The 144,179-nt window shown below is 41.4% G+C and overlaps 1 protein-coding gene across 4 annotated transcripts; it reads right to left on the bottom strand.

Moving 5' to 3' along the window:
- Positions 1-51,314: 51,314 nt before the first annotated feature.
- On the bottom strand, positions 51,315-126,741 carry LOC125462676 (membrane cofactor protein-like). 4 transcript variants are annotated; one of them, XM_059653389.1, is made up of 17 exons: positions 126,499-126,741; positions 116,541-116,732; positions 115,930-116,026; positions 114,488-114,561; positions 110,104-110,289; positions 108,307-108,495; positions 91,057-91,248; positions 90,439-90,535; positions 89,002-89,075; positions 85,212-85,397; positions 83,474-83,662; positions 80,645-80,665; positions 69,413-69,469; positions 64,222-64,254; positions 59,176-59,251; positions 58,097-58,199; positions 51,315-53,873 (listed from the first exon to the last, which is right to left on the bottom strand). In XM_059653389.1, the coding sequence occupies exons 1-16, from the start codon at positions 126,551-126,553 to the stop codon at positions 58,118-58,120; spliced, it is 1,800 nt and encodes a 599-aa protein (XP_059509372.1). In that variant the 5' UTR covers positions 126,554-126,741; the 3' UTR covers positions 51,315-53,873; positions 58,097-58,117. The 4 variants fall into 4 exon arrangements, with proteins under 4 accessions (XP_059509372.1, XP_059509371.1, XP_059509374.1 ...); XM_059653388.1 differs by having other exon boundaries at positions 51,315-53,755; XM_059653391.1 differs by lacking the exon at positions 58,097-58,199 and having other exon boundaries at positions 51,315-53,755.
- Positions 126,742-144,179: the final 17,438 nt, after the last annotated feature.

The following is a 144,179-nucleotide window of genomic DNA, read 5'->3' as shown; positions in this document are numbered from 1 at the left end:
ATTACAGGAGTAGGTGACTGTGTCCTGATATTTATAAGTTGACTTGGGTCTTGATGCTATATGTCCATTGACAAGCGGTCTGGGATGCTGGCAAAAAACAGCTGACAACAGCACAATGTATGAATTGCCTTTTCATTGCAGTTAGGGGTCAGAGCAAGAAAATTATTCAGATTCTTACTCACATTTGTGAAAATCTTTCAATTAAAAATGCTTTGTGCTGTTAATGTCTTATTATCCTGTTTGCCTAACTCTTCCTCATTGACCTGGTGAGGCAGTATTGTCCACAAGCATGACATCAGTTTAAATCTACATGCTGATACCCTCTGCTTGATTTTGCCAAGACATCCTACATCTTCTGTGAGGTCAGTCTGCAAAGCTGTCACATTGCTATGGAAACCTAAATTGCCCCATTGTGTCCAGGGATGTGCAGGTTAGGTGGATTAGCTGTGAGAAATATAGGGCTGTGGGAAATATAGGGTTATGGGGACAGCGTGGTGGGGGCACTGATTGTGAGTAGGATGCTTTTCAGAGAGTTGGTGCAGATCCAATGGGCCGAATGGCCCCGTTCTGCACTACAGCATCGAAACAGACCATCTGGTCCAACCCATCCATGCTGACCAAGTTTCCCAAAGTAAACTAGTCCCCTTTGCCTGCATTCAGCTCATACCCCTCTTAACGCTTCCTATTCATGGACCTGTCCAACGGTATCTTTTAAATGCTGTAACTGTACCTACCTTTGCCACTTCCTCTGGAAGTTCAATCAACACACAAACCACTCTCTGTGAAAAAAACTGTCCCTTTTAAATCTTTCTCCTCTCATCTTAAAAATATGGCCCCTAGTTTTGAACTCTTCCACCTCTAAGGAAAATACCTTTGCCATTCACCATATCCATGCCCCTCATGAACTATAAACCTCTCTAAAGTCACCCATCAACTTCCTATGCTCTCGTGAAAATGTCCCAGCCTATCCGGCATCTCCTTATAACTCAAACACTAATCCTAACCCTAACCCTAACCCATCCACATCCTGAAGAAATTAAGAACGTAAGAACAGAAGAACCAAGAGCAGCAGTAGGCCAGCTGGCCCTTTGAGCTCACTCTGCTATTCAATAAGATCATGGCTGATCTTTTCATGGCCTCAGCTCTACTTACCCAACCTCTCACCATAACTCTTAATTCCTTTACTGTTCAAAAAATCATCTATCTTAGTTTTAAACACATTCAATGAGGAAGCCTCAACTATTCCACTGGCAGAGAATTCCACAGATTCACAACCCTTTGGGTGAAGAAGTTCCTCATCAATTTAGTGTTAAGTCTGCTCCCACTAATTTTGAGGGTATGCCCTCTTGTTCTAGTTTCACCCACCAGTGGAAACTTCCTCTCTACTTCCGTCTCATCTGTTCTCTTCATAATTTTATGTGTTTCTATAAGATCACTCCTTATTCTTCTAAATTCCTTTGAATATAATCCCAGTCTACTCAGTCTCTCCTCATAAACCAACCTGCTCAACTTTGGAATCAACTGAGTGAATCTCCTCTGCACCCCCTCCAGTGCCAGTACATCCTTTCTCAAGTAAGGAGACCAAAACTGCATGTTGTACTCCAGGTATGGCCTCACCAGCACCCCACACAGCTGTAACAATATCTCCCTGCTTTTAAACACAATTCCTCTCAGAACGAAGAACAAAATTGCATTTGCCTTCTAACTTATCTAGTGCACCCGCAAACCAACATTTTGCAATTCAATACAGCGCAATAAAGAACAATACAGCACAGGAACAGGCCCTTCAGCCCTTCATGCCTTCACCAACACATTTTGCACTTCCATATTAAAACTGTCTTCACTTACAGGATCCGTATCCCTCTATTCTCTTCCTACTCATGTATTTGTCCAGGTAATTCTTGGAAGCTGCAATTGTGTCTGCTTCCACCACCTCCCATGTTCCAGGTACTCACCACCCTTTGTGTGAAAATCATGCCTCACATATCTGTTTTAAACTTCCACCCTCGCACCTTGAACCTATGTTCCCTAGTAATTGACCCCGCCACCTGGGAAAAAGCCTCATACTTTCCACTCTATCCATGCCATTCACAATCTTATAAACTTCTATCAGGTGGCCCTGCCTGCATTCCAGTGAATCTTCCTTCATAACTAAAATCCCCCATTCCAGGGAACATCCTCGTAAACCCTCTCCGAAGCATCTACATCCTTTTGGTAATGTGGTGGCCAGAACTGTGCGCCATGATCCAAGCGTGGCCACACTAAAGTTCGACAAAGCTGCAGCATAATTTGCCTATTCTTATACTCAATGCCCCTTCTAATGAAGGCAAGCATACCATTGGCCTTTTTTAACTATCTTACCTACCTGTACTGCCACCTTTAATGATTTGTGGACCTGCACACTCAGATCTCTCTGCATATCAATACTCCTAAGGGCTCTGCATTTCACTGCATAATTTCCACCTGTACCTGACCTTCCAAAATGCATCACCGCACATTTGTCTGGATGAAAGTGCATTTGCCATTTTTCTGCCCATGCCTCCAACTGCTCACATCCTCCTGTACTTTCTGACAATCCTTCTCGCTAGCCACAATTCCACCAATCTTTGTATTGTTTGCAAACTTACAAATTAGTCCATCTACATTTTTCTCCAAATCATTTGTGTTGACCACAAACAGCGAAGGTCCCAGCACTGATCCCTGTGGAACACCACTAGTGACGGCCCTCCATTCTGAGAAACATCCTTCCACCGCTACATTCTGTTGCCTATGAGTAAGTCAGTTTCGTATTCGTCTTGCCAGCTCACCCCAATACGATGTGACTTCATCCTTTGTACCAATCTGCCATGAGGGACCTTGTCAAAGGCTTAACTGAAGTCCATATAGACAACATCTACTGCTTTTCCCTCATCAATCATCTTCATCACCTCCTCAAAACACTCAAACAAGTTAGTGAGGCATGTCCTCCCATGCAAATAAGATCATGCAGTTTATCACTGATCATTCCATTTGCTTTTAAATGATTACAGATCTTTTCCCTGAGTATCTTTTCCAAACATTATCCTACTGCTGACACGAGGATCATAGGCCTGTAATTTCCAGATTATCCCTGTTACCCTTTTTAAACAATGGGAGAGCATTGCCTATTCTCCAGTCCTATTGAACCTCACCTATGGCCAAAGAGAATACAAAGATGCCCGTCAGTGCTCCAGCACTTTGTTCTTTTGCCTCCCTGAATATTCTGGGATAGACCCCATCAGGACCCTGGAATTTATCAACCGTAATACTTTTTTAGATGCACAACCTTTTAAATAGCAATGTGGCCTCAGAAATTTGACACTCCCTTCTCTGAGATCAACCTCTGCCAATCCCTTCCCTTTGGTGAATCTGATACGAAGTTCATCTAAGACTTCACCTACCTCTTCTGGCTCCAGACATACATTCCCTCCTTTGTTCTTGAGTGGACCAACCCTTTCCCTGGGATTCTCTTTAATCCAGTTTGCTAATGACTTTTCATGACCCCTTTTAATCCTTCTAATTCCTTGCTTAAGTTCTATAATTCTATGATTCCTAGTGCCTTGGAGTTTGCGATAGGAGAAATCCTGGAAGTTGCAGAGGCTCACAAAAACGTGTGAGTAATGAATAATTCAGGCCAGCTGAGATTGAGCATTGAAAAGCACACAGGCAGCATCTGTTCGATGCAACTGAGAAGGATCAGCACTCAGTGAAATCTCTCGGTGTAATTCTATCTTGGCAAAGCTAGATATTGGTGAAAAACTGAAGCTGTGAATAAATACTATAGTATAGGTTTTGGAATTGCTGTTGTGGATTTCAAATGTGGCACACATTATTACCATCGTATGCTGGTAGGTGAGGAAGTGAGCAGCTAAGGGAGCAAATGGGGTGCTGAACAAGCGTGTTATTTCTTTCCTGGATTATAACGTACCATCTAAAACCTAGGTATAAATTTGAAGGGTGAAAGAATAAAAACATCAAGACACCATGGTTAACTAGTAAAAAGTCCAAATCAACATTTAGATGCTTACATACTTATAATGAGTTTGAACAAAGCATTATGCACACTCTTTGATTCTGTTAAGTTTAAGAGCTGTTTACTCACGTTTTATGCAACGGGGTGGTGACGGCACAAATGTGTTATCTTTGCTACATTCAATGGCCCTGCTGCCAACCATGTGAAAGCCTTTATTACAGGCATAGTTGATTGTCTCCTGATACATGAAGATTCTTTTAAATCCTGTTACAATATAACCATTTGGAATCATTGGAGGACGATAACATCTAACAACTGGAAAGAGAACAATGCATGAGTCACCACTTGGTAATTCATTCTGATTATTGTCTTTATCAGGAGCACTGCTAATCTGTGAAAATTACAGCAAATATTCTTTGTGTTGTTAATGCCTCCATGTATCATTGGGCCCATTTACTGGAATTCTTTGAGGACATTACAAGCACAGTGTATGGTGTATCTGGATTTTCAGAAGGCATTTGATAAAGTGCCGCACCAAAGGCTGCTGCATTAGATGAAGGTGCAGGACACTACGGGTAATGTATTAATTAGCATGGATTGAAGATTGGGTAACAAACAGTAAGCAAAAAGTGGGAACAAATGGGCGTTTTTCTGGCTGGCAATCAGCTGCTATTGCTGTGCCTCAACGATCAGTGTCAGGACTGCAACTGTTTACAATTTACATAAATGATTTAACACTGGTCCAGCAAAGTATGCAGAGGACACTGAAAATCTGCAGAGGGATATAGATAGGTTAACTAAAACTAGGGAGCATAACCTCAAACTAAGGAGGAAGCAGATTTAGGACTGAGTTGAGGAAGAACTTTTTCACCCAAAGGAATCTATAGAATTTTCTGCCCAATGAAATAGTTGAGGTTACCTTGTTGAATGTTTTTAAGGCAGAGCAAGGTAGATTTTTGAACAGTAGAGGAATTAAGGGTATGATAATGGGGTGGGTAAGTGCAGATGAGTCCACGAGAAGATCAGCCACGATCTTATCGAATGGTGGAGCAGGCCCAATGGGCCAGATGGCCTACTCCTGCTCCTGCTTCTTATGTTCTTTTGATTGCACCAATTCCTTAATTAAGCACTGCCCCATGGGGGCATCATCCACAGGCAATAGATCTGCATAAAGATAATTCTCACTGGATATCTTGAACAATTCCTTTGCACCGGGAGGAGATGGCCTAATGGTATTATTGCTAGCCTGTTAATCCAGTGACTGAGGTAATGTTCTAGGGACCCAGGTTCAAATCCTATCACAGCAGAGGGTGGAATTTGAATTCAATAAAAATATGGAATTAACAATCTAATGATGACCATGTTGATTGTTGGGGGTAAAAAACCCAACTGGTTCATTAATGTCCTTTAGTGAAGGAACCGGCCATCCTTACCTGGTGTGGCCTACATGTGACTCCAGGCCCATAGCAATGTAGTTGACTGTTAACTACACTCTGGGCAATTTAGGGATAGGTGATAAATGTTGCCTAGCCAGTGATGCCCTCATCCCATGAATGAATATAGGAAAAAAAATCCTCTGACCCTTTTAGTGATGTCAAAACACAAAGCCATCCAGTTCTTTGTAAACTGGCTCACTGCAGTGCTGCCCGGTTTCTTTTCAATGTGAATGATTCAATCTAAATTAAGTTGCCCTGAAACTGGCCCCACAATGCTCAGACTCATCAAAGCATGATATTGCTGAATAAGAAACTTGGCTACAAACTTCTCAAACAACTAAGGTCCTATTTCTTCACAATGATTTTGGGGCGGCACGGTGGCTCAGTGGTTAGCACTGCAGCCTCACAGCACCAGGGACCCAGGTTTAATTCCAGCCTCAGGTAACTGTCTGTGTAGAGTTTGCACATTCTCCCCGTGTCTGTGTGGGTTCCCTCCAGGTGCTCTAGTTTCCTCCCACAGTTCAAAGGTGTACAGGCTAGGTGGATCAGCCGTGCTAAATTGCCTACTGGCAGCAGGTGCAGAAGTCAAGCTTTTTGCAGCATTAGAGAGAGAGCAATGCCTTAACTCCTGCAACTGCAAGACAAACTAAAACCCTGGGTCTGTGTGAGCCTGACACCATCCAATCAGGCTTTTTTTTGTCTACCTTCTTCAAAAAATGTCAAAGCTACTTACTCTTGTTGCCATGAAGCAAATATGTAGGCACCAAATATACTTAGGGTGGCATGGTGGCTCAGTGGTTAAATGTGCATGCTAGGTGGATTAACCATGATAAATTGCCTACAGTGTTCAGGGATGTGTAGATTAAGTGGGTTATAGGGGTATGGATCTTGGTGGGATGCTCCAAGGGTCAGTGTGGACTTGATAGAGGTCCAAAGGGCTTGTTTCCACAATGTAGGGACTCTATGAAATAACACCCACCCTCTCTACTTCAAGAGAACAGGACAGACAACTCCCTCTTGAAGGTACACACTGTCACATGAATCAGTATTGATTTAGTTTGGCTTCTAGCAGTCCCATCACCTGAGCCCAAAGGGTATCAGTTCAAACCCCATACCAGAACTAGGGCACATAAATCATGTTAATATTTAATGAAGTTCAGAGGGAATGTTATTTTTTAAGAGGTGTAATCCTTCTCAATGAAACATGAGATTGTTTTCATATTCAAATGCTTTAGAGGTCCCATTTGTCCAAACCAATGTACTCTAATTCTCTCAATAGCACCGCAGAGCATTGTATTTTAACAGGAATTGTTCTGAAACACCTAGAAACCAATAGATACAATGCAAATCTGTAGAAAGCATTGTCTGAATATTACAAATCAGATGAGAGGAGTATGACAGATCAGAATCAAGAGTGGGATCACGCCTGGAAAACACCTTCAGACATACTGCAATAGTAGATGTTCAAAATTATCTTGCCTGAAACTTGGATGCCTGGCTCCCTAGGTAACATTTAAATTAGTTATTAATAACAGAGTCTTAATGTGAAAATCATTGAATAAAAAATATAGCTATTTTTAAGTTAAAAAGTTTCTCTGTTCCACAAGTTTACTAAGATTAAGTAAAATCTGGAAACTTTTCACACTTAAGTTTCAAAGGTATTTCCACTACTACAGTTGAGGAACAAGACTGAAACTTTTCGATTAAATTATTCTTTCCTTATGATTAAGTAAGAGTGTCTGAGAACTGTATTTCAATGTGTCAATATAATGGGTGCTCAACTGAAAACATTCTCCTGCCTCAGGCTGCACTAAAAAGGCACCTACCTGCAGGATGGGTTGTGGCACGAGCAGCAGGTCGAGAGGTGCTTGTGTAAGTATCCCCTGTGAGTGCCAGAAGCAATAAAATGCACGCTAACCAGATCTCTTAGAGCTCCACACTGGCTGATGTGACAAAATATTTATGATGTTTGGATTATGCAGATCCATTCAACAAATTCACGCATCACTCACAAAAGATCAAGTGTTCGCCTGTAACATGTACCTTGTGCTAACGTGCTAACCCAGCTCAAACATCTAAGCATTTGAAGATAAGGTAATTTTGAAGATCATCTTCTGTTTCAAAGTGTCTGCAGTGTTTTTGCAGGTGTTATGGTGAGTACATTTATTTGGTAGGGATTGTTCCTGCATCTTTACAAGGCTGACAGAGGAGTAGCTGGTCTGTCCACACAAACGTGGCGCTTATATGGTGGTTGTAATTGCAATGGGTCTGGGTATGAAGCACAATAGGATGGTGGAGTAGAGGCTGCAGTAAGGACAAGTGCTGTACAAAGCCCTCTATCAATTTGCAGTTGGACTTTCCCTCGATCCCATGCAATGACAAGATATTGCCAGTTAATTTACCCAGCGTGTAGTACACTATATGTTCAGAAACTCTCATTTAATTATAATCATGACACATCGAGAGTCTCCTTTACTTCAGCCATGCATGCCTGAGAGCTCAATATTCGCTCTCCACTGGAGTCGTACCTGAGGACTGGAGAGAGGCAAATGTAATTCCTCTCCTCAGGAAAGGAAATAGGGAAATCCCCGGCAATTACAGACCAGTAAGTCTCACATCTGTCATCTGCAAGGTGTTAGAAAGGATTCAGAGGGATAGGATTTATGACCATCTGGAAGAGCATGGCTTGATCAAATACAGTCAACACGGCTTTGTGAGGGGTAGGTCATGCCTCACAAACCTTAGAGTTTTTTGAGGATGTGACTAGAAAAGTTGATGAGGGTCGAACTGTGGATGTGGTGTATATGGACCTCAGTAAGGCATTTGATAAGGTTCCCCATGGTAGGCTCATTCAGAAGGTCAGGAGGAATGGGATACAGGGGAACTTAGCTGTCTGGATACAGAATTGGCTGGCCAACAGAAGACAGCGAGTGGTAGTAGAAGGAAAATATTCTGCCTGGAAGTCAGTGGTGAGTGGGGTTCCACAGGGCTCTGTCCTTGGGCCTCTACGGTTTGTAATTTTTATTAATGACTCGGTTAAGGGGATTGAAGGATGGGTCAGTAAGTTTGCAGACGACACAAAGGTCAGAGGTGTCGTTGACAGTATAGAGGGCTGTTGTAGGCTGCAGCGGGACATTGACAGGATGCAGAGATGCACTGAGAGGTGGCAGATGGAGTTCAACCTGGATAAATGCGAGGTGATGCATTTTGGAAGGTCGAATTTGAAAGCTGAGTACAGGATTAAGGATAGGATTCTTGGCAGTGTGGAGGAACAGAGGGATCTTGGTGTGCAGATACATAGATCCCTTAAAATGGCCACCCAAGTGGACAGGGTTGTTAAGAAAGCATATGGTGTTTTGGCTTTCATTAACAGGGGGATTGAGTTTAAGAGTCGTGAGATCTTGTTGCAGCTCTATAAAACTTTGGTTAGACCGCACTTGGAATACTGCGTCCAGTTCTGGTCGCCCTATTATAGGAAAGATGTGGATGCTTTGGAGAGGGTTCAGAGGAGCTTTACCAGGATGTTGCCTGGACTGGAGGGCTTATCTTATGAGGAGAGGTTGACTGAGCTCGGTCTCTTTTCATTGGAGAAAAGGAGGAGGAGAGGGGACCTAATTGAGGTATACAAGATAATGAGAGGCATAGATAGAGTTGATAGCCAGAGACTATTTCCCAGGGCAGAAATGGCTAGCATGAGGGGTCATAGTTTTAAGCTGGCTGGAGGAAAGTATAGAGGGGATGTCAGAGGCGGGTTCTTTACACAGAGAGTTGTGAGAGCATGGAATGCGTTGCCAGCAGCAGTTGTGGAAGCAAGGTCATTGGGGTCATTTAAGAGACTGCTGGACATGTATATGGTCACAGAAATTTGAGGGTGCATACATGAGGATCAATGGTTGGCACAACATTGTGGGCTGAAGGGCCTGTTCTGTGCTGTACTGTTCTATGTTCTATGTTCTAACTCTGTACTTCCTAAAAGCAATGCGCAGAGCCAATATCTGAGCTGGTGGCTGCAGGTAGCTAGTCAAATGATCAGTACAGTGGTGCTCTTCACTCTGCTGTTCCTCCAGGGGCTGCTGAAATCAGGCAGACTGCGCTGAAAAGCAGAAAATTGGGTGAATAGGGTTAGACTGAGATGGTAGTTGGGTGGAAAGCAAGAGCTCAAGGATGACACACCTGCATGTCTTTCTTATCATGTTAGTTTCAGGATGAGGGAGGGACCTGAGAGTTGAGAGGAGCAAAACACAGAAACCTGAAGGTTTGCAGCAGTAACAAATGCCACAACTGACCCTGTGATGGAGAGAACGATCCACTCAATTTAGCCTGAAGGAAGCAGGTGAGGCAAGCAACTTTCAAAGAAATGCAAGTTTGAGGGAGTGTCTGTACATTCTGCATGAGTCCTGAGTACCAGGAAATACTGATGAATGAGTGATGGAGGTATGTTGCATTGAGTGGTTTGAGAGGTTGATGGTGAGGTAGGTGTTGTTTGAAGGTACATTCCCTGAACTTGACAAAAGCCCATTTACAGTTCTTGCAGCATGGCTGATATTTCCTCAGGTCCAGAAAATGGGAATTAACAAAATGCATTGAGAAACAGAAGCTAGAAGCACTATAAGTGATCAGCAAAACAATTCTAGGCTATGAGTGTATAAGACAACCAACTAAGCAGGATCCACTCAGACTAGAGTTATAATCAGGTGAATGAGGCCTCAACGCAAAATACAGATGGTACCCCACTCCACTAAAACCGATGAAGGTCAGTAATGAAACATTAATATGACATCAGAAGAATAACACAAATCAATATTGTGACCAAAGCATCAAATAATTACCTTTACATATTGGAGGATCATTGTCCCACTTTCCAGTCTTCAGACAAACAAGGTCACGTGCACCAATCAAGGAAGAACCAAAGCAAGAAAATTTTGCTACCATTCCAGGTTCCCATTTCTCATTGTTGGGTGGTTTCGGAGTTTTCCCATTATGAATAGGTGGAAGATCATCACATGTGACAGCTGAGGAAAAATGATATTCAGCTATTGCTCCTAATAGACTGTCAAATCATAAGCTTCAGGAAATAAAATTCACTTAAGTCAGCAACAACATACAGGTACATCAATAGGCAGCGCAGAGTAAGAGGTATTTATCTTCTGTTCTTCCCTTCCCTCACATGAATGCACAAGGACACAATGTGTTAATGTCATTCCTTCAGGTGAAAGAGAGATTAACAGAATAAGAGAGAAAAAGAGCAGAACAGAGAAAGGAGATAATGCAAAGACAAATCTAGTCAGCCAGTACAGCAAACATGGTCCAGGACTAAGGGAGAAAATCTTGCATTTGTGTCGGGTTTTGCATGTAGTAAGGCAATCCTAGGTGCTTCACAGAAGTGTTACCAAACAGAATTTGACAAAAATGGCCATGTACCATTTACTATCCATCTCCATTTCTGATTCATTTGCCATTGTTTTCAGTTCGACCTAGTCATAGACAGCCAGAGCTTTTGCAGGAATAGAACTCAATATCACAAGTGTCAACATAGAAAGAATTAAATATTCAATAAAAATGGAAAGAACTGCAGATGCTGTAAATCTGAAACAAAAACAGAAATTGCTATTAAAGCTCAGCAGGTCTGATAGCATCTGTAAAAAAAAATCAGAGTTAACATTTCAGGTCCAGTGACCCATTCTCAAAGAAAGGGTCCTGAGGAGTGGTCACTGGACCCGAAAAGTTAACATAGAAAGAGTTAATATTGTTAGCTAGGACACATGAAACTACTATCAGGAAGGGCAGACAAATAAAGCTATCACTCCGAAACTTGTAATTCAAATATTTGGTGTGAAGCAATAGCAAGGTATTCTACAGATTATGAAGCTCGAACTTACATTCACATGTCGGGATCTGGCCATCCCAGCCACTAGCAGTACACATCCGGTAGGGTCTACCAACCAACCTATATCTAGTAGAAGAAAAACAAGTCACTGTAGAAAATGACGTTAAAGCTATCTAGAAAAAACAATGAGCTATAAACCAAATTGGAAGCTACTCATCAAGAAAACAAAAATAGGGTTATCATTGATAAAACCATTAAAGCATCAACAGACAGTTCTTTTACATTAAAACAAAAACATATTTAGTGCTTTTGATGACCTCAGAACATCACAAAGTACCTCATTGAGAATAATGGTCCTTTAAAGTAAAGACACTTCTGCAAGTAGGAAATATGGCAGTCAGTTTTCACTCAGCAAGTCTCCACAAAATCCAATGTAATAATTACAACATAACTTTTCTTTTTATGTTGTTGAGGGATAAATAGTGACCAGGATGCCAGAGGTAAACACTGTACTTCATCGAAATAATGCTGGGATCTTTTACATCCACCTAAGAGGACACATTGATTAAACATCTCTTTCAAAGTGTGACTGCCCTAATAGTCTAATTGGACTGAGATCAGCCTAACAAACAACATACAGCTTTGCATTAGCTGAGGTCCTGAGTTAGTAGCTATATTTTTCCAGCATGCTCTGCTGAACCATTTGAAGCAATGATTTTGGTAGGGAATATTTTGAGTAGCTAGCTGTCACAATGTTTAGTGTTGAGCTCAGCATTTGCTTTATGGAGATTGATTACAGATTTAAATCTCATTATTTAAATCTCATGTGACAGGAGTCGGGACACACCCAAGAAAATTGCAAAATGTCGGAAGGTTCTCAATACTCTTAAATGGAAGCCTCCATTCAGATATCTCATGAATGGTATCACTTAAAAATTGAAGATTAAGTTCCTTTCTGCTTAAATTGTACTGTTTCGTTAGTCAGTTTATCACAGCATTAGACAATAAGCATCCAATCTTAACGAACTTCACTTCATCAGCAATTTGTCACGAGAACTCACCCTTCATCACAATAAAAAGTAACTTGATCTCCAAAAGTCGATGATGTTTTACCATGATGTCCATTCAGAACTTCACCTGGATTACCGCAGCTAATGGCTACACAAGCAATAAAAATCAGAACAGGTCACGATGTTACAGATCACACGGATTTCAATTGAGTTAATAAAATTTAACATTAATTTCAAAACTAACATGCACATTTCTAGAATATCAGGTTCATCTAGTTATCAGGTTCGTTCTTCAAAGTTTAGCAAAAAATACACAAGATTCACTTCAAATGCGCAATACCAGAGTAGACTGAAACCTCTAATCTCAGTCTCATAATCCAGAGAAATTTTAACAGGACAGTGCACCGTAGCAACCAGCAACTTCACTCTGAAAACTGTAAGAGGACAGAGACAGCGAAAATGCCTGCCAGAAGTTTTGAAATGATTTGAGATATGGAGAAGGTGGGGACTCTGGGACAGTGCAAAGTTGATAACTTTGTTCAAGGCAGTGGATAATAGCATACTTAGTAATCACAATCCATTTAGTTTAGCAGCAGTAGTAGGCAGGGTTTTGTAAAGAATAAAATCAAGTAAAGATTTAGCATGCAATTGAGGATTTCAATTAATTAAGGATTGGCAAACAAAAAGATTTTCAGTTTCTAAACTAATTAACTTTTAATGAAGAAGCAGAAAAGGCTGATGAAGGTAAGATTATGGATGTTATTGATATGCATGTTCAACAAGTATTTGATTAAGAACCACATCACAGATTGTTTGACAAAACGGAGACATACATATCAGGAAAATCAGTGTCATCTTAAATAAAATATTGGCTTAAGGATTCAAAATGAGTTAGAGCAGAATCATTTTTTAGACTGGAAGATTGTCAACAGTGTTGTTACTCAAGGTCAATGCTAGAGCTACTAAAAACAAATGAACACAAGTAAAATTTCATAACAGAGAGCAAACAGCAGATCAAAAGGGTATGGTAAAATGCTGTTCCACAGGATCTCTGTTTGGGCTACACTTACATAACTAGGAATTGAGGGAACAAGACACCAAATGTGGTGTAATGTGACAGTAATTGTGAATTTCTGCAGATGGAAGTAGATAGGCTAGCAAAATGGGCAAAAGTGAGTCAGGAACAGCTCAATATGAAAAAATGTAAGTTAAAAGAAGTAAGAATATGTGTAAAAATACACTTTAAAGAGTATGTTAAGATGAAGGAAAGGACATTTTTGTATACAGACACACAGGCCACTAAATGTAAGTTCCAGAGATAGTAGGAACTGCCAAAGCTGGAGAATCTGAGATAACAAGGTGTAGAGCTAGATGAACTCAGCAGGCCAAGCAACATCAGAGGAGCAGGAAAAAGAAGGGTCTAGACCTGAACTATCAGCTTTCCTGCTCCACTGATGCTGCTTGGCCAGCTGTGTTCATCCAGCTCTACACCTTATTATCTCAAATGTGGAAAAGTTGCACTTCTGACCTAATCATTTAGAACAGGCTACAAAAAGAGTTAATGTTTTATTAATACAAGATTTTTGGGAAACTGAGGAAGTAGTTTGGAACACAGAAGCCAATGATGGTGCTTTGTTATAAGTGTCCTCTAATAGCTTCATATGTGTGTGCACACAGAACAACAAGAATCCCACATCTTCAGTCTCAAAAGACAGAAAGGGACATAATAAAACAAAAATTGCAATCAAACAGCTCATCTATTTTAAATTTGACACAAATTTTAGCACTGGGAAATAGGACCTATTGTATCAATTCTTTGGAAAAATGTCTTCAACTTGTGTAGTGTCTACTGAATTATCCCAGCTGCTTCACAAGACACCAACTCTCATCTGGTGTAACAGCAAGCAGATATGCCCACATGCACGCTCAGAAAGAAACATTTGAAAGATGCAGGAACATGAAGTAAAGGAGCATCACTCAGTAGAGGAGGCGAGACAATACAAGTCACTGGGGACCAGACCTTCAGGATCTGAAAGCATTGGCCCAGTGCCTGTCAGTCGTGATGATCCGTGTGCAAAGCAGACCATCATGATTGACGGGCTAATGAATCAGTGATTGCTGTTATTCTGAACTACTGCATTCATTGGTTGAATGGGTTGGTCAGATACTTGAATCCTGCCTTTCTAGCTTACTTCGTGTGCTGACTGTTCTGTTCAACGTGACTAGATTTTCCCTGAACTTTTAGCACATTCCGCTGTTTCAAGTCAAACTATAAACAAGAGTAATTAAACATTTTCATAGGTTGTAACTGCAGCTGCAAGACTAATAGACTATTTACTTAATCTTTCAAAGTCAAATGAGAGACCACACTCTTAAGCTTGTCAGCTTTATCAACGAATTATAGCACTAAATGTAACTTCTTTACTAAAGTTGATATAATTGACTCTATAACAACTGGTAGAAATTAACATCATTTCTGATCTTCTGTAATAACATTTCTAAGGGATGTGAACTATACAACTGAATCAAACAAAACAAAAATGCTGTTCGTGATAAGGAAATGTCTGATTTGATGGGAACTTCACCAACTAAGTTAGAACTGGGACGTGAGGCTCCCCGAAAGTAAAGTAGTGGGCTGGGCTCCAAAGTGGGAAAATGAAGACCTCGCACAGGATATTTGACAGATTGGTCAAAGGGATAAATGAAAATATGAAATAGCTCAGAGAAATTATGAAAGGCCTCATTACCCGAGCTGAGGATGCCCAGGGGATCAGGTTGGTTTGAAGTTGCAATCCATGCCATTTATCTCAAGAGGGTTGGAATATAAAAGCAGCGATGTGCTTCTGAGGCTTTATAAAGCTCTAATTAGGCCCCATTTAGAATACTGTGTCCAATTTTGGGCCCCATACCTCAGGAAGGACATACTAGCCCTGGAGCGTGTCCAGCGGAGATTCACACCGATGATCCCTGGAATAGTAGGTTTAACGTATGATGAACGGCTAAGGATCCTGGGATTATACTCATTACAGTTTAGAAGATTGAGGTGAGATCTAGTAGAAACTTACAAGATAATGTATGGCTTAGAAGGGGTGGACGCTATGAAGTTGTTTCCGTTAGGCAGGGAGACTAGGACCCGTGGGCACAGCCTTAAAATTAGAGGGGGTAAATTTAAAACTGAAATGAGATGACATTTCTTCAGCCAGAGAGTGGTGGGCTTGTGGAATTCATTGCCGCAGAGTGCAGTGGAGGCCGGGGCGTTGGATGCCTTCAAGGCAGAGATTGACAAATTCTTGATCTCGCAAGGAATTAAGGGCTACGGGGAGAGTGCAGGGAAGTGGAGTTGAAATGCCCATCAGCCATCATTTAAATGGTGGAGTGGACTTGATGGGCCTTACTTCCACTCCTATGTCTTATGGACTTATGGTCTAACAGTCAAGGATCTGATTGATAGGGAATGAGATGAATTCAAAAAGGTGCGACAAGGTTCGACTATGGATGGCTGGCCAGATAAGACGAAAATGTGACTAGATCCAAAGTGGGGAGGTACCTGACTGGATTAATAGCATGCAGTCGGCACAACTAACCAAGTTTAAGGGGACACTGAATGAGTAACATGTTATACAGCATCTCCACTGCAGGGACTAAGTGAAGGAAGACTATCACCACATGATGGCACCCAGTGATTCAGGGATGTCTGCCCTAAAAATTGTTCGCACCCTCAAATATTTCAATCAATCAAGGTAATGGCGGGGAAGCGACAGTACTGTGTACCAACTACTGGAGCAATGCACAAAATCAGCAACTCAGAGTGCCCCATCACTGCTGTAAACTTCACCCTCCGGCTACTATAGATCAGGCTCAGATGATGCACATTCAACAACTAGAACTGGAAGTGCTCAAGGTATCCAATACATTCCACAAACACCTCATGGGCTGATGAGGAAATAGAACTAGACCCCAGTCCACACTTAGACAAAGAATTGGTCAGACTATCAAGTTCTACCACTAGTTGTAAAAGAAACTACACATTTTCGAAGAGGATATAGAACTGGAGCTTCAACAGCAGAAATAGTTAAAAAGGAAAGGGTATGGGATTGGGGAGTGAACTTTAAAGTACACCCCTAGAGTATGATAATATCGTATTTAGTGGTAAACATATGACTACTATTGGCTCTTTCATGGGGGTAATGGCCTGTGGGCAACAGTAGAAGTAAGTTTGGTTAAAGGGCCTTTTTACTAGCTGGCCCTTTCTGAAATGGAGGGGGTGGGGAGAAGTGTTGTTAGGATTCCCCATAGTTGAAGCAGCTTAAAATGGCTTTAATGTTGACATTAAAAGGCTGGGGAAGATTTTTAGCTGAAGCTTGGACAGTCTGCTGTTTAACATCGAACTATAAGTAAGAGTAATTGGATGCCTTCAAAGAGGGAGTAAATCCAAGGTCATTAGATGAAGATGACACACAAATGATCATACGAAATGTATGCAATGGGCTCTGTTACACAGAAATTGATTTAGACACTAGGTATGTACATTGTGGAATAAAAAAAGCATAACTGTGCACTGTATTCTATAACAAAGTAATTTCGCAAAATGTAGCCACCTATTAAACATCAAAATGGTGTTTAAACATACAGCCTTTATGGATTTATCTGTATTTGTATGAAAGTTCAGTCTAAGACAGATTAAAGAGACCTTCCTCCTTTTATCAGCAATGGAATACTGTCTGGAATGTGATTCATAAGATATACTGTGAAGACACAAGGATAATTGATATGGAGATTAGTCAACATCATGAGATCATGAGTTTGCCCAGAGCTGTCCATGAACTGATCATGCAGTCACATGGCTGATCTGATTTGCTGTGTAAGTAATCAATTAATAATACAACTGGCTTGTAATGACCAAAAAGAAGTTGGAAGCAAAAGTGTATGTTTTCTAATGTTCAGTGGACTGCCCAGAGGTTTCTCCCTGCTGGTGTAAACAATAAACTCTATGATGTTGGAAGTGGACCTGGGTGTTGAGTGAATCATTTAGGCATTCTGTCCCAATGATTCATGATCTTATTGAATGATGGAGCAGGTATGAATGGCCAAATGGCAGTATTTTGTTCCTTGGTCATGTGTTATTTTGCTCTGAATGTTGGATGAGGAAATAATTTTGGCTCAGAGGTATCACCACCTATCTATCCAGCACTTATCTGTCCTATCTTCTTTTTAATTCATTTATGGGATATGGGCGTTACTGGCTGGGCCTAGTAACATTTCTATAGTTGCCCTTGGGAAGGTGGTGGTGAGCTGCCTTCCTGAACCACTGTAAAACAACCTGCTACAGGTTGACTCACAAGGCCATTAGGAAGGGAATTCCAGGATTTTGACCCAGTGACACTGAAAGAATGGTGATATATTTCCAAGTCAGGATGGTGAGTGGTTTAGAGGGGAGCTTGAAGTGGTGGTGTTCTCTTATATCTGCTGCCCTTGTCCTTCCAGATGGAAGTGGTTATGGGTTTTGAAGGTGCTGTCTGAGGACCTTAGGTGAATTTCCGCAGTGCATCGTGTTGACAGTACACACTGCTGCTATTGAGTGTCGATGGTGATACTTGTGGATATAATGCCAATCAACTGGGCTTCTTTGTCCTGGATGGTGTCAAGCTTCTTGAATGTGGTTACAGCTGCACCCATCATGGCAAAGACAGAGTATTCCATCACACCATTGACTTGTGCATTATAGATACTAGATAGGCTTTGGGGAGTCTTGAGGTGGGTTATTCACCGTGGTATTCCTAACCTCTGACCTGCTCTTGTAGACACTATGTTTACATAGTGAGTCCGATTGAGCTTCTGGTCAATGGTAACTCCCAAGATGTTGATTGTGGGTGAGTCAATGATGGTAACACCACTGGATGTCATTGGAAGGTGGTCAGATTATCTCTTATTAGTGATGGTGATAGCCGGGCATTTGTGTGGCGTAAATGTTACTTGCCACATGTCATCCCGAGCCTGGATATTTTTCAGCTCTTATTGCATTTGAACATGGACTGCTTGAGCATCTGAGCAGTCATGAATGGTGCTATAAATTGTCTAATCATCGGTGAACATCTCCACTTCTGACCTTGTGTCTCCTGAGAAAATGATAAGAACATCAGAACACCAGAATGCTGTTTGAATCCGCAGACTGTGGGCCAGAATGAACAATGCTAGTAAACAGTGAATCTGGTGATAAAATATGTTATTACTTACGTTCACAATTCATTTTTAGTGGTGACCAAGTTGAATCTTCATTACATTCAATAGATCGTGAATATCCTTCACCGCTGTAACCTGGATAACATCTGTAAGGAATTTTGGTACCCACTTGAAATGAGGTCTGATTACTAGGTTTAAGTGGCGCACCATTTTCTAAAATGGGAAGTTCTTTACAGTCACCTGTAAATAAAACAGATCTTTGTAAGTTCATAGTTTATTTTATACCTATATTGTAAGATTTGATATATATTACTAGCAGACCCCACAGAATCAACCACGATAAATCCAAAAATTTTCTAAAGTATAATTTTAAGGTTGGTGAATGTGAAAGGTGCTGTAGAAATTTTAAGTCTCCTTTATTTTGGAAACATGAAGATGGTATTTTGAAATGGGATGGCACATATAATGTATAACATAGAAACAGTGCGTCATGTTCAGATGAAAGAAGAATATCCTTCATAGGATTAGTTTTGGACACTGATTTACGGAAAATCATAGAAACTTACAAAACAAAAGGAGATCCCTTGGTCTGTTGCATCTTGCTGACTCTTTGGAAAATCAAAATGGCCAATCCCACACCTTGGTTTTTGACTTTAATCACGTACATTCCTCACTGTCAAGTCCCTATCCAACTCACTTTTAAAATATTCATGGAATCAGATACAACTACTTTTTCAAGTAGCGGGTTCCAGATCCTGACAACTCTGTGAGGACAAATATCCTCATCTTTCCCTCAAAATCTTTTCCAAACAACTCTGAATTTATGACTTACACTTCTTGTGCAGGGGAATTTATTTTAAATTCATTTTATCCAAATCTCTCATTCTCTTAGAAATTTCTATCAGAGGTGCTCGCAGGATCTTATGATAATGGGAACTGCAGATGCTGGAGAATCCAAGATAACAAAGTGTGGAGCTGGATGAACACAGCAGGCCAAGCAGCATCTCAGGAGCACAAAAGCTGACGTTTCGGGCCTAGACCCTTCATCAGAGAGGGGGATGGGGTGAGGGTTCTGGAATAAATAGGGAGAGAGGGGGAGGCAGACCAAAGATGGAGAGAAAACAAGATAGGTAGAGAGGAGAGTATAGGTGGGGAGGTAGGGAGGGAATAGGTCAGTCCAGGGAAGATGGGCAGGTCAAGGAGGCGGGATGAGGTGGTAGGTAGGAAATGGAGGTGCGGCCTCCCCCTCTCTCCCTATTTATTCCCGTTCCCTCTCCCCATCCCCCTCTCTGATGAAGGGTCTAGGCCCGAAACGTCAGCTTCTGTGCTCCTGAGATGCTGCTTGGCCTGCTGTGTTCATCCAGCTCCACACTTTGTTAGCTTGCAGGATCTTGCTGTGCACCAATTAGCTACTGTGTTTCCTATATTACCACAGCTCAGACGAACATGGATTCCCATCCATGGACTCTATTTACACTTCTCATTGCCACAGAAAGGCTGCCAACATTATCAGACACCTACCACCCAGTAATATTCTCTTCCAGCCTCTTTCATCAGGCAGAAGAAATAGAAGCTTGAACACATGCACCAACAGGTTCAAGAACAGCTTCTTCCCTGGTGTTATCAGACTGCTGAATGGGCCTCTCCAATTTCAATCTAATGTTGACCTTGCTTTTATGCACCTCCTGTGTAGGTGTAACCATGTATGACTCCCTCTGTCTAAGCATCCTATGTTTTGTATGTCCTTGTTTGCTGTGATTTGGCTGTACTGTTTGCAAAACAAAACTTTTCACTGTACTTAGATACACAGAGTCAAAGAGTAATAGAGACCTACAGCATGGAGTCAGGCCCTTTGGCTCAAACTGGTCCATGCTGACCAAAACGTCCATCCACGCTGATCACATTTCCACGAGGAACTCCACTCCCAAACATGTCAGATGTCCTTGCTTTTCAAGGACCGTAACTTCCCCCCTTCAGTGGTCGAGATTGCCCTCGATCATGTCTCCCGCATTTCCCGCAACTCATCCCTCACACCCCCTTCCCACAATAACAACCAAAACAGAGTCCGCCTCGTCCTCACATACCAGCCCACCAACCTCCAGATCCAAAGCATCATCCTCTGACACTTCCGCCATCTGTAATCCCACCCCACCACCAAAGACATTATTCCATCCCCACCCTTATCTGTTTTCCAGAGGAAGCACTCTCTCCATGACTTCCTTATTTGCTCCACACTCCCCACCAGCCCCACCACACCCAGCACTTATCCCTGCAACTGCAGGAAGTGTTACACCTGCCCCTACACTTCTTCCCTCACTCCCATCCCAGGCCCTAAGAAGACCTTCCACATCAAACAGGTGTTCACCTGCACATCTGTTAACACGGTACACTGTATCTGCTGTCCTAGATGTGGCCTCCTCTACATCGGGGAAACCAACCCAAGGCTTGGGGACCGTTTTGCAGAACACCTACGCTCGGTTCGCACCAAACAACTGCACCTCCCAGTCACAAACCATTTCAACGCCCCCTCCCATTCCTCAGACGACATGTCCACCCTGGGCCTCCTGCAGTGCCACAACGATGCCACCCAAAGGTTACAGGAACAGCACTTCACATTTTGCTTGGGAACCCTGCAGCCCAATGGTATCAATGCGGACTTCACAAGCTTCAAAACTTCCTCTCCCCCCGACCGCATCCCAAAACAAGCTCAGCTTGTCCCTGCCTCCCTAATCTGTCCTTCCTCCCACCTATCCCTTCACGCTACCTCAAGCCCCACCCCCATCTCCTACCTACTAGCCTCATCTCACCCACTTGACCTATCCATCCTCCCTGGACAGTCTTATCCCCTCCCTAACTCCCCACCTACACTCACCTTTACACGCTCCACCCCCATCTCTTTGACCTGTCGGTCTCCTCTCCACCAATCCTCTCCTTTATCCATCTTCTATCCACCTCCCCATCTCTCTCTATTTATTTCAGAATACCCATTCCCTCCCCCAATTCAGAAGAAGGGTCTAGGCCCGATACGTCAGCTTTTCTGCTCCTCTGATGCTGCTTGGCCTGCTATGTTCATCCAGCTCTACACGTTGTTATCTCACATTTCCCTGCACCTGGCCCATAGCAAGGCGGTAGCTGTTACGAGGGAACATAGTTTTAAAGTGAGTAGAGGTAGTATTAGGGGAGACGTCAGAGGGAGGTTCGTTACTCAGAGAGTGGTAGGGGCGTGAAATGCATTGCCGGAGAGGGTAGTGGAGTCAGCCTGTTAAGGGTCATTTAAGCAGCTATTAGATAGGCATATGGATGATAGTATAAACTAGGGGTGGAGGTTAGATAGACCTTAGGTTTAGGGTAAAAGTTCGGCACAACATTGTGGGCCGAAGTGCCTGTAATGTGCTGTACAGTTCTATGTTCTATGGACTTCTAACCCTGTCCTATCCATATATTTGTCCAAATGCCTTTTACAGATTATGTACCCACCTCAACTACTGCTGGCAGCTCATTCCATGTGCGTACCACTCTGTGTAAAAAAAGTTGCCCCTCAGGTTCCCATGTATTCTTTCTCTTCTTACTTTAAATGAATGCTCTCTAGTCCTTGATTCCCAAACCCTTGGAAAAAGACTGAGTGCATTCAGCCTATCCATGCCTCTCATGATCTTATTCACTTCTGTAAGATTCCCCCCTCAGTCTCCTACACTCGAAAGAAAACGTCCTAGCTTGTCCAGCTTCTCCCTATAACTCAGTCCCTTGAGTTCTGGCAACATCCTTATAAATTTCTTCTGTACTCTTTTCAGTTTAATAAAATCCTTCCTCTAGCAAGGTGACCAAAACTGAACACAATACCTCAAGTGCAGCCCCATCAACATCCTGGGTAACTGCAAAATAACTTCCCAACTTCTGTACTCAATGCCCTGACTGATGAAGGCCATTGTGCCAAATACCTTCATCAATGTCCTGTCTATCTATGACGCCACATGTAACAAAAATAAATTAAATCAAATATTATTGACTATTTTAACGAAACCTCATTCACCATAAACTGCTTTGAATTTCTGGTGATTACAAAAAATGACATTTGGATGTCAGTCTCCTTTCTTTTATTAAGGTGGACACCTCATGTGTAATAGGATGGGTGGATAATGTTCAGTGTTGACAAACTTACCATCCAAGAAAACTTGGCAAATCATGACCCATCATTTTGTTAAAAGCTAACCTGAGAGATTTGGCTATCTTCTCAGTCGGATGGATACCTTGACAATGGCATTAGATCTTGATACAAGCTGCTAGCCAGTCCTTTTGCTACTTGCAGGGTCGACAGCAGAGGCTAAGTGGGGCCAGGGGCTTAGCAGCATCCATGACTCTTATTGCCCCCAGGGTGGGGCAAATGGAGGTCACCCAGACCAAACCCAAAAAGCATGTCACCCTAGTGACCATTTCAGGAAACCAGTGCCTTTCATACGTGCTGGGAGGGCAAGTAATCAAGGTGGCAGCAAATGAGGCCCTTATGTGGATGTTAATTAACTACTTAATGACCTTAATTCCTTGTGAGTTGAAAAATTCTCAAAGGACCTTTTAACCCAGCACTTAATGGTGAAAAGGGGGCAGAATATCTCTCAGGAGCCAACTTGCCCAACAATTTCCCTTCTTCACCAGCCAACTCATAACACCCAAAGAGGGCAAGTTGTACCGTTAGAACAGGTGATCAAAAGTTAGGCCATACTCTTAGGCATTAAGAACTCTTGAGCATGAGGGAAGTAACGTAGAGAAATTGAACGATAATGGGAAGTAAATCCAGAGATTAAGGCCTTGACATCTGAAGTCACAATACCCAGAATGGTGGATTGATTAAAATCAAAATACTGAAGAGACTAGAATTACATCAGTGATTGTGGAGCTGGTGACTATTTCAGAGATACAGTGTCAATGTAGAAAGCAGGTACAGGGACTGTTATGGGACTTGGTGTCAAGCAGGCAGCAGTTTTGGATGACCTCAAGTTTATGGAGGGGTAACATATGGAAGGCCAGTCAGAGAATAACCTCTGAACTCCATTTACATTACATCCCTGACCCTCCCCTGACCTTGTCTTGCTCATGTCCTGTTGGCATTGTTCTCAGCAGAGTGGACCATTTTTCTCCTTTTCATAGCTAATCTATCACTCTTCTACCACCGTTATCACTGCCGTTGTCTCATAATATGTTCCACTGGTTCCTCTTCTTCTGTCTACAACATTGAAAATAGCATTTTCCATCTCCTTTTTGTTCCAATGAAGGGTCACTGGATTTGAGATGATAACTGTTTCTCCAGCACTTTCTCCTTCTACTTCAGCCAGGTGCTAGTTGAAATTGAAGTAACAATGGCACAGAAGAGGATTTGAACAGATGAGCTAAGAAAGAGAAGTTGAGTGATATCATGCAGATGGAAACAAGAGATTCTAATGGTGTGGATATGTAGTTAGAAGTTAATCCCAACATCAAATATAAAACGAAAGGTGCAAATTGTCTGGTCTCATCTCAGAGAAAGGGATGGAGTTAATGTCTAACGAAAGAGTTGGTAATGAAGGCTGAATGGAATGATTTTGATCTTCCCAATATTTAGTTGGAGTAAGTTTCTACCCGATGAGCACTGGGATGGTGGAAAAGCATTCTGACAAATTTGATATAACATAGGCATGAGAGCGGAAATGGTGAGCTGAGTGTTTTCATTGTAACATAGCAGGGTGAAAATCACATAAACAAAACAAGCTCTTCTGATTTTAATAGCACTTAAGAATTTCAACTGGTTCCCAACAATGGCCAGAAAGGAGTTACACATAGCTACTATCCCTATGGTTTTGAACTGCAATAATTGCTGAGGCTCTGGTCACTTAATTCCATCAATCTCTCACACTTCAATCCATGCAATGGCTTCTGAACCATGAGTACTTCATTCCTTACTCATATATGACATTGTCAGGTGAACTAACTCTCAGCCCGTAAACTTGGAGCTGCAGTAGCTGCCACTTACTCAACACAAAACAAGAACAAAGGAATTGCATCAGGATTACACCTCACAGACTTTCAACCTTTTCAAACTGCTGCGTGTGTGAAGTAGGGTTTCTGCTTTCTAAAGACAAATGATCAGAATTGCCAGACAGAAAGCTAGCACATTATTTCAGGTAAATGAAGGACCAGTATCTATATTTAACACATATCATCAACACTGAAATGTTGAACAAATGACACCCTGAAACTGCTTTTAAAAACTTGAATCTCCTTAACACTTGGCAGCAGGTGTGCAGTTCTTTTCCTTTCTTATTTCATCAGTCTGATTCTAGCAAAATCCACAGTTACATAATAGGATTGTGAGTAATTAGCGATTCCTCAGAGTGTTCAATAGCCCTGAGGATTTACACACTTAATTCTACAAACTGACAGTGTGGCCCGGTGGAGAATAGTATTCATCACAACAGGTTTTTCAGGCCATGAGACTGAGGAGGGGGAAGGAGTCCACCTGCAGTCACTAAGCAGTTAACGTAGGCCTGACATTGAATGGCACATGTGTTATAATAGTCTTAGATATGGGGCACAATTCCGATCTGAAATCTGACTTTATTTGACACATTTCAATTAATATCTTATGTTAATATTTAGAATTGAAACTGCCATCACTAAAAAATTGAAATGGGCCTCAGCACAACCAGACTTCTGATCTCTTTCAACATTTAAAACACTCACTGCATTTACACAAATGAGTTACTTTTGCTTGTTTTCAATCTAATGGGAACTTTCCTAAATCTGTGGATGTATTTTTGAATTGCTTTTCACATTCTTCCTTGTCCCACCATCAGTTTTGCTTCTGATTGTAAGCATGCGTAACCCGAAACATCCCATTTCTTGTCAACTTATTTTAGCCTTCCGCCCTACTTTTGCAATTTCTATAATTACAATTGTCTGAATTCTCTCTGCTCAAAACATATCCCACTAACCTCTTTACTCACTGCTTTCTACTAAGTAGGTTCTCAGAATTTTCAACAGTTCCTATCACACAGCATTCACCATCCAGACGCTACGACTACCTCTTTCCCATTCATTACCACAAACTGCTCGGCAGCCTTCTTCCTACCCCAGGTCAGATCCTGTATGCTGGCCCTGCCTTAATTTATGTTCTGGGCCACTTCCTTTCTGATGGCTGTTCCTCCTCTCTCAGTACTAACCCTAGGACCAGAATCATCTGCTCTTTACAACATTGTTCCAGAGAAAAGTAAAGGAAGGCTGTCTTCAACTTCAAAACAGTGTTTCACTGAGCACAGGATCAAGAAGCTCCATGGAGCCCTTGGAGCCCAAGGAGTTCTGAAACATTAACTCTGATATTTTCTTCACAGATGCTGCCAGACCTGCTGAGTTTCAACAGCAATTTCTGCATCTGTTCCTGATTTACAGCATTCACATTTCTTTTGGTTTTTATCAAGGAGCTCTCATTAATTTGAAGTCAGTAGACATGAGGGAAAACTCTCCAGGCACTGGAGTCATCCCAATACAAAAGTTGTGTTGGCTAGAGGCCAATTATGTCAGCCCTAAGACATTGATGGAAGTCAAATTTACTTTTAGCTGTTTCATAAATGACTTTCTTTCCACCATAAGATCAGTCATCAGATGTCTTGACTATGTTTACAGTAATATTTAAGTTAATACACCAAGAAACATCTCACAGTTTATTCAAGCAGCTTTAGATAATGAAGCAGCCCATGCCCGCATATATCAAAGCCTGGACATCATCCAGGCTCGGCCTGATAAAACTTGCACAGGGGAATACAACAAAGTATTGGTTTTACCAAGAATGGCAAGAGTGAGAGTAAATCTACTTACTATATATCCACTCAATTTCCTATTAAGAAATTGTGATCAAATATATTTCTGGAGACTTCAACGTCACATGACTTGCTCCCACATTCCAGGCATTGGACAACCAAGACATCCATTGTTGTCACACACTTCTTTTCTATGCCAATTGAAAAGCAGAAAGGTGATGATACTTGGCCGTCACCTAAATAGATTTTTGCCCCATTTTCAATTTTTGTTTGCATCTTTTAAAGAACTATATTCAAAGAAAATGAGCTCTGCATTGTGCACCCAATGTAGGGTTTGAAATTCTTATCAATGGGATAGATCGGGTCTGCACCAATAACACAGTATATGGTTTGCGATCATGATTAACGACTAAACAAGGGCCACATTGTATTTACAGAGTAAGGTTTGGAGTTATTGTCAATGAGATAGATTAGGTCTGTACACTATACAATATAGGGTTTGGGATTAAAATCAATGGAGTGGGAGACAACTTCAGAGTTACTGACTGATGAGCTGTTAAATTACAAAGTAAATGTACAGGTCCTGGTGAGGGTTCAGAGGACGTTCGCGAAAATGGTCCCAGGAATGAGACGCTTAACATATGAGGAACGTTTGAAGACTCTGGGATTATACTCATAGGAGTCTAGAAGGATGAGGGGGGATCTGATTGAAACTTTCAAAATACCGAATGGCCTGGACAAAGTGGATGTTGGGAAGATGCTTCCATTGTTAGGAGAGACTAGGACCCAAGGGTGCAGCCTCAGAGTAAAGGGAAGGTCTTTCAGAATGGAGGTATGGAGAAACTTCTTTAGCCAGAAGGTGGTGAATCTATGGAATTCTCTGCCACAGAAGGCTGTGGAGGCCAGGTCATTGAGTACATTTAAGACTGAGATAGATAGGTTCTTGATTGTCAAGAGGATCAAGGGTTATGGGGAGAAAGCTGGAGCATGGGGTTGAGGACCTTATCAGCCATGATTGAATGGCAGAGCAGACTCGATGGGCCAAATGGCCTAGTTTCTGCTCCTATGTCTTATGGTCTTATAGTAATCACTGTAAGGGAGCTTTGTGTATCTAAGATCCATACAATATGGTTAATGCTCCTTCCTAACAGGACATAAACATCTTTACCTGGAACACTTAATCAGCTATAATTAAAATCTATATTGATTGAAAATTCTGAGAATCACACATTAATAGTTCAAACAAGTCAGGCTTTGTGCTATTCAAGACTATAAGTTTAGATATCACATGGGTAATTAGGTGTAACTATAAGCCTTCATCACCACTCCTCTGTAAGCTGACAGCAACTTCTGCAGTCTACATGATGTTAAATTAAGAAACATAGAAGCTGCTCGCAATAATTCTGTGCTTTCCTATTAACTGCACTACTGAGGAGCCTTACCTCAGTTGTTTATAGACCAGTGAGCCTTACCTCAGTTGTTTATAGACCAGTGAGCCTTACCTCAGTTGTTGGTAAAGTGTTGGAAAAGGTTACAAGGGATAGGATTTATAATCATCTAGAAAAGAATAAATTGATTAGGGATAGTCAGCACGGTTTTGTGACGGGAAGGTCGTGCCTCACAAAACTTACTGAGTTCTTTAAGAAGGTGACCAAACAGGTAGATGAGAGTAAACCGGTTGATGTGGTGTATATGGATTTCAGAAAGGCGTTCGATAAGGTTCCCCACAATAGGCTATTGTACAAAATGCGGAGGAATGGAATTGTGGGTGATATAGCAGTTTGAATCGGAAATTGGCTTGCTAAAAGAAGACAGAGGGTGGTAGTTGATGGGAAATGTTCATCCTGGAGACCAGTTACTAGTGGTGTACCGCAAGGGTCGGTGTTGGGTCCACTGCTGTTTGTCATTTTTATAAATGACCTGGATGAGGGCGTAGAAGGATGGGTTAGTAAATTTGCAGACGACACTAAGGTTGGTGGATTTGTGGATAGTGACGAAGGATGCTATAGGTTACAGAGAGACATAGATAAGCTGCAGAGCCGGGCTGAGAGGTGGCAAATGGAGTTTAATGCAGACAAGTGTGAGGTAATGTACTTTGGTAGGAGTAACCGGAAGGCAAGGTACAGGGCTAATGGTAAGATTCTTAGCAGTGTAGATGAGCAGAGAGATCTTGGTGTCCATGTACACAGATCCTTGAAAGTTGCCACCCAGATTGACAGGGCTGTTAAGAAGGCATACAGTGTTTTAGCTTTTATTAATAGAGGGATCGAGTTCCGGAACTAAGAGGTTATGGTGAAGCTGTACAAAACTCTGGTGCGGCCGCACTTGGAGTATTGTGTACAGTTCTGGTCACTGCATTATAAGAAGGATGTGGAAACTTTGGAAAGGGTGCAGAGGAGATTTACTAGGATGTTGCCTGGTATGGAGGGAAGGTCTTACGAGGAAAGGCTGAGGGACTTGAGGCTGTTTTCATTAGAGAGAAGAAGATTGAGAGGTGACTCAATTGAAACATATAAAATAATCAGAGGGTTAGATAGAGTGGATAGGGAGAGCCTTTTTCCTAGGATGGTGACGGCGAGCACGAAGGGGCATAGCTTTAAATTGAGGAGTGAAAGATATAGGACAGATGTCAGAGGTAGTTTCTTTACTCAGAGAGTAGTAAGGGAATGGAGCGCTTTGCCTGCAACAGTAGTAGATTCGCCAACTTTAGGTACATTTAAGTCGTCATTGGATGGGCATATGGACGTACGTGGAATAGTGTAGGTTAGATGGGCTTGAGATCGGTATGACAGGTCAGCACAACATCGAGGGCCGAAGGGCCAGTACTGTGCTGTAATGTTCTATGAAGAGGCCCCAGTCTGTAATCATATAAAAACCATTCAACTGATAAAAACTTCCCTTGTTCTTGCTGTAAAAACTGTTTAAAAGTTATGCTTCACTGACTGGGCTTTTGCTAGCAAGTTCACAGTTATAGATGAGAGATCTCACAAACCTTTAAAACCTAAGAATTTGGATATGATTGAATTGCTTTTTTAGTTTTTCAAAGAGAATTCTATATTTTGTCATCAATGAATGCTTCACTCCATTTCCTCTTGAATCAAGTTGAGTCTCCTTGTCCCTCTTATATACAGGCTTCAGCTTTAATGTTGAAATATACAGCAGCATAATCTGGCAATTCATCATTTATTATTTTCCACAACTTCATTTTTTCATGTACTGTAATTGTTCAGATAACAAACAACTTCGACTTGCCGTGTTTCTGGTTATATGCGGTTAATATTCATCCTCTGCTAAGTATTATTAGCAAGTTACATTTCATTACATTTTTACAAGCAACTGTATTTTTGAAGAGTTTACATCACTGTCTGAGTTTTTGTGATTTCACTCAGTAAAATGAATTCAAGTGGTTTGTGAACCCATGACAAAGGTGCACTTTAATTTCTTCAGACCAAATGTACTAGTTGAGTATATTTATCTACTTCCTACATGCATATGGTACAAACTGTTTTTTTTGCATGAGACACAATTTGCCCTTTTTCAGACAGGTTATGCAGTAAAAGTACTTCCTCATTCAGTCTAGACATTTTAATATTGGTGACTTAGAAATTATTTCATTTCAACTACTTGGTATGGTGACAATCATCTTTAAAATCAATTTTCTTCTTCAGTATTTGACAAATAAGAGCAATGTCACCTATAACTTTGATGCAACTTAGGTGAAAGTGGAACAAATCTCTAAGTAATACACTTTTGCAGTGACAGAACATAAATTGTTTTGTACATTATATTTATTAGATACTTGTGAAATTTTTTGTTTTCTGCACACGTTTTGGCATTTTATCAGAACTATTTGCATGCTAATGAGGACAACAGAACAGCAGACTTCCTCATTTGATCCTATGCAAAGAATACTAAATTTCTACGATGGCTTTTTTCCTTGTACATGTTTTAGTATCAAATCTGTTTTGCAGCTGACTCCCATGAAGAGACACAATAAAGAGGAACCATGGCCAGAAACAATCCTTTAAAACATTAGCACGAACAGAGCTGTGTCAGGTTCTGTGGACACAGCAGAATGACAGACTTCAAAACATGCAGGGCATATGGAACTATTTTTGGACCTAGCACTGTGTATATTTCATTACCGAAAGGGATGAATGGCCTCAATATTAGCCATCACTATGACAGACAGGAGAAGGTTAAAAATGACTAAATGGGGAAGATATCTTCAAATTATTGTGTACCCTCTTCTTGCATTTTATACAATGGATTTTGCGGGATCCATATATGGTGCCATGGAGGGGTCTGGCAATTCATTAACATTCAAATCAGGCTCCTGTGGTGCTTGGTGCCCCATCCAAACCTTACAGTCACTGTGCAGGTTTTCTGCACTCCAGGGCGGCTAGCAGGAGGTAGCAAATCCAAAGTGCAAGTATGTTTTCAAGCTCTCTTCTTCAGCTAATAAGAGGGATGGTGCTTCCCTCCATCCCTCAAGGGATCCTTCCCTTTTGCGAAGTGTGACCAATCCCACAGTTTCTCCAAACCCTGATAAACTCTCTCTGTGCAGATGATCACAGATGTCAAGCAATCTCCTCCCCACCCATCTTGCTACATTCCTAAACTCCAGATACTGACCTTTTGATTGCTAAAGACTGTCTGTCTGCTAGTGTGCTTTCATCTCACGGATTTCCCCAAATGACAGACAGTCAGGCTGGCAGCTTGACCAGTTACCAGGTCAATGATAGGTATCGTTCTTCCATGTACTCAATCTCGCTGTTTCCAGATTTCTCTGCAACTTCGTCTTTCCATCGATAACAGAGTCAATGAATCGAACACAAATTCACTGCTTCTTTAATCATGCAATAGGATCTTTGAATGCTCATTCTTTACACATGGTATCTTCCTTATAATATTTACATTCTTTCTTCAGCAGGTTTTTCATAACATGGAGTGAACTGAATTTGTTGATGAGTGGTATCTGTAATAATGCGGTTTAGATTAGATTCCCTACAGTGGGGAAACAGGTCCTTCGGCCCAACAAGTCCACATCGCCCCTTGAAGCATCCTAACCAGACCCATCCCCCTATAACCCACACACCCTTGAACACTACGGGCAATTTAGCATGGACGATCCACCTAGCCTGCACACCTTTGGACTGAGGGTGGAAACCGAAGCACCCAGAGGACACCCACACAGACATGGGGAGAATGTGCAAACTCCGCACAGACAGTCACCCGAGGCTCAAATCAAACCCAGGTCCCTGGTGCTGTGAAGCTGCAGTGCTAACCACTGAACCACCGTGCCGCGCCTTAGGGGGAGACTGAGATGGGTCATCTACTTTGCACTTCTGAAGATGAATATAAATACTTCAGCTTTGCTTTTGGACTGATGATGCACTGGGATCCCTCAGCATTGAGGATGGGGATGTTCATGCACCTGCAACAACCCTTTTAGATGTTTGATTGGCCACCAGAATTCACCATTCAGCTGCTACAGTCTTTGGCGCTTTAAGCCATTCGTGGTACATATAAAGTTACATATTCAGGAAGTGATTTTAAAGAATGGATTTTGCCAAAATGAGACAAGCACAAATCAGATTCCAAGTCCTGAACTAGACCTGATCCTATACCTACTTCATCCAACAGATTAACCCCAATGAGCTAATTTATTTATGCACCTATGGGTTATCCCACCAAACTAGATGAAGCCCTCCACTTTTAAGCTTGGTTCACAGTGTTGCAATTAGTTTTGTACCAATTAGGCTAACCCTGTGATGTTGGGCTTGTCCTTATGATTTTTTTTTCACGAGTTGAAAACTCCTGATTTGATGATTCTTTGATTTAATTTCATGAGCTTTTGAGTTCTGCCTTTAACTGGTCCTTGTTCCCCTCCCTGCCTCTCAATCAATATTGTTTCTGCAAAAATACTAATCAAACTTAAATCCTTCATTGCTGATCTCAGTGGCACTTGTAATCCATCACCACACTGGATGGCTATCATAGTTTTTTTCTGCTATTTCACCCAGCATGCTAGGAGGTGATTTATTAGTATCATAGTCTTAGACCAGGAAACTGAGTTTGAGTGGTCTATATACAAGTCAGATAGCATCATATTTTTACATATGAAAGGACCCACTAGGGAAATAGGGCACACTCCTGCCCTATTTTTCATGCAAGTTTGCTTGATAAATGGCCAACATTCTGCAGCAGCTGTGCCAAAACAAAGAATTACAGATGCTGGAAATTTTGAATAAAAACAAAGTGTGCTGGAGAAACTCAGCAGGACTGCCAGCATCTGTCAAGAGAAGAGAAAAAGTTAACATTTTGAGTCTGGTTACCCTTTAGACTCAAAACATTAGTTCTGTTTCTCTCTTGACAGATGTTGCCAGACCTGATGAGCTTCTCCAGCACTTTCTGTTTTTGATTTTGTGACCATTTACTGCTTTTTCTTCAACTTTGGCAGCGTAAAATTGAGTGCAGTGAACCCATACTGGGAATGCCTAACGCATGAATTTTTAGTTCTGGAAAGGAGCTTCATGAGATTTTGAATTACTAGAGCAAACAGAATTATTTTGGAATATCTACAATTGTCATTCCGAAATCACAATATTTTTCATGTACATCAGTTAACACCACTAAAGTAAAATGGTTGAAAAGTCAGCTCACACAGGAACCTGAAAGTTGATATTCTATTACTTCCACTTTCTTATTATAGAATCTGATGTACTTTGATAAATCAAATCTTGTTATTACTTATAACGATGTTAGTGGTCAAACTAATCTTCGAATTATGGTGTTTTTTTTAGCAGTGGTGGACTGCCTTCTTGAAAGTTACCATCCTTGGAAGTTACCTTTGAAAAAAGATTGACAGTCCATTTACCTTCCCTGTTAAAATTGGATGCTAGTTTTTGCTTGTGATTTATACTTGAGGGCTCCCAAAACCCCCTCTCCTGCAGCTTTGTGGAGTCTTTCTCTATTTAAATAATATTCTTCTACTGTTCCTGACAAAGTGCATAACCTCCCATTTTCCCACATTATATTCTATCTGCCAAGTTTTTGCACACTCACTAATTTCTGTGGCAGTCTACTAGTTACAATGCCTAGGGAAGGCGATGGCCAGGTGGTATTACCACCAGATTATTAAACCAGAAACATAGCTAATGTTCTGGGGAGAGATAATTAACTGCTTGGCCTGCTGTGTTCATCCAGCTCCACACTTTGTTATTTCTAATGTTCTGGGGACCCGGGTTTGAATGCCACCATAGCAGATTCAATAATTGCCGGGGGTGTGGGGCGGGGTGGGAGAATGGAATTAAGAATCTACTGATCACCATGAAAGCATTGCCAATTGTGGGAATAGCCCATCTCGTTCACTAATGTCCTTCACGAAAGGAAATCTGCCACCTCTCACCTGGTCTGGCCTAAATGTCCCTCCAGGCCCACAGCAATGTGGTTGACTCTCAACAGCCCTCTGAAATGTCCTAGCAAGCCACTCAGTTGCACAAATCACTATAAGCTCTCAAAAAAATGAAAGCAGACGGATCACCTGGCATCAGCCTAGGCACCAGAAAAGACAACAGCAGAAACAGCTCTGTCAAACCTGCAAAGTCCTCCTCACTAACATCTGGGGGCTAGTGCCAACATTGGGAGAGCTGTCTCACAGACTAGTCAAGCAACAGCCTGACATAGTCATACTCATAGAATCATCCCTTACAGACAATGTTCCAGACACCACCATCACCATCTCTGGATATGTCCTGTCCGACTGGCAGGACAGACCCAGCAGAGGTGGCAACACTGTGGTATACCAACAATGTGGAGAATTGCTCAAGTACGTCCTGTACATAAAAAGCAGTACAAATCCAGCTTATTCAATTACTGCCCCATCAGTCTACTCCCAATCATCAATAGAGTGATGGAAGGTGTCATCAACAAGGCTATCAAGCAACACCTGCTCAGCAATAACCTGCTCAGTGACACCCGGTTTGGGTTCTGCCAGGGCTGCTTAGTTCAAACATTGACAAAAGAGCTGAATTCCAGAGGTGAGGTGAGAGTGACAGTGACAGCCCTTGATATCAAGGCTGTATTTGACTTGGTGTGGCATCAAGGGCCCCTAGCAAAACTGGAATCAATGGGTATCAGGGGCAAACTCTCTGGTGGTTGGAATCATACCTGACACATAGGAAGATGGTCGTAGTTATGGGAGGTTAGTCATCTCAGCTCTAGGACATCTCTGCAGGAGTTCCTCAGGGTAGTGTCCCAGGCCCAGCCATCTTCAGTTGCTTCATCAATGACCTTCCCTCTATCATAAGGTCAGAAGTAGGGGATGTTCGCCGATGACTGCACAATGTTCAGCAACATTCGCGACAATCTAACTACCCCCTTGACATTCAATGGTGTTACCATAACTGGATCCCAACTATACACATCCTGGGGGTTACCACTGAGCAGAAATCAATTGATCACACCACATAAATACGGCTACAAGAGCAGTTTAGCAACTAGGAATACCATGGCAAGTAACTCACTTTCTGATGCCCCAAAGCTTGTCCTTCATCTGCAAAGTACAAATCAGGAGTGTAAAGGAATATTCTCCATTTGCCTGGATGGGTGCAGCTCTAACAACACTCAAGAAGCTTGACTATCCAGGACAATGCAGCCCACTTACTTGACACCACACCCACAAGCATCCACTCCCTCCATAACTGATGATCAGTCGCAGCTGTGCGTCCTGTCTACAAGAGGCACGGCAGAAATTCACCAAAGATCCTTTGGTAGCATCTTCTAAACCCACACCCACATCAATCTAGAGGGACAAGGGCTGCAATGTTCAGCACCATTCGTGACTCCTCAGATAATGAAGCAGTCCATGTTCAAATGTTACTAGATTTGGACAATTCCCAGGTTTGGGCTGACAAGTGGCAAGTGACATTCTGACTTGGAAATATATTGCCATTCCTTCACTGTCACTGGGTCAAAATCCTGGAATTCCCTCCTTAAAGCATTGTGGGTCAACCCACAGCAGTAAGACTGTAACAGTTCAAGAATGCCTCAACTCTCGGAGGAAAGGTAGCCAGCATTACTTCCTCTAGTTCAAATTACAGCTGCACACTTCTGCTCATAATTTCTATCCTTCCCGTTACACTTTGATTATCATTTGAATGTTCGCTTCCCCACACTTCTGCTCTTTTGTTTCTTTTTGATTTCTTAAAACTTCCCTTCAACTGAATTCTACCTCCAATTAATTACTTTAAAACCTTACCTGTAACCATAGTCATATGATTTGCCAGGGATTCCAACATTTGTTCAAAGGCTTCCTTTTCCATAGGAACAGCTCTCTTTTTCCTCAGTAAACTGTTGCCAGTGCTGCATGAATTGGAAGCTATTCCTCCTAAAGCAATCTTTTAGTCACACAGTTACCCCATTAATCTTATTTGCCCTATGCCAATTTGCATATAACTCAGATAACTTTTTTAAATTCACTCATTAGATGTGGGCATTGCTGGCTGGAGCAGCATTTATAGCCCATCCCTAGTTACCTTGGGGAAGATGATGCTGAACTACTACAGATCATGGCCTTAGGGTGGGACTTCCAGAATCTTGACCCAGTGATACTAAAGCAACAATGTCATATTTCCAAGTACAAGTGGAGGTGTTGTTATCAAATATCTGTAACAATTGTCCTTCTAGATGGTAGTGGTTGTGGGTTTAGGAGGTGACATCCAAGGAGCCTTAGTAGATTTCTTCAGGCATCTTGTAGATGGTACACATTGCTGTTGATCAGCTTCAGGCGGAGAGGGTGCGTATGAGTGTGGTTGACTGCCAATCAAGTGGACTGTTTTGTCCTGGATGCTGTCAACCTTCTTTAGTCTTGTTGGAGCTACATTCATCCAGGTAACTAAGGAGTATTCCTTCATGCTCCTTACTTGTGCCTTGCAGTTTGTGGAAAACCTTCAGCCAGTGAGGAAACGAGTTACTTTGCAGTATGTGTATCCTCTGACCTGCCCTTGTTTCACTGTATTTATATGGCTAGTCCAGTGAGTTTCTGCTGGATCTCAAAGGGAAATGGTTAAACTTATTGGAGTTAAATTTATCTCTTATGGGAGGTGGCCATTGCCTGGCATTTATTTGGCATGATTGTTACTTGCTACTAGTCAGCTCAAACATGGATACTGTCCAGATCTTGCTGCATCTGGGCATGGACTATTTCGGTATCTGAGAAGTTGTGAATGGTGCAGTAATCATGCCTACTTCAGACTTTATGGTGGAGGGAAAGTCAATTATGGAGATTGATAAACCAAGGAAACTCTGAGAAACTCCTGCAGAGATGTCCTGGATTTGAGATCAGAGATAAAGGGAACTGCAGATGCTGGAGAATCCAAGATAACAAAGTGTGGAGCTGGATGAACACAGCAGGCCAAGCAGCATCTTAGGAGCACAAAAGCTGATGTTTTGGGCCTAGACCCTTCATCAGATGACTGACCTCCAGCACCCATCACCACCTTCTTCAGGAGAGTCTCCCCAAGTTCCCGTTGACTCCCATTTTGCTTGAACTCCTTGATACCATACTCAGTCAATTACAACATTAAGGTAACCTAAGCTGTAATGAGGTCAGGGGCTAAGTGGCCGTGGCAGACCTCAAACTGGGCATCAGTGAGCAGGTTATTACTGAGCAGGTACAGCTTGATAGGAGTGTTGACGATACCTTCCAGTACTTAACTGATAATCGAGAGTCGACTGTTAGGGTGATAACTTGCCAGGTTAGAGTTATCCTGCTCTTCATGTACAGGATGTAATTGGGCAACTTCCATTGTGTTGGGTAGATGTCAGTATTGTTGATGAACTGGAACAATTTGGCTAGGGGCATGGCTAGTTCTGGAACACAGGTTTTCAGGAATATTGCCTGGATTTTGTCAAGTCCTTGTGTCTTTGCAATATCTACTTCTGCCAATTATTTCTTGATATTGTGTACAGTGAATAAAATTGACTGAAGACAGATATGTGTAATGCCTTGTCTTTGGCACTGATGTGCTGGGCTTCCCCATCACTGAGAATGAAGGTATTTGTGGAGTCTTCTCCTTCAGTGAGTTGTTTAATTATCCATCACAATTCACAATTCAATGTGGTAAGACTGCGGAACTTAGCTGAGATCTGTTGGTTGTGGAATTTCTTGGTTCTGCATATTGCACTTGGAAATCTGCTATCTTACATGTAAGTAGTCCTACATTATAGATTCACCAAGCTGACACCTGATTTTTACGCATGCCCTCCTGTAATCTTCATTGAACTAATATGAGTAAGACAATGGTAGTCAGAAACCAGGGAAATTATCATAGAGAATAATGAGAGAAGATTTGAATATATACTTTTGTCTACACAAAAGAATGCACAAATTATCACCCAGAAATGTTAGAGAATCAAGAGTCTAGTGAAAGCGTGAAATTGAAGGGAATCAGTATTAGTATCAAAATTGGTGCTGTGAGAATGGTAAATATAACCTTATCATTTAAGAATAGGGTTAGGACAAAAAGCGAGAATTAAAGACTAAATAGTCTAATTCCAGTAATGTGGCAAATGCTAGAATGTATTGCACAAGACGAGATAACAGATCATTTTGAAAGCATTAACAGGATTACACTAACTCAGCCTGGATTTATGAAAGATAAAACATGCTTAACAAATCTACAGGAGCTTTTTGAGCATGTGTCTAGTAGAATTGATAAGGGAAAACCAGTGAATGGTCTATTCGGATTTTCAGAAGGCTTTTAATCAGGCCCTTCATAAGAGGTATTGTGAGCGAAATTAAAGCACATGGGATACAGGGTAATATATTTATATAGATTGATAATTGGTTGATAGACAGGAAACAGAAACTAAGGGGGCAATGCAAGAATCAATGCTTGGGTCCAAACTATTCATGGTAAATTTAAATTACCTGCATGAGGAAACCAAATGCCACATTTCCAAGTTTGTTAACAACGCAAAACTGGGCAGAATTACAAGTTGTGAGGAGGATGCAAGGAGATTTCAAGGTGATTTAGACAAGTTGAATGAGTGGGCAAACACATGGCAGATACAGAACAATGTGGCTAAATGTGAAGGTATACACTTCTGCATGAAAAACAGAGAGCAAGAGTTTTATTTAGATGGTAATAATGGATGCGTGGACATACAAAGGGATCTGGGTATCCTTGTATACTAGACGAGGGAAATAGACAGGTGCAGAGAGCAATTAGGAAGGCAAATGGTCTTCACTGCCAGATGACTTCAGTTCAGGCTGTCTTACTGCAGTTATTCATGGTCTGTTGGCATTACACCTAGTGTACTGCATACAGTTTCTTCCTCCCTGCTCAAGAAATAAATTTGCCATGGAGGGAATGCAATGGGGTTCAGTTGGCTGGATGGCAGGACTGTTCTATGAAGAGTAATTGGTTCAATTGAACCTGTATTTACTGAGGGTCAGAAGGATGAGAGTGAATATGATCGAAATTCTAACAAGACTGGACAGACTTGATGTTTTTCTCGGTTGGAGAATCTAGAAACGCAGTACCACATTGTCAGCCTTTAGGGTGGTTCACTTAGGACTGAGATGAAGAAAAATGCTTTCAGTCAAAGGGTAGTGAACCGGTAGAATTTTCTGCCACAGAAAGCTGTAGAAGCCAAGTCAAGCATTATGATCAAGAAAGAGATAGGTTTATTTTGATATTGAAGACATCAAGGGATATATGGAGAAAGCAGGAATATAACATTGAGCTAGGGGACCAGCAGTGACTCAGTGGTTAACACTGCTGCTTCGAGTTTGATTCCAACCTTGGGTGACTGTCTATGTGGAGTTTGCATGTTTTTCCTGTATCTATGTGGGTTTTTTCTGGGTGTTCCGGCTTTCTCCCACGGTCCAAAGATATGCAGATTGCGTGGATTTGCCATGGTAAATTGTCCATAGTGTCCAAGAATGTGCAAGCTAGGTGGCTCTGCCAAGGTAAATGCAGACTTACAGAGAATAGGGTGAGATACTCTTCAGAGGGTCAGTGCAGATTTTATGGGCCGAATGGCCTCTATCTGCACTGTACGTATTCTGTGATTAGCCATGATCATAATGAAAAGTGCAGCAGGCTCAAAGGATCGATGCGCCACTAGTTTCTATCTTTCTATGCAATGGGTACAGTGGGGAGATACCAGACTATGAGGATACAGACTGTTGATATCTACAAGTCTGCTGTTGATGGCCCACAGCTACTCCTAGATGCCCAGTTTTCAGTTATTAGATTTGTTTGAAAGCTATCCCATTTAGCATGGTGATAGTGCCACATAACACAGTAAATGACATCCTCAATATTAAGAAGGGAATTAGTCTTTACGAAAGCTGAGTAGTTTCACTCCTACTCATTCTGTAATTGACAGATACATCTGCAACAGGTAGTTTGATGAAGATGAGACCTGGTAAGTTATCAGACATAATGGGAACTGCAGATGCTGGAGAATCCAAGATAACGAAGTGTGGGGCTGGATGAAGCAGGCCAAGCAGAAAGCTTTTGTCCTCCCAAGATGCTGCTTGGCCTGTTGTGTTCATCCAGCCCCACACTTTGTTAACCTCGTAAGTTATTCCCATTTGTTTATTCCCTTACCACAGATCCAGCCTAGCAACTATGTCCTTTAGAACTGAGACGACTTAATCATTAGCAGTCCACAGATCCATTCTTGCTGATGGGCATTCTAAACCCCCAGCTACAGTATTTCTTGGCGCTAACATTGTGTCTTCCAATTAGTGTTCAATATGTAGAAATGCAGGTTGATGAGGGTTCTGGAGTTGCTGGAAAAATGGCAATCAGAAGAGGTTTCCTTGTCGATATTTGACTTATACGGTCTGGAGTCAAGAATGAGGATTCCAAGGGTAAATCCTTCCTCGCTGAATGCCACTCTGAACCCACCTATGTTGAGTCTGCAGCCTCTCTATTGCACTCACAGCCTTTCTCTGATGTGGTGGCTAAAAGAGTATTCCAACCATAGATTAACTAGTTATTTTTGCACGATTTGAGCAAAACTTCCCTGGTTTTATATTCCATGTCTAAGCTAATAAAGAAAAGTATCCTGTTTGCTTCTTTAACTGCTTCATTTATTTGTAATGCAATCTTCAGGGATCTGTGGACCTACAAAGTGCCTTTGTTCCTTGACACATCTCAACATTGTACTTTGTTGTATTCCTTTGCTTTATTTGCACTTCAACAAATGTTATGTGCCTCACACTTCTCCAAATGAAATTCTATTTGCACTTTTTAACCCAAATAACCAGTCCATTGATATCTTGAAATTCAACAGTATTACGATTATTCAGTGCCCTATTATCATCATCCTGGCAGGTCCCTACTGGCTATAAATTGAACTGACCAACCATATAAATACTGTGGCTGCAAGGATAGGTCTGACACTAGGATTTCTGTGGCAAGAAATTGACTTTCCAATGCCTATCCACAAGGCACAATTAAAGATAGGGGTTAAATGTTCTCCATTTACCTGGAGGACTGGAACTTCAAAACACTCAAGAAGCTCAACAACATTTATGACATCACAACCTGCTTGATTAGCATCTCACCTACCAATGTAAACATGAATTCTCTCCACCAAATGTCTGTAGTGTGTATGATCAACAATCTGTACTGTCGCAACTCATCCCGGTTTGTTCAATACCTTGGAAACTTCTTCCTCTGCTACATACTAGAACAAGTCACACATCACCCTAACTTGGAAATATAAATTTTACACCTTCATTGTTACTTTTCTTTATTCATGATGACGGCGTTGGTGGCTAGGCAGCATTTATTGCCAATCCGGAATTGCTCAAAGGGCAGTTCAGAGTAAACAACATTGCTGTGGGACTGGAGTCACATGTAGGCCAGACCAGGTAGGGATGGCAGTTTCCTTCCCTAAAGGAACCGGATGGGTTTTTCACCACAAATGATAATGGATTAATTAGATTCTTAATTTCCAGATATTTTTATTGAATTCAAATTCTGCCAAGGCAAGATTTGAACCCAGGTCTCCAGAACATTACCTGAGTCTCCGTATTAACATTCCAGTGATGAAGCCACCAGGCTATTGCCTTCCCTATTGTATCAAAAGCCTGGACTTCTATTAGTAATAGCATCATGGGTATATCTAGACCAGATGGAGTGCAGGAATTCAACAAGCCAGCTTACCATCACCCTCTCAAGGGTAGTTAGTGATTGGAAATGAATTCTGCCCTTTCCAGATACACATACATCCCAAAAGCAAATAAGGAGAAAAAAGTTGGGCTAAGCTTTTCTCATCATGGCCTAGAAAGCAAGGAGTGTTTTCTAAGCTCACCCATGACAAGATAGCACCACTGGCATTCAGCATTGACCATCTTGTAACAGTACTATATTTGAGGTAAACCTTTGCCATTACATTTACATAAAATCACTATTGAAACTTTTCTTGGCTTCTAAAATGATTTCCACCACTAAGTAATCTCAAAGACTGTATCATCATGATGTATTTCATACAAATGCAGAACTTGCAATCACCTAATTTGTGACAAGTTCCATTCATGCCACAGATGCCAGGCTATGACCACCACCAATAAGTGACAATCTAACCACCACCCCTTGACATTTGATGGTTTTTCCATATTGAATTTTCCACTATCAACATCCTGGGGGTTATAATTGACCAAAAACTCAACTGGACTCACCACATAAACAGAGTGGCTATAACAGCATTAGAGGCTAGGAATACTGAAGTGAGTAACTCACTTCCTTACTCCCCATTAACCATCACGTAACAGTACTCTATTTGGGATAAAGCCAACCCACCATCTACAATGCACATATCAGGAGTGTGATGAAATACCAGCCACTTGCCTGGAGGAGTGCAGTTCCAACAACACACCAAGCTTGACATCATCCACAATAATGCAACACACTTTAATTGCACTACATCCACTCTCTCCACACTGATGCTCAGTAGCGAGTGTACACTACCTACAAGGTGCACTGCAGAAATTCGCCAAAGGTCCTGAGACAGCACCTTCCAAACCACAACCCATTCCACCTAGAAGAACAAGGGCAGCAGGCTGTGGGAACACCACCACCTGCAATTTCCCCTCCAAGCCACTCACCATCCTGCCTAAGAAATACATTGCTGTTCCCTCACGGTCAAAATCCTGGAATCGCCTTCTTAATGGCATTGCGGGTCAACCCCACAGCAGGTGGACTATAACCATTCAAGAAAGCAACTCACCACCACCTTGTCAAGGACAACTAAGGGTAATAAATGCTGGCCAGCCAATGACACCCACATCCCACAAATGAATGTCTAAAAAGTTTGTATCATAAAATCTTCACCCAGTTATTGGTTTAATTTTCGATACACCCGAAGATAAATCCAAACCGGGTAAAGTCGTCAAAATTCCATCAGATTTGGTTGCTTTCTCGACTGAAGTGTTGTAAAGCTTAGGTCCCTTATTCATCTTTCTTAAAATGACAACTACAATGCAATTGAATAATAAACAATCGGGAGTGATTACCTGTTACCTTGGCCACCCATACCGTGACGATGGCCACTAAAACGAGCTGCAGTTTCTCTCCCATTTCTAAATCTCGTCAGTGTCAGTGTTTGTTTGGGTCTGGAAAAACCGCCAAGACCCCTGACATGTGCTGATCTGTCACTGAAGGCGGTCCGGTCATATATCATATAATGGATCAACAGTCAATTCTTCTTGATGCTTCTTTTATCACAAGCACTGCTTTGCAAACTCCTCTGAAGACGCCCATTTCGGCATAACCACCCCCTCCTCTACAAGAAACTCCTCCCATCGCCTGGACTCCCAGTCCTTGTTCAGAGAGTCTCATCAACTGTGGCGGTGGAGATGAAATAGAAAGATGAAGTTGGAGGGCTGAGGAGGGGGTAGCTCAGCACGAATCTGATCAGTGGCGGTAGTAGGGAGCCAGCCAAAAGCGCGACAGTGAAAACCCTGCAAGGAAAACGACTGATTCGGTAAATGTTAACCGTCTTCTTTCGCTACACTATAGCAGGGGATTTGAACTCGATTCAAGAAAGTTTATTGTATTATATTAACTTTATAATTAAGGTATATAATTAAAATGAGGATTGAATAATGACACAAAAGAGGGGCCTGAAGCAGACGAGCGCAGTGAGTATACCATTTTAGTTCACTAATTTAAGTTGAAATCAGAAATGTTTTTCTAAGTGGCTTTTCATAGATGCATAGCGTCATACAGCGCAGAAATGACCATTCGGCCCATCTGGTCTGCACCGAAATAACTGCCATTAAAAGTATGCAAATCCCAATTTTTTGCACTTGTCCCAAATCCTTTAATGTTGTGATATTTGAAGTACTCATCCAAATATTTTTAAAGGTTGCAAGACTTCCACTACCTTCCCGAGCAGGGCGTTCCGGGTTCCCCCCAACAGCTGTGAAAAAAGTTCTTCATCCAAACCGTCTGAATCTCCTGCCCCTTACCCTACAACTATGTCCTTTCATGATTGACTCCTCAACAAAGGGGAACGATTGCCAACTTTTCACCCTGTCCGTGCCCCTCATAATCTTATATACTTCAGTCATTGTCGTTCATTAGTCTTCCCTGCTCGAAAGAAAGCAATCCAAGTCTATCTAGTTCCTCTTTACAGCTTCATTTCTCCATTCTAGGTAATTTCCTAGTGAACCTCCTCTGCCTGTAGTGCTATCACATCCTTCCTATGGTGAGGCTGCCAGACCTGTACACAGAAATCCAGCCTAACAAACACTCTGTACAATCCAACATAATCCCTTGGTCTTAAATTCTACACGACTGATGAAAGCAAGTGTCCTATCTGTGTTCTTAGCTATCCTATTCACTCGCTCTGCTGACTTCAGGGATCTGTGAATGATCTATGAAGGTCCCTCTGTTCCTCCAGTCTACCTAGTGTTCCTGCCATTTGTTAAATACGCTCTCAACTTGTTTCTTCTTCCAAAGAGCATCACTGCACACTTAAATACCATCTGCCATTTGCCCGCCCATCTGACAAACCCATCTATATCTTCCTATAACCTACAACCATCTACTTCACTATTAGCCACTCTGCCACTTGGTGTCATCTGAAAACTTGCTTAATAATCCCTTACATTTTCATCCATATCATTTATATTATAACAAACAATGAAGGTCCCAGTACTGATCTTGGACACAAGCCTCCAGTCAAACTAGCAGCCTTGTACCACAACCCTTTGTGTCCTACTACTAAACCAGTTTCTGTTCCATCCCATCAAGTCACCTTCAGTTTCATGTGCTTTAACCTTCTCAATTAGTATCCCAAATGGAAGTCAAAAGTTTTGCTAAATTCCACATAAATTACATCAACTGAACTTCCCTTTTCCACACATGATCAAACTTCCAACAAATTTGTTAGGCATGACCTCCCTCTGACAAAGCCATGTTGATTAACTCTAATTAACTCATACCTTTCCAAGTGGGCATTAATTCACTGCATCAAATTTTTTTTCTACTGGATTCCCTACCACTGATGAGAGACTCACAGGTCTGTAATTTCAAGGTTCATCTCTATTACCCTTCTTGAAAAGTGAAACTACATTTACCACCCTCCAGTCCTCTGGCACCTCCCCAATGGGCAGAGAGGAAATTAAAATTAAAATTTGTGTCAGAGCTCCTGCAATTTCCTGCCAGGCCTCCCACATCAACCTGAGATGTTATTCACCTAGGTCAGAGAATTAGAGATAACAAGGTGTAGAGCTGGATGAACACAGCAGGCCAAGCAGCATCTGAGGAGCAGGAAGGCTGACGTTTCAGGCCTAGACCCTTCTTCAGAAAACCATTTTTAAGCCAGACAGAGCCTCCAATATCTCCCCATTGCCAAAGTCAAACTGTGCAGGTTCTTCATAGTCCATTTTCCTGAATTCTGGGCCTATGACATCCTTTTCCCGAGTGAAGACCAAAGTATTCATTTAACACCTTTCCAATATTTTATGTCTTCACAAATAGGCTACCCCATTGGTCCCAGAAATTTGCCTGGCTAACTTCTTCCCTTTAATGTATTTGTAAAATATCACAGGGTTCTCCCTAATCTTGTTCACAAATACTTTTTTCATGGCCCTTTTTTAGTCTTCTGATTGCTCTCTTAAGTTTCCTTCTACAATCCAGTATTTCTTCAGGGCTGCAGCTGACTTGCTTTCTTTAGACTTGCTCAAAGCCCTTTTCTTCTTCCTCATCCACTCCTGAATTGTCTTGGGCATCCAGGATTCTCTGAACTTATTGCTCCTACATTTCCTTTTAAAAGGTACATGTTGGACCTGTACTCTCCCAGCTCCTTTTTGAATGTCTCCCCAATGCTCTGCTGTAGATTTACCTACATGGAGCTGTTCACAGTTAATTGTGACCAGATCTGGTTTCATTTTAATAAAATCTGCCTTCCCCCCAATCCAAAGCCATTTTTCACAGGCCTTTACTTATCCAGAAAGAATTTGAGCCAGATTGTGTTGTGCTTGTTATCACTAAAATGTTCCCCTACCGCCACATTGAACACTTTTCCAGCTTCTTTCTTGAGAACCAAATTCAGATTGTGCCGTCTCTTGGTGGGCCATCTATATATTGATACAAAAAAAACTCACCTGGGTGTATTTCAAGAAATCTGTCCCTTCTAAACCCCTTAACACTTTGACTGACTCAATTTATGTTGGGAAAGTTGAAATCCCCCAGTATAATTACCCATTATAACTCTTACACAGTGAACCACCTACATATTTGCTCCTCTACTTTCTGCCAACTGTTTTAGGGACTATATTTCCAGTAAAGCAGCTGCCCCCTTAACATTTCTAAATTCTACCCACAAAGGTTGCTTCTAACATATCATCTCTTCTTATTGTAGTAACGGACTCCTTAAATAATAGTGCTTTACCAGTCTTTCTACACCCTTCACTGTCTTACCGAAAGATCCTATACCCATGCATATTGAATTGTCAGTCCAGCCCTTCCCTCAACCACGTTTCTGTGAGGGCAACAGTATCATACTTCTTTGTGACAAATCACACCATTAACTCATCAGTCTAAGCTATTAAACTCCTAGCATTAAAGACAATCCAGCCATGCCTTGCACTCTTGACACTCAACGAAGTTGAACCCATTAATTGTGACTTGCGTTCTGAAATAATGGGAACTGCAGATGCTGGAGAATCCAAGATAACAAAGTGTGAAGCTGCATGAACACAGCAGGCCAAGCAGCATCTCAGGAGCACAAAAGCTGACATTTCGGGCATAGACCCTTCATCAGAGAGGTGACTTGCTTTCTTTCCTTTTTGGTTCTGACATACAAGAAATATTAGCATTTAATCCAATTTACATTGCTGCATAGTTATGAGGCTGTTACAGCCAGTTTTGTTTTACACATTAGCTGACTCTTAAGTGCAGCTATGCATGTGGCCTACTGGAAAACTTAATATACATGGTTGGTCCTCCACTAATTAATTCCCTGTTCTTCACAGGCAGTACAAAGTAGATATCGATCTTTAAAACACAATATTCCTGTAACGAAAACCAGCTCAGGCAGTACTCAAGGTTTTAGAGTAAATTTGTAGCTCGGGTTATGGATATTGTGGTTGGTTGGCTCACCGAGCCGGTTTGTTGTTCCGCAGGCGTTTCATTACCCTGTTGGGTAACATCATCATTGTGAAGGAAAACCACAAGGGAGGTAATCCAGCTCAACAGACACCTGAGTTTAAATACCAGGTGGGAAAATACAACAGCGTTTCATCAGAGGCTGCACTGATGATGTTACCCAGCAGCATAATGAAACATCTGCGGAATGGCGAGCCAACCAATCACTTCGGGCATTAACTTTTCAAAACTAACAATTATGAATCAATATTTAAATATAAACTTTATAGCCTTTTATGTAGAGTTTTTTCATTAAAGTACGTTTTGAGTCACTTAGGTGGCAGAGTGTGTCTTTTAGCTACATCTTGTAAGTCTATCAGGGCTCTTGTGACACAATGGTAATGACCCAATGGAGACTTGGATTCAAGTCCCACCTGTTCCAGTGGTGTGTTTATAATAATTGACTGAAAATATCTAGGATTTGTCATTCATTGCTCTTCGTAGTAAAGTGGGATCCTGCATTATGTGTGTTCTCTGGTGTTGCCCTTCCTGTAGCTAATGTATACTTATCTTTCAAGAGTCCCTTAACAAACAGAACATGTACTGCTGAGGTAACAAAGCGTGGAGCTGGATGGACAAAGCTGAGCAGCATCTTAGGAGCACACAAGCTGACGTTTTGGGCCTAGGCCCTTCAGAGGTCTGATGAACGGTCTAGGTCCGAAACATTGGCTTGTGTGCTCCTAAGATGCTGCTCAGCCTGCTGTGTTCATCCAGCCCCACACTTTGTTGTCTCGGATTCTCCAGCAACTGCAGTTCCCTTTAGCTGTGATGTATTGCTGAGATGATGATTACAGGTCTGAGGTTTTATGGAAACTTATGACTATGGCAAACCATTCTTGACTGTGTGTATGAATTGATACTACAGTATGGCATGGTCAGAGTGGTACTTCAACAGATATCATCTTTTTGTTATGTTTCTGAACTACTGGCGTACATTGCATGTGAAAACCATATCTTCAATGTCTTTGTGTACAGATATTTAGTACACAGTTGATTTAGCTCCAAGTTTGCACTTCTCCATTCCTACGGAGCCATTCATATACCTTTAGAAGAAGCTGTACCTGCATTGTTCTGGATACGATTATTCTGGATCCTGCAAGCAGAACACCTCTTCCAATGATGTGTCATTTCTGATCAGATGCAACAAAATTGGGACTACTATTTTCCTGGTTGTCGGGCCATCCCAGGCCACTTGCTCAGAGACCCTCCATAATTTCTGGTTTGATAGCGTCAAATAACGAGTATTTACACCTAGATTTATCTCACATTTCTCCTGTAGTGACTGCCAATAGTGTATCTGCCAGCACCATTTCTCTCTTTGGTATTTCAGTGTGAAATTGTAACCTTAAAGTCGCAAGAGGTATGTAGTCTTGCTGGTGTTTTAAAACAGATTCTTCTTGTAAATATGTTTAATAATCACTTTCCAGCACAAACCTTCTCCCATAACTAAATTTAGAAAACTTCTCACATAATTTCAGACTACCTAAAGCTCTTTCCTCCACGTCGGTATATCTGTCCTCAGTTGAGATTAGAACGTTGGATGCAAAGACTATTGACTACTTTCTGGATTAGGGCTACTCAGGTTATTTCATAGAAGCATCTACTTATATAATGAAAGTTTTCTTTTGCCGTTGCAGTGTGACAGCCATGTCTCCTGACATTACCAATTTTGATTTTAAAATTCTTGCGATTTGACTGTGACCACTGGTATTCCGCATTGTCTTTTATCAGCTCCTGTAGTTTAGCTTTGTGTACTGACATAAAATGTGGAAGAGCTCATGTATTAGATCAAAGGTGAGGAAAATCTTTTGACTCTTGTTCTTGTGGTTTCCATGGTAGAGGCCCCTATGCTTTTTTCAGGGGCTCAGCTTGGACTGGTCTTGCATACAGCATGTCAAAGAATTGACTCTTGTCACTTTCACATTGTATTTGTGTTCAACTTAATCGCAACTTTTGTGATTCCTTTCAAGGCTTCATGTAGATGGCAGTCAGACTTCCCTATCTACAACATATATCTGGCTATCATCTACTATGTCTTATCATAATGTAAAGGAGTAGTCAGCAGACAGACAAAACTAAATCAGCCTCCCTGTCCATGTATTTGCAAAACAAGAAAATTAAAACATTTAATGATCCTCTCAACCGACCCCAGTGATCCCTAGCCAGATTTCTTAATTAACAATACCAGATTTATAGTGTAAAGAAAAGATCTAAGAATTTATTAATAGTAGTGACTTTAGTAGTGCAAAGTTGAATGACAAGGTAATTAATTAATATCTAGGATTTAAATCCAAATCTTCTTCGACTTTAGCCCCACACATTTAAAAGACATGCAGACTCAGCTGAGGAATAAACCAAAGGAAAATAAAAAGGCAACTGGCCAGATAGCTTAAGCAGAATTCATGATCTGTAAGATCACCGACACGTGAGATTGCATCTTGCTTGGTTGCTGAAGATATTCATGCATGCAACTAGCTAACAGTACACTGAGGAATATTTATTTTATATTTATAAGATTGTCTTCTCTGAATTTTCGACAAGTTGGTATTGAGAGGATAACCATGAAGCAATCAAAACGCCATCTTGCAGCTTTCAGGGACAATCAAAATCGCTTCAAAATTTGGTGTCTCTGTTAGACTGTTTGCTTTTCTATACAGCCCAGTTAACATTCAAACCTCTGCCATCTTTGAGCAAAATAAATCTCTGGAAGCAAAGCATCATGCATTTTTTTAACAATAATCAAATTGTAATTAAACTTCCAAGTCTGGCCTCTCAAATAAATGTTTGTTTTTATTTTGGAAAAAAAAAGCAAGCTGCTGCTCGCAGTCCAAAGGTCACATTTAGCTCACAGCTGACAGTCCACATCTCCAAGCCAAACTTAAAATAATGAAAAAGAAAAAATCAGCGAGGTTTCTAACAGCATTCCCTGTACTTCCTATCCACTTTCTGCTGCTACACACACTGGCTCACTAACTAGAATATCTACTATTCAAAGAACGTGCTGATGTTAACAGCAAATTTCGATGCCTGACTTAACACTCCACTAGCCATTTCTGGCATCAAGGTTGCTGAAAGCTCTTGCCATTGTCATTGCTGAAGTGAATTTGTCCAGTGTTGGGATAAGTAATAATTTTTGTCGACTTGATCAAGACATTTGGGATACCGGCAAATGAGGGTATATTTGGTTAAACCCCTTTGCAAGGTTAGAGAAACCGATCTTTGAGCTTAGATTCTCAGATCATTAAGCATGCAGAAGCATAAAATATTCTGTAGCAATTGTAATAAGGTCAACCAGCTGGAGTCCATAGGAGCTAATTTGGTCCTATCAGGAATACCTGGCTGACAGGAGTATCAGAGATTTTGGCACTCTGACTATGAGGCAGTACTGAAGTCAAGGACTTTTACATATAAATGAAGGGTGACTTGGTGATGGGATAGTGGACATCGTTGAGTTATTTCAACCTCCAAGGAAAAATAGATACAGAGTGATAAAGTTGATCTCGTTTAAAGAAGCAAAAGTTGAGACTTGAGAGAGGAAACATAAGCTTTGAAATCCAGGCAGAGTAAAGATAATACTTGTCTAATTGGGAGCAATTCTAAGAAGTGATTCAAATGACTGGCAAAAGGACTAGGTCACAAGGGAAAAAAAAATTATGCAATGATTTTAAAGTGGGAATAGCACCTGTCACTGCAATGGCTAAGAGGTATTTCTTGACGAGAAGACCGAAGGCTAAGCTATTTCTTGAAATCCAATAAACAGCTTGAGGTTTTTTTTCTTAAAAAAGGACAAACCAGAATTGGAACAATAAGAGCAGCCCCAATGGGTGCAGTCAAACTTCCCCAGAGTGAGGACTTCCCAATTTGTTTTCAGTAGCAGCTGATGGGGTCTTGAAGCAGCTTTTCCTGTTAAAGCTAAAAGCTGGGGATTCTCTTCCTGCTGCTAGAATTGCATGCAAGACAGATTGGTTTTACTGAATTTGCCTTTACCAAACGTGTTTATGGGATATTACGAAATGGAAAGTTGATTAATAATACTTCATATCTATTATTAAGCATTGATAGTTACACCTAATTTTGTTCCTCTGTATTTTAACTGTAATATAAAAAGTTCTGGATGTGAGTTTGCTCGCTGAGCTGGAAGGTTAGTTTTCAGACATTTCGTCACCATTCTAGGTATCATCAGTGAGCCTCCGACAAAGCACTGGTGTTATGCCCCGCTTTCTATTTATCTGTATGTCTGTCACTCCCTGCATTGGTGATGTCACTCCCTGCATTGGTGATGTCACTCCCTGCATTGGTGATGTCACTCCCTGCATTGGTGATGTCATTGCTTTAAAATACAAAGCTGTTCAAGTTTTTTTTAAAACATAAAGAGCACCACACAGCAGGCTTAACACAGAACTAAACAGAACAAAATTCCATCACTTTATTAGATTAGTGCAGCAGGATACCAAAAAAAAAGCCGAGTGACAGTAATGGCAGTACAAAGCAGAATACAGGTGAATGAAGAAGAGGCAAAGCAAAAAAGCTTTTCAATTTTATTAAGATTAAGAAATCAGCAATTGGAATAGTAAATCAGTATTCTAAACTGCATTTCAATATACACATTCCTTCAGTATGTATAGGGATGAGGTTATTTAGGCACACAGACTACTTAGTCAATTGTTCATTCAACAAAGAAGATTAGCCATCATATTTTGTTATAAAAACATTTGTAGAAGGACTTTGTCTCCAGTTAAAGATGTTTTTATAAAAAAAGTATATTTAAATAGTGCAACATTAAATAAGTTAATCACAAGCTCACAGCAGCTCTGTTCCTTATCAACAATCACCAGGTTGGCTAGTAATCCAGGAAGCATTAGCCTGATAATTTGACCTCTAATACAATATATTCAAATGGTCAATCATCTAAAAACCTGCATTCTTCAGTGTAAAGTACACTTCCTTTCTGCCTTCAAGTGCAATGTGAAATATGCAAAATATTACAAAAATTAAAAGACTACTACAAATCTGCAGAAAATTATTTGAAAGCTCTTGGACAAGATTATAGTTTTATCAATAATAATCCTTCACGATCCTTTTTAAAATCGAGGATTTTGCAAATCATCATGTGCCAGGTAAACAACCAAGTACAGCTGGCTTCTAGACTGTCTTTGTGAAAAATTGTAGGGTCAAAATATGATTTTTAAAGAGATAATTTCTACATTTTATATCTTAAGTTGATTATTGATTTATTTGTAGTTGAGCTGCTGTACTTTATCCATCGTGACTGGCAAGTGGAAATCATGGCCTCATGTTATACAGAAATTACACTGATATCTTTAGTAATCTTCATGTTAGGCGTTTGTGTTTAAATGAAGTCCACTTGCCTCTGCCAGGAGTTATACTAATTTAAGTGCACATGTATTATCAATATTAGTAAAAGTAAGCAGTGTCTTATGCAATGTCACCTCAGCCTTCTGACTCTTGATCCTGATGATACTTTGTCTGAAGTTTAATCGTATTTACACTATTGTGGCCTCAAAAATGAAACATGCCAATTCAATATACAAGCATTTCCACTATCTTTCCAAATTTCTCCCAAAAACAGCTGTTGATTTCTAAAAGTGGGTAAATGTCTTGCCATTATAAGTGCACCACGAAACAAAAAACTGAAATCAGCATTTTTTGAAGTTAAATCACAAATATATATTGAAGCAAATTTAACACTGTCTACTCGAGCTCAAATTAATTAGAAAAACACTCTACAATAATCATCATCTGTAACTTGAATGGCAAAACACTGCCTAAGACTCTAGGAAGGAGCACACCTTTGTAATAGAATTTAATTCCTGAAGAAACAGGAAGGAATTGAGATTGTTAGTTAGGAAGGTAGTTTCTTCAAATGAAGCTGATATTCACAGATTAACAAGGATATAGTGCTTATTCCTCAAATAATATTCAATGACAATAACTAAATCACAAGGCTGAAATTATGACCGTTTATTTTTGTTTCTTCTTTCCACAAATATGTTTAAGTAGATTCTTCAGTGATAAATTCTGATTTGGGGGAAGAACGATGAGAAATCCTGTATTTAAATACTACTGTAACAAAGATACTAATTAGATTTAACATTGTGGATTGCTTCATGTGCGAAAAAACATTAAAGGTCAGAAGTCACACGGCACCAGATTATAGTCTAACAAGCCTGAATTGCTCCAAAAGCTTGAGATTTCACACAAACCTGCTGGACTATAATCTGGTGTCATATGACTTCTGACCTTGTCTACCCTAATACAACACTGGCACCTCCACATCATAAAATAATTTAAGCAATATACAATAACAGAAGTACTCAAATACAACTCTTATACATCAAGCAAACATTTTTCAACATTAGTATTAACTCCATTAGCTTCTTTAAAAAGTCTGAATCAGCAAAGGCTTTAACCAAAAGTGCAGCATAAAGAAAATTTAAAAAGTGATTCTAATAGGAAGAAAATTCAGTAAACTTTGGCTCATTGAGGGGAAAATTGTGGGACAGTTTTTTTTGAAGCATGGAAGATATGGTTCCATTCATATTGTTGTTGTGTGACCACACTGCTCATCTAATGCTTTTCCATTCATATTGTTGTTGTGTGACCACACTGCTCATCTAATGCTCGTCAGCTAACGCTTGCATTGAAGCAAAGAAACAAGAGTAATTCAGTGCAAACATTTTTTTGTGTGAGAACAGTGTCAGCTGTAGACCGTACATCATTCCATGAAGGGTTCTCAGGTCCAGCTGCTCCATGGACAAGGTTAAGGAAATTAAGAAAAGGCAGAAGTAGACACACTCCATGTGATGGAACATTCATATTGGCCTGGTTTGGGGAGGGGGGAGGGAGGAGAAATAGTAGCAGATAATTAATTTAAGAAGGTCTTCAATGTGGCACATCTAGAAGAAGGTCAAAAAGGGATACACATTACGTCTGGCAGCCTCTGAAGAGAGAAACAGAATTAAGAGTTCCATGACTTCTCTTTATGCAAACCAACCACATCTTGTGGTCTTTGCTCTTAAGAGCAGATCCAAATTTCTTTCATTTATTATCTACACCAATTTTTTCTCCTCTAATTTCTTTTCATTTCCTCCCAGCCTACTTGTATAACCTCATTGTTCTTATGAGCAACTTTGCTTAATTGGTCCAGCCATCCATAGGCCGATCCAGTTGGATTATTAATTTTCCATTCGCACTTGTCAGAAGTTCACTTGGGATTATTTTGATCAGCAACACAAATGCCTGGTTTAGTTCCTCCACGACCAAGCACTTCTTTAAAGTCTCTAATCCTCTGCCATACTCAACAGGTGTGCACTTTTTCAGCAAGATTGAGAATCATCTGTTTAGCTGCTTTCCCCATTACCTCAACAATGAAAATCACCATCCTCTCACCTGCATCTTATCCAGCCCCCCTACTCCGCCTAACCAGGATCTCCATTACCCCGAACCTGAAAATACTTTGCACTAGTTTATCCTCTGCAAAAAGTTCACTTTGTCCATGATTTCCAGCTCCTGCTTCTCTAAACCTATACCTAATTTGCCTCCTGATCACAAACCAACTGGCTATGTAATCTGTTCCCACTCAAAAGTACTCCCCATCTTCTCTAAACCCATCTCTAAGCCAATCATCACAAATCCTTTTCTTCAAAGTACTTCAAATCCACGAGCATCTTTTTCACATCTCCATATTTAAAATTATCGAATTAGATTTGAACCTCGATTGAATCAAAGTTACAAAGTACATCCTCCTTGACAGTGAGACTTTATCCCATAGGCTCTTCTGCAGCTGTTGATTTCACTTGTGCTTGACCTCAACTCTTATCTGTCCAAGCCAATGCAGAAAGTCAGCAGCAGCTCCTTTATGCACTGCCACCTCTAGAGTGGTGTTGATTATTCTTGCACTTTTCTTTCTCATGTGATAATTTCTGTACATAAAACACTTAATATTACTACGTCTTGAATCCCCCATTACCTGCATACTGCCAACTACTTGTGGCTAACCTAGTTGAGTGAATTTCAATTTCCAATAGGTAAACAGTAGAGCTGCCAAAAATTCCCTCAGTCACCAAATCCATCAGCGTGTACAATCTAATAGGAGCAATCTCATTCCCTCTCAGAGATTCTGAAATCAATTAAAAGATTTTAGAATTGTGAAATGAATCATTAAGTCCAAGAATGTTTCCTTAACTCTTAGCTTATGTTCTTGTTTCAAAGTAACCTGCTAACTGGACAATGACAAACTGCCATATTATCTTCCATGGCTCCATGTCAAAACACCCGAGACTGAAGAAACGAGACTCAGTTTTTTCTTCCTTATTCATTTGTGGGATGTGGGCATCGCTGGCTGACCAGCATTTCTTGCCCTTAAGGTGATGGTGAGCTGCTGTCCACCTGTAGGTTAAACCACAAGGGCACTGGGGAAGGAATTCCAGGATTTTGACCCAACGACAGTGAAGGAGCAGCAATTTATTTCCATGTCAGGATGACGAGTGGCTTGGAGAGGAACTTGTTCCTATGTCTGCTGCCCTTGTCGTTCTGGATGGAACCCCCTTGTCGTGGGTTTGGACGATGCTGTCTGAGGATCTTGGAGATAGTACACACTACTGCTGAGCATCAGTGGTGAGGGGAGTGATGCTTGTGGATATAGTGCCAATCAAGTGAGCTACTCTGTCCTGGAAGTTTGTCAAGCTTCTTGAGTGTTGTTGGAGCTGTACTCATCCAGGCAAGTGGGGAGTATTCCATCACACTCCTGACTTGTGCCTTGTAGATGCTGGACAGGCTTTGGGGATTCAGGAAGTGAGTTACTCACTGCAGTATTCCCAGCTTCTGGCTAGCTCTTGTAGCTAGTGTTTATGTGGTGAGCCCAGGTGAGTTTCTGATCAACAATAACCCCTAGAACGTTGATAGTGACAGATTCAGTGATGGTAATACCATTGAATGTCAAAGGTGATGGTTGGATTGTCTCTTATTGGTGATGGTGTTTGCGTGATGTGAATGTCACTTGCCGCTGGTCAGCTAAAACCTGGCTATTGTCCAGATCTTGTTCATTTCAATACTGACTGCTTCAGTATCTCAGGAGTCACAAATGGTGCTGGACATTGTTCACCGATGATTGCACATCTCCACTTCTGACCTTATGACTGACGGAAGGTCACTCCCACCTCTCTTCTGTAATTCAGCTCTTTTGTCGATTTTTGAACCAAGGCTGTAATGAAGTCAAGAGCTGAGCAGCCCTGGCAGAACCCAAACTGGGCATTACTGAGCAGGTTATTGCCAAGCAGGTGCTGCTTGATAACACTGTTGATGACACCTTCCATCACTTTAGTGATGTCTGAGAGCAGACTGATGGGGTGATAACTGGCCGGTTAGATTTTCCTGCTTTCAGTACAGGACATGCTTGGGCAATTCTCCACATTATAGATACCAGTGTTGTAACTGTACTGGACCAACTTGGCTAAGGGAGCAGCAAGTTCTGGAGCACAAGTCTTCAGTGCTATTGCCAGAATGTTGTCAGAGCTCGTAGCCTTTGCAGTATTCAGCATCTCCAACTACTACTTGATATCGTGGAGTGAACTGCATTGGCTGAAGACTGGTGTCTGTAATGCTGGGCACCAGTAGAGGAGGCGGAGATGGATCAGCCACTCAGCACTTCTGGCTGAAGATTGCTGTGAGTGCTTCAGCTTTACCTTTTGCACTAAACATGCTGGGCTCTTTCATCACTGAGGATGGGGATATTTATGGAGCATCCTCCTCCAGTGAGTGGTCTGATTCTCCACCACCATTCACAACTGCAGAGCTACGATCTGAGCCGTTAATTGAGGGATTGCTTAGCTCTATCACTTGCTGCTTTCGCTGTTTGGCATGCAACTAGTCCTGTTTGGTGGCTTCACCAGGTTGACAGCTCATCCTCAGGTATTCATTGTGCTGCTTGTCGCATGGCCACCTGCACTATCCAGTGAACCAGTGTTGATCCCCTGGCTTGACGGTAATGGAGGAATAGGGGATACGCTGGGCCATGAGGTTATAGATTGTGCTGGAGTACAATTCTGCTGCTGTTGCTGGCCCACAGCACCTCATGAATGCCCAATCTTGAGTTGCTAGATCAGTGCGAAGTCTAACCCATTTAGCACAGTGATACTGCCACACAACATGATTGAAGGTATTATCAATGTGAAGGCTGGACTTCGTCACCACAAGGACTGTGCGATGGTTACCCTTACCAATAATGGCATGGACAGATGCAACTGCATCTGGCAGATTAGTAAGGGTGAGGTCAAATATATTTTTCCCTCTTGTTAGTTCCTTCACCATCTGCCACCGACCCAGTCTAGCAACTATGTCCTTTAGGACCCAACCAGCTCGTTCAGTAGCACTGCTGCCAAGTGACTCTTGGTGGTAGACGCTGAAATCCTCTACCTAAAGTACGTTTTGTGCCCTTGCCATCCTCAGTGTTTCCTCTAAGTGTTGTTCAACAGTGAGGAGCATGGATTCAGCTGAGGGAAGACAGTATGTGGTAATCAGTTTTCCTTGCCCATGTTTAACCTGAAACCGAGACACTTCTGGGGCATGGAGTCAATGTTGAGGACTCCTTCAACAACACCCTCCTGACTGTGTACCGCTGTGCTGACACCTCTACCAGGGTCTGTCCTGCCGGTGGGACAGGACATATCCAGGAGTGGTGATGATGGTGTCTCAGACACTAAGATATGATTCTGTCAGTATAACTGTGTCAGGTTGTTGCTTAACTAGTCTGAGAGACATTTTACTGAAGAGGACTTTGCAGGGTCAACAGGGCCACTTCCGCCATTCTTTTCTTAGTGCCTAGGCCGGTGCCAGGTGGTCTGTCCAGTTTCCTTTCTTTGGGACTTTGTAGCAATTGGTACAACTGAGTTGCTTGCTGGGCCATTTTGTAAGGCAAGTTAAATACGCTCTCCTGTTTAAAAATCCATGTTGAACTAGATGTTAATGTTCTCCATCTCCTACAACCGATGAGCTTTTATAGTACAAGCTACAATATACAATGTCAGGAGGTCACAGATGATCTTCAAGCTATGTAAGTAGACCAATAATCTTTGGGCACGTTCAGATATAAACACCTAAACACTGTTCGACAGTACTTCTGCAGAGATTTAAAATAGTGTGATAAAGTTTTTTTTTAAATTGTACCTTTCTATTTGTAAGTTTTAATTAGTGGTCAGCACAATTGGGCTTCACTTCTACTTGTTCAGATTGAGCAATCATGACAACGTCCTTAGGCGAGGTATATTTTCTGGAATGGTAACAAGTAAAAATGACGAATGATGGGATTAAAAATAAAAATTGTTTAATATTTTAAGAAAATTAGAATTCAAAAGCACAAATCATGCATAAATAGACCTATCCTAGCTGGAGCTAGTTGAGCACCCAAATTCAATTTCATTTGCAAGAATTAAACATTTCATATCCATGTTCAAAATGAAACATCTACATGTATGAAGTTATAATATTCAAAATAATTCCTTATATATGCTTTCATGCAAAGCAGAGAAAAAGTTGTCTAGATATGGATAAATCACCTTCAAAGGAGTTAACGCATTCAAGTCTATTTTGTGCATCCTCCCTTTACACCAAAAGTTGATACATAAAAGCCACAGATTAAAAATAAGAATGGGGATTGTGGAATAGAGAGATAAGAAAGGAATAGAAACTTGCACTTATAAGATGCATTCCAAACCCAGGACGTCCCGTGGCACAGCTGATGAGCAGTCTCATTGTCGTAATACAAAAAAAATTAAAGATGCTAAATTATTGCTAGGAATTCTCAACTGATTTTTGTTTGTTGTGGTGAAAAGATGAGAAGCCTATAATCTTGGGTCTACCTATGCTGCAAGGTGCTGACCCATTTGGGATGAAGACAGGATTAAAAACAGTTTAAGTATTCTGTGGTTTGACTGAATTTTTGTATTAAAATTAGAATAATCATTTCCTCCCCCCTCCACATCTTAGAGAAAACTACAATAAACAATGTACGGCTAGCCAGCATATTACCAGTATTGTACTTAATTTCACCAAACCCCCACCATAAAGAAATATGTGCACTTTAGAGTAAGTTTCCCCAAAGCCAATCTTCCCCTCAGTAGATGTAGCAGCTTTTAACAGAAAAAGCAAAAATAACGGAACAGCACATGGAAAAAGCAGGCACGATGCCGTGTTTGTGGCCCATCAGCGCCCGTGGTAATTCGCCAAGTATTGAAAAAAGGTCTTACCTTTCTTTTTTCTTCTTACAGTAAAACCAAATTAGTACACCCAAGATAAGAGGGCAACAAACAGCCAAAATAATTCCTTAAAAATAGATAAAACATCAACAACTGAATTTTTTTAAAAATCAACTCTAGTACAGATAAAAATATTCAAGAACCACAATCTCAGTAATTGAATTATTTAAGCATCTGGAAAATGATGCAGTAATCCTCAATCGTCTCAATTGATTTTGGCTTGTTTCTAGTGAAACACAACTTTTCTAACACATTTAATAATGGCAAAACAAAAGATGTGCACTGTTTCCACATCTTTATGTTCTCTGTATTAATGTATACTTAGCACCAAAATTAAAATAAATTTAGATAAATTTGTCTTGCATTCATTTTTCATAGAATGAGACAACACAGAGGGCACCCGGGCCACTGTGATTGTGCCAGCTCTGGCAGAGGTGCATCTTCCCCAAATGAAACAAACTGGTAGTGCAAATTCCTTTTCAAAAATTATTTTTGCTCTGCTTTGACAATCCTTTGCAGAGTGTAGCCTAGATTATAATTTACTTGGCACAGAAATTTCTCTTCATTTTACCTTCAATTAAATAATTTTGTCTTTATATTCTTTCAAGGGAATCAGCATTTGTTGCCCATTCTTAATTGCCCTTCAACTGACGGTGGTAAGCTACCTTCATGCAGTCCATCTGGTGTTGGTATTTTCAATGTTGTTGTTCAATGTCAGTGAAGATTAGTGATACGGCTCGACGTCAAGATTGAGAGAGATTTGAAATAAAACTTGCAAGTGATATTCCCATGCATCCAATGCCGTTCTAGATAGGAGATCAGGAGGTTTGGAAGACACAACTGACGGACAATTGACTTGTTACAACAGTACACCGTGCATATGCGATATACTGCTGCCACTGTGTAACAATGGTAAAAGGGAGTACTGATTAAAAGAGCTGTTTTAACATGGATGATGTCAAGCCTTACGTTGTTGCAATTGTACTCAACCAAGCGAGAGAGTAATCCATCATACTTCTGACCAGTGCCTTGTAAATTGTGAAGGATCTTAGGAGAATTGGTGCCAGGTTACTCACCATCAAGAATTCTCAACCCATTTTGCCAATCCAGTTTTGACAAAAAAGTCCATAATGAACACCTGCTCTTACTGCATGCTTCTTGACCAGTTGAGCATGTCCAGTGTTTACTATTACTCTTTTAGATTAGTAGCAGCTGCCGGTTGTTTTGCAAATATTCATACTGTTAGCTCGAGCTGTGATTTTTATGTTTTGAATTTTTTTTTGTAAATTTGAGTTTCTTGTTTTAGACTTACGTGTGTTGTGTGTCCCAAGTTAATAATCAACCTGCAATTTTCTCTAACTATGGAGATTTCACAGGGACTGCTCTCTTTGCGACTCCTTCGTCAGCTCCACACTCCCCACTAACCCCACCACCCCTGGCACCTACCCCTGCAACCGGAGGAAGTGCTACATATACCCCTACACCTCCCCACTCACCTCCATTCAAAGCAGAAAAACAAACCCTCTACATCAGAAATGGATTCACTTGCACATCTGTCAACTTGGTCTACTGCACCCAATTTGGCCTCTTCTACGTCAGTGAGACGTTCATTCCAAACAGGAAGAAAGATCCTAAGGGGAGGCGGGGGCGGTCGTGGCTGACGAGGGAAGTTAAGGACCGTATAAAGATAAAAGAGAAGTATAACATAGCAAAGATGAGTGGGAAGCCGGAGGACTGGGAAGCTTTTAAAGAGCAACAACGGATAACTAAAAAGGCAATACACAGGAAAAAAAATGAGCTATGAAGGAAAACTGGCCAAAAATATTAAAAGGAGGATAGTAAAAGCTTTTTTAGGTATGTGAATAAAAAATGGTTAAGACTAAAATTGGGCCCTTGAAGTTAGAAACGGCTGAATTTATTATGGGGAACAAGGAAATGGCAGATGAGTTGAATAGGTACTTTGGATCTGTCTTCACTAGGAAAGACACAAGCAATCTCCCAGATGCAATAGTCGCTGAAGGACTGAGGATAATGGACGAACTGAAGGGAATTTATATTAGGCAGGAAATGGTGTTGGATAGACTGTTAGGTCTGAAGGCCGATAAGTCCCCGGGACTTGATGGTCTGCATCCCAGGATACTTAAGGAGGTGGCTCTGGAAAATTGTGGACGCATTGGTAATTATTTTCCAAGGTTCTACAGATTCTGGATCAGTTCCTGCGGATTGGAGGGTGGCAGATGTTGTCCCACTTTTCAAGACAGGAGGGAGGGGTAAAACAGGAAATTATAGACCGGTTAGCCTGACGTCAGTGGTGGGGAAGATGTTGGAGTCAATTATAAAAGATGAAATTACGACTCATTTGGATAGCAGTAACAGGAGAGGTCAGAGTCAGCACGGATTTATGAAGGGGAAATTGTGCTTGACTGATTTTCTGAGGATGTATCTATGAAGATAGGGGAGAACCAGTGGTTGTAGAGTACCTGGACTTTCAGAAAGCCTTTGATAAAAGTCCCGCATAGGAGATTGGTGAACAAAATCAGGGCATATGGTATTGGGGGCAAAACACTGAGTTGGATTGAAAATTGGCTGGCTGACAGGAAGTAAAGAGTAGTGATAAACGGGTCCCTTTCGGGAATGGCAGGCAGTGACCAGTGGGGTACCACAAGGTTCAGTGCTGGGACTGCAGCTGTTTACGATATATATTAATGACATAGACGAAGGCATTAAAAGTAATATTAGCAAATTTGCTGAAGACACAAAGTTGGGTGGCAGTGTGAAATGCGAGGAGGATGTTACGAGAATACAGGGTGACTTGGACAGGCTAGTTGAGTGGACGGATGCATGGCAGATGCAGTTTAATGTGGATAAATGTGTGGTTATACACTTTGGTGGCAAGAACAGGAAGGCAGATTACTATCTAAATGGGGTCAAGTTAGGTAAAGGGCAAGTACAGCGAGATCTAGGTGTTCTTGTACGTCAGTCAAGGAAAGCAAGCATGCAGGTACAGCAGGCAGTGAAGAAAGCTAATAACATGCTGGCCTTCATAACAAGAGAAATTGTGTATAGGAGCAAAGAGGTGCTTCTGCAGCTGTACAGAGCCCTGGTGAGACCGCACCTGGAGTATTGTGTGCAGTTTTGGTCTCCAAATTTGAGGAAGGACATTCTTGCTATTGAGGGAGTGCAGCGTAGGTTCACAAGGTCAATTCCTGGAATGGTGGGACTATCATATGTTGAAAGATTGGAGCGACTGGGCTTGTATACACTTGAATTTAGAAGGATGAGAGCGGATCTGATTGAAGCGTATAAGATTATTAAGGGATTGGACACTCTGGAGGCAGGAAGCATGTTCCCGCTGATGGGTGAGTCCAGAACCAGAGGACACAGTTTAAAAATAAGGGGCAGGCCTTTTAGAACAAAGTTGAGGAAAAACTTCTTCACCCAGAGAGTGGTGGATATATGGAATGCTCTGCCCCAGAAGGCAGTAGAGGCCAACTCTCTGGATACTTTCAAGGAAGAGATGGATAGAGCTCTTAAAGATAGTGGAATCAGGGGTTATGGTGATAAGGCAGGAGCAGGATACTGATTGTGGATGATCAGCCATGATCATAATGAATGGTGGTGCTGGCTCCAAGGGCCAAATGGGCTACCCCAGCAACTATTGTCTATTGAGACCAAGTGGAGACTTGGAGATTGTTTCATAGAACATCTGCACTCTGTACACAACAAGCCACAACACCTCCTGGTTCCGAAACATTTTATCTCCCCCTCCCACTCCCACTCCCTGGGTGGCAAGTCCATCCTGGGCCTCCTCCATTGTCACAATGACTCTGCCTGTCAACAAGCAACATCTCATATTTCGTCTTGGGAACCTACAACCCCACGGCCTAAAATGCAGATTTTACCAGTTTCAAAAATCTCCCTGGCCTCATCCCGTGACTAACCCTCCACATCATCCCCACCTCCTTGAATTGACACAACCTGTCCATCTTCTCTCCCACCTATCCGCCACTCCGACTTCCCTGACCACTGCCTATGTGCACTCACCTATCACCAACCAACCTACCTCCCCAGCTCCACCCCTCTATTTATGAGCTCCCTTTTCACTTACCATTTCTGAAGAAGGGTCCTGATCTAAAACATCAGCTTTCCTGTTCCTCTGATGCTGCCTGGCCTGCTGTGTTCTTCCAGCTCCACTCTTAGCACAATTAACAGCATCTGCAGTTCTTACTATCTCAGAGATTTCTTCTAAAATAGTTTTTGAGGTCTGTTCTTTTTTACAAAAAAGCAAATCAGTTTCTCTGCTTTCTGAATGAGCTTTTTTTAAAGAAAACAAAAAAGGATGGTTTTGTAATCCAGCAAGGTAAATAATTGAGCCTCCAGGTTCATTCAGGACTTTTAGAACCTGTTTTTTTTTGTTTTTAACAAAGTTCAAGAGGAGGACTCTCAACTTAGAGGGGTGTTTTGGGTTTGTTTTTACCTCGAGTGGGCAATCCTGTGAAGTCTCCGACACAGCATGGCTGTAGAGACCAGTGATCCTGAGAACTGAGGGATATGTAGTGAACTAGGTTATCCAAGACTGAAGTGTTAATGTTCATCCCAGATCAGAGTGTTTGGATAAAACCCTGAGGAACTTACTTAAAACTCAGTACAATGAGGCCATTCGCGGTTTTAAAAAGTTGAAATCACAAGTGACTTAAAAGTATTGAGATATTAGAGACAGGGACCCACGTCTTTATTTTTTATTGCTCCTTCACTGATGTCTACATCTGGTTATAATTTCCATCCTTAACTGTTTTAGCCTAAGCAATTCCAAATTCACAGCAGTGCAGTTGTTTCTGAACTGTCATCTGTAATGGTCGTCAGCCACTCAGTTCAAGATCAACTAGACATGGGCATCAGATGTTGCAGTTGGTCAGTGATACCTATATACCATAAATTAACTCTGAATACTTAAAGAGTTTTATTTAGAATAATTAAACAGATGAAGTTAGTAAATCTGGCATTAAGAAAGGTGCAGGACTTAATTTATCCACTTACCAACAGTTGCTCCTGTACTTAGACCTTTAGATTCTGCAAAAAAAAGGATTAAAAAAGGAACATTTCAAAAATTAAACACAAAAAGGTAGTTATTTAAAGCATATAATATGGCACAATGATTCTTCAAATCACAATTATCCTTGCAGACAGACAGACAATCTTTCAGCCAGCATGACCGGTACAACTATCCATTCAAAGGTTGGAAGGGGTCAACACTACATTTTTATTTTAAAAACACACAAAGCTATGACACAAGTTACACAAATATTTCATATATGCCACACACACAGCACAGTCTTTAATTTTGCTCCCATGTACAAATTCAAAACAAATAAACAAACAATCATGGAATCCCTACAATGTAGAGATAGTCTGCATGACCCTCTGAAGATTATCCTACCCTATCCCCGTAACCCAACATTTAAACAGTTACAGAAACAAACTGCTGCAAAAGCTCCAGAGATAATGGGAACTGCAGATGCTGGAGACCGCTTGGGGACCGCTTTGCAGAACACCTCCGCTCAGTTCGCAACAAACAACTGCACCTCCCTGTCGCAAACCATTTCCACTCCCCCTCCCATTCTCTTGATGACATGTCCATCATGGGCCTCCTGCACTGCCACAATGATGCCACCCGAAGGTTGCAGGAACAGCAACTCATATTCCGCCTGGGAACCCTGCAGCCATATGGTATCAATGTGGACTTCACCAGTTTCAAAATCTCCCCTTCCCCCACTGCATCCCTCAACCAGCCCAGTTCATCCCCTCCCCCCACTGCACTACACAACCAGCCCAGCTCTTCCCCCCCACCCACTGCATCCCAAAACCAGTCCAACCTGTCTCTGCCTCCCTAACCGGTTCTTCCTCTCACCCATCCCTTCCTCCCACCCCAAGCCGCACCCCCAGCTACCTACTAACCTCATCCCACCTCCTTGACCTGTCCGTCTTCCCTGGACTGACCTATCCCCTCCCTACCTCCCCACCTACACCCTCTCCACCTATCTTCTTTACTCTCCATCTTCGGTCCGCCTCCCCCTCTCTCCCTATTTATTCCAGTTCCCTCCCCCCATCCCCCTCTCTGATGAAGGGTCTAGGCCCGAAACGTCAGCTTTTGTGCTCCTGAGATGCTGCTTGGCCTGCTGTGTTCATCCAGCCTCTCATTTTATTATGCTGCAAAAGCTCAGCAGGTATGGCAGCATCTGTGAAGAGAAATCAAAGTTAACGTTTCGGGTCCGGTGACCAGACCCGAAACGTTAACTTTGATTTCTCTTCACAGATGCTGCCAGACCCGCTGAGCTTTTGCAGCAACTCCTGTTTTTGTTTCTGATTTACAGCATCTGCAGTTCTTTCAGTTTTTATTTAACTGCGTTTACCCAGCTAGCTGCACATCCCTGGACACTATGTGCATTTAGCATGGCCAATCTACCCAACCTGCACACTTCTGGACTGTGGGAAGAAATCACAGCACCCAGAAGATTATGCACACAGATGCAGAAAGAGCATACAAACTCATGTTGTGAGGCAGCAGTGCTAATCACTGGGCTACTGTGTCGCTGCAAGTCCTTTCCTACTAAGGCAAATGAATACCTTATGACCCCAGATCATTGTCCAAAATGCAACAATCACTCCTTACTAATGATAAAGTCTTATTATCAATGGATGTAGTCCACCAGGTACATAGTTAAGGGATGAGTCATCATCTTCCACTACTTGGTGCTCTAGAGACCAGTTCAGATTTCTCCAATTACTAGTGTTCACAGATAAAAATTTTCCTTTTCGCTCAGCTGTAATTAGAGTTTCAAACTTATTTCAATCTGTTCAGAGGTGAGGCTTTTTCTTACAATTGTTAAAGGGATGTTAGATATCAGACTTTATTCAAGAGTGATTAGCAAGGGCACACACTAGAGTGGGAGAAGTCTTCAAATAAAAAGGTCAATGGTTTGTAGATTATTTTGGAGGGGTCCTCTTGCCTCATGTTCATCTGTCAATTCAAGAATGACAAACTATGCATTCATTAGAGTCCTTGATATTATCCATAAAGTGAAGGTGTAAATTATTGTTTCTAGACTATTCATTATTAGTTTCAGTATTAGTGACAATCTTTGAACATTGATTTAAATGCATTGCTTTTGGTAAAGGCAGAAGTAACTTGTCTGCTACCATATTCTCTAGTTTTCCCAAAGGCACCACTTCATGAAATCTAGTTACAACATCCATCACTACTAAAAATCACATTCCTAGAATTAGATATAGTTATCCAGAACCAGAAACACAGTAGGCCATTTTGGGCTAAGGACAGGAGAAATTTCTTCTTCACTCACTCAGAGTATCGAATCTGTGGAATTTTCTGCCATTAAAATCAGGCGAGACCAAACATTTAAATGTTTTCAAGCAAGAAAGTTCATAATCCAGTTCTTAGGACAAAAGGGATCAAAGGGTATTAAAAGAAAGTAGAAATGGGATGATGAACCATAATCATACTGAATAGTGGAATAAGTTTGAAGGGCTGAACAGCTTACTTCTATTCCTACTTTGTATGTTTAAATCTTACACCACGTATGGATTAAAAGCCTGCTAAAAAAGGTTCTTTGACAGCTATTATTAGAATCAGAGCCACAAGTGTTATGGTAAAGGAGGAGATCATTTGGCCCACTGAGTTTACATTATGTGTCTTGCAGTGAGGGTACACAGTCAGTGTGAGAGAGAGACAGAAATCATGACCAAGACCAAGTGAATATACTTGGGAGTTTCAACTAAACTTTAATGCCAGATGCAAAATGTACCGAGTGGGTATTTGGTGAAGATTAAGGAGCTGCATTTGTGCAGCTACTTCTCAGTACATTCCTTAGTTAAGAAACTGCTACAGGGATGGTCTTTAAATTATACTCAATTAGAAAAGCATGTTCTGTTTGAAGTAGTAACTACTCTTGGATATAACTGAAACACCACGAATAATGAGAAGGTCTACAAGATTGTGAAGGACATGGACAGACTAGGTTAATAAAATAATCAATGGTCCAAAACAAAGTGAAAGTAAGTAAAGAAACAGCAGTGCAACTCACTCAGGTAGCACGTGTAGCCTCTAATACATGAAAAGTCATAGACCCTAACAGTATCCCAGATGCAGAGTCATAGAGTTGTACAGCAAGGAAACAGGCCCCTCAGTCCAACTCATCTATGCCAATCAAATATCCTAAATTAACCTGTTGTAATTCCAACAGCCTCCACTACTTTCTCTTTCCCCTATGTGGAAAAGCTACCCCTCAGGGCCCTTCTAAATTTTTCCCTTCTCACTGTAAACCTATGCACTAGTTCTGGAAGAAAAACAAAGTTGCTGGAAAAGCTCAACAGGTCTGGCAGCATCTGTAAAGGAAAAAAACAGAGTTAATGTTTCAGGTCTGGGAACCCTTCCTCAGAACTTCAGTTCAGACAGATACTTCTGTGGCTTTTGATCTCCAAGATGGTACTTGTTCTTGGGATGGTAGAACTGTTTTGTGAAGAGAAGTTGGGCAAATGGAGGCTGTATCCTCTAGAATTTTAGGAGAATGAAAGAAGAGTGATCTCACTTAAACCTAGAAAACTTTTAAATAAGGGATAGATAGGACAGACTCCCTGGTTGGAGAGCCTAGAATTACAGACACAAACTTAAATGAACAAAACAAAAAAGAAAAAGAAAACGGGGTGCTACTTATGGCTTCTTTTAAAAGATTTTAACTCAAGGATTGTGAACTTTTGGAATTCTCTATCACAGAGAGCTCGGTTTTGGAGTACAAGAACAACAGATAAAGTCAAATTTAGACTAGTTAACAGGAAGGATTTCTTTGAGGCAAAAAAAAGGACACAAAAAAGGTTTGGTGGAATTGTGGCTAGCGATGGAGGACCACAAAGGATACTGCAGGATTACAGATCGGTTGGTGACTTGGGCAGAGAAATGGCAGATGGAGATTAATCCGGAAAAATGTAAGGTAATGCATTTTGGAAGGTCTAATCCAGATGGAAAATATATAGTAAATGGCAGATATAAGAGTACGGATAGGTAGAGGGATCTGAACGTACAGGTACACAGGTCACTGAAAGTGGCAACACAGTTGGAAAAGGTAGTCAACAAGGCATATGGCATGCTTACCTTCATCGGCCAGGGCACTAAGTTTAAAAATTGGCAGGTAATGTTGTAGCTTTATAGAACCTTAGTTAGACATTTGAAATACAGTTTTCAATTTTGGTCGCCACACTACCAGAAGGATGTGGTGGCTTTCGAGAGTACAGAAAAGATTTACCAGGATGTTGCCTGGTATGGAGAGCATTAGCTAGGAGGGGAGATTGGAGAAATTTGGGTTGTTCTCATTGGAACGACAGAGGTTGAGGAGCGACCCGATAGAGGTCTACAAGATTATGAAGGGCATGGGCAGACTGGACAGTCAAGCTTTTCCCCAGGGTGGAAGAGTCAGTAACCAGAGGCCATTGGTTCAAGATGCAAATGACAAGATTTAAAAGCGATGTACAAGGCAGTTTCCTCCCCCCGCTTCCCCCTGCCTCCCCACCAAGAGGGTGGTGGGTGCCTGAAACTCGCTGCCAGGGGAGGTAGTGGAAGCAGGTACTATAGTGACTTTCAAAGGGCATCTTGACAAATATATGAATAGGATGGGAGTAGAAGGACACGGTCCTCAGAAGGATAGGGGGTATTCGTTGTGACGAGCAGCATGTCAGTGCAGGCTTGGAGGGCCGAAGGGCCTGTTGCTGTGCTGTAACTTTCTTTGTGCTTTAATATTGAATTAGATGCAGAAATTCATTCAAGATGTAATTGTAGGGCAATAGTAGGCAACAGCATTTTCTGTATTCCAATCCTTTAAGAGGTGGTCAGATAGCTTCTCATCTATCATTACCTTATACCTTGCATGAATTCATAAGATCAACAAACAAATACTGGAAATATAAAGCAACTGACAACATTAGAAATATATACATCAAGGTATAACTGAGGAAACAAATGCTTAACATTCAAGAAGGCACTTCCATGAGAAGTGTGAATAAAAAGTGTCAATTCCTTTAAAAGTAACCAAAAATGATGTGCACTCGATAATGGTAGAGCAAATATGCACTAAAATGTAACAAATGTGTTTTTAATAATTACTGTAAATAAGTACAGTTTAGAAATGAAACCATTACTCTTAAGTTGTGGCGACATACTTACTTGGCACATCAGTAGCAACAGTAGTTGTAACAGCTGTTGAACCAATGTCTGAACCACCTGGATAAGAGAAAGGAAAAGTTACGTAAAAGTGTTTCTTCAAACAATGTTTTCAAAAAAAGAAATGTTAGAAGAAAATTACATATTAAAACAAAATGAAGAAAGTTAAGACAAAGACTGTCTCATAATGGCATTTTCCTCATTGCATCAAGAACATTTTCTTTAATATTCATGTGTTTCATTATAGAGTCAGATGTATGGCATGGAAACAGGTCCTTCAGCCCAACTCATCTATGCCGACCAGATGTCCTAAATTAATCTAGTCCTATTTGCCAGCATTTGGCCCATATCCATCTAAAATCTTTCTATTTAGACATCCATCCATCCACCTTTTAAATGTTGTAATTTCACCGGCCTCCACCACTTCCTCTGGCAGTTCATTCCATACACACATCACCTTGTGCATGAAAAAGTTTCCCTTTTTAAGTCTTCCCTATCTCTCCTTCAAACGATGCCTGCTAGTTTTGGACTACCCTACCCTGGGGAAAAGACATGACTATTCATGCCCCTCATGATTTTATACAACTATGTAAGGTCACCCTGCATCCATTGACAGTCCAGGGAAATTAGCCCCAGCCTATTCAGTCTCTTGCTCTAGCTCAAACCCTCCAACCCTGGCAACATCCCTGTAAATCTTTTCTGAACCCTTTCAAGTTTCACAACTTTAGTTTCTGAACAGATCACATATTCAGGAGAATGCAACATAAATGACTGAGATCAGTTTTCTGACTTCTCTAGAACTTTGACTAAAGTATGCCATGGACTGACTTTCTAACTGCTCGGAAGGAGCAATGAGCAGACTAAAGAGACATAGAATATTACAGCACAGTACAGGCCCTTCGGCCCTCGATGTTGTGCCAACCTGTCATACCGATCTCAAGCCCAGCTAACCTACACTATTCCATGTACGTCCATATGCTTATCCAATGACGACTTAAACGTACCTCAAGTTGGCGAATCTACTACCGTTGCAGGCAAAGCATTCCATTCCCTTACTACTCTCTGAGTAAAGAAACTACCTCTGACATCTGTCCGATATCTTTCACCCCTCAATTTAAAGCTGTGCCCCCTCGTGCTCGCCGTCACCATCCTAGGAAAAAGGCTCTCTCTATCCACCCTATCTAACCCTCTGATTATTTTATATGTTTCAATTGAGTCACCTCTCAACCTTCTTCTCTCTAATGAAAACAGCTTCAAGTCCCTCAGCCTTTCCTCGTAAGACCTTCCCTCCATACCAGGCAACATCCTAGTAAATCTCCTCTGCACCCTTTCCAAAGCTTCCACATCCGTCTTAGAATGAGGTGACCAGAACTGTACGCAATACTCCAAGTGCGGCCGCAGAGTCTTGTACAGCTGCAGCATAATCTCTTGGTTCCGGAACTCGCTCCCTCTATTAATAAAAGCTAAAACACTGTATGCCTTCTTAACAGCCCTGTCAACCTGGGTGGCAACTTTCAAGGATCTGTGTACATGGACACCGAGATCTCTCTGCTCATCTACACTGCTAAGAATCTTACCATTAGCACTGTACTTTGCCTTCTGGTTACTCCTACCAAAGTGCATCACCTCACACTTGTCTGCATTAAACTCCATTTGCCACCTCTCAGCCTAGCTCTACAGCTTAGCTATGACACTCTGCAACGTACAGCATCCTTCGTCACTATCCACAACTCCACCGACTTTAGTGTAGTCTACAAATTTACTAACCCATCCTTCTACGCCCTCATTCAGGTCATTTATAAGAATGACAAACAGCAGTGGACCCAACACCGACCCTTGCGGTACACCACTAGTAACTGGTCTCCAGGATGAACATTTCCCATCAACTACCACCCTCTGTCTTCTTTCAGCAAACCAATTTCTGATCCAAACTGCTATATCTCCCACAATTCCATTCCTCCGCATTTCGTACAATAGCCTATTGTGGGGAACCTTATCGAACGCTTTGCTGAAATCCATACACAGCACATCAACCGGTTTACTCTCATCTACCTGTTTGGTCACCTTCTCAAAAGAACTCAATAAAGGTTTGTGAGGCATGACCTTCCCTTCACAAAACCGTGCTGACTAGCCCTAATCAATTTATTCTTTTCCAGATGATTATAAATCCTATCCCTTATAACCTTTTCCAACACTTCAACAACTGAGGTAAGGCTCACAGGTCTATAATTACCAGGGTTGTCTCGACTCCCCTTCTTGAACAGGGGAACCACATTTGCTATCCTCCAGTCATCTGGCACTATTCCTGTAGACAATGATGAGTTAAAGATCAATGCCAAAGGCTCGGCAATCTCCTCCCTGGCTTCCCAGAGGATTACTCCCATCCGGCCCAGGGGACTCATCTATCTTCACCTTCTGAAGGATTTCTAATACCTCTTCCGTGTGAACCTCAATCCCACCTAGTCTAGTAGCCTGTATCTCAGTAGTCTCCTCGACAACATTGTCGTTTTCTAGAGTGATCTGTGTTCATGCATAAGAGAAGTCCAATGAATCAAGCAAGGTTAAACTGAACCTTAAAATGCACGAAAGTTCATGGAATTATTCAAAACAAAGAAACACAAAGTCTGCTGTACCTGCTTTTAATATTATATTAAAGCTCAGGTACAACACTGAGCAACATATTTAGAGTTGAGTTACATGAAAAAAAATCATATGCTTGCTTTTTCTCTCCACCTATGAGAGTTTGGAGAATAAATAACAAACTCACTGACAATCCATAATTAAACTAGAAAGTACATCCTACAGACTTATTTCTTCCCCGATTAGGTGTTTCAAGCCGAATGTAGAGTACCCAACCACTTTTCCAACAAAAAGCAAGGAACTTAAACTTCTAAATTTTCCGATCTAGACAACAGAAACACTATAATAGATGTACAAATCGCTTTCTGATGAATAAATCTAAGATACTGCAAATGGTGCTATGCAATGAACTAGTGAACCATACAAATAAACCAACAGCTGAGGAATATAAACCTAAACTTCTATAAATTCTTATGAACTGCTTTCCTAGCCAGTTTAACATAAAATTGTCAAAATTTAAAAAAATGAAGAACTGTAGGAAAGCTATAATCTTCTTTTCGGGTTTAGGTTTCGTTCACCAAAATAACAGATTTATGCCTTGACTGCTATTCAACCTACGTTAATTCATGACACAATGTGATAAAGTATGTACATGGTAAGCACATTACATCCATTGGCTCTGCTTAATCGACCCTACTAGTTAGAAACAAATAATTCCTAGCAAGTTCATTCCCTAGGACATTGACAGGCAGATAGGGCAGCAGAGTGGTTCGCACTGCTGTCTCAACACTAGCGACCCGGATTCGGTTCCACCCTCGGGCGACTGTCTGTGTGGAGTTTACACATTCTCCCAGTGTCTGCGTGGGTTTCCTCCGGTTGCTCTGGTTTCCTCCCACAGTCCAGATGCACAGGCTAGGGGGATTGGCCATGCTAAATTGCCCATAATATTCAGGGGTATGTTGGTTAGGTGGGTTACAGGGAAATGGGGAAGGAACATGGGTCTGGGTGGGATGCTCAGAGTCAGTGTGGACTCGTTGGGCCGAAAGGCCTGTTTCTCACTGTACAGATTCTATGATTGTATTTGATCGATATTTGGAACTGGGTTTACTTCTATGTAAAATTAGTTGGTCAAGTTTTATTCCAATTATTTACAAAACCTCAACACACATTGTGAACAGTTATTCTCAGCTTGTACCCCATTGGCTGTGAATACTGGCTTATGAGAGGATGAAACGTTGAGTCTGTAAATCATTGGAGTTTAGATGAAAAAGGCAACCTTATTCCCACACCCAGGATTTTCAGTGAACCTCCTCTGAATTGTTATACACAAGTGCAGTTTGGGTGACAGTGATGACACTTCAGAATTCCTGTAGCTGTATAGTATGTTATAAAATGATCTGTTTTGCTTATTTAAGCTAGGAAAGAACAATGTTGCACATATATGATGCAATAATTCAACTTGTACACAATATTTCTTACCCAGAGAAAATCAAAGCAAACCAAAAACAAACAAAAAAAACCTGAAACAAGGCAAAAAGGGATACAGCTGCTGGAAACCTGAGACAGAAACAGAAATTGCTGGAGTAACTGAGGACATCTATTAGCGTCTGTGGAGAGAATGCAGATTTTGAGAAGATTTGCTCAGGTTGAGTTTCTGGATGAGAGTTTGCTCGCTGAGCTGCAAGGTTAGTTTTCAGATGTTTCGTCACCATTCTAGGTAACATCATCAGTGAGCCTCCGATGACACGCTGGTGTTATAGAAAGCGGGACATAACACCAGCGCGTCATCGGAGGCTCACTGATGATGTTACCTAGAATGGTGACGAAACGTCTGAAAACTAACCTTCCAGCTCAGCGAGCAAACTCACATCTAGAGAATGCAGACGTAAAATTTTGGGTTCAGTGACCATTCTACAGAACGACTCCGAAGGAGGGTCGCAGGACTTGCAACTCCGTTCAGTTTCTCTAGCAATTCCCGTTTTTGTGCCAAAGAAATCCAACTCAGGAACCGCTGGTTTGCTTAGTCATTTCGCTTAGGCATGATTTTCAGGACTCAACCTTCAGTTTTAAATGATAATACCTTTTGTCAAGTATGGGGAGTTGTCATCAATATAGCAGTAGCCTTCGTAAACTATGAACTAACTACATCATCCCCATGTACAAACTAACTCTAGTACCACAGCATTGCTGTGTAGCAAGCCAGATATTTGCACATCAAGAACATTTCCCTGACTGACTTTACCACGTTACACATTAGTATCTGGAATTAAAATCAAACGATAAATCACCATTACAGACCAAGTTTGTTTCTGAAGTTATGCTTTAATGACCATCAGTTTCTGTGCTTTTTTGGCATAAAATGGAAAAGTGGACTATTCTAAAACCAACCACAGTGGAAGGAATCATTGCACTTAAGAATCTGCAGACGCTAGAGTCAGAAACAGAGGCAACAGTGTGCAGCTGGGAGGAACACAGCAAGCCAGCAGCAGAGCAGGAAAGCTGACGTTTCAGGTTGGGAACCTTCTTCAGAATTGGTCTCCGCACTAAAAAAAATTATCTAAAGCCACTTAATTTTCTTTTACCTACTCCTTTAAGCTCGTGCCTTTAACCAGTAACTAGTATAGTGTAGTGTATCGAACACACTTTGCAGGAGGCACTGGGTGGATTCTCTGAAGAACATAGAACATTACAGCACAGTACAGGCCCTTCATGTGGTGCCAACCTGTCATACCAATCTGAAGCCCATCTAACCTACACTATTCCATGTATGTCCATAAGCTCATCCAACGTAGACTTAAAATGTACCTCAAGTTGGCAAATCTACAACCGTTGCAGGCAAAGCATTCCATTCCCTTACTACTCTGAGTAAAGAAACTACCTCTGACATCTGTCCTATGTCTTTCACCCCTCAATTTAAAGCTATGCCCCCTCGTGCTCGCCGTCACCATCCTAGGAAAAAGGATCTCCCTATCCAACCCTCATTATTTTATATGTCTCAATTAAGTCACCTCTCAACCTTCTTCTCTCTAATGAAAACAGCCTCAAGTCCCTCAGCCTTTCCTCGTAAGACCTTCCCTCCATACCAGGCAACATCCTCATAAATCTCCTCTGCACCCTTTCCAAAGCTTCCACATCCTTCTTATAATGCGGTGACCAGAACTGTACACAATACTCCAGGTGCGACCGCACCAGACTTTTGTACAGCTGCAGCATAATCTCTTGGTTCCGGAACTTGCTCCCTCTATTAATAAAAGCTAAAACACTGTATGCCTTCTTAACAGCCCTGTCAACCTGGGTGGCAACTTTCAAAGATCTGTGTACGTGGACACCGAAATCTCTCTGCTCATCTACACTGCTAAGAATCTTACCATTAGCCCTGTACTTTGCCTTCCGGTTACTCCTACCAAAGTGCATCACCTCACACTTGTCTGCATTAAACTCTATTTGCCACCTCTCAGCCCAGCTCTACAGCTTATCTATGTCTCTCTGCAACCTACAGCATCCTTCGTCACTATCCACAACTCCACCGACTTTAGTGTAGTCTGCAAATTTACTAACCCATCCTTCTACGCCCTCATCCAGGTCATTTATAAAAATGACAAACAGCAGTGGACCAACACCGACCCTTGCGGTACACCACTAGTAAGAAAGGAGATTAAAGAATAGAAAATACTGGCGAACCAAATGAACATCTCAAAAGAACCCAGGGAGGTCAAAGCTGTTTTTGCATGGGGTACTAAAAGGGGTTCAAGATTCTTAACTGGTGGAGCTAGGTGTTGATGTAGTTAATAGTTGTTTATGCTTAGAATTCATTTTTGTAATATACAAATACTCGTTAAGTACAGAAACCTAGTCAGTCAGCATTTTCTACGAACTTGATTTCAAACAGGTAAATCAGGTTATTTGCATGACTGGCAACCCCAGAAATAGTGTAGCCTGACATTCAGCATACTTTCCCCAAATAGGTCATAGCAATACATTTGATTTATAAAAGATCGATATAAGCTGTGACAAACTAAATTCATTCGAAAACAAAATGAATCGCAAATTGACAAGCAATGACTTTATAAAATGATTTTTTTTTTCCAAACAATGTGGTGTGCATAAAGCAAAGGACATTCTAGATTGTGCCATGTAAATTATTACCTGTTACTGTACTTAAGTGATCAGCTGCTAAAGAAAGCTAGTGTACTGCTGTTCTATGCCAAAGAAATTAAGTTTCAGTATTGTCCTTGGAGATAACCTTAATTTTGGACTTAGATACTAACATTCACAGCTAAATGAAATGCTCCAAGAAAGATTTCTTAGTTGAAAGTTTGTGTGAAACAGTTTCGAGCCTGATCAAGTATTTTATGCATAAATATGCCTGACCCCAACTTCAAAGTCTGTCCATCAGAATTATAGGTCATCTTGGAGATTATCAAGAGTCATAATTGTTGTCCAGACAAGTTCAAACCAGAAACCCTGTCACTTGTCTTTTTATAACCGATAGGATACTAGCTAACAAACGGAACTGATAACTGTATTCATTTTCCAAATGGCATTCAATAAGATGAGTTAACCTTTTGAATGATAGAAGATAAAGACTCAGTTGTGGATAATATTAAATGTATAGGATTTGTTAACAGAAAGCAGCAACACACTACAGATAAACAGCGTGTGGAGGCCAGGTCATTGAGTACATTTAAGACTGAGATAGATAGGTTCTTGATTATCAAGGATTACAGGGAAAAAGTGGGAGAATGGGGTTGAGGAACTTAGCAGCCATGATTGAATGCCGGAGCAGACTCGATGGGCTGAATGGCCTAATTTCTGCTCCAATGTCTTAGGGTCTTATAGAAATGGTAGACGGTGAAGAGGACCCAAACAGGCAGCAAAACAGTTGTAAACAGGTTATGAGTTGGCAAGGCAGCAGGTGGAGCACATGAAGGTAAATAAAAGAGTTATTCACTTACAAATTCAAAAGCAAAATTTTCTTTTTCAAGCACTTGAAACGTCTAAAGAGACCACCCACATCTTATTTAAAAAAAAAATTTACATTGTTATCAAGTAGACATAACCAGCTATTAGGAAGACATAGTATCTAGCAGTTATGACAAACGGATTTCAATTGGTAAGAGAGAACATCTTCCTATAATTGTAGAGGGCATTATAAATCAAAACAATCAACATCTTTTCAAGGAAGCATGTACAGTTGAAGGAGAAATTGCTCAATATAAAAGCAAATTTCAGCCAGGCAGAGAAAGGTGCTAAACATGGAGATTCATTGAGCATCTTTTCACGGAAATGGAGATGGAAAGAAGAAGTTGGCTTCTCAAGCAATTTCAGTATACCATTCCTGCTTTCTCTCCATACCGTTTGATCCCTTTAGCTGCAATACCCATGTTGAACTTGCTCTCTAATTCAACTAATGAAATTGTCCCCAACAGCTTTCTTTGGGAGAGAATTCCACAGGTTCACAATTTTCTGAGTGAAGAGATTCTTCGTCATCTCAGTCCTGAATGCCTTATCTCTTATTCTTAGACTGTAACCCCTAGTTCTGGGCTTCCATTATCAGAGACATTCTTCCCACATCTAGCCTGTCCAATCCCATCAGGATTTTGTACACTTCCATGAGATTCTGTTGTTCTTCTAAATTCCAGCAAGTACAAGTTCAATCAATCAAGTCTTTCTTCATAAAAGTTGTAATTTGATTGGAACAAACTGCCCACATCTAAGCAACGCACTCAAGTTATTAAGGACGAGGACAAGGAGTGAAAAATGGAGGAGCAGGAAAGGCAAATGAACAGATGAGTCATGTGGGCAGTGCAGCTTTAAAATAGTTTTCTTCAACCATGAGAAAACGTGAGAACAGTTTAAATATATTATGAATTCTGTTTGATATACTTATCTTTAATAGAATCTGCAGTTCCAATACATTGGATACAAAAAAAAATGAGAAAGTAGTGCTGCCATAATGCAGTTTTTCCTCAACAAATGTAGCACACATACAAAAGGATATTCTGGAGTATGCCACTTAATTTACTGTTACTATGCTCAAGTAATCAACTGTTACTTTAAAATTGGTTCGCTTGGATAACCTCCATTAAATACATCTAACTGGATGCAAGAATAAGACTTTTTTGACGGTAGGTCTAAAACAATTACTATTAAGCCGATCACAAACGTACACACGTCTCCAGTTGATGACCATTCATCAAAAATGGCAAAAACTAAACACATTCTAATCAAGCTGGGGGAGGAATAGAAGAAACAAAAGAGACAAGGACTGAGCTGGCGTAAAAGATGGCAGATATTTATGGTACAGCCAAAGCAAGCCCCAATGGGACAAACAGGAAAACAAACGTCACAAGGATCAAGTGGCAGAATGATGGAACAGTTGCCATCCGCAACCAAAAACAAGGGAAAAACAAATCTAAAACGAAAACTTGCACAGTGCCAAAGCAGACTGCAGGGTGAAGTCGTATCAGAGATAATGGGAACTGCAGATGCTGGAGATTCCAAGATAATAAAATGTGAGGCTGGATGAACACAGCAGGCCAAGCAGCATCTCAGGAGCACAAAAGCTGACGTTTCGGGCCTAGACCCTTCATCAGAGAGGATGAAGGGTCTAGGCCCGAAACGTCAGCTTTTGTGCTCCTGAGATGCTGCTTGGCCTGCTGTGTTCATCCAGCCTCACATTTTATTATCTTGCAGGGTGAAGTCAGCAAGTTTATAAAGTATTTAATTAAAAGAAGCGTTCATAGAGCTTGCAAAGAGCTGCAGTGAACATTGGCAGAGCATAAAGAGAGAGATCAGCATGAGAGCAACTTAGAAACTCAATGGCAATTCATTAGATTTGCAACATTAACCCTGCTTTCTCTCCACAGGAATGTTAGACTTGCTGAGTTGTACCAGCAATTTCTGCTTTTGTTTCCGATCTCCAGCGGCTGCAGTTCTTTAATTTTCTATAGTAAAATAAAATGACGGGCAGAGGAATGGTTTGTGCCTGTAGATTACATGAAGGTGCTCTACAAAGTGGCCCCTTTACCTGCTTTTGGTACCCCATTGTACAGCAGGCTGCATTCTAGCCTGTGAAGACTGTACTAAATTGCAAGATTTACATACATTGCAATTAGACTTGCAGAGCAACTGAAGCCTCGAATGGTAAGGAGAGAGGAGGTACAAGACCATTGACAGATAAAAGGTTCAGACAATGATTGTGGAGCAGATTAATGTGTTAAACAATTAAGCCCATTTAGAAGTCTGAAATGGGAGGGTGACTGGTGAGACATTTTACTGATGGCATCTTGCTGGTGGTTGTGTACACGGTAGAGGATAATCTGTTGAATATGATGGCTTCAAAAGGTCAGCGAGAACACAGTGGGAGAGCCCAACTATCATTTGGGGAACCTGAAGAAGTACAACAAGAACATTTGTACATGATAGAGGCAGCAACTGAACATATGAAGAGAATATTGCTCAGGGCAGAAACTTGGAAGTTGGAAGTGGTAACATCTGAAACATCAAGGATGAAGGTGAAAAGACTGGACACAATAAATGGTGCTGCATCAGAGAGGAAAAAAAAAACCATTTATGGGGGCAATTTCAGCTTGAAGCCACATGTCAACCATGGCCGGGATGATAACGGACTTCAAAAAAATCTTCCCATGCTTATTGCATGTGGTGCTGTCTAGGACAAGATTGGGGCTTGTTGCTAGCCTTTTTATAAATTACTCAAATCAGACCAAGAGTCAGTGAGTTGCAGTTAAAGGGTCAGTTACTTTTAGTCAACGACGTGGCTAGCAGAAGCGGAAGGGTGGCTCCACGCAGCCAGAAGTAATGCGTTTAGCTAGCTCAGTAGTAATTGAGACTCAGGGAAGTTATTTCGCAACTCTGTTCTGCTGGGTTAGGGAAAATACTGCAGCATGTGAACTCAGTGGGAGTTGAAAGAAAACCGTTTGCAAGAAAGTCCATAGTTGATCAAAGGAAATATCCTTAAGTAGCAGCAGCTCATAGCTGGCTACCTAGTCAGCAAAAAAATGAAGTTCTGCCAGAAATTAAATGCTAACAAGCAGTCCTAGGAATCCTGCATGTTGGCTTGGAAGAAAGCATTGAACCACTAGAACATGAGTAGTCATTGGAATGATTGCAGAAATTCAAAGGCTAGATCTTCAAATGTAAATGTCTGAAGAAGGCAGTTTTAATGAGATTTGATTACCTGCAGTATTAATGTCTGTGTGGCTGGTGAGAAATTCAGTTGATTTAAGGCTGATGTAAAGTTGATTCTGGTGGTTAAAACAGTTGAATTTTGTGACTTTAGTCACTTTGTAAGTAATTGAGAGTTCAAACTTTGCCGGCTTTAAAAAGCAAGTTGTTATTGGTCTCTACACAAATTGCAACAAATTTGGTCATCTTGTCCAGGATCATGACAACAGGTGCAGATGTTAATATTTACAAGAAACAAAGACAGAGCAGGACATTGTTTTTTAATTTAAAAAACATACAAAATTATGTGGTTATCTAGTGTACTCATTCACTTCCATTACATAGAGGTTAAAAGGTGGCCTAAGGCTAAATGGGAAGAAGGTAGTAGATACTATTGCTGTTAATAATGAAAACCAAACTGCCATTTGCATACTTTGTAGCTATCACTTCATGAACACAAACACTCACCAATTGTTGCAGGAGTAGGTACTGTACAGATGACAAAGAAAAAGAAATGAGTCATGTGGACAAATGTTACTTTAACTGCTTCTTAAAAGGACAGTTCAAATACATTATTAATTTCATGCAATGAACAAAAAACACTTGTCAGTTCTGGTGTTGCAGTTGCGACACATTTATTTGGTCGAAGTACCAAAAAAGATCAATGATGAACAGAGTTACCATAAAAGAATATTTCCTCAAAAGAACGTTTAAAAAAAAACCAAACAGGACTCATTCTGGAATATAACATGAAGCTTATTCGCAGTGACAGTACCTATTTGTTGAAGCAGAATTTTTATCAGGTAGTTCAGCATTACACTGTCTGAGAGAACACATGATAAATGCCATGTAATCACTAATTATGGACATACAGGTGCTAACTTCCACATTTAATGCAGGCCCCAGTACAAATAGCTAAAAGACAGAAGAGGACTGAAAATTAGCGAATGACAGTGCGGTCATCTGAAAATCTGACAATTTATGAAACAACTTCTTAGGATCCATATGAAAAATGACTTCTTCGAGGCTTTTTCTTCAGGTAGTTGGCATTTCTTTTACATTTTATTGCTGCCAAAACTGAACAAATGCACTTGCAAACAAAAATGAACATCACTAAAAAGTGACATAATCAGTTCAGAAATCCAATTTTAATGCAGTTATTGCATGTAATAAATGGTGAAGTTCATAACAGCAAAGGAACATGGCCTTTCTGAATTATATACATGGGAAGAAGAGATGCAAAAGACTAAGGCAATGCTTTGCAAACTGTTTTCCACTGTTACCCCAATTTAACACACCAACAATCAAGGGTGGAGATGGGAGCAGAGGCTGGTCTTGCAAGTAGTGATAGCCAAATCCCAGGAACGAGTATAAGAAAGAAAGAAAACCACTTGGAGATATCAACAACAAATAAAGTAACAAAATAACTTGCAGTTTATCATAGCTCACATTTTGTAGGTAAACGTAAAACAGTGAACCACGAGCAGCTATATTTTTGAGAAGTTATTTTATGCACTCATACTGATTATTTTCAGCTGAGCAGTCCATATTCCTGGCAAAACTAAAGCTCCTCTCCATGCACACAACACTGCCTTTTTCAGAAGTAGTCTGTCCCACATGTCTGTTCCCACCTCCTCTAGCATCCTGCTCCCAGAGTGCCCACTGACTTCATCCCTCCTTTCCACCAATCTCAAAACACTTGGCAAGTACAGGCTCATTCATCCTATCATTTACCACCCACCAGCAATCCAAGTCCTAGATTCAAGCACATTCCCAATCCTCCCTCGACACTTCTAGTTGTGGGTGCTTGTCGTTGCTAGTGGAATTACATCTGGACAAACAACAGTGCTAAAATGTTTTACTGAAAGAGCGGGCACCTAACAGAGAAAATTCCTGGACAATTAAAAAATGCTGGTGTTATTATCAGTGCAAATTTAATTATTCAAATAGAGATCTACAACATAAAACCACCAACTTTTTAAGAAAGCTTTCTATCAATACATGTTTAAACTGAATTTGAGAATGGCAACAAATTTAGAAATATATTTACTCCTAGTTTCCCCTCTGATCCCAGAGAGAGCCGACAGAAAGAATGTTAAGAAGTGCCAGTCTTGTGTATTTGTCGTGATGAGTATTTGAGTAGTTAGTGCTAAAAAGGAAAAACAGCAGCGGTGACAGTAAAAGATACATATTTACTCAGACTGGTCAATTATGTATCAGTGTTGCAGTGACTGCAGTGAGACAAGATTTCAGCAGTGCACGGTGCATTTGGAACATTTGCCACCGAGTGAAAGCAAACAACTGGGACCAAACAAGGTTGAGAGATAGTGCCTATATTAGAGGGTAAAGATTATTGGAAAAAAGAACCAAAATATTGATCTACATCCCTTAGAAAGAGTGCAGGTAACAAAATTAATTAATTCAACACAGTTGACTTTGAAGGTCTCGAATTTCTCTCCATTAATATTTGACAAAAAGAAGTCAACTGGAACTAACAACGGTTGGATGGCTTTCCTCTGATCCACATAAGACATCTGACAGGATACCAGTTGCAAATCCCACTCCTCTCTTGCAAACCACACCCATCCCAGCCCACCATGGTCTCCAGCCCCTCCCGCACTGCTCCTTCTCATTTTTGCTTCTCCCCAAGGATAAATAAAATGAAGAACCTCATTTGTAAACAAGAACTTTTTTTCTGTTATTCTTATTCTTCATTTCACCAAGTAGTACACAGCCTCACAACAACTACTGTTGTGACAAAGAAGTTCATGTTAATTGGGAAAGATCCACATTAAAACATATTGACCAGAACGTCCTGCTCAATGGTGAAGCAGGCATCCTCCATGCCGACATTAAAGCAAGTCTTGCTACAAGATAAAATCTAGCAAAAAAAAAATTCACTTCTCTCAATGGTACTTCAACAGACTGTAGTAAGCTGTGCGGAGCTGGAGAAATGTCACCGATTACTTTAGAGCCTATTAAAAAGTTTTCTAAGACCCTCCCCCTTTACGTTAATGTAGATGGAAGCAAGTTGAAATTGTCACCCCTTTGAGATTGCTGGTTTGTGGAGGTAGCACACAGTGCAGCCTGTGGCACAGCGCTGAGCTGAAGAGTGCAAATTTAGGAATTTTCCACTGACCTGTGAGCGCCCAAAATCTCAGAAGGGCTCGGACTGCAAATACTGAAACAGTTCACTGGCAAACCACTTCCCACCCCAAAATATCTAACCTCTCATTGAACAGAGTTCAAATCTGATCTAATTCTTCCACACTGACAGTTTAAGAGATGGTTACTCACGTGGTTTGCAAGTAGGTGGCGATGGCAGAAAGATGTTGTCCTCACCGCATTTAATGATACTCTCACCAACCATTTCAAAACCTTCACGGCAGCGGAAGACTACCTCGTCCTGATATTTGTACTTGCGCTGTCCAAATCCGCTTTCAATGTAGCCATTCTCAGGTGTGGCAGGGCGGGGACATTCAACAGCTGGGGAAAGAACAATGCTCATTTATACCTTATACTGTATTATGGTGTCCATTTTTCAAAGGTTAACAAAAACTTAAAACTGAGCTGATTCTAAAAGCATGAAGAGCTCTTCAGAACTATGGAGTGCAATATACCAATTTTAAAAATTCCAATTTCAATAAAACAGAGGTAAGGCTGAATTTTACATTTATTGGCTAAGCATGCATTGTCAGGTTTTTTTGGACAGGATTCTTGCCATGAGACTTCCAGCAATATCTATACTAAATGCACCTTAAACACCTAATCCACTCTGATAACATTGCTCATTTCCAATTCTAGTCCCAATTTGTTGTGAAAAGACTTGCGCAAAATTAGTATCGTCTGCCCATCAATTTGTTCCACCATCTGATCACGGTTGACGTATTTCGCAACCCGTTCTCCTGTTTTCTCCCCATAACCCTTTACCTCCTTGCTAATCAAGGACCTATCCATCGGTCTTAAATCCTTCCTTGGGAGCCCAAAACTGCTCACAGTATTCCAAATGTGGTCTGATAGATTTATGCCCCATTCCCAGAACAACTCTCAATTCGTTGGGCATCTACATAAAGACCAGCATCCCTTCTGCCTGTGCTGCTTGGAAAGGCTTATGTGCAACCAGACAAGTATTGGTATTCCAGGTTTGTCCCTCATGTGCAGTGTAATTGCACAACAGCCACACAGCACATAGCTAACGGCAGCCGGCAGTCTTGTACACGACACCATTCACTCACTTTTGTTACCGTTTACCCACCATGCCTACATCCAATCTAAACAGCACTCTGTCCCCAATGCCCGCTGCAAAACTGCATCTGGTCATTGTCCAGTAGTGTAACATAACAAAGAGAAAAGCAATTGGACAACTGCAATCAGGAGCATTTACTTACAACCTCCAAAAAGAGAACACCAATTAAACCAAAGCTGGCTGTAGATCGCCTCCAAAATGCAAACCAAATACTGCCATCATGACCAATTTACAAGTCTAAAGCCTGCAATGTTTATCTGGACCCAACTCTCATCTATTATGGAGCAAGATTTCAATCAGGTCTCGTTAGGCCAGTATCCTCGCCTTCGTGCGAAGACTACTGCCATTTCTTCAGAAACCAGCTATGAACACAGTGCCCGCTTCAATTCTGCCAACCCTTTCCGAAAATTTATCATGGGCAAACAACAAATGTAGCAGAGCAAAATATTTACTTGGCACAGGTAGCCCTTTCCTTGTTTTCTGATCAGATAACCATGCACTGTTATTTTAATAAAAAATAAAAGAGCTGTGGACACTCTAAGTCAGGAACAAAAACAAAGTTGATGAGAAAGCTCAGCAAGTCTAGCAGCATCCGTGAAAGAAAAAAAACAAACAAACAGAGTTAACATTTTGGGTTCAGTGATCCTTCCTCACACCTGCCAGTTGAGGGGGAAGGAAACAATTATTTTAACATAGTTCACAACAAACTATAAGATACTAAAACATGAAGAAGCAATTTCACAACTCCAGTTGAAATATTCAATTAAAACAGATCTTGTACTTAAGCACCTTTACACTCAGGTGGCTTGTTGTCCCACGTGCCATCTCCCTGGCAGGTAAGGCTTCTTGTGCCAATTAACGAGTAGTCATCGTTACACGAATATTCTGCCATCATCCCGTATGTCCATATTTCGCTACTGAATGGTCTTGTAGCTTTGCCATTACTGATAGGTGGAGGATCATCACATGTGACAACTGGAGAAAAAAAATCAAAATTAAATACTCCAAAGACACTGACACCTTGATGGATCAGTCAAGTTCATTATTCGTTCACAGATGTGTTACTTTACCAAACAAGTACTTGGGTATTTGTGTCATTTCCCTCACACAATGTGTAGTAGAAGCAACAAAATCAATCCAGCTGATACCAAACAAACAATACAGGACATGTGGTATACTACAACATATATTGCCTGCACCCCATCCAAAACCTTGTGGTTTTGCAGACAAATGAAATTTGGAGTGTGAACTGGGAAATTCCTCTTCAACTGATCTCTGCAAACTAGTCCAGATCATCATCACTGGTACCAAAGCCAGAATCACCTGAAATAAGAGAGAGATGGCCACCAAGCCAGAAACACATCAAGTCTGTTGGAAGGAATTCAGAAGTCAGCTCTATTATATGACTGTGAAGCCAGCTCCAGGGGCCCATTATAGTGCCTGGGAAAAAAAACACCTTCCTCACTTTGTATGTGCGACGCTACTCACAGAAAAATCCAGTTATGTATGGGAAAATACCTACAGCACTGTGGGGGGAGGTAGTAGGATGAAAGGAACGAATTTCATCACCCCCAATTGTGTGTCAGGATGGGTGCAACATGAGAAAATTCACAGTTGCAGTCCTAAGGCTGTTGTAAATCAATGTTCTCTTGAACCATGACAGACCTTGTGGCAATATTAGTCTTCACTACCATTTGCAAACAAAATCTCGGATTTTCACCCAATGATACGAACAAGTCAATAAAGTACACAATACTTAACAGGGAAACATTTGATAATGCTCATCGACCTGAAGTGTCAGCATTATTTCTTCCCACACAATGTTCTAATTAATGTAAAAATACCTGCCAAAATGTGCCTTATCTGAAAGCGGTCAACATTTTTTTTGATTTTCTTGAGAGAAATTGCTGCTGTAATATTTTGACTTTGCCAATATTTTAATCTCTAACACTGAGGAAGCTATCTGATTCTATTGCTAATGACTGGGAACTCAATACTATTGTGCTACAAATCAACATATCATTATTAAAAAGGTAACTGAAAATGTTAAGTCTGGGCAGTCACATTTCATTTTATGTTGAATAAAACAAGATGAGCGAGGACAACATTCTAACTAACCTGACTTCTACCACCAACTCCAATTCTGAAATATATATACAGCCAGCCATGAAATAGATATTGAAGATTCACTATTATTAATGAGTGAATGGATATCATGAAAACACATGTTGATAAAGACTATAATTTGTCTGCCAAAACTGTAAACAAAAATGTTCTAGTCAAAAGAAGATACAGACATCACAGAAAAGCAATTTTTTTTTCATACAGTCTGCCTCAAAAAAATAAACTGCCTCACACATCTCCTTTTAAATGTCCCCTTTCTCAAGTTAAAACTATGCCCCCTGACATTTGGCATTTCCACCCTGGGCAAAAGACTGTCAATCCACTCTATCCACGCCTCAATTTTAGACACTAACAGGTGGCTCGTCAGCCTCCAACGCGCTTGTAAAAACAATCGAAGTTTTTCCAAACTCTTCTTCGAGCTCATACACTCCAATCCAGGGAGTGTAAAAATCTTCTGCACCATTGCCAAACCCTGCACATCCTTTCTATCTGGTTACCAGAACTGTACGCCATTCTCCAAATATAGTCTAACTGAAGTTTTGTACAGCTGCAACATAACTTACAAGCTCTTATACTCAAATGCATGAACTGATGAAGGCAAGCATGCCATACGCCTTCTTTAGCACCTGTCCCACTTGCTTGCCACTTTGAGGGAGCTACGATTTGCACCCCAAGATCTCTTTGTATTTCAATATTCCTAAGGATGCCACCACTTACTGTATACATTCGTCTAGCATTTGGCTTCCTAAAATGCATCACCTCATACTTGTCTGCGTTCAACTCCACCTGTCACTTCTCCACTCAACCGGCCAACTTGTCCATATCCTACTGTATCATTTGATAAAATTCCTCAATATCCACAATACGAATTTTCACGTCATCTGCATACTTACTAATCAGACCGCTGACATTTTTCACCAAATCATTGGTATAAATTATAAACAGAGGTCCAAGCACTGATCCTTGCAAAAACACCACTGGCCACAGGCCTCCAGTCTGGCAATCACCCCTCCACAACTACCCATGGTCTTACATGACCAAGCCAATTTTGTATCCAACTTACTAACCCAGCAGCAATCTCATGTGACTTACTGCTGTGGACCAGCCTACCATGAGGCACCTTGTCAAATGCTTTAGTACAGTCTATGCAGACAACATTCACTGCCGTAGCCTCAATCAACTTTATCACTTCTTCAAAATACTCAATGAAATTGAAAACGACACCTCCCTGCACAAAGCCATGCTGACTATCCCTACGAAACATGTTCTTTTCCAAATGCAAGTAAATCCTGTGCTTAAGAATGTTTTCCAATAATTTCCCAATCAATCACCGATGCAAGGCTCTCCAGTCTATAATTTCCTGGATTATCCCTGTTACCCTTCTGAAACAAAAGAACAATATTGGTTATTCTCTAAAGAGGATTGAAAGATCTTTGTCAAAACTCCAGCAATCTCCTCCCTTTCCTCCCACAATGTCCTGGATTAGATCCCATCAGGTTCTGGGTGGATTTAAGGATAGACTGATCAATGGTTTGTTTTTCAAGACACCATTACCTCTTCCTTTGCAATATTGATATGAATAACATGAATAACATGCCGCTCACTAAACCAGCCATCACCCATGTCCTTCTCCTTCACATCTTCTGATGCAAAGTACTTGTCAAAGACCTCATTCATTTCCTCTAGCTCCAATGTAAGTTCCGTGCTTTATGCTTGAACAGACCTACTGCCAAGTACATTTCATGACAACCTTTAGCCCTCCCAATTTCTTGTTTATGTTCTTTCTCACTTCTTGTATATTGTTCAAGGGCCTTGTCATATTTCAGTTTCCCAGGCCTCTTCTCTCATGGTTACAGCATCATAGTTCCATGTATTAATGCAGGCTCTTGGCTCATCTGCTTTACTTGTTGTGCTCCTTTCATTGAAATAAGTGCATCTCATTCTGCCAGTCTCAGTATTCATTCACCTGGCCCAGGCTATGTTTACTATTAAGATTACTTAACACTACCTTTGTCTCAATCACTGCAATATTCTGACCTACTATTCTGGTTTCCAACACCCTTCACACAAATTTAAACCCTCACAAATGGTACTAGCAAACCTCTCTGCAAGCATTTAGGTGCCCCTCAAGTTTACGTGAAGCCCATCTTTCCTGAACAAGTTCCTGAAGACGTGGAGGACATTCCAATGATCCAGATATTTCAACGCAAAAGTTGGCTGACTCTGGGTCAGAGGTCCTTGGAGAGGAAGCATGCAGCGTCCAATGACGGGGTACAGTGGTTTATCTTGTCTTCCAAACACCAATTTGATTTATCTTCCTTCCCCTACCTCACCCTCATCTCTGATGGTTGGCCGTGACCTCCAAAGTGGTCTGCATCTGAATTATTCAATCTACTTTATTAGGAGATTTTGACATCAAAACAAGACAAACTTAAAACACAGAATTGTCACTTACTTTCACATGTTGGGACCTGGCCAGACCACCCGCTAGCCTCACACACGCGGTAGTTTCTACCAACAATCTGGTAACTGAAAGAGTGAAAACGGAAATCACACATCACGCACTATACAAATGTGAGTGATAAAGCAAAGCATTCAGGGATGAGGATTAAGAATATCAAGTACTAATTACTAAAATAAATTACAGCACTTTGCCCTTATGCTCATTTATTGTATTATGTCACAAGATGAACAATTAAAACATCAGAAGAGTTCATTATTGCTATACAAGGACAGAAGCAGAGAAGCAGCAATTCTAGTTGTTGTCACTTTTCATAGATCCATGTACCAGGAGCCTAGTCCTATTCCGATTTCCTATGGTCTTATGCTTGGTGTGGAATTGGGCAGTTTTCCTCTGGCAGAAGAAAATGGGAAAACAGCTGAGACTTCAGGATGATTAGAGAGCACTGAACAGAACAGACAAGATATTGCCATCTCCAGCTGCAGAACCCATTCCCATCCTTAAGAACTGGTAAAGCTACTCCCACCAGTCACATGTTGTTTCAGTTCATTTATTTTGTTTATCAGTATAAACAGTTCCTTATCAATAAAACTACTTAAGATTGTAACCTCTCTCTTTTTGCAGTAATGCTTGACTGGCAAATCTAAACATTCCATTTTATTAGTGTTTAATTTCAGATTTATTTAATGAATTAAAGTTGAAGTTACCCAGTTGCCAGAGAGGAACTGAAACTCATCTCCAGAGCATCAATCCAGATTGGGGGCAGTAGGACAGCACTATTACCTCAACGCTACAACTCCCATAGATATTGATATAATCTGTGCATGGTGCTGGCTTGGTATAAAAGCAGCAGTTTGAAAAACTGATCATGGAACTCGTGATCAACTCCAAATTAAATGCTTTCTCTTCACTGAATACAGCCCGAATCCCTTAATATGACAAATCCATAAGTTCACAGCTGGAAGAAGCCGGAATTCAGCACCTAGTAGGCAACCAATGTTTTTGAGATAAGAAATCCACAAAGCTGCTCAGGGTTAGCCACTGAATTTGAAGCCCAATTCAGATGAGGAACAGCAGTCATGAGAGGGGGGACGGAAAAAGAAAAGACAACATCACCTGGAATTATCGTGGGTTTTGGACCAAATTAGCAACATCCATTGATCTTGGTCAGACAACAGGAATTATACCCTTGGAGTAGTATAAACTGACATTCATCCATGAATTCCTTGGTCCAATACTCCCCACAATAAGAAAAGTTTTAAAAATTAGCTTCAAAGAATTAGTTGCCACCTCCTCAGACTGCTGACAAATTGCATGTAGTATCAGCAACAAAATGCTTTAACAAAATTTAAGAACTTAAAAGGAAAACAAGTTGTCAACAAGAAGAAAATAAATAAACTTCTTGGAAGCATCTGTATACCGAATACTTACCCATTGTCACAATAAAACACAACTTTATTCCCAAAAGTGGTAGCATCTGCCTCGTAATACCCATTCAGAATCTCTCCTGGATTACCACAGTTTCTTGCTACAGAGAAGGGGGAGAAAAAAAAAGACATATAAATGTAGAGATTACACAAATTTCCAATAGAGCTTTCCTTTGCAAGTTTCAAAAAAGATGATGCGCACTTTTCCAGACTAGGGTGCAGCCCTAATTATCAAGTTTATATTTGCTTTGTCATAACGGTGAAAGAAAACAAGGTTGAAAACTCCCAAATATAGGGCTGTGCTTCAGCCATTTTTACAAAAACATTACTGCTACGTGGGTATTTTAGCAACTATTACAAGTGGCGCGATGCATCGCTACGTTAACCCTAGGAGCGCAATTCCTTTAGACAGACGACTTGTTACTCAAAACTGAGGAATAACCAGCAGTTAAGCATTCATCCCAACAGATTTGGATGACATTTGAAAATGATTCAGAATGAAAAGTCTGCATTCTTGGAATACCATTCCTGTCAAAGACTTCTTCCTGGATAGCACAGGAATGGGCAGGGAAATAACATGGGGAGTGAAAAAAAAAGAGAAGAAATTATTCTGATTACGTACGTTCACATCTGGCCCGTAATGGAGACCAGGTTGAATCTGCCTGACAAGTAATGGATCTTGAAGATCCTTCTACAAACGTATAACCTGGGAGACATTTATAAGTGACGGAGGTTCCGACAGAAAATGAGGTGCGAAGGAGGTCTTGGTCAGATAGAGCACCATTATCCAGCTGTGGAGGCTTGACACAGTCACCTGAAGAAAAACAAAGACTCTTTAAATCATGAGACATCAATTAACAGTTCAAATCTGGAATCATTTCTCAAAGCAGATTTTTGTGGCCCTTACCCTCACTTTAATCTAGCTCTAATTTTATCAGTTATGGTGCTTTCAAGTTTTGGATTTCCGAATCCATTTCAAATCAGTTTCTGCTTCAGCGTGGCCCTTCCTTATTCACAGTATTTTAGCCACTAAAATTCTGTTCCTCTCCATCAGATATGCAATGCATTATGATCCAAATGATGACCAAATAACAGAACCATGTAACAACAAGGGAAGAATCCAATGAACAAGCTTTTCAAAACAAAAATTCTTCACTTCAGCAATGAAACCAAAATTAAAAATATTTAACCTGTTCTTCCTCTCACCCATCCCTTCCTCCCACCTCAAGCCACACCTCCATTTCCAATCGACTAACCTCATTCCGCCTCCTAGACCTGTCTGTCTTCCCTAGACTGACCTATCCCATCCCTACCTCCCCACCGATACTCCCCTGTCCACCTATCTTCTTTTCTCTCCACCTTCGGTCCGCCTCCCCCTCTCTCCCTATTTATTCCAGAACCCTCTCCCCATCCCCCTCGGGTCGAGGCAAAAAATGTCAGCTTTTGTGCTCCTGAGATGCTGCTTGGCCTGCTGTGTCATCCAGCTTCACACTTGGCTATCTTGAAAATACACAACCAGCCCAGCTCTCCCCCTCCACCCACTGCATCCCAAAACCAGTCCAACCTGTCCCTGAGATAATGGGAACTGCAGATGCTGGAGAATTCCAAGATAATCAAATGTGAGGCTGGATGAACACAGCAGGCCAAGCAGCATCTCAGCAGCACAAAAGTTGACGTTTCAGGCCTAGACCCTGAAGGGTCTAGGCCCGAAACGTCAGCTTTTGTGCTCCTGAGATGCTGCTTGGCCTGCTGTGTTCATCCAGCCTCACATTTGACCAAGCTGTCCCTGCCTCCCGAACCTGTTCTTCGTCCCACCCATCCCTTCCTCCCACCCCAAGCTCCTACCTACTAACCTCATCCCACCTCCTTGACCTGTCCGTCTTCCCTGGACTGACCTATCCCCTCCCTACCTCCCACCTATACTCTCTCCACCTAACTTCTTTTCTCTCCATCTTCGGTCCGCCTCCCCCTCTCTCCCTATTTATTCCAGAACCCTCACCCCATCCCCCTCTCTGATGAAGGGTCTAGGCCCAAAACGTCAGCTTTTGTGCTCACAAACATCCTGTGGTTAGTGGAATGTCCCTATTGAATGGGATGATTCTTTTTGGGCACTCGATTCAACATGGGCCAATTGAACAGGATGCTGGGAATTGGATCAGGCCAGATGGAAACTCAATGCCCTGAAGGCGGCTAATACCCAAAATGTTGATGCCCCGTTCCTCAAGATGCTGCCTGGCTTGCTGCATTCTTCCAGCTTTCTGTTCACCTACGATGCAATCTGTTCACCTGCAATGCCTCATTAACACAGATTCAAATCGCCGATACCGCAAAGTTTCTGGTGGAACAATAGACCCAAGGTTCAATAAAACCATTCTGAGACAGCTGGGGTCCTAGGAACGGCTCAGTCAACAGAGAAATTACAAGATCCAACACTGTCCCTTCCAGGACAGAGACTCAATTAACATGGTGTAACTGAAATATGCTAATTACATTGACAACACAGTGTGCAGCTTTGTGGAGCACAGCAGGCCATGCAGCAGACAAGCAGAAACGTTGGCATCTCAGGCCAGGACCGTTCTTCAGAAATTCGGGGGGGGGGGGGCTAAGTTAGGTGAAGGAGCACGAGCGAAAAAAGAGAGAGCGGTTGGGGCTAGAAAACCTAGATGCAACGGCAACAGGTGAGTGCAGGTAGAGAGTGGTGGGGATGGGTTGACGAGGTGGAAGGAACGGAGGTGGGGATAAGAGAGAGGGTTGGACGTGGGATGAGGCTGGGGGTGTAACATCACAATAGGGCCGGTTCCAAGTTTCCAATGAGGAGGCAGGCATGAATTGGGCCCGTGCGAGTACCTGTGGCCACCCCCTTAGTCTGTAGTGGGTGGGAGAAATTACAGGAGAAGTTATTCAGGGGGAGGACAAGTTCTGTATCGCAGATGAGGGCGTCGGTGGAGGGGGAACTGGCTGGGCCTGCAGGACAGGAAGAAGCAGAGGGCTTAAAATGGAATTCCATGTTTATGTCATTGGGCTGTAGGCTCCTGAGGCAGAAAGAGCGGTTATTCCGCCAGTTTGCATGTGATGTCAGTGTGGCATGGGAGGCGGCCTAGGATAGACATGTTACCTGGGACGTAGGACGGAGTTAAAATGGTTGATGACTGAAAGGAGTTGTCGTTTGTCACGTACAGAACACAGATCCTCTACGAAACAGTCTGAGACTACACTTGGTCTCGCCGATCTAGGAGGCCACATCGGGAGCAGTAGATGAAGTAGACCAATCTGGCAGACGTATAAGTGAACTCCTGTCGACATGAATGGTTTGCTTTGGGTCTTGGATGGAGATGAGGTGGGTTAGGAGCAGGGGCAAGTGTAGCACTTCCTGCTGTTGCAGGAAAGCTGCCGGGGTGGTGGGGTTAGTAGGGAGTGGTGCAGATGAGAGTGTCATGGAGTCACCGGTCCTACAAGAGGTAGATAGGGGTGGGAAAGGAAATCTCTCTTTGGTCATGGGGTTTGATTGGAGGTGGCGCAAGTGGTAGAGAGTGATATGCTGGATGCCGAGGTTGCTGGGGTGATATATGAAAGGACAAGGTGGATTCTGACTATTTTTTTTGGGAGTTTGAGGGCAGAAGTGTGAGAAATGTAAGAGATGTGGTTTGGAGTACTTTTGAACAGCTGGGTTTTGGTGGTGGTGGTGGTGGTGGTGTCATGGGAAGAGGAGTTGTGGTCCTTGAAATAGGAGGGCATCTGGGATATCCATGAATTGAATGCTCAATTTTGGGAGCAGACATGGCAGAGACAGAGCAATCGGGAATAAGGAATCATAATCATGTAGGAGAGTGGGTGAGACGTGGTGTCGTTTGGGTAGCTGTGAGGGTCAGTTGGCTTGAAATAGGCGTCACTTTTGAAGCAAATCAGCAGAGATGGAGACAGAGATCCAAGAAGGAAAAGGAACTATCGGAGGTGGTCCAGGTGAATTTGAAGTTGAGGTAAATGGAGTCACTAAACTTGATTCACAGTTCGAGATCCTCACAGGAGCATGAGCAGGGCCAACACAGTCAGTCAATGTAGTGGAGGAAAAAGTAGGGAATAGAGGCAGTGTAACATCAGAATAGGGCCGGTTCCAAGTATCCAATGAGGAGGCAGGCATGAATTGGACCCGAGCGAGTACCTGTGGCCACCCCCTTAGTCTGTAGTGGGTGGGAGAAATTACAGGAGAAGTTATTCAGGGGGAGGACAAGTTCTGTATCACAGATGAGGGCGTCGGCGGAGGGGGAACTGGTTGGGCATGCAGGACAGGAAGAAGCAGAGGGCTTTCAGGTCATCTGCGTGGAGGATACAAGTGTACAGGGATTGGATATCCACAATGAAGAGGAGTTTCTGGAGGTCAGGGAATTGGAAGTCTTGGAGGTGGTGTAGGATGTGGGTGGTGTTCCAGATGTGGTTGAGGAGTTCCTGGACCAGGTGGAAAAAGACAAAGACAGTCAAGGTAAGTAGAGGGGAGTTCAGTGGGGCATGAGCAGGCAGTGAGTCGGCTCGGGGACACCAACTATTTTAACTCCCCCTCCTTTCATGACATGCTGGGCCTCCTCCAGTGCCACAATGACACCACACAAAACTGGAGGAGCTACACCTCATATTTCTGCTAAACAGAACTTGTCCTCCCCCTGAATAACTCCTCCTGTAATGCCTCCCACCCACTACACACTAAGGGGGTGGCCATGGGTACTCACAAGGGCCCAAGCCATGCCTGCCTCTTCACTGGATACTTGGAACAGCCCCTATTCTGATGTTACACTGGCCCTATTCCATACCTTTCCCTCCACTACACTGACTGAATTTCACCGTGGGAGCCTACAACCCAAAGACCTAAACATGGAATTCACCAGTTTTAAAATCTCCGCACCCCAACTGCATCGTATATCCAACTCTCCCTCTCATTCATCTCCTTGACTTGACACTACTTGTCCATCTTCTCTCCCAGCTATCTGCCCCACTCATTCCACTGGCCAATTTCCACCATAAACCATCTCATCTACCTTCCCCAGTTCTTCCCTATTTATTTCCGAGCTCCCTTCCCCATCGCATTTCTCAGGAAGCATTCTGACCCAAAACATCAACTTTGCTGCTCCTCCGATGCTGCCTAGCCTGCTGTGTTAGACTTGCTCCAGAGTGCTGACTGACTCTAGCTTCTGCATTTCTTTGCTTTCCTAGCATTAATTGCATTCTTACCTCAAACAGTTGTTACAAAGAGATACTAATCCACTGTACTTGGGAACGATCCAGGTAAGTGTTTGAAACAGGCCACTCAAATCAGAGGCCTCTCACATTCAGGAGACAACCATCAGCAAAAAAAAAAGCAGGAACCTTGGGACCAGGATGAACAGCCTCAAATTCAATTCACCCAGCCAAGTGGTAGTACAAACCTATTTACCTTCTTGCACTTGCAAAGCAGATTTTAGATCAGTGAGAGAGACTGCAGGCATTCAAAGACTGTAAAGGTTACTCAGGAAATCAGAGCAAATGCTGGTTTCATAGAGGTATATTTTGTGTTTCAACAATTAAAAACCACAGCATTATTACTGTAAAATGACTCTCACTAAGCAAGGAGATCAGAAACACACAAAAACAATGCATGCAGTTCTGATTTAATAAATAGTGTCTAAAAGCTGAAGCCATGGCAGTGACTTTACTTCAGCCTCGCTGCTACTACATCCAGCCATCACCTGACTTTTCCCAGTGCCCTTTAAATGCATTCTCCTCAGTCTGTCATACTGGTCTCCTGTTAAAATCTCATCTTTTAAGGATTCTAGGATTTCTCATTTCAAATCACCTCAGCTTCCCCTGCAATCCAAGCTCTCATTTCTTAAAAGTCTGGTATCGCAGTCTTAGCCACCTTTCCCAGGAATCTGAATTGCAACTTATCAACTGGGGCAACATGGCCCCTACATAAACCAGTCCAGAGTACGGAAAATATCAGATTTCCTCCACACCGCTCCTTTATTATTCAGGCGGCATCCTCTTTGCTTGAAACTCACCTCGAGCCAAATATATTGTAGTGTTGAAAAGAGAATGGACAAGTGCAATGTCTTAATTGACACGACCACCCCACCTCATTTTTCACTTTCCCTAGCTTTTCTCATCACATGATAATATTAGGGAATTGATCCTCACAATTTTACAGCAGCATTTCCAACATTGTCAGTATACCACATTCCAAGATGGCTATATTTCATTAAGCTCACTAACAGTGTCTACTATACCCTGGACATTCACATGCATACATCATAAAAAAAGTTTTCATACCCTGGGGTCTTCCTTAATCTGCAGATTTCATACTGCTTCTGTTCACAGAGCAATCCAACACCTACTGCTTGGTCCACCTTTATATATTTTTCACCTTCCAGATTTAGTTGAGGCCAATCTTGTTCAAACTCAACCATTCCTTCCCAGCATATACCTATTCCAAGACTGGTCCCAAGAAAGGCTTCCTCTGCTCCAAGTAAAGGCCTGATGTCAAACAGACTAAAATTTTGCTCATTGGAAATCAATGGAATGTTTGTACTCAAAAAGAAACTTTGCCTATAGCTTCTGAAAAGAAATGCAGAGCATACTTTCTTTGTGTGCATTTAGAGGAAATGGGCCAGAACTTCCTATCCATGAGAAGGTGGTGGTGAGCTGCTGCTGTAGCCACAAACACAACACGGTCCCTTTCTTTATTAGTCTATGGAAAGAGAGCTAATGGCAAGGTCAGCATTACTTTTCCAGACCACATTGCCATTATCTTGAAGACTACTATGACCTGCTTTTTAAAAGCTTGAACTGCATCTGGTGTAGGTATGCCTGCAGTGCACTTCGAGAGGAGATTCCAGGAGTTGGAGGAAAGTGGCAGCAACTTAATTTGAACTGAGGTCAGTACATATTTGGAGGGGAGCTTGCAGCTGGTCATGTTCCCATACAACTCCACTCCTTGTCCTACCACTTGGTAAAAGTCACAGGTATGGACTGAATGGAAAAGAATTGATGTGGTGAATCTTGTAGATGTTGCACATCGCTGCCATGTACCTCTAATTCAAACAGTGAAACTGTAAAGAAGGTCATGAGAGTGACAATCAAGCAAGTATTTTGGCCCAAGACGCGGTTCCACTCAGTGCTGGTTGGAGCTGAAGTTATCCAGGCAAGGACTGCATCGCATCACATTGCCTAACCTGCACAGTGGACAAACTTTGCAGTCAGAAGACAACGACGACGACCGAGTCATTGCAGAATTCTGATCGCTCTTGCAGCCAAATATAGGTTGGCTGAACATTTGGAGTGGGACTCCATGATGGCACTCTGATGGAATGTCAATGGCAGATGGTTAGATCCTTCTTCATTTTAAAAGAATGAGAATTGAAATAAAAGGAACCATCACTCTGTCCTATAATTTGTTCTACGGAGTCCACCTGTATAAGAAAACTGCAGCAAGTAAATCACAGGAACTCCTATAGCTAATTTCTCACTTTGCTTTGAAGTTCTTCACCTCAAAGAACAATTGAAAGCGATTGACATACCTGTAGAGGCAGAAGAATCTTAGAACGGCATAAGTATTTTTATGTGGAATCTTTGCATCTATTATTGAAGTTATCATGTTTCTACTCCACTTTCAGCAATAGTTAGGGAATAAACTTAAACATTGGTCTTGTTTACACTGAAGGTTTTCTTCCTCCTGTTATTTCTAAATTGAAACAATAAAGGGAAGAAGCGTAGATCAAACACGCAACAAGCTCACCAACCACACTGCAGATCTGCATGGGGTGGTTATCACATCCAGGTTTGAACTAAGACTATAATGGGCCCTTGGAGCCAATGACCCTGACAGGATCCTAAATTGCACCACTGTGCAGGTTACTGCTACAAGAGCTTGGGTGGCCAATATTACTTCTCGACCAATGACCTAGATCCTCAGCTACTTATAACTAAATAAAGAACTCCGAAGTTGTAGAGCTGCTTCTTGCACCATATTCACAGAGTGAAAGATGGCATAACCCAATAGGGGTCCTGTGGGAAAATCCTCCCAGCGGTTACACAAAGTTAAATTCTGCAATTTCGGGAATCTGAAACAATGAGATTCTGAAGAGTCACATCCGACTCTAAACATCAACTTTCTCTCTCCAAAGCTGCAGACATTCCTGCTCAGTTTCTCCAGCAACTTGTTTTTAAGTCTAGAGTCAGACATAGCACAGAAGAGACCCTTCAGCCCATTGAGTCTACACTGATCTTTCTACACTAATGCCACTTTCCAGCACTTGTCCCACAGTCCTGAATGTTATGATATTTCAAGTGCTCATCCATTGCTTTTTACCCCCAAATTAAGGAAGTCAAGAGGTTTCTATCTCCACCGCAATGCCACTGCATTCCCACTGCCACCAGGGTCAAACTATTCTTCTTTAAATCCCTACTGGACCCTCCGCCCTTCACCTTAAAACTACACCCTTGATATTGACTCTTCAACCAAGGGTCAAAGCTACTTCCTATCCATTCCCCTCAATCTTGTACATCTCAATAAGATCCTCCCTCAACCTTCTCTACTGCAGAAATCACAGACTTTCCAGCCACACCTCAAGATGTTAGCTGGTTTTGAGCAGTTTAACGTCAGCGAATCTCCTCTGCACCCCATTCAGTACAGTCATATCCCTCCCAAGACATCTAGATTAGTACATGAATAAGAAATAAGGTGTTAGGAGGAAGGTATAGAGGAGACGTCAGAGGGAGGTTCTTCACCCAGAGAGTTGTGAGCACATGGAATAGTTTACCAGTGGTAGTCGTGGAAGCAGAGTCATTAGTGACATTTAAGCGACTGCTGGACATGCACATGGACAGCAGTGAATTGAGGGGAATGTAGGTTAGGTTATTTTATTTTTGGATTAGGATTATTCCACGGCACAACATCGTGGGCCAAAGGGCCTGTACTGTGCTATACTGTTCTATGTTCTAAGAAATGTTTGGAGGGATATGGGCCAAGCACTGGCAGGTAGCACTGGTATATTTTGGGATTATGGTCAGCATGGACTGGTTGGACTGAAGGGTTTGTTTCAGTGCTGTATACCTCAATAAGTCTATGGTGTGCCAACAAGAATTGCACACAGTACGCTAGCTGTGGCCTAAAGAAAGTCTCTTTCATACATTCTTAAGTCACTGCACCACACCTCACAATATCTTACTATTTCGTGAGAAGTATTCTCTTGTTTGTATGACTTTACCAAATACTGTATCTCTTTTCACCAGATTAAAAATTTCATTTTGTGTCAGGAGCAGTTTTTTGGCACTTTGCAGTTTTCCTCCTGTCAACTACATGACTTTTTTGTAAAAAATCAGCTGCAAACTTCTTAATCATGTTCTCCAAGTCCCTTTAAAACCTTTTTTCCTAAAAAAGAAAACAAAAAAACTGCTCATAGAGTTGTTCATATACACATCTGGAACAAATGGGACTTGAAAACAGGTCTTTTGGCACACAGGAAGACGACAGTAGTTTCCTAACTTGTACATAACCCCTTTCAAATATCTTAAGCCCATTACACATAGACAACCTCAAAACAAACTCACGACTCGCCCAAGCACACAGCAAATAGGTTCAACATTAGCATTGAAGATTAACCGTACTCACGGCGACATCACTCTGCATATATCTTTCAAAACAGCATGTCAAAACTTGAACAGCCTTACACACTGACAGCAATTCTGCAAAAGTAGATTAGTTTCCCTACAGTGTGGAAACAGGCCCCTCAGCCCAACAAGTCCACACCCCCCCCCACCAGACCCATCCCCCTATAACCTATACACCCCTGAACACTACAGGCAATTTAGCATGGCCAATCCACCTAGCCTGCACATCTTTGGACTGAGGGAGGAAACCAGAGCACCCGGAGGAAACCCATGCAGACATGGGGAGAATGTGCAAACTCCGCAGACAGTCGCCCGAGGCTGGAATCGAACCCGGGTCCCTGGTGCTGTGAGGCTGCAGTGCTGAATTTTCGCCTGTTTCTCTGATTTACTTGTCTATTATAATGCACATCCAATGAATTCCAACATAAGGTTCCAAGATAGCTTATCAGGAGCTGCACTTACACTGTACCAAATACCTTTCCCTCACTCACGAGTCTCATGCACTATATTACCGTTTTGTCCAAAAACGGATCTTTAAAGCTCCAGATCAAATCTGCTAGGCAGTTAAAAGTGCAATGCTTAGATAGCCTGAGCAAAATATAACCAAACCATCAACGTTTTCAGACATGACCTAACAGATTAATAGTTTCAGATCTATTTTCCATCACCTGCAATTTCCACTTATACAATCCATTTCAATAAGAATATTAACAAAACACGAACAGACACCAAAAACATAAGGAGACATGAAGTCATGTTGTGTAATACTTGGTCAGAAGAAGTAGATTTTTAAGTAGCATCTTGGCCGACAAAGTTAAAATTGCCTAATCCATCCCTGCCTCATCTGACCGCTGTCAAATCCTTCGTCATGCCTTTCTTACTTTATGCTCTGACACCATTACGTCTGTTCTCTTGCCCAGCCTCCCACATTCCATAAACCTGAGGTTCTTTAAACTAATCTAATTTGCACTAAGTCCATGCACCCAATAGCTTGACTTGTTCAAGAAACACGTTCATTTTAAAACTCCTATCCTTGTTTACAAATCCCCTAGGGACGCGCAACTGCTAACTGGCCACACCCTGGGCACTCTAAAATTTACACCAACTATTTGCCGTTTGCTCTCTGCGTCCTGCTCTCCAAAGAAATGTATTCATTTCCTACTGACTCACTTTCTTCCGTCACTTCACCACTTCCCAGATTTCCGATTTAACTTGCTCATTTTTTTTAAATCGCTGCGCTTTCTGTTGGTCTGGTCCTATTTCCACAACTCTTGGCACGACCGGACTGCGCTATTTTAAAATGCGTGTTAAAACTACCCCTTCGACGCCGTGTTCTTAAAAAAAAACAACTTTCACGTCGAAAGAGCGGCCTGAAGCAGTAACGAGGAGCCAGAGCTAACACAACTGCGGAGCTGGGGGCACACAGGGCAGGCAGCAGAGGAGCAGGAAAGCGTTCCCCCAGCTCCACGCTGTGTTATCTCCGACTCCAGCATCGGCGGGTTCTTACTATCTCACGAGGAGCCGGGGCGTTACTTACCCGTTACCCGGGCGACCCAGATTACCAGGACAGCAAGGATCAGTCTCGCCAACATTTCACAATCCTGTCCGCGTCTGCCTTTCTTAAAAAAAAATTCGGGGGAGATTGTGAAATCTGACGAGAACTCTGGAAACGTCGTTCCACGGTAACGGTGAGGCGCCAAACCTGTTTCTTTTTCTTCTCCAGCCAATTCCCAACCACCGAATGCCGCTTTAAATAAACCTACGCCAGTTTCCGGCTTCAACCTCCCGGAACCTACGACAGATCCTGAACAACTTCCGTAGAATAAACAATACGCCCTCCCTTCACTTGCACTTCAAAACGAACTGCAGTTTTCTTTTCCCAGTAAGCCACGCTCAGGCAGTCCTCCACAGCCGTAGTAGAAACACAGCTGGAAAATAATCTAAAAATCAAGCAGTGTCAGTGTGGCTTCATTAAAGGGAAATTGTGTCTGACTAAATCATTAGAGTTTTTTCCCCCCGAGTCAACCTAAGGGCTAGAGCGAAAGCAGAAAAAAAAATTGTATTTGAACTTCCAGAGTGTTCAACTAGGTGCCTCACAAAGGTTGTCGTGAGTGTATTGAAGATTCTTTATTGGATGGATAGAGAATTGGTTATTGAGCACTGAGTGAGGATAATGCGTTTCCCTTCCCCCACCCACGTTGATGATGTGAGACCAGTAGAGTTCTGCAGGGATCAATGCTAGGATTGTACATGTTTACAATATATATTAATGACTTGGAGGAAGAAACTGAATGCCAGATTTACAGACAACACAAGAATAGGTGGAAAAGGCAGGTTGAGGGGGGAATCACAAACCGTTCGCAGAGAGGTGATGGTCGGTTACGTATTTGGGCAAAAAGCTGACACTGGTAACATGAAGTTGTTCGTTGTAGCAAGGAAAACAAAAGAACATGCTATTTAAATGGAGAAAAACTGTAATGCAAAAAACATGCTTGTGCATGAAACTTAGAAAGCTAGCACAGATGCAGGAAGTAATTTGGAAGGCAAATAGAATATTGGCCCTTATTTCAAAGGGGTTAGAGTACGAGAGTAGAAAAGCCCTATTGTAATTGTAGAAGGTGCTGGTGGGACCACATCTGGAGAACTCGGGAGCCGTTCTGGTGCCCTCGTGGAAATATAATTCTTTTTGGAGATAGTTCAGAGAAGGTTCACAAGGATGATCCCTAGTAGGGAGCAAAAATTAAAAACAAGGTAAATGCTGAGAGGAGAATCCGCCCCCCCCCCCCCCCATGGAATTCTCAGCATAAAAGGAGTGATGATTTAAGACTGAAGTGAGGATTTGTTTTTCTAATGAGGGTTTTGAACTCCTTGTCACAAAGAATGTTGCAGAGATGCCAGTGTTGGATAAAGGTGGACACAGTCAAAAGTCAACAACAGGTTATAGTCCAACAGATTTATTTAAAATAACAAGTTTCTGGAATGCCACTCCTTTATCAGTTAAAGTAGAGGGATGCGCACAAGCATAGAATATATAGGTGGAGAGATAATGGCAAGATAATTCCCACAAGTTAAAGAATAATCAACGGGTAAGTCTAAATAGTGTGACTAATGTCACAAAGCAAGCTCTAATGAGATGAGTAAAAAAACAAATGTTACAAGGAGCAAATAGAAAAGTGATGAATAGCTACCATCTGCAAGCAAAAACGAGGGAAAAGCTGATCTAAAATCAAGACTTGCAAAGTAGCAAAGGGGACTGCAGGCAAAAAGACTAAATTTATAAAGTATATCGAAGGAAGGGTTCTTGGAGCCTGTAATGAGCTTCACTAAATATTGGAGGAGCACAAAGATGGAAGTCAGTATGACAGCAAGGTAGAAACCTCATATTAAAGAGAGTCACCAAATTTGACATTAACTGTTTTCTCTCTACACATGTGCTAGATCTGCTGAGCTGTACCATTGATTTCAGCTTTTCAGATTTCAGCATGGCAGTTCTTTGTTTTACTATTGAAAATTATTTGATGGGCAGAGGATCAGGTTGTGCCTGTATATTACATAAAGGTGCTTTGCAAAGTTGTGCCAGCATCTGTTTTTGGTTCCTCACTTGTACAGCAGATTGCATTTGAGCTGCAAAAAACTGTACACTAAACTGCAAGATTACAAAATTGCAATTAAATTTGCAGAATGTCTGAAGCCTTGGATGGTAAGAAGATAGGAGTTACAAGATCATGGAAAGGTGAAAGGCTGATGACGACTGAGAAGCAGACCAATGCATCACAAAATCATAGCTATTTAGAATTCTGAAGAGGAAGTTGTATGGGGGATAGATGTTTTTAAATGGTGGCATAGTTATGTACCTGACAGAGAATAATCTATTGAATATGATGGCTGCAAAGGATAGTAAGAACACAGTTGAAGAGCCCATGCATAATTTGGGGAATATTGGCTTAAACATTTGTACAGAATGGCACTAGTGACTGAACAGGACATTGCAAACGGCAGGAAATTGAAAATTTGAAAGTGATAGAGCATTTGAAAAGTAAGGATGAAGGTGAGAGACTGGACAAGATAATAAAATGGAATTGCCAACAGAAAAAAAATCATTTCATTGTGGAATTTTCAGGATAAAGCCATATATCTATCATGGCAGGGGCATCCACATTAACAACAAATAAAAACTTCCCAACCTGATTGTATCAGATCCTGTCTAGGATGAAGTTGGGGCATGTCACTAGCATTTTTACAGATTAGTCAAATCAGATCAAGGGTCAGCAAGTGGCAGTTAAAAGATCAGTCATTTTTAGTCAGAGAGGTAGTTATGAGCAATGGAAGAGGGGCACCATGCAGTTAAACTATGTTAGCTGGCTCAGATTGATGGGATTTGGGAAGCTTTTTGGTAACTCCATCCTGCTGGGCTACTAGAATGAGGAGAAAACACTGCAGCATATCAACTCAATGCAGTTAAAAGAAAGTTCCCTGCTAGGAAGTCAATAGTTGAGCAAGGAAAAAAAATCCTTAAGTAAGCAGCAGCTCAAAGATAGCTAGCTATTCAGGAAAAAAAAATGAAGTTGTGCCAGAAATTAAATGCTAACGAGTAGTCCTAGGAATCCTGGAGTTGACTTGGAAGAAAGGATTGAGCCACCAGGTCATAAGTAGTCATTTAGATACTGTTGGAATGAATGGAGGAAATTCCGAGGCTAGATCTTCAAAAGTAAGCTTTAGAAGGAGGCAGTTTTGATGAGATTTGATCAGCTGCAGCATTAAATGTCTGTGTGGGTAGTGAGAAATTCAGTTGATTTATAAAGCTGATGTAAAGTTGATTTTGGTGGTTAAAACAGGGGAATTGAGAGACTTTTTCCACTTAGTAAGTACCCAGGATTTCAAATTTTGCTTGCTTTAAAAAGCAAGCTGTTACTAGTCTCCAACCAGGTTGCAACAAATGTTGTGATCTTGTCCAGGATCATGACAATATGTCGAGATTAAAATTTAAGAGAAGCAAAGATTGAGCAGGAGGTATTTTTAAACAAATAAAAACATAACAAAATTGTGTGGCTATCCAGTGTACTCTGGACTTAAACATATTCTTTGTAACTGAAGAGAAGACTAGGTTAGAAACAGTGGCCCAAGGTTAAATGGGAAGAAGGCAGTAATACTATTGTAAGTGAACAATTAAAACCAAACTGCTGTTTGTGAATTATGTAGCTATCACATTAATGCATGCACTCAACAACTGTTGTGGGAATAGTTACTGTACAGAATAAGAAAATGAAATGAGTCATATGGACAGCCTTGCAAGTGCTTCTGAAACGACAGTTTAAATATATTAATTTCATGCAATAAACTCAACAGTTGCAGCAGCTACAGTTTCTACAAATTGACTTTGTTGGTACTTCTTCCAAAGAAGTGAAGAGTGTTACCATTAAAAAGGACACATTCTGGAATGTGCCATGAAGCAAATGTACAGTAACTGTACCCATTAAAGATGAACTTTTGCTAAGTAATCCAGCATTACAGGGAAATACCATGCAATCTCCAATCGGAGACACTGCTGCTAATTTCCTCATCCAATGCATGTACCAGTAAGAGTACCAATTCATTAAAAAAGTCTGAAAATTAGTGAAGACAAGGAGGTCTGAAAATCTCTGACAAGACATCATATATTAAAACAACTTTTTAGCATCTATGTTATACACAATTTGTTCTAGACCTGTTCAGACAGTTGGTATTTCTTTTACATTCTGTTGCAATCAAAACTGAACCAATGCAAAACGAAATCACTAAGGTGACAGACTTAGTTCAGAAAAACAATTTTTAATGAAATCATTGTACCTAATACAAGATGAAATTCATAACAGCAACAGAACATGACCTTCCTGGATTATATACATGTGGGAAGAAGAGATGCAAAAGACCGAGTTTGCACAGCACTGCCCGTTTTCCACTGTTACCTCAATTTAAGTCACCAACACCTTTAAGGGTGGAGAGGAGCAAAGGCTGGTCTTGCAAGTAATAATAGCCAAATCCCACGAATGAACATATCAATGAATGAAAATTAGCTTGCAGTTTAGAGCTCACATCTTATAGATAAACATAAAACATGCTAAGGGCAGCTTTATTTTTGAAAAGTAACTTGTGAAATGTCATTTTATGCATGCACGCAGATTACTGTCAGCCTAGTCCTCCATATTCCCTGGTAGAAGTGAAGTTCCTCTTCACCCAGGAGGCACTGTCTTCTTCAAAAGTAGTCAGTCCCACACACACTCATTCCCTCCCTCTCCCCTGTCTTACTGCCTCAAGCATACTTACTTCATCATTTATGTCCATCTACATCACTGCACTTGCCAAGTCTAGGCTCATTCATCCTCCCATTCTCCACCCTCCAGCAACCCCAGGTCCTGGATTCAAGCATATCCCTACTCCTCTCCCCAGAACCTACATGAACAAACACATCCAGTTATAGTTGCTGTTGGTGAAAACTATTGATGGGCACAGCCTGTATCTGGATACATAAATAGTGCAGTTAACAGTTAATTGTATAATTCAATGAAGTACAGATGAAAACGAACCTTGTGTTTTCCTCCATATTTGAAAAAAAAACACAATTTGAAAGAATACTAATAGTTGGATAACCTTTCTCTGATCCCACTAGGCAACTGTCAAATAAAGGTACTAGTAGAAAATCCCACTCCTCTCTTGTAAGTAGATCAATCTCAGCCCACCATGGTCTCCACCCCTTCCTGCACTGCTCCTTCTCACTTTTGCTTCTCAAGAATGAAGAATAAAAAACCTCATTTGTAAACAAAGACATTCGTTTTCCTGTTATTCCTTATTTCACCAAGTAGTACACAACTCCACAACAACTACTGTTGTGACAAAGAAGTTCATGTTAATTGGGAAAGATCCACATTAAAACATATTGACCAGAACGTCCTGCTCAATGGTGGTGAAGCAGGCATCCTCCATGCTGACGATAAAGTAAGTCTTGCTACAAGATAAAATCTGGCAAAAAAATTCACTTCTCTCAATAATGGTACTTCCACACACTGCAGTAATCCGTGTGGAGCTGGAGTAATGGCTCAGACTACTTTAGAGCCTAATAAAAGGTATTCTAAGACCCTCCCCCTTTAGGTTAATGTAGATGGAAGCAAGTTGAAATTGTCACCCCTTTGAGATTGGAGATAATGGGAACTGCAGATGCTGGAGATTCCAAGATAATAAAACGTGAGGCTGGATGAACACAGCAGGCCAAGCAGCATCTCAGGAGCACAAAAGCTGACGTTTCGGGCCTAGACCCTTCATCAGAGAGGGGGATGGGGGGAGGGAACTGGAATAAATAGGGAGAGAGGGGGAGGCGGACCGAAGATGGAGAGTAAAGAAGATAGGTGGAGAGAGTGTAGGTGGGGACGTAGGGAGGGGATTGGTCAGTCCAGGGAAGACGGACAGGTCAAGGAGGTGGGATGAGGTTAGTAGGTAGCTGGGGGTGAGGCTTGGGGTGGGAGGAAGGGATGGGTGAGAGGAAGAACCGGTTAGGGAGGCAGAGACAGGTTGGACTGGTTTTGGGATGCAGTGGGGGGTGGGGGGTGGGGGGGTGGGGGGGTGGGGGGGGGGAAAGAGCTGGGCTGGTTGTGTGGTGCAGTGGGGGGAGGGGATGAACTGGGCTGGTTTAGGGATGCAGTAGGGGAAGGGGAGATTTTGAAACTGGTGAAGTCCACTTGATACCATATGGCTGCAGGGTTCCCAGGCGGAATATGAGTTGCTGTTCCTGCAACCTTCAGGTGGCATCATTGTGGCAGTGCAGGAGGCCCATGATGGACATGTCATCAAGAGAATGGCAGGGGGAGTGGAAATGGTTTGCGACTGGGAGGTGCAGTTGTTTGTTGCGAACTGAGCGGAGGTGTTCTGCAAAGCGGTCCCCAAGCCTCCGTTTGGTTTCCCCAATGTAGAGGAGGCCGCACCGGGTACAGTGGATGCAGTATACCACATTGGCAGATCTGGTTTGAGGGGATAGCACACAGTGCAGCCTGCGGCACAGCACTGGGCTGAAGACTGCAACTTTAGGAATTTTCCACTGACCTGTGAGCGCCCAAAATCTCAGAAGGGCTCTGACTGCAAATACTGAAGCAGTTCACTGGCAAACCACCTCCCACCCCAAAATATCTAACCTCTCATTGAACAGAGTTCAAATCTGATTTAATTCTTCCACAATGACAAGCTGTTTCCAGTTTAAGAGATGGTTACTCACGTGGCTTGCAAGTAGGTGGCGACGGCACAAAGATGTTGTCCTCACTGCATTTAATGATACTCTCACCAACCATTTCAAAACCTTCACGGCAGCGAAAGACTACCTCGTCCTGATATTTGTACTTGCGCTGTCCAAATCCACTTTCAATGTAGCCATTCTCAGGTGTGGCAGGGCGGGGACATTCAACAGCTAGGGAAAGAACAATGTTTATTTATAGAGCTAATGGAAACTGCAGATGCTGGAGAATCCCAGATGAAGTGTGGAGCTGGATGAACACAGCAGGCCAAGCAGCATTTTGGGAGCACAAAAGCTGACGTTTAAGATGCTGCTTGGCCTGCTGTGTTCATCCAGCTCCGCACTTTGTTATCAATGTTTATTTATACCTTATATTGTATTGTGGTGTCCATTTTTCACAAAGTCCACAAACTGAAAACCGAGCTAATTCTAAAAGGCTACAAGAAACGTTTGCACTGCATAGTTCTGAGCATACCAAAAAAAATTTCTAATTTCAATAAAACAAACAAGCGAAGAGGCAAGGCTGAATTTTACATTTATTGGCTAAGCATGCATTGTCAGGTTTTTTTGATGGGATTCTTGCCTTGAAACTTCCAGCAACATCTATACTAAATGCACGTTAACCACCGAATCCACTCTGATAACATTGCTCATTTCCAATTCTAGCACCACTTCGTTGTGAAAAGACTTGCGCAAAATTAGGATCCTCTGCCGAACAATTTGTTCCACCATCTGATCACAGTTGATGTATTTCTCAACCAGTTCTCCTGTTTTCTCCCCATAACCCTTTACCTCCTTGCTAATCAAGGACCTATCCATCGGTCTTAAATCCTTCCTTGGGAGCCCAAAACTGCTCACAGTATTCCAAATGTGGTCTGATAGATTATGCCCCATTCCCAGAACAACTCTCACTTCATTGGGCATCTACATAAAGACCAGCATCCCTTAAGCCTTTCCAAGCAGCACAGGCAGAAGTGCAACCAGACAAGTATTGGTATTCCAGGTTTGTCCCTCATGTGCAGTGTAATTGCACAACAGCCACACAGCACATAGCTAACGGCAGCCGACAGTCTTGTACACGACACCATTCACTCACTTTTGTTACCGTTTACCCACCATGCCAGTTTACCCTCTGTAGCCACATCCAATCTAAAACAGCATCACTCGGTCCCCAATGCCGACTGAAAAACTGCATCTAGTCATTCTCCAGCAGTGTAACATAACTAAGAGGGAAGCAATTGGACAACTACAATCAAGAGCATTTATTTACAGCCTCCAAAAAGGGAATACCAATGAAACCGAAAGCAGCTGTAGTTCGCCTTCAAAATGCAAACCAAATACTGCCATCATGACCAATTTACAAGTCTAAAGTCTACAACGGTTTATCTGGACCCAGCTCTCATCCACTGGAGCCAGATTTCAATCCGGTCCTGTTGAGCTGGTTGAGGCTGACACATTTGAACCCTGTCACGGTCAAGGAGAACCTCCTCGTCCCCAATGTCCTCGCATTCGGAAGACTACTCCCACAACCTAGCCCATCACAGTGCCTGCTTCAATTCTGCCAACCTTTTATGAAAATTTATTATTAGCAAACAACAAATACAGCAGAACAAAATATTTACTTGGTGCAGGTCGCCCCTCCCTCGTTTTCTGATCAGAAAACAATTCACAATCGTTTCAATACAGTTTACGGCAAACTATATCAAGATACTAAAACATGAAGAAGCAATTTCACAACTCCAGTTAAAATATTCAATTAAAACAGATCTTGTACTTAAGCACCTTTACACTCAGGTGGCTTGTTGTCCCACGTGCCATCTCCCTGGCAGGTAAGGCTTCTTGTGCCAATTAACGAGTAGTCATCGTTACACGAATATTCTGCCATCATCCCGTATGTCCATATTTCGCTACTGAATGGTCTTGTAGCTTTGCCATTACTGATAGGTGGAGGATCATCACATGTGACAACTGGAGAAAAAAAATCAAAATTAAATACTCCAAAGACACTGACACCTTGATGGATCAGTCAAGTTCATTATTCGTTCACAGATGTGTTACTTTACCAAACAAGTACTTGGGTATTTGTGTCATTTCCCTCACACAATGTGTAGTAGAAGCAACAAAATCAATCCAGCTGATACCAAACAAACAATACAGGACATGTGGTATACTACAACATATATTGCCTGCACCCCATCCAAAACCTTGTGGTTTTGCAGACAAATGAAATTTGGAGTGTGAACTGGGAAATTCCTCTTCAACTGATCTCTGCAAACTAGTCCAGATCATCATCACTGGTACCAAAGCCAGAATCACCTGAAATAAGAGAGAGATGGCCACCAAGCCAGAAACACATCAAGTCTGTTGGAAGGAATTCAGAAGTCAGCTCTATTATATGACTGTGAAGCCAGCTCCAGGGGCCCATTATAGTGCCTGGGAAAAAAAACACCTTCCTCACTTTGTATGTGCGACGCTACTCACAGAAAAATCCAGTTATGTATGGGAAAATATCTACAGCACTGTGGGGGGAGGTAGTAGGATGAAAGGAACGAATTTCATCACCCCCAATTGTGTGTCAGGATGGGTGCAACATGAGAAAATTCACAGTTGCAGTCCTAAGGCTGTTGTAAATCAATGTTCTCTTGAACCATGACAGACCTTGTGGCAATATTAGTCTTCACTACCATTTGCAAACAAAATCTCGGATTTTCACCCAATGATACGAACAAGTCAATAAAGTACACAATACTTAACAGGGAAACATTTGATAATGCTCATCGACCTGAAGTGTCAGCATTATTTCTTCCCACACAATGTTCTAATTAATGTAAAAATACCTGCCAAAATGTGCCTTATCTGAAAGCGGTCAACATTTTTTTTGATTTTCTTGAGAGAAATCGCTGCTGTAATATTTTGACTTTGCCAATATTTTAATCTCTAACACTGAGGAAGCTATCTGATTCTATTGCTAATGACTGGGAACTCAATACTATTGTGCTACAAATCAAGTCTGGGCAGTCACATTTCATTTTATATAGAATAAAACAAGATGAGAGAGGACAACATTTTAACTAACATGTGACTTCTACCACCAACTCCAATTCTGAAATAAATATACAGCCAGCCACGAAATAGATATTGAAGATTCACTATTATTAATGAGTGAATGGATATCATGAAAACACATGTTGATAAAGACTATAATTTGTCTGCCAAAGCTGTAAACAAAAATGTTCTAGTCAAAAGAAGATACAGACATCACAGAAAAGCAATCTTTTTTTACATACAGTCTGCCTTAAAAAATAAACTGCCTCATACATCTCCTTTTAAATGTCCCCTTTCTCAATTTAAAGCTATGCCCCCTAACATTTGGCATTTCCACCCTGGGCAAAAGACTGTCAATCCACTCTATCCACGCCTCAATTTTAGACACTAACAGGTGGCTCGTCAGCCTCCAATGCTCTCGTAAAAACAATCGAAGTTTTTCCAAACTCTTCGAGCTCATACACTCCAATCCAGGGAGTGTAAAAATCTTCTGCACCATTGCCAAACCCTGCACATCCTTCCTATCTGGTTACCAGAACTGTACACCATTCTCCAAATGGAATCTAACTGAAGTTTTGTACAGCTGCAACATAACTAACAAGCTCTTATACTCAAATGCATGAACTGATGAAGGTAAGCATGCCATATGCCTTCTTTAGCACCTGTCCCACTTGCTTGCCACTTTGAGGGAGCTACGATTTGCACCCCAAGATCTCTTTGTATTTCAATATTCCTAAGGATGCCGCCACTTACTGTATACATTCGTCTTGCATTTGGCTTCCTAAAATGCATCACCTCATACTTGTCTGCGTTCAACTCCACCTGTCACTTCTCCACTCAACCGACCAACTTATCCATATCCTACTGCATCATTTGATAAAATCCCACAATATCCACAATACAAATTTTCACGTCATCTGCATACTTACTAATCAGACCGCTGACATTTTTCACCAAATCATCGGTATAAATTATAAACAGAGGCCCAAGCACTGATCCTTGCAAATACACCACTGACCACAGGCCTCCAGTCTGGCAATCACCCCTCCACAACTACCCATGGTCTTACATGACCAAGCCAATTTTGTATCCAACTTACTAACCCAGCAGGAATATCATGTGACTTACTGCTGTGGACCAGCCGACCATGAGGCACCTTGTCAAATGCTTTAGTACAGTCTATGCAGACAACATTCACTGCTGTAGCCTCAATCAACTTTATCACTTCTTCAAAAAAACTCAACGAAATTGAAAACGACACCTCCCTGCACAAAGCCATGCTGACTATCCCTACAAAACACGTTCTTTTCCAAATGCAAGTAAATCCTGTGCTTAAGAATGTTCTCCAATAATTTCCCAATCAATCACTGATGCAAGGCTCTCCAGTCTATAATTTCCTGGATTATCCCTGTTACCCTTCTTAAACAAAAGAACAATATTGGTTGTTCTCTAAAGAGGATTGAAAGATCTTTGTCAAAACTCCAGCAATCTCCTCCCTTTCCTCCCACAATATCCTGGAATAGATCCCATCAGGTTCTGGGTGGATTTAAGGATAGACTGATCAATGGTTTGTTTTTCAAGACACCATTACCTCTTCCTTTGCAATATTGATATGTCGTAGAATAACATGCCCCTCCCTAAACCGGCCATCACCCATGTCCTTCTCCTTCACATCTTCTGATGCAAAGTACTTGTCAAAGACCTCATTCATTTCCTCTAGCTCCAATGTAAGTTCCCTTCTTTATGCTTGAACGGACCTACTAACAAGTACATTTCATGACAACCTTTAGCCCTCCTAATTTCTTGTTTATGTTCTTTCTCACTTCTTGTATATTGTTCAAGGGCCTTGTCATATTTCAGTTTCCCAGGCCTCTTCTCTCATGGTTACAGCATCATAGTTCCATGTATTAATGCAGGCTCTTGGCTCATCTGCTTTACTTGTTGGGCTCTTTTCATTGAAGTAAGTGCATCTCATTCTGCCAGTCTCAGTATTCATTCACCTGGCCCAGCCTATGTTTACTATTAAGCTTACTTAACTTAACACTACCTTTGTCTCAATCACTGCATATTCTGACCTACTATTCTGGTTCCCAACACCCTTCACACAAATTTAAACCCTCACAAATGGTACTAGCAAACCTCTCTGCAAGCATTTAGGTGCCCCTCAAGTTTACGTGAAGCCCATCTTTCTTCAACAAGTTCCTGAAGACGTGGAGGACATGCCAATGATCCAGATATCTCAACGCAAAAGTTGACTGACTCTGGGCCAGAGGTCCTTGGAGAGGAAGCATGCAGCGTCCAATGACGGGGTACAGTGGTTTATCTTGTCTTCCAAACTCCAATTTGATTTATCTTCCTTCCCCTACCTCACCCTCATCTCTGATGGTTTGCCGTGACCTCCAAAGTGGTCGGCATCTGAATTATTCAACTGGATACAGTGGCGATTTAGTGGTGGTGCTGAACATATGAAAATGATGATTTAGTAACGGGGAGGAAAAGAAAAACACTTTTTGTTGTGATTAACAGCACTTCTGGATTTTTTTTTTTGAAAAGAACACCTGACAGGAATAGCATGAGATTTGTTATCACCCCAACTGTAAGTAATGGTGGGTGACAGATTCCAGAATGAAACCTGGTTTGATTGGCCAACGTTATTTTTCTTATTGCTTACCATGAAAGTCAGTCACTGAACAGATTCACAATTAAATAACCTGAAAGAAGGTGGACAGAGAAGCTAGGAATTTCATTAAATTCGTGCATACAATCTTCACAGGCTATCTGCAGCTTTCTTAGAGGATTCTTCCCCAAAGGGCAAATTCAGATGCTTTGAATTAATCAAAAGGTGGTCAGCTTTCAACACGCTCAAGTGTCGAGCCTTCCTATTCGTGGCCGTTCTCATTGCTCAAGTAGTCAAGTTAGGAGGTGCGAGGATTTCATTGGACTTCGGTTGCTGCTTCATTGTACTGAAAAAAATTTCAGTGTATATAAAGTCCTATCCAGCTGAAGAATAATTCAGTACATTTATTGCTGCATTGTAGGAGCACGTTTTCCCTCAATCTACTTTATTAGTAGATTTTGACATCAAAACAAGACAAACTTAAAACACAGAATTGTCACTTACTTTCACATGTTGGGACCTGGCCAGACCACCCGCTAGCCTCACACACGCGGTAGTTTCTACCAACAATCTGGTAACTGAAAGAGTGAAAACGGAAATCACACATCACGCACTATACAAATGTGAGTGATAAAGCAAAGCATTCAGGGATGAGGATTAAGAATATCAAGTACTAATTACTAAAATAAATTACAGCACTTTGCCCTTATGCTCATTTATTGTATTATGTCACAAGATGAACAATTAAAACATCAGAAGAGTTCATTATTGCTATACAAGGACAGAAGCAGAGAAGCAGCACTTCTAGTTGTTGTCACTTTTCATAGATCCATGTACCAGGAGCCTAGTCCTATTCCGATTTCCTATGGTCTTATGCTTGGTGTGGAATTGGGCAGTTTTCCTCTGGCAGAAGAAAATGAGAAAACAGCTTTCTGAGATCTCAGGATGATTAGAGAGCACTGAACAGAACAGACAAGATATTGCCATCTCCAGCTACAGAACCCATTCCCATCCTTAAGAACTGGTAAAGCTACTCTCACCAGTCACATGCTGTTTCAGTTCATTTATTTTGTTTATCAGTATAAACAGTTCCTTATCAATAAAACTACTTAAGATCGTAACCTATCTTTTTGCAGTAATGTTTGACTGGCAAATCTAAACATTCCATTTTATTAGTGTTTAATTTCAGATTTATTTAATGAATTAAAGTTGAAGTTACCCAGTTGCCAGAGAGGAACTGAAACTCATCTCCAGAGCATCAATCCAGATTGGGGGCAGTAGGACAGCACTATTACCTCAACGCTACAACTCCCATAGATATTGATATAATCTGTGCATGGTGCTGGCTTGGTATAAAAGCAGCAGTTTGAAAAACTGATCATGGAACTCGTGATCAACTCCAAATTAAATGCTTTCTCTTCACTGAATACAGCCCGAATCCCTTAATATGACAAATCCATAAGTTCACAGCTGGAAGAAGCCGGAATTCAGCACCTAGTAGGCAACCAATGTTTTTGAGATAAGAAATCCACAAAGCTGCTCAGGGTTAGCCACTGAATTTGAAGCCCAATTCAGATGAGCAACAGCAGTCATGAGAGAGAGGGGAACGGAAAAAGAAAAGACAACATCACCTGGAATTATCGTGGGTTTTGGACCAAATTAGCAACATCCATTGATCTTGGTCAGACAACAGGAATTATACCCTTGGAGTAGTATAAACTGACATTCATCCATGAATTCTTTGGTCCAATACTCCCCACAATAAGAAAAGTTTTAAAAATTAGCTTCAAAGAGCTAGTTGCCACCTCCTCAGACTGCTGACAAATTGCATGTAGTATCAGCAACAAAATGCTTTAACAAAATTTAAGGACTTAAAAGGAAAACAAGTTGTCACCAAAAAAAAAACAAATAAACTTCTTGGAAGCATCTGTATACCGAATACTTACCCATTGTCACAATAAAACACAACTTTATTCCCAAAAGTGGTAGCATCTGCCTCGTAATACCCATTCAGAATCTCTCCTGGATTACCACAGTTTCTTGCTACAGAGAAGGGAAAGAAAAAAAGACATATAAATGTAGAGATTACACAAATTTCCAATAGAGCTTTCCTTTGCAAATTTCAAAAAAGATGATGCGCACTTTTCCAGACTAGGGTGCAGCCCTAATTATCAAGTTTATATTTGCTTTGTCATAACGGTGAAAGAAAACAAGGTTGAAAACTCCCAAATATAGGGCTGTGCTTCAGCCATTTTTACAAAAACATTACTGCTACGTGGGTATTTTAGCAACTATTACAAGTGGCGCGATGCATCGCTAGGTTAACCCTAGGAGTGCAATTCCTTTAGACAGACGACTTGTTACTCAAAACAGAAGAATAACCAGTAGTTAAGCATTCATCCCAACAGATTTGGATGACATTTGAAAATGAATCAGAATGAAAAGTCTGCATTCTTGGAATACCATTCCTGTCAAAGACTTCTTCCTGGATAGCACAGGAATGGACAGCAAAATAAAATAGGGAGTGAAAAAAAAAGAAATTATTCTGATTACGTACGTTCACATCTGGCCCGTAATGGAGACCAGGTCGAATCTGCCCGACAAGTAATGGATCTTGAAGATCCTTCCGCAAACGTATAACCTGGGAGACATTTGTAAGTGACGCTGGTTTTGACAGGAAATGAGGTCCGAAGAAGGTCTTGGTCAGATAGAGCACCATTATCCAGTTGCGGAGGCTTGACACAGTCACCTGAAGAAAAACAAAGACTCTTTAAATCATGAGACATCAATTAACAGTTTAAATCTGGAATCATCTCTCAAAGCAGATTTTTGTTGCCCCTACCCTCACTTGAATCTAGCTCTAATTTTGTCAGTTTCGGTGCTTTCAAGTTTTGGATTTCCAAATCCATTTCAAATCAGTTTCTGCTTCAGCTTGGCCCTTCCTTATTCACAGTATTTTAGCCACTAAAATTCTGTTCCTCTACATCAGATATACAAAATGCATTATGATCCAAATGATGACCAAATAACATAACCATGCAACATCAATGGAAGAATCCAATGAACAAGCTTTCCAAAACAAAAATTCTTCACTTCAGCAATGAAACCAAAATTAAAAATATTTAACAATGATGAACAAACTGCATTCAATAGAAGTGATAAACTTAAGATGGCACAAAGAGATAGACCTTGCAGATTTATTGGTACCTCCCTGTGCACGTGTGACACTAAATTGGAAAGAAGGCTCAGCTTCGGGTTTGGTTCAATTCAATTCAATTTAAGTGGGATTTCATCACAGATTCCTGGCTGATAGCAAATTTACTCCATCCACATTCCACAACACGGTATTCTTCAACGTTACACCATTGAACCTCCTATACTTGAAATACAACAGTCTTGATGGTGGGAACTCACTAGGTACCTCAAGTTAACTACTCACAAACATCCTGTGGTTAGTGGAATGTCCCTTTTGAATGGGATGATTCTTTTTGGGCGCTCGATGCAACATGGGCCAATTGAACAGGATGCTGGGAATTGGATCATGCCAGACGGAAACTCAATGGCCTAAAGGTGGCTAATACCCAAAACGTTGACTGCTCCGTGCCTCCAGATGCTGCCTGGCTTCCTACGTTCTTCCAGCTTTCCGTTCACCTACCATGCAATCTGTTCACCTGCAATGCCTCATTAACACAGATTCAAATCGCCGATACCGCAAAGTTTCTGGTGGAACAATAGACCCAAGGTTCAATAAAACCATTCTGAGACAGCTGGGGTCCTAGGAACGGCTCAGTCAACGGAGAAATTACAAGATCCAACACTGTCCCTTCCAGGACAGAGACTCAATTAACATGGTGTAACTGAAATATGCTAATTACATTGACAACACAGTGTGCAGCTTTGTGGAGCACAGCAGGCCAGGCAGCAGACAAGCAGGAAAGTTGGCGTCTCAGGCCAGGACCCTTCTTCAGAAATTTGGGGGAGGTGGGCAGTTAGGTGAGGGAGCGCGAAAAGAGGGAGCGCGGTTGGGGCTGGACAACCTAGATGCAACGGCGACAGGCGAGTGCAGGTAGAGAGTGGTGGGGATGGGTTGACGAGGTGGAAGGAACAGAGGCGGGGATAAGAGGGAGGGTTGGACGTGGGATGAGGCTGGGGGTGGGGAGATCTTAAAATGGAATTCCATCTTTACATCATTGGGCTGTAGGCTCCTGAAGCAGAATGAGGGGTTATTCCGCCAGTTTGCATGTGATGTCAGTGTGGCACGGGAGGCGACCTAGGATAGACATATTACCTGGGACGTAGGACGGAGTTAAAATGGTTGACGACTGAAAGGAGTTGTCGTTTGTCACGTAAAGAACACAGATCCTCTACGAAACAGTCTGAGACTACACTTGGTCTCGCCGATGTAGGAGGCCACATCGGGAGCAGTAGATGAAGTAGACCAATTTGGCAGACGTACAAGTGAACTCCTGTCGACATGAATGGTTTGCTTTGGGTCTTGGATGGAGATGAGGTGGGTTAGGAGCAGGGGCAAGTGTAGCACTTCCTGCTGTTGCAGGAAAGCTGCCGGGGTGGGGAGGTTAGTAGGGAGTGGTGCAGATGAGAGAGTTATGGGCTCAGTGGTCCCTACAAAAGGCAGATAGAGGTGGGGAAGGAAATCTCTCTTTGGTCGTGGGGTTTGATTGGAGGTGGCGCAAGTGGTAGAGAGTGATATGCTGGATGCCGAGGTTGCTGGGGTGATATATGAAAGGACAAGGTGGATTCTGACTTTATTTTTGTTGGGAGTTTGAGGGCAGAAGTGTGAGAAATGCAAGAGATGTGGTTGAGGGTACTTTTGAACAGCCAGGTTTTGGTGGTGGTGGTTGGAGGAGGGGGAGTGGCGGGGGGGGGGGGGGGGGGGGGGGGGGGGAGCACAGTTGTGGTCCTTGAAATAGGAGGGCATCTGGGATATCCATGAATGGAATGCTCAATTTTGGGAGCAGACATGGCAGAGACAGAGCAATCGGGAATAGGGAATCACATTCATGTAGGAGAGTGGGTGAGACGTGGTGTCATTTGGGCAGCTGTGAGGGTCAGTGGGCTTGAAATAGGCGTCACTTTTGAAGCCATCAGCAGAGATGGAGACAGAGATCCAAGAAGGAAAAGGAACTATCGGAGGTGGTCCAGGTGAATTTGAAGTTGAGGTGAATGGTGTCACTAAACTTGACTCACAGTTAGAGATCCTCATGGGAGCAAGAGGCAGCGCCAACACAGTCAGTCAATGTAGTGGAGGAAAAAGTAGGGAATAGAGGCAGTGTAACATCAGAATAGGGCCGGTTCCAAGTATCCAATGAGGAGGCAGGCATGAATTGGACACGTGAGAGTACCTGTGGCCACCCCCTTAGTCTGTAGTAGGTGGGAGAAATTACAGGAGAAGTTATTCAGGGGGAGGACAAGTTCTGTATCACAGATGAGGGCGTTGACGGAGGGGGAACTGGTTGGGCATGCAGGACAGGAAGAAGCAGAGGGCTTTCAGGTCATCTGCGTGGAGGATACAAGTGTACAGGGATTGGATATCCACAATGAAGAGGAGTTTCTGGAGGTCAGGGAATTGGAAGTCTTGGAGGTGTGTAGGGTGTGGGTGGTGTTCCAGATGTGGTTGAGGAGTTCCTGGACCAGGTGGAAAAAGACAAAGACAGTCAAGGTAAGTAGAGGGGAGTTCAGTGGGGCATGAGCAGGCAGTGAGTCGGCTAGGGGACACCAACTATTTTAACTCCCCCTCCTTTCATGACATGCTGGGCCTCCTCCAGTGTCACAATGACACCACACAAAACTGGAGGAGCTACACCTCATATTTCTGCTAAACAGAACTTGTCCTCCCCCTGAATAACTCCTCCTGTAATGCCTCCCACCCACTACACACTAAGGGGGTGGCCATGGGTACTCACAAGGGCCCAAGCCATGCCTGCCTCTTCACTGGATACTTGGAACAGCCCCTATTCTGATGTTACACTGGCCCTATTCCATACCTTTCCCTCCACTACACTGACTGACTGAATTTCACCGTGGGAGCCTACAACCCAAAGACCTAAACATGGAATTCACCAGTTTTAAAATCTCCGCACCCCAACTGCATCGTATATCCAACTCTCCCTCTCATTCATCTCCTTGACTTGACACTACTTGTCCATCTTCTCTCCCAGCTATCTGCCCCACTCATTCCACTGGCCAATTTCCACCATAAACCATCTCATCTAACCTTCCCCAGTTCTTCCCTATTTATTTCCGAGTTCCCTTCCCCGTCGCATTTCTCAGGAAGCATTCTGACCCAAAACATCAACTTTGCTGCTCCTCCGATGCTGCCTAGCCTGCTGTGTTAGACTTGCTCCAGAGTGCTGACTGACTCTAGCTTCTGCATTTCTTTGCTTTCCTAGCATTAATTGCATTCTTACCTCAAACAGTTGTTACAAAGAGATACTAATCCACTGTACTTGGGAACGATCCAGGTAAGTGTTTGAAACAGGCCACTCAAATCAGAGGCCTCTCACATTCAGGAGACAACAATCAGCAAAAAAAGCAGGAACCTTGGGACCAGGATGAACAGCCTCAAATTCAATTCACCCAGCCAAGTGGTAGTACAAACCTATTTACCTTCTTGCACTTGCAAAGCAGATTTTAGATCAGTGAGAGAGACTGCAGGCATTCAAAGACTGTAAAGGTTACTCAGGAAATCAGAGCAAATGCTGGTTTCATAGAGGTACATTTTGTGTTTCAACAATTAAACACCACAGCATTATTACTGTAAAATGACTCTCACTAAGCAAGGAGATCAGAAACACACAAAAACAATGCATGCAGTTCTGATTTAATAAATAGTGTCTAAAAGGTAAAGCCATGGCAGTGACTTTACTTCAGCCTCGCTGCTGCTACATCCAGCCATCACCTGACTTTTCCCAGTGCCCTTTAAATGCATTCTCCTCAGTCTGTCATACTGGTCTCCTATTAAAATCTCATCTTTTAAGGATTCTAGGAATTCTCATTGCAAATCAGCTCAGTTTCCCCTGCAATCCAAGCTCTCATTTCTTAAAAGTCTGGTATCGCAGTCTTAGCCACCTTTCCCAGGAATCTGAATTGCAACTTATCAACTGGGGCAATATGGCCCCTACATAAACCAGTCCAGAGTACGGAAAATATCAGATTTCCTCCACACCGCTCCTTTATTATTCAGGCGGCATCATCTTTGCTTCAAACTCACCTCGAGCCAAATATATTGTAGTGTTCAAAACAGAATGGACAAGTGCAATGTCTTAATTGACACGACCACCCCATCTCATTTTTCACTTTCCCTAGCTTTTCTCATCACATGATAATATTAGGGAATCGATCCTCAATTTTAAAGCAGCATTTCCAACATTGTCAGTATACCACATTCCAAGATGGCTATATTTCATTAAGCTCACTAACAGTGTCTACTATACCCTGGACATTCACATGCATACATCATAAAAAAAGTTTTCATACCCTGGGGTCTTCCTTAATATGCAGATTTCATACTGCTTCTGTTCACAGAGCAATCCAACACCTACTGCTTGGTCCACCTTTATATATTTTTCACCCTCCAGATTTAGTTGAGGCCAATCTTGTTCAAACTCAACCATTCCTTCCCAGCATATACCTATTCCAAGACTGGTCCCAAGAAAGGCTTCCTTTGCTCCAAGTAAAGGCCTGATGTCAAACAGACTAAAATTTTGCTCATTGGAAATCAATGGAATGTTTGTACTCAAAAAGAAACTTTGCCTATAGCTTCTGAAAAGAAATGCAGAGCATACTTTCTTTGTGTGCATTTAGAGGAAATGGGCCAGAACTTCCTATCCATGAGAAGGTGGTGGTGAGCTGCTGCTGTAGCCACAAACACAACATGGTCCCTTTCTTTATTAGTCTATGGAAAGAGAGCTAATGGCAAGGTCAGCATTACTTTTCCAGGCCACATTGCCATTATCTTGAAGACTACTATGACCTGCTTTTTAAAAGCTTGAACTGCATCTGGTGTAGGTATGCCTGCAGTGCACTTAGAGAGGAGATTCCAGGACTTGGAGGAAAGTGGCAGCAACTTAATTTGAACTGAGGTCAGTACATATTTGGAGGGGAGCTTGCAGCTGGTCATGTTCCCATACAACTCCACTCCTTGTCCTACCACTTGGTAAAAGTCACAGGTATGGACTGAATGGAAAAGAATTGATGTGGTGAATCTTGTAGATGTTGCACATCGCTGCCATGTACCTCTAATTCAAACAGCGAAACTTTAAAGAAGGTCATGAGAGTGACAATCAAGCAAGTATTTTGGCCCAAGACGCGGTTCCACTCAGTGCTGGTTGGAGCTGAAGTTATCCAAGCAAGGATAGCATCGCATCACATTGCCTAACCTGCAGACAGTGGACAAACTTTGCAGTCAGAAGACGATGACGACGACCGAGTCATTGCAGAATTCTGATCGCTCTTGCAGCCAAATATAGGTTGGCTGAACATTTGGAGTGGGATTCCATGATGGCACTCTGATGGAATGTCAATGGCAGATGGTTAGAACCTTCTTCATTTTAAAAGAATGAGAATTGAAATAAAAGGAACCATCACTCTGTCCTATAATTTGTTCTACGGAGTCCACCTGTATAAGAAAACTGCAGCAAGTAAATCACAGGAACTCCTGTAGCTAATTTCTCACTTTGCTTTGAAGTTCTTCACCTCAAAGAACAATTGAAAGCGATTAACACGCCTGTAGAGGCAGAAGAATCTTAGAAAGGCATAAGTATTTTTATGCAGAATCTTTGCATCTATTATTTAAGTTATCATGTTTCTACTCCACTTTCAGCAATAGTTAGGGAATAAACTTAAACATTGGTCTTGTTTACACTGAAGGTTTTCTTCCTCCTGTTATTTCTAAATTGAAACAATAAAGGGAAGAAGCGTAGATCAAACACCCAACAAGCTCACCAACCACACTGCAGATCTGCATGGCGTGGTTATCACATCCAGGTTTGAACTAAGGCTATAATGGGCCCTTGGAGCCAATGACCCTGACAGGATCCTAACTTGCACCACTGAGCAGGTACTGCTACAAGAGCTTGGGTGGCCAATGTTACTTCTCGACCCATGACCTAGATCCTCAGCTACTTATAACTAAATAAAGAACTCCAAAGTTGTAGAGCTGCTTCTTGCACCGTATTCACAGAGTGAAAGATGGCATAACCCAACAGGGGTCCTGTGGGAAAATCCTCCCAGCGGTTGCACAAAGTTAAATTCTGCAATTTTGGGAATCTGAAACAATGAGATTCTGAAGAGTCACATCCGACTCTAAACATCAACTTTCTCTCTCCAAGGCTGCAGACATTCCTGCTCAGTTTCTCCAGCAACTTGTTTTTAAGTCTAGAGTCAGACACAGCACAGAAGAGACCCTTCAGCCCATTGAGTCTACACTGATCTTTCTACACTAATGCCACTTTCCAGCACTTGTCCCACAGTCCTGAATGTTATGATATTTCAAGTGCTCATCCATTGCTTTTTACCCCCAAATTAAGGAAGTCAAGAGGTTTCTATCTCCACCGCACTGTCACTGCATTCCCACTGCCACCTGGGTCAAACTATTCTTCTTTAAATCCCTACTGGACCCTCCGCCCTTCACCTTAAAACTGCACCCTGGATATTGATTCTTCAACTAAGGGTCACAGCTACTTCCAATCCATCCTATGCATTCCCCTTAACCTTGTACTCAGATTCTCCCTTAGCCTTCCCCACTGTAGAAGGAGTCAGAGCCTTTCCAGCTATTCTTTGAAGTTAAGCTACTCCAAACTCGCCAGCATCCCAGTGAATCTCCTCTGCAGAAAATTCAGCACAATCCTATCTTCTTATAGTCTGTTCACCAGAACTGCATAAACTACTCCAATTGTGACCTTAAGAAAGTCTCCCTTGCATCATCTAAAATCAGTCGTCTAGCTCGCCTGCAAGCTCCAGGGATCTACTGCTCTGCATTCCAGGGCCTTTCTGTTCTCAATAAAGCAGTAAGACAACCTGAGCTGTGGGGCGAGTATTCCCTTGTTTGCACGATTTTCCCCAAATACATCATCTCATTTTACCAGGTCAATTCCATTTTCTGTCAACTTTACCAGTCCTTTTGCTTGCAGTTTTCTTCCTGTCAATCATGACTTTTTCTGTACCAGCTGCAAACTTTTAAGATCAAGTTGTCAATACCCCATATTTAGATTTTTTCCCAAACGAATAGCTCAGTGTTATGACACATATCTGGAACAAATGGGACTTGGAAAAGGTCTCTGGCCCACTGGTAGAAAACAGTAGTTTCCTAACTTGTACATAACCCCTTTCAAATATCTTAAGCCCATTACAAAGAGACAACCTATAAACAAACTAATGCATTGCTCAAAGCACATCTTAAAATTAACCATTAACACTGAAAGCTAATTGTACTCATGGCAACACCACACTGCATATTAAAACTTGAACACCCTTACATACTTCAGAAGAGATTTACCACAATGTTGCTAGGTATCAAAGGTTTGAGTTAAAAAGAAAGGCTGGGACACTGATACAAGTTTCAAAGATAATGAGAGGTGTGGATAGAATTAATGGTAGTTTTCTTTTCCCTTGGACAGGGGATTTCAAGACTAGCATGGATATTAAGGTGAAAAGTGAGAGATTTTTAAAAAAAGACTTGAGGGGCATTTTTTTTTAAAAGTAAGAAAGAGAGGGTAGTTCAAGTGTGAAATGAACTTCAACAAGTACAACGTTTAAAAGACATGAATAGGTCGTGCAATAGGAATCGTTTGGACTGATATGGGCCAGGAGCAGACAAGTGAGACTATTTTAGTTTGGGATTATGTTCAGTTTGGACAGAAGGGTCTACTTCTGCGCTGTATGACTATTATTGGAGCAATTCCATTCGAATTTTCATCTGTTATTCTGTTTTAGTGGCATTTCTAGAATTCCTCACATATTCTATGCATAATTTAAGTTGGCTTTTCAGGAGTGCGACTTACATAGTACCAAATATCTTTCACTCATGAGTCTCACACACGATATTACCGTTCTGTCCAGCCCAAAAACAAATCTTCAAAGCTCCAGATCAAGTTTGCTACACAGTTGAAAATGCAATGCTTAGATAGCCCGTGCAAAATATCATAAGCAAACTACCGACATTTTCAGACAGCACGTAATAGATTAATTGATGGAAAATAGATCTCAAATCAACTGCAATTTCCATTTAGGAGTTCTGTTCAGCATTTCAAATGTTTCAAGGTGCTGCAAAAAAAAATTAAAATACAAATTGACAGCAAAAACATGAAACGATGTAATGTAAATCTTGGTCAGGAGTAGACTCAGTAGCATCCTGACAGGCAAAGTAATATTGCCACAAACCATCCCTGCCTCATCTGACCGCTGTCAAAACCTTCATCGTGTCTTTCGTACATTAAGCTCTGAAGCCAGTACAACACAGTGTGGAGCTGGGGAAACACGGCAGGCGACGCAGCATCGAGAAGCAGAAAAGGTGACGTTTCGGGTCGGGACCCTTCCTGGGCCCAGGTTTTCTTAAAAAGGTTCGCGGACCGAAACGTCAACAGTTCTGATCTCTGATGCTGCCTGGCCTGCTGCGTCCTTCCAGCTCCACACCGTGTTATCTCAGATTCTAGCATCTGCAGTTCTTACTATCTCTGACACCATTACATCTGTTCTCTTGCCCAGCCTCCCAGATTCCATAAACCTGAGGTCCTTCAAACTAATCTAATTTGCACCGAGTCGATGCACTCAATAGTCTGACTTGCTCAAGCAGCACGTTGATTTTAAAATTCATCCTAGTTTTCAAATCCTTTAGAGGCGCAGCAGGCCTGTAACCCCTAACGCGGTCCTCTTAAAAATCTCAATTTTCACCAACTATTTGCCGTCTGCTCTCCAAGGAAATGTATTCACTTTCTTCGGCCACTTCACCCCTTTCCGGATTTCCGATATAAGTTGCTCGTTTTTTTTAATCGCTGCGCTTTCTGTTCGTGTGATCCCCACACCGCCGCCACCCCCCGCCCCCAACTGTGTCACGACCGGATTTCGCTATGTTAAAAGAGATAACGGGAACTGCAGATGCTGGAGAATCCGACATAACAAAATGTGGAGCTGGATGGACACAGCACGTCAAGCAACATCTAAGAGTACAAAAGCTGACGTTTCGGGTTTGTGCTGCTAAGATGCTGCTTGGCCTGCTGAGTTCATCCAGCTCCACACTTTGTTATCTTCACTATTTTAAAATGCGCGTTAAAACTACCCCTTCGACGCCGTGTTCTTAAAAAAAAACAACTTTCACGTCGAAAGAGCGGCCTGAAGCAGTAACGAGGAGCCAGAGCTAACACAACTGCGGAGCTGGGGCCACACACGGCAGGCAGCAGAGGAGCAGGAAAGCGTTCCCCCAGCTCCACGCTGTCTTATCTCCGACTCCAGCATCGGCGGGTTCTTACTATCTCACGAGGAGCCGGGGCGTTACTTACCCGTTACCCGGGCGACCCAGATTACCAGGACAGCAAGGATCAGTCTCGCCAACATTTCACAATCCTGTCCGCGTTTGCCTTTTTTAAAAAAAAATCGGGGCAAGATTGTGAAATCTGACGAGACCGCTAGAAATCTTTTTCCGGATAACTGTGACGCTCCAAACCTGTTTCTTTTTCTTCTCCAGCCAATTCCCAACCACCGAATGCCGCTTTAAATAAACCCACGCCAGTTTCCGGCTTCAACCTGCCGGAACTACGACAGATCCTGAGCAACTTCCGTAGAATAAACAATACGCCCTCCCTTCACTGGCAATTCATTTGAAGTGCACTGCAGTTTTCTTTTTCCAAGAGTTGGATAATAATCATCTAAAATCAAGCAGTGTCAGTGTGGCTTCATTAAAGAGAAATTGTGTCTGACTAAATCATTAGAGTGTTTTTCGAGGCAACCTAAGGGCTAGAGGTAGAACAGAAAAAGTGTTGTGTTTGAACTTCCAGAGTGTTCAACTGGTACCTCACAAAGGTTGTCGTAAGTGTATTTAAGGTTGTATATTGGATGAAAAGAAAATTGGTTAAAATCAAGAAACAGTGAGTGGGGATAAGGATTTTGTTTTCCCCAGGTTGATGACATGTTACCAGTAGAGTTCTGCAGGGATCACTGCTAGGATTGTACGTGTTTACAATACATATTCGTGACTTGGAGGAAGAAACTGAATGTACTGAAGCCAGATTTGCAGACAACGCAAACATAGATGGAAAAGGCAGATTGTGAGAGGTTCATCAACAGTTCATGGTGAGGTATTCATAGGTTATGTATGTGGGCAAAAAGCTGGCAAATGGAGTACAGTGTGGTAACATGAAGTTGTTCATTGTGGAAGGGAGAACAGAAGAACAATATATTTCTCGAATTGAGTAAAACTGCATTACAAAAGGTACTTGGAGATACTTGTGCGTGAAACTTTAGAAAGCCAGCACAGATGCAGCAAGTAATTTGGAAGGCAAATAGAATATTGGCCCTTATTTCAAAGGGGTTAGAGTATGAGAGTAGAAAAGTCCTACTGTAACTGTAGAAAGTGCTGGTGGGACCACAACTGGAGTACTGTAAGCAGTTTCAATTCCCTTATTTGAGGAAATATTTCATTGGAGATGATGTCATTTGATTCTTGACTTTATTCATAAAGAGTTTGGAGGCAAAATACTTGTGTATTTTTGAGGCTGAGATAAGTGGATTCTTGATCCGTGGAGTAGGGATTATGGAGAAAGAGCAGGAAAGTGGATGTGAGGAGCGTTAAATCAGCCATGATCCTATTGAATGGTGGAGCAGGCCTGAGGTGCTGAACAGCTGCTCCTATTTCTTATAGTCTTAAGGACTGAAATGCAAACACGACACAATAAAAATATTTTGCAAATATACCAGTAATAGGTGTCTAGTTTTAAATTCATTATGTTTCATCCATTTGGAATCAATCTGAGTTAGCTGGACAGTGGGCTCAGGGTTTTGGTTACTTTTCTGAAAAAAACACTGTCAACGGAAAACCAACATTTCGTAGCCACATGCCAGGCCAGCCTCAAATAAGAGATTTCATTGAATTTTTAAAAATTAAAGTACAGGAAAAGGATATTTGGCTAGGACCTGAAGCTGGCTCTGACAGTAACTGTGTTACATCCAAATCTTTTTATTTACATTGTTTTGTTTCAAATATCTATTTACAAATTTAGTTTTAGATTACTAAATAATGATTGGTGGTGAAGAATTCGCTGGGCTGATCATCTTCTGTTCATTATAGCCTCTCTCCATTCCCCTAGTTAGTTTCCAGTTTTAGTCCCCATTAGCTCATCAGTTTTTCTCAATTTAAGCATAGAAAGATCTTGAGATTTCACTTACTGGTTATTAATTTCTCAGTGTTGGTCCCAGTAACTTTTGCAGTTGCTGCTCCCGCCTCTGTAGGAAATACTGATTGCACACACTCACCTACGTGCCATCAGTATCAAAATGTCATTAAGTTTCCTGTGAAAGGTCACCAGCATTCCTACAACAAGGAATTAATATTTTACGATAGATCACTGTGTATAAAAGCACCCAGTGTATAATATAACTCCATTTTAACAGCCACCAAAAAATAATACTTTTGAACCACTTTTTTAACAAAAACATACTTTACTTATTAGTATATTAATATCAGTAGTCAGCCTCAAATTTTTATCTCAGAAATATATGTTTTACTTCCTGATACCATGTAACTGGGTGAATTAATGAAACAATCATTTAAGGAAAGAGACTGAATGGTACTGAGGGGATATCATAATGTCATGATATCATAGGGGTGTATTGCTTATGAACTCATACTGGATCATTTAAACAAATTTCTGCTGAAAGAGCTGCTTTTTAAAGTGGATATAAGGTAAGGATAAGAATTGAAGAACTATGTGAACGTTATATACTATCTTGAGAGAGCGTTATGTTTCATTTCATTGTGCACGTTATCCTCTATAATTAATGCTTTGCAGTTAATGGCACATGTACTTTTATGCATTGTTTGACTTATGTATGGATATATGTATAATTTTGGGGAATATTCCTGTCATACTTGACTCATTATTTTAAAGTCACTCAAGATCTATTTTAGGTAGGAAAAGCATGTGCATTTTGCCTTTTTATTTAAAAGAAAGGAGACAGCCAAACTCTGCTGCATCCCTGTGACAATTCTTTGACTAACCAGAATCTGCCTGCCTGGTTTGAGATTTAAAATCTATAGTTAATTGTTTTTGCAGCATCTCTTTGCCAATGATGGCCCAACCAATGAGCACCCTCTTTTCATTCTGTGTAAACTTATGTCTCTTTTATTCAAGTCTGTTTCCTGCATCCTAATTTTAATGAATGCAAGATGAAAAACATTGGCTTCTAACATCTATAAAGTACAAGTATAATCCCATTAATCCCACAACATAAAGAGTCACTGAGTACTTTTTAGATATTAAAGGCATCAAGGGGTATGAGGAGAAATCAGGGATATGGCATTGATGTAGAGGATTAGTCATGATCATATTGAATGATGGAGCAGGTTCAAAGGGATAAGTGGCCTTCTGTTCCCAGTTTTTATGTTTATAGATTAAAAAGAAACAAAATTGCTTTTGTATTGTCTGGAAAATGTACCATTGGTGCAGTGCTTAAATTACCATTCACATACTACTCACACTAGAAGCTCTGCATCTAATACCTTGGCAGGTTTAAGTCACTGGTGACTTCAGCTTTTTGACTGGAACTACAGATAACTTCTTCCTGGCACCTTCACACACTTGAATGTAAATGAATTCAGCTTTAAGTATCTCTTCAAGATTTTGCCCAAAACTTCCGGTGTGCTTCTAAAATTTAATTCTTTTAACTGTTCACTTCATACACAAAGAAAATCTTCCAGTTACTAAATTGAAATACAGAAATGCAAGCTTAACGCAAGTGATATCCAATATATATATGTGCAAGGATAAGTTTGGATATCTTACACTAAAGACGTTGTGTGGATGTTTCAGTGGCGACAAGTTTTAGGAAGTACCACCCTGTTTAACGTGTGTGTATTGGAATGTCGAAGCCTTTCCCACTTTGAAAGTTAACCTTTCCCTCAGTTCATAATAATTTGGAATACCATCTGAAGAAGCAAAATATGGATGTCTCCATGTCATTGATTGTGACTTTAACGTTTTTTTCAAAATTCAATCTGTTTAGTTCAAAATAGTGGTCTGAATTAAATCACAAGCTAGTATTGATAAACTTATGTTTTGCAAACCCGCCTTTTATTGTGCGTGGAACGAAATTCTGCACTATCAACTATGAGAGTTTCTCTGAACATGAGATTGTCACATAAACTATTTACAGTTGTGTATTTCTGGCTGAATTCAATGAGTGAGAAGACTTCACTTCATTGCTGTCTAAGTTTCTCTTTCTTCAAAAGGGAATTAGGATAACTCCTTACATAAGCAGTTTTATGTGTTTTCTAGAATTTGATTAACTTAATGGGTCATTCCTAAAAAAAATGAGAGGAACAGCTTGGTAAATGGAGCTGAGGGCAGGACAAAGGGGAAAATGTCAAAATGGGAGAGCAGAGAAGGGTGGAAACTGCTACAACCAGAAAGACCAAGAAAGAAGGCAGATGCTGTTGAGTCCTGCATGCATAGTTTGGGGTGACTGGAGATCTAGATGAGAGGGGAACTTCAGCATGACAGCATTGGTGGGTTGAGCATAGCAAAAAAGTTGCCCAAATACAAAATCCTACCCTTTCCATTGCACACATAGAATATTTTAATGACAGACTGCTTCCTCAATCGCATCAATACTGTGCACGCTACTCCCTCAAAGTTCCACACCACTCACCATCAAACAAACCTCATTCCAACTCCCTTCCTCCAATTGAAAAGCTACTCTTCACAATCCAGTCCCCAGCGACTCAGCAATCTCTTCCACTAAAAGCCACTTCACCCAAACATAAACCCCTTCTCTTTAACCTTCACTTCCTCCCACGAATCAGTAACCTCTCTTCCTGTGCACTCCCCTCACTCTGTTCAGCCTGTTTTTAGATATCCTTCCCCTGAGACTGCTGAGCACCATCGGGCTTACCAGATACCCACCCAAGACTGCATCACCTTGAGTCCAGTCCACCCGTCCTCCATTGGCTTGGTCTGAAAACTAAGATTGACAGATAACTGATCTTGCTGCATCTCAATGCCTACCACTCAGCACCCTCTTCTATGCTACGTAGTAAGGTGTCCCTTTGTTCAATACTGTTTCTTGTGTTGTAGTTATGATGGAATGCAACATGAAAAGCTTCAACTTCTTCTCTCCTTTTAGTAATATTTAACTCTGAGAGCACATGGACATGAACACACAAAGATAGGTCAATGTTTACCGTCGCAGCTTATAGGAGTAGGATGCTGGAAATAAAGCCCCACTATCCCTGGAGTCATCCCAAACTTAAAGTGTTTAAAACAAGTATACTAGATTCCTCAATTTACCCAATTTTCATATGGCTCTTGATGAAAAGCACAGATCAGTAACCAGAATTACTATTTATTACAAGAAATTAGATTCTAGCTACAGGCAAACAGGTATAAACCATTGACATATAGCACTATTAATTAAACTCTTGACGTCCTTATAAAATGTGCCTTACATACAGACATAGAGACAGATGGGGAAAAAGAATGGACAGAGAGAAATGTGGGAAAACAGTTCTGTAGTCTTTGTTCACAAGATCTGTTGAGTTGGTTCTTGCTGTTCAGGAGGTTTCTTCTTGACCTTCCTTTTCCATATACTTCTATTGGTTTACAAGAGGCACAGGGTGGCTGCTTCACTTGCAAAAGTTCACTGAATTAGCAACTAAAACTTACACCGTACAGAAACTGCCGAAGTCAGTGGCCCAGTGGTATTATTGCTGAACTGTTAATCAAGAGACCCAGTGGAGACTTCGGTATGTATCCTGCCACAGCAGTTGGTGGAACTTGAATTCAATAAAATATCTGGAATTAAAAATGTAATGGTGACCATGAACCCACTGTTTCAGGGAAAAACTCATCTGGTTCACTCAGGGGAAGGAAACTGCCATCCTTACCCAGTCTGGCCTACATGTGACTGACTCTGAACTGCCCTCTGGGCAATTATGGATGGGCAATAAATGCTGCCTGGTCAGGGGCACCCTCATCCTGTGAATTAATAAAGAAAAAAGCTAAACTGGTTTTCTTCATTGTTAAAATGTGTTTAGACTGCAGAGGTCAAAGAGATATCTCCTAAGCCTGTGGAGAGTTGATCACTTCTCTGTGATTACTGGTCGCGTACACCAAACAAACTTTTGTTGCAAACCAGTGCTCCCTCTGAATACAGAACCCCTCTGCTCCAGTTCATCTGCAATCTAATTTTCAACTACTGCTTATTCAAGCAGCCGTTTATATGATGTTTGCCGTAGGTGGCAGATTACTTGCTTTACAAATCATGCAACAACACTTTAAAATACTGGTTTTAAAACAGTCCTTTCTGATTTCAGTCTACTGTTTTAAAGAGAACAAATATAAAAAGCACACCCTTTACATTATTTAATGTAACTATAAGTTAGAATCTGATATATGATTATCATATGTAATATTACAGTAAACTTTATTTTAACTGTCACCTTATAAACTGTCACCAATAAACCAGCAAAAATTGTATACCTTAAATACCATGAAGTTTACTGTATTATTCTGACCAATTATTATAGCTTTTTAACTTATTTACCTCAATGTAAATATACATGTTTTTCAATCAGATCGCTACACGAAACATCAACAGTTGATTCAATTTCGAGTCGATTTCTCCTTAAACACCAGGGTCTACTGCAATATTTCAGTATTCAATTGAGGGTGTGAATGAGAAGTATCTTCGCTGGTAAGTTTTATTGAAGCAAAATTGCATTGTTATTTCAGTGATTTATGCTATAAATAAAGTATAGAGTGATGTGTATGCTCCCTGCATTATGTTCCTGTCACTTAGTATGTATTTTTACATTGATTAGAAAGTAGAACAGTACAGCACAGTACAGGCCCTTTGGCCCACAATGTTGTGCCGAACTTTTACCCTAATCCTGAAGTCTATCTAATTATGTCAACCTCTTGACTGTCTGAAATATTTGATCAACCAGCATGCTTCTGGTCCCATAGGTGCCAGTGAATAAAAAGATTGCTGTATTTAGTATGGAGGTTTGAACTGTAAGTCTGAATACTATCCCTAAATTTCTCTTTGCGAATTTATGTCAGACACAAAATCTATTGTGTAGCATAAAAATATATGGCAAATGATTCACCCATCCCACAACTTGCGTCTTCTGGAGGATATCAGATCCTGAACATCAAATACCCTCATCCTACCACAACTAAACACCCATCTGCCGAACTATCCTAGTCAGAGCTTGCGAGCAGCAAGGCTGGCCTGTCATCATGTTTCTAATTACTTAGAATGCATCAAGAGACACCAGTCATTTCCTGGAGAGATAAGAGAAAAATACCATCCCAGGAAGCAATGTATGGGAACAAATTAGAAAATGTTGGGGAAATCTCATTAAATATAGGACAAGTAGTTATCCGACTCTCGCTAGCTCTCCAGATGGTGGATGAGACCATGATTGCCTCCATTAAATATCATTCTGAGTCTCACAAGGTTAACGGATTTTTATTCTTTCATGGAATGTGGGCATTGCTGGCTAAGCCAAGCTTAATTGTTAATCCCAAGATGCCCTTGAGAAGTTGATGTTGAGCTGCTCTCTTGAATTGCAGCAGTTCATTTGGTGAATGGTTGAACATCATTGGACTATAAAATGTCCACTGATTTTTAAGATGAGAAAGAGCTTGGGGTCAAGAATGGCTCTTCAACATTTCTGTGTTCCACAATGCCATAGGGAAGGGGACAATTTTTAAGATCACGTTACAGGCTTCCTTAGAAATCAATATCACAGACAGGCAGCAGTTTTGTGTGGTCAGGACAATGGAAGGACTGCTTTGGATTAATGGGCTCCAGATGTAGTTGCAGTGGTGGGAGAGGGCCAGTTCTGCAGCATCCTAAGAATTCCAGTAAATTTCTCCTGGCTTAGCCTGGGCAAGGAAGAATATTTTAAATAGACTTTATTGCTGATGGTGTATTTAAGAAACTGGCTTCAGGCATCTTCAAAGAGGAGGGTGATAAGTCAGAGATCATGGTACACATTGGTATTAACAACATGAGTAGAACAAGGAATGAGGTCTTATCAGGAGTTCAGGAAGCTATGCAGTGATTCAGAAGCAGAACCTGAAAGGTTGAAATCTCAGGATGACACCCAGTGCTACATTCTAGCGAGTACAGAAATAGGAGAATACAGCAGATAAATGAACAGCTCGAGCTGGTATAGAATTGAAAATTTAGTTTCCTAGATCACTGGGACCATCTCTGGAGAAAATGGGACCTTTATATGCGTTATGGTCTGCACTTGAGCCATAATGGGGCTAACATCCTTGCAAGAGTGTTTACCAGTTTTGTTGGAAGGAGTTTAAACTAGTTCAGCAGGGGTAGGGGACACAGTGCATGAGTTCAGTAGTGACAACATAACTTAGAAGTGGAACAAAGGCAGAGAGAGTGTCTCAAGGGAATAAGACAAGACTGGATAGCCTTAACATCAATGCTAGAAGTATTAGAGCTAAGGCAGATGAGTTAAATGTATGTACTGACAATAAAACAGCCATGCTGTGGCAATCACAGAGATGTGGTTGTGGAAGGGACAAGATTGGCAATTTAATTTTCCAGGGTATAGGATATTCAGGCAGGACAGGGAAAGGTGCAAGATTAGAGATGGTGTCACATTGTTAGTTACGGAATCAGTTACTGCAGTAAGGAGGGATGATATTTTGGAAGGGTTGTCAAATTAGGCTTTGTGAGTAGAACTTAGGAATTAAAAAGGAGGCAGTCACGCTGTTAGGAGTGTACTATATTGGCCTCCAAACAGCAGGCAATTGAGGAGCAAATAGGTATTCAATTCTCCATCACATATAACAATAATAGGGTAAGTATGTCAGGGGACTTCAACTACCCCAATATAAACTGGGATAGCCTTAGTCAAAAAGGCTTATGGGGACAGATTTCTTGAAACGTACACAGGAGAGCTTTTTATATCAACATGTAGATGGTCTTGCAAGTTATGGTGCAATGCTGGATCTAATTCTGGAATTGAAACCAGACAGTTGCTCGAGGTGACAGTGTGGGAGCGTTTTAATGATAGCTACTACAACTCTGTAATTTATAAGCTTGTCATAGAAAAGGTGCAAGGTAGTCTGCAAAAAGATTTTGGATTAGGATGAGGCAAATTTTACTAAAATAAAGCAGAATCTGGTCAAAGTAGACTGGAAACAGTTACTTGAGGGTAAACCTCTAGCAGAACAATGGGTGGTATTCAAAATTGTATCCCAGGATGCTGTGGGAGATGAGTGAGGAGATTAAAGGGCCCTAACCCAAAAATTCAAATTGCCTCTGGCCAAAGGGGAGATGATGGAGGACTGTCAGACAATTAATGTGGTTCCACTTCACAAGAAGTGTGGTAGAGTTAAACCAGAGAACTGTAGACTAGTGCGTCTAGCATCAGTGGTACAGAAATTATTGGAGAAAATAGTGAGGGAGAAAATTAACCTCCATTTAAGCACCAAGGTTTGGCTAGGGATAGTCAGCATAGCTTTGTTAGAGGGAGTTCAGACCTAACAAATTTAGTAAAATGTTTTGAGGTGGTGACCAACTGTTTTGATGAGGCTAGGACAGTTGTTGTAATTTATGGATTTCAGCAAATCTTTTGTCAAGGTCCCTCATGGGAAACTGATAGCAAAGGTATAAGCTCATCGGATCCAGGGTAACTTGGCAAGTAGGGCCCAAAACTGGCTTAGAGACTGAAGACAGTGATTGGTGGTAGTAGGCTATTTGTGTGACGAGTCCGTTGTGCAGTGGCATTTCACAGGATCATTACTGGGGCTTTTATTGTTTGTGAATATTCATAAATTACGTAGATGAGAATGTAGGCGGGGAAAATGATGAGTAAGTTTGTGGTTGACAAAGATTAGTTTGTGGTTGATGGTGAGGAGGAATGTGTTAGGTTATAAGAGAGTATAAATTATTAATTATTTTAAATAAATTAAAATTCTTCATCAAATAAGGTGCCCAGAACTGAACACAATACTCCAAATGTGGTCTGACCAATGATTTGGAGAGGTGTAGCATCACTTCCTTGCTTTTATACTCTAATCCTCTGTCTAGAAACACAAGGATTCTATAGGCCTTCTTTACAACTGCTTAAACTTGCCTGGCCACCTTCAGAGAATCATGCAAGTGAACCCTAAAGTCCATCTGCTCCTGTACTTCCATTAAGGTTGTATCTTTGAGCTTGTATTATCTCTCTGTGTTTCTTCTATCAAAAAGCGCTACTTAACATTTCTCAGCATTGAAATTTGTTTACCAGGTGTCAGTCCATTTGACTAACTTATCTGTGTCCCTCTGGAGTTGTTCAGCATCATCCTCACAATTCATTGTTCTTCTTAACTTTTTATCATTTGTAAATTTAGAGATTTTGCCCTCAGCGACCATCTCCAAATCATTTACATAAGGCAATTTATATAAAGCAAGCATCCCAACACAGATCCCTGGGGAGCACTACTTTCAACTCATCTCCAAACTGAGAAATACCTATCTACACTTATCCTCTGATTCCTATCTTTTAGCCAACTTCTGATCCGTGCTGCCAAGGATAGATGATTTGGATGTGAACATAGGATGTTTGGTTAGTAAGTTTGCAGATGACACCAAAATTGGTGGTGTAGTGGACAGCCAAGATCAGACGGGCCAATGGGCCAAGGAGTGGCAGATGGAGTTCAGTTTAGGTAAAAGTGAGGTGCTGCAATTTGGAAAGGCAAATCAGGGCAGGACTTATACACTTAATAGTAAGGTCCTGGCAAGAGTTGCTGAACAAAAAGACCTTAGAATTCAGGTTTATATTTTCTTGAAGGTCGCGTCACAGTAGACAGGAAAGTGAAGAAGGCGCTGGTATGCTTGCCTTTATTGGTTAGTGCTTTGAGTATAGGAGTTGTGAGGTCATGTTACGGCTGTACAGGACATTGGTTGGACCATTTTTGGAATACTGCATTCAATTCTGATCTCCTTGTTATAGGGAGAATGTTGTGAAAAATTCAGAAAAGAATTACAAAGATATTGCCAGGGTTGGAGTGTTTGAGCTTTGTGGCGAGGTTGAATTGGCTGAGGTTATGTTCCCTAGAGTGTCAGAGGCTGAGGGGTGACCTTGTAGAGGTTTATAAATTCATGAGGGGCATAGATAAGGTGAATAGCCAAGGTATTTTCACCAAGGTAGCGCAGTCCGAAACAAAAGGGCATTGGTTTAAGGTGAGAGTGAAAAGATTTATTAGGGACTTGAGGGTAACTTTTTAATGCAGAGGGTGGCGCATAAATGGAATGAGCTGCCAGAGGAAGTGCTGCAGGCTGGTACAATTACAACATTTAAAAGGTATCTAGAAGGGAATTATGAATAGGAAGTGCTTAGAGGGATAGAGGCCAAATGCTGGCAAATGGGACTAGATTAATTTAGGATATCTAGCAGGCATGGACAAGTTGGACCAAAGAGTCTATTTCCATGTTGTACAGCTCTATGATTCTATAACCCATCAATCCCAAAACATTTCTAATTTGCTAACCAACCTGTAATGTGGCGCTGTATCGACTGCTTTCTGGAAGTCTAAACATACAACATCCACAGCACTACCATCATCCACTGCCTGTGTCACCTCGTGACACAAGTAAACTCAATTAAATTTGCCAATCATGAATTGCCCTTGACAGAATCATGTTGACTGTCTGATATTAACTTACTTTTCTCTAAGTGTGTGTTGACCTTATCCTGCACTATGGTCACCATCAATTTTCCCTCCATTGCTGTCAAGCTGATAGGTCTGTAATTTCCCAGGTAATCCTTTCTCCCTTTCTTAAACAACAGCGTCACATTTGGCTCCAAATCCAAATGGATTGGTCAGATGGGCAGTTAAGTAACAAATGGAATTTAACCCTGACAGATGTGAGGCAATACATTTTGGGAGAAGGGAGAAGACAAAGGCGTACTTAATGAACTACTTAGTGGAAAGACACTCGGAAGGTCAGGGAATGAGTGCTTGCCCACAGAGCCCCTCAGGTGGCAGGACAAGTTAATAGGATAGTTAAGCTGGCAGATGGGAAGCTTTCATTTAGTCAATCGTGGTATAGATTATAAGAACGGGATGGTCATGTTGGAGCTCCACAGAACTTTGGATAGGCCACATCAGAAGTACTGTGTGCAGATGTGGTCACCACAATTTAGGATGAATTGTTCAGGAGAGGCTGCAGAGGAGATTCACCAGGATGTTGTCCAAAATAGAGCATTTCAACTATGAAGGGAGGTTGTATAAACTGGGTATTCTTCTTTGGAGCAGAGAAGGTTGAGGGGGAACCTGACAGAGGTATACAAGAATGTGAGGGGCATGACAGTGTGAATATTTTCCTTGATCAAAGGGCCAATAATAAGTGGGCACAATATTAAAGTGAAGCACGTAAGGCTTAGCAGGAATTTGAGGAAATGTCTTTTCACCCAGAAAGTGGCTGGGGTTCTAGAATGCGCTATCTGGAATGTTAGTAGAAGCTGGAAGCCTCAATCGTTAAAAAAAAATTTGGGTGAACAGTTGAAGTATCATAATATTCAAGGCTATGGGCTTATATGGGGAAGTGGGCTTATTGTAGGTAGTAATATATTTTTGTGAAATAGAATTGATGGCCAAAGGGTGTCATACTATATGATTCTACATCTGAAAACTAAGGAAGATGCTTGGAAAAGATACAACTTAGTGAGAAGGGAGTATACTAATCTATTAGGAGCTAAGAAGAACCACAGACCATTGCTATAAGACTTCTCTCCATGGCGAATGTGATTGGTGATAAATATAAAGAAGTAATGGCCTTTTTTGTTGTTAAAAGTATGTTTCCCACAAGTTTCAGAGATAATGAATTCAAACAGCATCCCTATCATTGTATTTGCACTAGAGTACAATGAAAACATTCAACAGTCGTCAAAATTGACGCCAATGGTTCCTAACTGGGCTTTTTGAATAACCAGTACTAGACACCAAGTTTTCAGTTTAAACAAAAATATTGACAATTTATTATTAAAACAGTAGTTTAAGCAAAGCAAAATTAAACAACAAGGTAACTAATTAATATCTATGATTTAAACTCAATCTTCTTTGATTCTCATCCCCAATCATACAAACACAGATAGTTGAGGGATAAATCAAAGAGAAAATGCATAAGATGTTACTATTTGTTTCTATGAACCTTAATACCACAGGCACATGGGATTGTATGTTGCTTGGCTTCTGACAACACTGGTCAATGCCATAGGCTCGAAGAAATATTCATTTAATGCTATTCTCTGAACTCCTGTAGCTTTTGAAGTCACAATTCTTCTGACAAAACGGACTTGAAAATGATTTCAAATTTTGGTTTCTCCGTTTTTCTTTTAATGTTTTCTTTGTTAGATTGATTGACACCTGTTAACATTTATACATCAGCCAACTTTTTTGAGGATCATTTCTCTCTGCAGTTGAAACATCTATAGAGTATTTTAAACAAGAATCAACCTGCAATTAACTTCCAGGTCTGACCTCACAAACAAATATCAGTTTCTTTGTTTTCCTTTTTTTAAAGCAAATGTAGCAAGCTGCTGCTCACAATCCAAAGCTCAGTTACACTCTCAGATCACAACTCCCAATGAAAATAGTAAAACTGAAGAAAAATCATTGAGGATTCTAACATAGTCAATAGTGTGTTTGTTTCAGTAAAATTTTTAATGTGTGAAATCAAGTAGTAACATTCTTTTAGCTAGTAATGGGGTTCAAATATCTTTTCAAAGTTATTGATTTTTCTAGATATCCTAATATTATCTGGTATCATTATAAATTCTAACATAAATATTTGAGATTTGGATGGGTGCTGTGTCATTGATAGGTGGGATATAGGGTAGTTGAGGAATTGAGTCAAGGGTTGAGGGTCATGGGTCATAGTGGAGTGGAGTCAGGTCAAACCAGGAGTTGGGGTTTGGAATTTTGGCAAGTGGGAGTTTGGGGGATATAAGAAGAGGGAACAGGTTCCAGTGGGGTGCAGAGTTAAGATTACAGGAGGTGGGGTTGAAGAGCAGTTGAGGGATTGAGTCAGTGGTTGAGGATTATGGGTCACAGTGGAGTGGAATCAGATCAGGCCAGGAGTTGGGGCTTGGAAGTTTGGGAAGTGGGAGTTGGAGGGATATGAGGAGTAGGAATCAGGCCAATGGTAAAGCTGCAGGTTGAGGTTTCCAGGGGATCAGGTCAGATCAGAGTGGATGTCATGCCCGAGGAGATTTGGGGAACCAGTCCCGTAGTGGGGGATTGTGGTGATGCTGTTGGAGAGTTGGAGAAACTGCTTTAACAGTTAGTCAGGAATTAGAACAGGTTTTAGTTCATCTAACCTTGTCTGGGTAACTGTTGAATTAAGCAAGTTGGAACCTCCTGAAGTCTGTGACTCTTGACTAAGATGGAGAGCTTTATAGAGGGCTCAAGGTAACAGATAATTGCCTACTAGAAATTTCAATTTTCTGGGCAATTCTCACAGAGTCATCTGCATCGGGACATCTACATGGTCCAGATGCATATTTCTAATCTAAAACCTTTAGTAACGATCATTCTCTTGTCGAAAGATCTGGATTTAGAAATACAATGAACTGCAGTTGTGAGGAATGGAATCAAAAATAATGCCACCAAAGTGGGACAATAACTGTTTTGTAGTACACAAGGTATTTATTTTCTTCTGTGTGAACACATGCTCACATTTTAAAGCCCGATCTGTATTTTCTAATGCAGAGTTTTATCTAATTTATATTCTTTCAAGCTTGCATTTAAATATGTGCAGTCAGGAAATTCAGTTTCATCACATCATATTTATACACGTGTGTATGAGTTGGAAATCAAACCCTGAAGCTATACAGAAGCAATTGTTCCAATTTAGCGGCTCAACAATCAGCATTGATCACAATAGGACACAATCAGAAATACAGTTACAAATTGGATGATGAGCAGTTTACAATATTTGCCTAATGGAGGGGAAAGGGGAAAATTAACACACATGGAAAGTAATGGTAGCTAAACTAGTATTATTGTCAGCTGTGGTTCAATGGGTATTATCCTTACTTCTGTATCAGAAAGTTGGGTGTTCTGACTCCATGGACTGGATTTTTAATGTCTAAGCTGACATTTTGGTACACTACTTAAGGAATGCGGCACTGTCACAGAAATTGACTTTGGTACTAGCCGTTAAAGCACAGCCTGTTTTTTCTCTAAAGTAAATATAAAAGTTCTCATGGTGCTGTTTCAAAGAAAATCAGGATTATTATTCCTGGGTAACAAAGTGTGGAGCTGGATGAACGCAGCAGGCCAAGCAGCATCTCAGGAGCACAAGAGCTGATATTTTGGGCCTAGATCCTTCATCAGAAAGGGGGGATGGGGAGAGAGTTCTGAAATAAATAGGGAGAGAGGGGGAGGCGGATCGAAGATGGGTAGAGGAGAAGATAGGTGGAGAGGAGAGTATAGATGCGAAGGTTGGGAGGGGATAGGTCAGTCCCAGGAGGATGGACTGGTCAAGGGGGTGGGATGAGGTTAGTAGGTAGGAAATGGAGGTGCGGCTTGAGGTGGGAGGAAGGGATAGGTGAGAGGAAGAACAGGTTAGGGAAGCGGAGGCAGGCTGGGCTGGTTTTGGGATGCACTAAGGGCAGGGGAGATTTTGAAGCTTATGAAGTCCACACTGATACCATTTGGGCTGCAGGGTTCCCAAGCGGAATATGAGATGCTGTTCCTGCAACCTTTGGGTGGCATCATTGTGGCACTGCAGGAGGCCCAGGATGGGCATGTCGCCTAAGGAATGGGAAGGGGAGTTGAAATGGTTCGCGACTGGGAGGGTTCAGTTCACAATAAACAACTTCACCTCCCAGTCGTGAACCATTTCAACTCTCCCTCACATTCCTTAGGCAACATGTCCATCCCAGGCCTCCTGCAGTGCCACAATGATGCCACCCGAAGGTTGCAGGAACAGCAACTCATATTCTGCTTGGGAACCCTGCAGCCCAATGGTATCAATATAGATTTCACAAGCTTCAAAATCTCCCCTCCCCCCACTGCATCCCAAAACAAGCCCAGCTCATCCCCTCCTCCCTAACCTGTTCTTCCTCTCACCTATCCCCCCCTCCTACGTCAATCCACAGCTCCATTTCTTACCTACTAACCTCATTCCACATCCTCGACCTGTCCGTCCTCCGCGGACTGACCTATCACCTCCCTACCTATACTCTCCTCTCCACCTACCTTCTCCTCTATCCATTTTTGATCTGCCTGTCATTTTGTCACACAAACAGCAGTGAGGTAAGTTTACTATGTTTGATGCTGCTGATTGACGGCTAAACATTAACCAGGAAATCATGAAAATTCCCTGACCCTCTTCAATTAATGGCAAGGGATGTTAGACTCCCAACTGAAGGCAGACAGGGCCTTAGTTTAATATTACATCTGAAAGGTGTCACCTACAATGCAGTGTTAAATTTAATTATATACTAAAACTCGGCTTGAATCTATAACCTTCTAACACAGCTGCAAGATTCCTACAACTGGAGAGCATCAAGGGGAGATAGAATAAATCAGGAAGCTAAGTTAGGTGATTCACTTAGCTGAAGCTGGCACTGATTGAATTGAGGAGCTTCCTGAAGACCATGTGATAAATCTACTCCAAGACAGGAGATTGTCTCACTTGTAACAATTTTTCCTTCTACTCATTATCATGTGGTTTTTGAAGCATCCAGCTGAGCATCGCCTAACTGCAGCTTTCATATATATAATTGAAGCACAGCAGAGAAGATCATTTGGCACAACTGCATTGTGCTGATTCTTTGAAAAACTTGGCACTTGATCCATCATCCATGGCTTTTTTGGCCATAACCCTGCAAATTCCAAATCTTCTTTCAATTTAACTCCCTTTTAAAATTATTTATGGAATCAGCTTCCAAACCTTTTTCAGGCATAGCATTCCAGATCCAGATAACCTTCTGAGAGTTTCCTTACCTTCCCTTGACTACTTTTGCCATTTTTAATAATGTTAATTATTGACCAACTTGCATAGATTTTCTTTTCTATTTACTCTTTCAAAACTTTTAATCATTACCTTACTTGAAAAAGCTGCATCTACTGAATTGAATTCAAAAAGCTAGCGGACCCTGTTCTCTGTATAAGTTCCACTTTGTAAACACTTCAACAATTAACACCACAACTGTCTGTCTGGGCACCTACTAAATCACAGGCTTTCCTGGAAATGTCAAATTAAGGTCACTGTTTCAAATGACTTTCTGGCATCTTAAAAACTGTTGCATTCATCCTTTCACTTTTTTTGATGTATTCCTTTATTCATACACATAAGTACCTCTTAGATGTGCCACCTTTAAGGATTTATGTATACATATACAAGTTTCTTTCCTCAGTTACACTTTTCAAAATTGTGCTACTTATAGCAAGTAATCCTCCCAAAGTGCATCAATTCTTACAAAGTGCTGTCTGCAGCTTTTTATTTGTGATTTATCAACTGTAATTCCTCCTTGTTATTTGAGGATAAGCGTGCAAGAAAGTGTCTGTCCTGCCTGTGCCAGGAGACACTGACGTCAGTATTATTCTTGTACCAGATAGCCCAACTAGCAGGTATGACATCTGGATCCCAAGTCTGGGCAACACATGAGGCAACTTTACATTCACTCAGGACAAAACACAAGTTTAAGTTGCAAGATGGATGAAATTTTAAGTGTAGTTTTGCAAGTGTTTTAAAGAAGTTTGGAATGCTTTCTTTGTAGTGCTTTGATGAATTACTGGATTTGTTACAAGGTCTTGTCACATCCTCATGGTCATGAAAGGGTGTGGCCAGAAGAATCAGTCAAATTTGGAGAAGTGACAATGTTTCTGTATCCACAGCATGGTAGAGTGATAGGATTTGGTTTGCAAGGTGGCACTATTTCCTATGTCAATTTAGAGTTGCACTCCTTCATGTTCCAAATCAAACAATGCAT

The sequence above is a fragment of the Stegostoma tigrinum genome, chromosome 21, assembly GCF_030684315.1.
Source record: "Stegostoma tigrinum isolate sSteTig4 chromosome 21, sSteTig4.hap1, whole genome shotgun sequence".
Classification (NCBI taxonomy): domain Eukaryota; kingdom Metazoa; phylum Chordata; class Chondrichthyes; order Orectolobiformes; family Stegostomatidae; genus Stegostoma; species Stegostoma tigrinum.
Note: the sequence above shows the minus strand (reverse complement) of the source record. Positions and strands in the feature narration are given on the sequence as shown.

Excerpts from the sequence above, each read along its gene's own strand:
- LOC125462676 (XM_059653389.1), bottom strand. The coding sequence starts at position 126,553 with ATGTTGGCGAGACTGATCCTTGCTGTCCTGGTAATCTGGGTCGCCCGG. Across the intron at positions 64,255-69,412 it reads TGTTGCTACTGATGTGCCAA|AATCTAAAGGTCTAAGTACA; the intron begins GTAAGTATGTCG and ends TTTTTTTTGCAG. Across the intron at positions 59,252-64,221 it reads AAGTACAGGAGCAACTGTTG|GAATTATTTTGGCTGTTTGT; the intron begins GTAAGTGGATAA and ends TCTATTTTTAAG.